Source organism: Chelonia mydas, chromosome 12 (assembly GCF_015237465.2).
Source record: "Chelonia mydas isolate rCheMyd1 chromosome 12, rCheMyd1.pri.v2, whole genome shotgun sequence".
Taxonomy (NCBI): Eukaryota; Metazoa; Chordata; order Testudines; family Cheloniidae; genus Chelonia; species Chelonia mydas.
Genome location: NC_051252.2, coordinates 3354425 through 3494735, shown reverse-complemented (window position 1 = coordinate 3494735; position 140311 = coordinate 3354425). Strand labels below are relative to the sequence as shown.

Below are 140311 nucleotides of genomic sequence, written 5' to 3'. Positions count from 1 at the left end.
TCCGACCCAGTGCTGCGTTGCCGCTGCCTCTTGGCCCCGGGTGGGGGATCAGGCTGCTCTTGCCACCTGCCCCCACGTGGGCTCGTCTGGTCTTGACTGGAATGCGATTGATAAGGGGCGGGATCTTCTGGTACTCGTACACCCTGCAAGGGGGAGACAGAGCCGTGTGAGGAGCGGGGCGGGGGCCCTAGCAGGATCCCCTGCACCAAGTGTCACCAGCACTGCACTGTCCTCGGGGGAAGAAGGGGTCTCCAGGATGAGCAGGGAGGATGGAGAGGGGGACCGAGCCCCACTCATGCGAGCAGGAGTTGGGGACAGGGAGCTGGGGGGCTGCTATCCCTGGAAATCATAAGGCCTGAATGCCCAAGAACTGGATGCAGCATGCTACAGAGGGGAGCAGGGGCCAGTGGTCTGGCACAAGCCCTCCAGCCTCAGGGCAGCGCATGCTCTCAGGTGCAGTTGGGACACCCTGCTCAATTCCTCCCTCCCCATGGCATTCAGTGAGTGGGTGGCCTAGAGGCACATGGCTCCAAACATGCTGAGCCCCGAATGAAGGAAGCAGGGCTGGAGCTGCACATGAATGCATGGGGCAGCCCCAGCCCCAGCATGCCTCCTGCACAGCACCCACTGGGATCCAGACGGCGTAGGGCCTGCTGGGACATGAAGCCCTGCTCTATTACTGATAGTGCTCCTGCCTCACGGGGGTCCTGGCAAGCTGCCCTTGTGGCTCTGCGATGGGTGAAATGTGGTGCCCCCAGGCTAGTCTCCAAAACGCCTGGCACCACATATCTCACCAGGGGATTTCAGCTCCTTTGAACGGGCAACCCCTTCCTCTTTAACCTCCTTGAGTGTTACCAGGAGTCATGCAGCTGAGACGGACAGGTGCCTCAAACCATCTCCTCCCAGCCCCCAGTGCACTTCGCTGCCTACTGACTGTCAGTGCAGAGGGATGGGGCCCCATCGCCGATGCAGCAAAACCTGTTTGATACTGACGGAAGAAACAATCTGGTTTCGTGGATGTTAATCGCCAGGGACTCTCTCTCTGCTAATCAGCTGCTATTAAATAAAGGCATAATGATGAGATCTGAGCCAGATCCTCAGCCGGTGCAAATCAGCACAGCGCAGATTGACTTCAAAGGAGCTGCCTCACCCGACACCAGCTGTTCCAGAACAGAGCCTGGCTGCAAAGGCTCCTGGGGTAGTGGGTACCAGCAGCAGAGTTTCTACTCCACGTTTGCACGGCTGAACCCCAGGGCCCTCCTGCAGCTCACAGGCACTGGCTGACAGTCCGTGTCTAGGGTATCTCTATCCTAACAAGTGAAGGTCTCATTGCAGCAGACAGGCAAACTCAGGCTAGTTCGATCTAGCTAGCAGGGGTAGCAATAATAGCGACCATGTGGCAGCCTGGGCATCAGTGTGGGCTAGCAACCCCAGGGCGCAGCCAGGCTCCCCCGGAGGTTTGTGCTCAGGTTATTAGCCTGTGCTGCCATGTCTACACTATCCACGCTAGCTAGCTTAAAGCTGGCATGGGTATGCCTAGCCCATGCTACAACCAGCTCTTCCTCTGCAGTGGGGACATACCCTTAGGTAAATGAAACTTGGCCCCCTCTGTTCTGGGGCACTCAGAGCTGGGATACAGGGCAGGAAAGGAATTCGAACAGTGCTTCATCAGTCCTCCTCCTCTAAACACCAAAGGGGGAAGAGCTGGCAGGTGCCCAGGGACCAGACATCGCTCACCTGTACGGGAAATCGTCCCTGTAGAGCTCATAGTCCAGGTCACAGTTACTGCTGCAGAAGGAGAGAGAAGGTAGCAAAGGAGGTGAGAGTGAGTCACTCACAGCGATGAGCATGATGGTAGCCATGCCTCCCCTGTGCCCCCGTCCCAGCAATGCCACTCAGCCACAGAGCCTGGGAACTCCCAGGAGGATGCAGCCATGCTTACTTTGTGAGATTTCTCTGCTTGCAGTGTGGGGATCACCAGGAGGTGTAGGGGGCATATCTGCATCACAGGGAGGGATCAGCAGTGAGCGGCATCTGCAAGGTCACTGTGACATTTGTAATTGTGGGTGCCTCTGGATTAGCTCGGAGGAAGAGTACAGAGCGGCTGGCTGGGTTATAAGGCCCTTTGTTGTGTGTGTGGGGGGGGTTGTTTTATTTAAAATTTTCTGGGAATCTATTAATTTTTATAATATAAATTACAAAGAATGGGGGATAATTGGTGCAAAAAATGAATGTTGCCATTTTCTGGATAAATGTCAGGGTAAGGATCACTGTCTTCTGCTGCTTTTGGTTTTGTAAGCTGTCAGAAAAACCCTTATGTTTGGAAACAGCTACAGTTTTTCATTTTCAACCCACTTCAGCATGAAAAGCAGTTGCCTAACTTTTATTTGTTTTGAATGTTGACAACTCTTGTAAGAGGGCATAAACGGGCCCTTTTTGGGCCTGCCTCTGCTCCAAAAACCACTCCCAGACCCTCAGGTTCAGCAATCACCGGTGCAGTTTATTTACAAGGTGCAATCCCACCACCATCTCACTATATACAGCATAGAGGTTTCAGGCTGAAGGACTTCCCAGCCTCTGCCACCAGGAGAAAGGCGCTCCCACTCTCCAGCTTCCCTTCTTCGGACTGGCTTTTATGTAGCCCCAGGCTAATCAGGCTGGCACCTGTTTCCTCTTTGCCAATCAGGCACAGGTTACTCTAGGCAGCTCCAATTTACCTCCCTTAATGGGAGCTGGAGTGACAGAGGGCTGGCTCAGCAGTTCGTGCCCAGCACCCTGTCACACACCTCCCCCTGTTACCTAACCGCCAGGTTCATCCTTCCCCGTCCCCTCTTCCCTCTACTGGATTGGGCACTACAGGGGAGTTCTCCTTCCACCTTCGGGTGACCCCCAGGTCCTCCTTGTGGGATTCATTTACCCCCCACCCACAGAAATTACACTGTGTGGAGGGTGGATACCCCCATAGGTCTGCTGCAACACACACGCCTGGGTGTGTTCCCTGTCCTTTTCCCTCATTCCCTTCCGGCAGGAGTTCGGGGTTGGTCCCTACTTCCCCCTGGACACCCAGGGCCTCAGGTTTCTCAAATCCACCGAGCAGGGCCTGGGCCTCTTCTCCTGGGGGTCTCCCTTGTAGGGAGCGCCGGTGGGCCTTTCTCCTCTGCTCAGGGCCTTGGGCGGGATGTCTACCCCATCTTCCTTCCTGACAGGCTTTTCACTGCAATTTCCTAAGGGGATTGGTCTCCCTCTCTACTGGGGCTTCGTGATTTAGGTGGTTCTACCTCCGTCATCGGGAGGCCTCCCCTTTTCCCCATGGTGGCTTCCTCCCACTGCCTCCTTTCCCTCCTGGGAAGGGGTCCCAGTCCATGGCCAACACCACCGGAAAAGGCAGCCCCTCTGCTACCCCAACCCATTTCCACTGGAACCTGCCCTGGACCTTGAGGGGCCCCTCGGCTATAGGCCACTGTCTCTTATCCCCAAGGACACATTCGAGGTTCATCTTGGCTCCAGGAATCATCCACTGTGGCTTTACCAGCCACCTCTGGATAAGAAACCAGGCTCAGGCTGTATCTATTAGGGCCCTCTGTGGTTTCCTCCCCACCAACACCAGAACGGTAGACAGTCTCTGCCCCTTCCCTCCAGCATTAGTCCAGCCACAAAACTCGGCGAATCCACACTCCATGTACGAGCAGTCCCCCTTTTTATGTCCCGGTTGTCCGCACTGCCATCGAATGATCAGTCGGGCCCCAGGTGGAGCTCCCCGGGTGTCTTCCCTTTTCCTCTCTGGGCCCTTTCTGGGTGGGGGTTCTTGGGCTTTCTCCCAGACTCCAAGTCTTCGTATGGTCATCCCTTTTTCCTGGGGAAATTGGCCTCCGCATACTCCTTGGTCAGTTTCACGGCCCCTGCCACTATACTCGGTTGATGCCGCCTAACCCACACTCATATGTTGTCAGAGAGGTCCTGTAGGAGCTGTTCTAGGACCAATGCGTCCATAATCCCCTCACTGTCTGGGTGCTGGATCTCAGCCAGTGGGTGGCCCAGTCCATCAAGCTTTGGGCAAACACCTGGGGCTGTAACCTCTCCCCCAACTCTCTTGCTGACCATAACTTCTGGCGGTATTTCTCAGAGGACAGTCTCACCCAATCCAGGACAGCCACCTTTACTGCCTCGTACCTCCTGGCCTGCTCCTCACTCAGGAGCATTTAGGCCGCTTGGGCTTTGCCTGCTAGATAGGGTGCGAGCCACAGGGCCCAGGTTGCTCTATCCCATCCAGTCCCCATGGCTAGCTGCTTGAAAGTGGGGAGGAATGCAACTGGGTCACCTGCCGGGCCCATATCACATCGTCCTGTGCCCGGATGCCATCCCCCACCATGGGACTCGCCATCCTCTGCAGGAGCTGCTGTACGCTGGCCTGCTCCTGCAGGCTTTTCTGCAGCTTGGCCTGCCAGGTAAGCAAACCCTGCCTCTTCACCTGGGAGGACTGCTGCAAGCTTTGCATAGCCTTCTGCGTGTCCTCCTGCTGCCTTACCAGCCACTGCAGCATCTCTTTCATCTCTGGGCCACCAAACTTGGCACTGGCTCAGGATCCCGGACAGGCCCCCATGTGTAACAGAGCATAACAGGGCTCCCCTTGGTCCTGCCTCTGCTCTGCTCTCTCCAAAAACCACTCACAGACCCTCAAGTTCAGCAACCACCACTGCAGTTTATTTACAGGGTGCAATCTCACCACCGCGTCACCATATACAGCATGGGGGTTTCAGTCTCTACAGGCATGGGGGTTTCAGCCTCTACAGGCAGGACAGAAGAGTTGCCACACTCCTTCCAGTCTCTGGCTTCCCCTCTTGTGTCTGCCGCCCCTTATCGTCCCCTGAGGCTTTTATGAAGCCCCAGGCTAATCAGGCTGGCACCTGTTTCCCCTTTGCCCATCAGACGCAGGTTTCTCTAGCCAGCTCCAATTTATCTCCCTGAATAGGAGCTGGTGTGACAGAAGGCTGGCTCAGCAGTTCATGCCCAGCACCCTGTCACAACTCTCCATGCTGTCTGTAAAGCTAGTACTTGTATGTGGCAGACGCGAAACTGATGACACGACAATTACCAGCACTCGAGTGCTTCCGGTATTTCTGACCCAGCTTCCCACGCAGGAAGGGGAGACGATGGCTAGGTCACCTGGGACACCCAAGTCTCCTTCCGGAGCAGGGAGCTGGATCTAGCGTGTTCCAGCACTTCCAAAATTAGGGGGGAAATCAGTAAAAATGGAATTATGGCTTTTGTAAAACCCAAGAATGTTTCAGTAAAAATTGAAAAGGAAAGGCCTTATGGGGGAGACCGGCACCGAGGGTCACTCTGGATTCTCAGGGCATTTCGATGCTCCCTCCAGGAAGTTTACTACTGAGCATGTCTGTGTCTCAGCAGGGAGTTTAGACAGAGATGAGCCCCCTTTCGAGCAGTCTAAGCAGGACCTGTTATCTGGGAATCTGCAGTTATAGGTTTCTGATGTTAAATTTCATGGTTTCTGGTTTTGTGCTCACACTATCTGGTCTTTCAGCTCCAAATTAAGAAGCAATCTGTTAGGGAGAGCATCTCCAAGGCAAGAAGCCAGCATGCCTGTAATAAATCATGCACAGTGAACCAGAAGTTTGGGGTCTGTGTGAAGGATGTAATAAAATATTCTGTAAAAGCTCATTCTGCTGCTTCAGCTCTTGCAGAGTCAGTAGCTGCTAGATTAATACTAATGTGAAGCTTTACTTTGAAGTGTCACCACTCTGTGAGGGTGCCAGGGGTGGGGGAAGAATGCAAAAGTCCATGACAAGTTTCCCTGGGGTCCAGTGTTTCTATTACATCAGCAGAAACATCTGAGACGAAGGAAGGGCTTGTGATTAAGACATATGGCTGGGAATCAGGAGATTTGAATTCAGTTCTCCTATAGCTCCGCTGTATGATTTTAGAGGAGTCAGTTCCCATCTCATTGCCTCAGTTTCCCCCTCTGTATAACAAGGATAATGATCCTTACCTCACCCAGAAAAATGGTTTTGAGTTTTAGTTCATTCCTGTTTGGAAAGTGCTCTGGAGACCCTTGGCTGGAAGGGGCTGGTGAAGGGCAAAGGATGAGAGGTGACACCATGGTTTAAAAGTTTGGGGGACCAGAAGTGAGAATGCAGGAGGCTTCCGGCTGGGCGCAGATGTTACCTGTCAGCTCTGTGTTCTTGGGGCACCAGGGTGCAGTACCCAGCCTGTCTGGCTCACGAAAGACCATCCCTTCCCCCAGCCTTTGCTTGAACCAAAGCGGATCAGAAGAAAGACTTACAAAAAGCAATGAAAAGGCAGTGGGAGACACACCTAAACCCCTCCAGACAAGGGTGACAGGATTAAGGAAACTCCCCTAGCCTCATCTGCATCAAAGATGGGACAGGGAGGCATCTCCATTAGCATACAGAATGGACAACAGAGATTCCAAGGCAAGAACCGCATGGATCTCTGGGACCAGAAAAGCAGGGAAGCACTGCATGATGGGGGATCTCTGCTCCAGCTGTTAATGAACCTACGCCTGCACATACCCAGCTCAGTAGTTATCAGCCCAAGTAATAAATCCTTTACTGGTATGCAAAATACTGAAGCTGCCTAATTGCATTGTGAGCTCCCTGGAAGGAACACCGCCCATAGCCAGGGATGATCAGTTCCTATTGTCCCGCCTGAACAAAACAACTCTGATATACTCCCTTGAGCCATCAGTTTACCCATAAACAAATCTAGTGTTCTCCCTTGAACATTGTTCTTTCCCTACAAAAACCCCTACCTACGTGCAAGTGTTCTGAGGCCAGGATCCAAAATCTGAATCAGTTCTATTGGGACTTCATCGTCTCCTGACTGATTGTGCTGGGGGCTCTGCCTGTCCCAGCACTCAGGACCCTCAGCTAACACCACCACCTGGGACCCCTGATCGATTCCAGCTTCACGGAGTGGTGAGAACCCAGCTCTCTCTCGGTACAGCCGCCTGACCCTGACTTGTGTGATCAGTTTTAGTTTTCTAAACCTGACCTTTATAATCAAATTTAAGTTAGATTTAATATTATAATTGTTTTGTTTGTTTGGCTCCCCTATGGTTATTACCTGGCAATAAATAATTTTCATGGTTAAGCTGGTTGCTTCTCTCCCCCCACAACCCCATGGGTGTTTTTTGGCTTCCTCATTTGCTCTGCAGCAACGCTCCTCATATCTAAGCTAAAGATCCCTGCAGCACCCAAAAATCCTGTGGGGTTTGCTCATTAAGTGGGTTACTACCAGAACAATTGTAACATGAAAGTGGGGATAGGGACGTGCTGAACCTGGGGCATATAAGGGTGGCAGCTTGGAAATGCTGCTTGACCCAGACTACTGTGTCCAGGGACATATAAGGGGTCAGCTTGGGAGTGCTGATTACCCCGGTCCTCTCAGATGTGCTCTGTTAATGTGTGTGTTCGACTGATTCTGGGGCTGGAAGAACCCAGCCCTGGAACCTAGGTCCTGCAGGACAGCTCCATTGGGAGGGGACTTGCAGAAGTAGAGCTCTGTGTGAGAACACAAGTGACACAAGCAGTACATTGATAGAATTACAGAACACCCCCCCACCCCAGAAAAGTAACCCTAATAAATAAGCGAACCCCAAAGTAACGGGCAAATCTGGTGACATAGGGGACACATCCTCGAGAGTTGGGAGAGAACATGTTCCACTCCTGCACCAACCACCACCCAACAGCTGGCTGCAACCAGGCAAAGCATTCACAGGAGTGAATATTTTTGTTGACTCATTATTCAGTTCAACAAACCACAGAACCAAATCTGAGCTGATCTTTTCAGAATGCATTTCCCCCATTAGCAAGAGGAAGTTACTCACCTTGAGCAGTAATGAGGGTTCTTCGAAATGTGTCCCCATTATGGGTGCTCCACTGTCAGAGTGCGTGTGCCCCACGCTGCTGATTGGAGAATTTCAATAGCAGCCTGTCCCGCACGTGCGTTGCCTCACTCACCACAAGGCTTGCCAGCGTGCGCGGGCATTTCCCTCCGCAGTTCCTTCTCTACTGCAGAGTCAACCGGAGGGAACTCTAAAGTAGAGGGGAGGAGGGTGGGTCGTGGAGCATCCATAGGGTCACACATCTCCAAGAACCATCGTTAGGATACAAGGGGAGTATCTTCTTCTTCGAGTAGTGTCCCTATGGGTGCTCCAATGTAGGTGACTCCTGAGCAGTATCCACCACGGGAGGCTGGGACTTCGGAGTCAAGTATGATATAGAGAACAGTCCTGTGGCACCGAATTGGGCATTTGTAGCCAAATCCCTCATAGTGCTATGCAAATGTATGCGCAGATATCCAGCTAGCTGCTCTGCAGATCTCTGATATGGGGACCTTGGAGAAGGTGACTGAAGAGGAGACTGACCTCATGAAATATGTGCATATTGAAGATGGGGGTGTTACCCCACACAGCTGGTAGCAGAGTTTAATACAGACAGAGACTCACTTAGAGAGCGGCTGAGCTGAGATCAATACACCTTTCGATTTATCCGCAATGGAGAGAAAGACTTTCAGAGATTTTCTAAAGGTTTTTGTTCTGTCCAAATAAAAGGCCAAGGCTCTTTTCACGTCAAGCATATGGAGGATGGCTTCCCTGTTGTCCTCAGAAGGTTTGGGATAAAATGTTGGAAGCTGCAGAAGTCACTTTAGGGGTGAACTTTGAATGGGGTCTGAGTGTAACTTTGCCAGGGAAGAACACAGTACAAGGGGATGCGCCATCCAAGCTCGTATTTCCCCTATCCTGGCCGAAATGATGGCAATGAGGAACACCTTCTGAGTCAGTGAACAACAGGCCATGGTCTCAAATGGCCGTCGAGTCAGTCATTTTCACATTAGGTTGAGGTTCTGTTGGGGAGCGAGGGCTTGGGTTGTGGGAAGAGGTTTGCTTTGCCTTTAAGAAACATCTTAGTAGTTGGATGGGAGAGGACTGAGTAGTCTTCTGCCTAGTGGAAGGTTGCAACTGATACTAAATGAACCTTCAGCGAGCTAACAGAGAGACCTGATTTCTTTAAGGTTAATAGGTGGTCTAGGACCACCGGTAGGGTGGCTGAGTTTGGGGTGACCCCCTTGGGCTGGCACCTCTTCCATTTCTGAAGGTACGTATGATAAGCAGTGCCCTTTCTACTGTGTAATAGCACCTCCTGTTCCTCCTCAGAGCAAGATGTTTCTATGTGCTGGAACCATGAAGGAGCCAGGCTTTGAGTTGCAGGATCTGCAGATTGGGGTGGAGGCTGTGACCCTCGTTCTGCGACAGGTGGTAGAGTCATCGGCAGACATAATGCCAGCTGTGACAGGTAAGGGTACCGTGTCTGCCTGGGCCAGGTGGGGACGATCAGAATGATGTTTGCTTTTTCCCTTTTTATCTTCAACAGGACTTTCAGTAATACAGGGAATAGGGGAAAGGCATAAAGAAGGCCTTTGTCCCAAGGAAGGAGAGCATTTACCATGGAGTGTCGTCCAATCCCCCCCAGAGCAGTACTGTTGACATTTCTTGTTTTGGTGAGCAGCAAACAAGTTTATTACCAGCATCCCCTATTGTTGGAATATGTCATGTAGAATCACTGACTATCTCCCATTCACAGTCACACGGGAATCTGCGGTTGAGATTGTTGGCCCTCGTGTTGTGTATTCCCGGTAGGCAGGTGTGACGAAGTGGGGATTTCCCCTGGTTATGTTGTATGTGAGCCTATGTGAGTCTCACTGTTTTGCATGAATGCTGTGTGCGCCTCAGTTTCCCTGTGTATTGCACCAATGTCTAGGTGGTAGGATTAAGGGGGTGTGAGTTTTGTGGGGGCTACTCCAGCTGCCTGCATGGATGCTATGGCTGCCCCTTCGTAACCTGAGACCCAGGAGGGGGATGTGACCAGGTGACTCTTGGCCCTGGAAGCGAGACACAGGCCGGAGGAGAAGCAACGGGCAGGGCAGGGGGCAGCAGGTGGAAACGGGTCAGTCTCAGATGGGGCGCAGGGCGAGGGCCGGAGCCCTGGCTCTGGGCTCCCCTCCTCCCAAGATGCACTTGGCTGAAAATCAGTGATTTCTGTGATAGCAAACTCTGTTCTATGTTGTGTTCCTGTCGACTTCTGTTTTACCAGCTGGCTGAGAGTCCCATCTGACTGCGAAGTTGGGGTGCAGGGCCCTCTGGCTTCCCCAGGAGCCCCGCCCAGGCGGACTCGCTGCGGGAAGCACCTGGTGTGGAAGGGGATGCTGAATGCTCCGAGGTCAGACCTAGGAAGGTGGAAGCTGTGGAAGCTTCTTGCCCTGGCGACAGTCTGCTCAGAGAGAGGAGGCTCCCCCAGAGTCCTGCCTGGCTCCGTAGGGAGCAGTTCCAGAGCAGCGCCCTGGTGACTCTGTGACAGTAGGTCACTGACATTAGGGTGTTATGCGAGATGCACTGGTTCCACAGCTTCAGTGCTTCTACACACAGGAAATGAGACCTGGCGCCTCCCTACCAGTTTATGTAATACATTAGGCCAGGCTGTCTGTCATGACCTTCGTGTGCGTTTCCCTGATCAGCAGGAGGAAGTGAGCGCACACATTTCTGATTGCTCTGAGCTTGAGCAGGTTGATATGGAGGCCTGTCTCCGCTACAGACCATTTGCCCTGTATTGTGCGACCATTGAGATGCACTCCCCATCCTATGAAGGATGTGTGGGTGGTCAGGAGAAGGGATCTGGAAGACTGAGAAAACAGGATTCCCGTACACACATTTATCAGGTCCTTCCACCAGTCTAAGGATTGCTTGACCCTGGTGGGCAGTGATAGAAGCTTGCCTATGTTGTCTTTGTTCAGCTTGTAAACTGAACCAAACCAAGCTTGAAGGCATCTCATGTGTAGTCTGGCATGAGCACTAACTGATGTGCCCACGGCCATGTGGCCCAGAAGCTGAAGGCAGTGCCTGGCCGAGATTTGGGGGCTGGACTGCACTGTCTCTATCAACGAGGAGAGACTGAGAAATCTGTGATGTGGGAGGAGCGCCCACGCCTGAGTGGAGTCAAGGTCAGCTCCTATGAATTCTAGCCTCTGTACTAGTGTAAAGGTTGATTTTTGTTCGTTGATTTGTAGGCCAAGATTCAGAAACAGGTCCCATGTGGTCTGAGTTACTCATTGGGCCTCTGTGCAGGACTGTGCCCTGAGAAGGCAATCATCCAGATAGGGATAAATCATTACTTCCTGAGAGCATAAATGGGCCGCTACTAGCAAGAGGACCTTGGAGAACACCTTGGGGGCCAATGAGAGGCCAAAAGGGAGTACTCTGTACTGGTAGTGGTCTTAGCCCAGCGTGAATCTGAGGTAACACCTGTGACGTGGTATGACAGAAATGTATGCATCTTGAAGGTCAAGGGCCAAGAGCCAATCTCCTTCCTCAAACGCTGAATGATCCTGAATTTGATGTATCTGTTGAGTGATCTGAGGTCCAGTATGGGTCTCCAGCCTCCCTTTTATTTTGGTATCAGGAAGCAGCAAGAGTAGAAGCCTTTGGCTCTGAGGTGCATGGGCACAGGTTCTATAGCTCCTACTCTGAGGAGATGGTTTACCTCTTAATGTAGCAAACTCTTGTGAGAAGGGTCCTTGAAGCAGGATGGGGAAAGGAGAAGTGGATGGCATATCTATTCTGAATGATCTCCAGCACCCACTTGTCAGAAGTTACCCGTTCCCAGATGCTGCAGAATGGGGTAAGGCGGTCCCCAAAAGGAGGAGTGGGGTTTCCCAGCGTAAGGTGGTGAGAAGAGTGTTCTACAAGCGCCTCAACCAACCCATCAAAACTGCCTGTTGGAGGTTGCAGGGTGAGAGGAAGACAGCTCTGGCCCCGATTGCTTTCACTTGGGGAACCTTGATTTCTTTCTCTGTGGCTCACAAGATCCCTGTGACAAGCACTGAGGCGCGTACTGTAATGACCGGGACTTAAAACAGCGGCTGAGGGCTGTATTTTCTCTTGTAGGCAGGCGTGTATCCCTAGGGAACAAAGGGTCGCCCAAGAATCCTTCAGCGTGTGAAAGGACACATCTGTCTTTTCAGTGAACAGCTTCAATCCCTCAAAGGGAAGGTCCTCCACCGTGGTTTGGACCTTTTTAGGGAAGCAGACAACTGCAGCCAGGAGGCTCTTCTCATAATCATGGCCGTGGAACTTGAACATGCCGCCATGCGTGCCGCATCTAATGCGGACTGGAGAGACTTTTTCGCCACCAGCTGGCCCTTGTTAATTATGGCCATAAATTGGTCTTTGTGGGAGTCCAGGAGCTGATCAATAAAAGAACCTAGTTTCACATAATTCTGGTAGTCGTATTTGGCCAACAAGACCTGGTAATTAGCCACCAGGCATTGAAGAGTGGCTGATGAATACGTCTCTCTGCCAAACAGATCCAAGCATTTCCCGTCTTGGCCATAAGGGGTGGATTTAAACTGGTACTGGCAGCTCCTAGAATTAACTGCATCCACAATGATGGAACTGGGAGGCAGGTGGGAGAATAGAAATTCCGTGCCCTTTGCCAGCACATAATACTTTTTGTCTGCTTGCTTGCATGTCAATGGGATGGACACAGGGGTCTGCCACATAACTCTGGAAGGATCCAGGAGCGTCTCTTAACTGGGAGGGCCACTCTGGCAGAAGTGGAAGAATGCAGAATGTCCACCAGTTTGTGGTGAGGCTCAGTCACTTGGTGTAGCTGTATTTGCACGGCTTCTGCCACCGCCCTGAGGTAAGTCCTGGAATGATTTAAAATCATCCACCATGGATGGCGGAGGGGGCATCACTGCCTCATCAGGTGAGGACCATGAGAGACGAGTTTGAAGGGTGTCTTCCCTTTCTGCCTCAGCTGCAACTTCCTCCCCTAGGTGCTCAGGAGGTTCCGAACCCTTTGAGTTGGTTCTTGCCCGCTGGTATACCACACTAGGGGCATGGGAGGCTTGTTGCCTCGGGGCCTGCCAGGGGTCCCAGTACGGCCCTTGAGGGTAAGGGGCTAGTGGCTGGTACCATGCCTGCCCAAACCATGGAGGCTAAGCGTCGGGCGGGCGGTACACTTGGTGTCCCTGATCAAATTGGGACCCCTAAAGCAAGTAGGACGAGCAGTGGGAACCCAAGTGCTCTTGCTCACTATCTGACTCTGATGTGGAGAAAGGTGGTGCATAGCATGGAGCTGTCATTGAGTCCAGTGCTCTGGGAGAACTCGGCACCGGAGCCCTGGTACTGAGGAGGAGCCCTGGTACTGTGCCAGACACTGAGAGATCCGTGGCGCAACAGAAATCCGCCAGCGTGGATGGCATCGGTACCGGTGGCTGTCAGTGCCAAGAGGTTTGTACCGACGGAATTGGAGACACGGACCTAATCGTACGGTCCATCAGTGCCACGTTCACCAGGATTGGTGCCAGTGTCAATGACCACATCGACATAGCCTTCCCCAGGGTGGATCTTCCACGCTTTCACGCCCCGGCGGTACCAGTACTTCTTTGTCCGTGCCCATCGGGCCTTTGTGCAGCCCAACTTGCTCCGTTGGCTCGGTACGCACAGGCCCTGGCTACCAGCTCTACACAGCTTCGGTGCTGTCCGTAGCGATGCTACTGATGGAGCTCGAGGTCATCTGCTGCTCGATTGCGGCTTGCTATGGGGACTCTCAGACCTTTTCTTAGCAGTCTTGAGTGAGTGGCTCATCTCATTGGGATCGCCTGCCTTCAACGTAGAAGGTTGAAGTGACAGCTCTCGCCAGGACTCCAGTGGTTGAAGGGCTGACTCCACGAGCCGGAATCTGAGATTTTGTCTATACTGGAACTTCGTCGGCAAAACTTTTGTCATTCAGGGGTGTTAACCCCCCCCCAACACACACACACACACACACGACAAAAAAGTTTTACCGACGTAAAGCGCGGGTATGAACAGCGCTTTGTCAGCAGGAGCGCTCTCCTGCCGACAAAGCCGCTGGCGCTGGTGGGGGGTGGAAGTTTTTTGTCATTAGGAGAGCTCTCTCCTGCCGACAAACAGCAGCTACACTGCGCAGCTTTTAGCAGCACGGCTGTCGCTAAAAGCGAGGTAGTGTAGACAAAGCCCAAGCCTGAACTCTCAGCCCTTCCTGGACATGGGTTTTAGCTGCTGGCACCAACCACACTTGTGTGGATTGTGCTCTTCCCCCAGGCAGTGAACACACTGTGAGGCCTGGTTTACACTACGTTTGTTGGATTTAGCAGCATTACATCGAATTAACCTTGCACCCATCCACACAACAAAGCCATTTTTTTCGACATAAAGGGCTCTTAAAACTGATTTCTGTACTCCTCCCCAACAAGGGGATTAGCGTTGAAATCGACATCGCCGTTTCAAATTAGGGTTTGTGTGGACGCAATTCGAAGGTACTGGCCTCTGGGAGCTATCCCACAGTGCACCATTGTGACCGCTCTGGACAGCACTCTGAACTCGGATGCACTGGCCAGGTGTACAGGAAAAGCCCCGGGAACTTCTGAATCTCATTTCCTGTTTGGCCAGGCGAGCTCATCAGCACAGGTGACCATGCAGTCCCAGAATCGACAAAGAGCTCCAGCATGGACCGAACGGGAGGTACTGGATCTGATCGCTGTATGGGGAGTGGAATCCATGCTATCAGAACTACGTTCCAAAAGATGAAATGCCAAAACATTTCAAAAAATCTCCGAGGCCGTGAGGGACAGAGGCTACAGCAGGGACGCAACACAGTGCCGCGTAAAAGTTAAGGAGCTCAGACAAGTGTACCAGAAAACCAAAGAATCAAACAGATGCTCCGAGACAGAGCCCCAGACATGCCGCTTCTACGCTGAGCTGCATGCAATTCTAGGGGGGGCCGCCACCACTACCCCACCCCTGTCCGTGGACTCTGATGATAGGGTACTCTCCGCCATGCCTGACGGTTTTGCGGATGGGGAAGATGATGAGGAGGAGGACGAGCTTGAGGAGAGCACACAGCACACCATTCTCCCCAACAGCCAGCATCTTTTTATCACCCTGACTGAAATACCCTACCAACCCAAAGAAGCTGGAGAAGGGACCTCTGGGGACCGTACCTTTTTAAATATAATACACGTTATAAAAGTGTTTTTTAATGATTAAGTAGCTCTGAGGACTTGGGATGCATTCGTGGCCAGTACAGCTACTGGAAAAGTCTGTTAATGTGTCTGGGGATGGAGCAGAAATCCTCCAGGGACATCTCCATGAAGCTCTCCTGGAGGTACTCTAAAAGCCTTTGCAGGTTTCTGGGGAGAGCAGCCTTATTCCATCCTCGATGGTAGGACACTTTACCATGCCATGCTAGTAGCAAGTAATCTGGTATCATTTAATGACAAGCCTGGTAGCATATGGTCCCGGTGTTTGCTCGCATTCAAGCAACATCCGTTCTTTATCTCTCTGTGTTATCCTCAGGAGAGTGATACCGTTCATGGTAACCTGGTTGAAATAGGGGAATTTAATTAAGGGGACATTCAGAGGTGGCCGTTCCTACTGGGCTGTTTGCCTGTGGCTGAAAAGAAATCCTCCTCACAGTTAGCCACATGGTGGGGGCGGGGGGAGGCGCATTGGCGCTAAGCTGTTCGCATTTGGCTAGCAGGGATCTTCCCTGATACCAGCCAGGAGGTGGGGGGGAGGGGAAAAGCGATCATCCCAGAGAATTGGATTGGGGGGAGGAGTTAGTTTGGTTTCTGCTGCTGCACGTTAACAGGAAAACCACAGCACTAAATGGCCAACGCAATGTGCTTTGCTTGGTATGGGAGAGGAGGGCGCTGCTGTTATGAAGGCTGCTGAAGCCGAAAGACTATGGCTTACCGTGGCCGCCTGCAAGCCGAATTCTGTTGCCTGGCACTGCGTGTGTGATCCCTAACACTAAAGCCGCAGGCACTCAATATAAGATGCAAAATGTGACCTTGTACCAAAATCACGTGCTATGTAATGTGAATAGTGTTGATCACCGTGAAAGAGTATAGCCATTATTCTGTAAAATGTATCTTTTAAAATACTTCACTCTCTTTTTTTCTCCAGCAGCTGCAAATGTTTCAAGCCTCCCTCCTCCGTCCCAAAGGCTATCTCAGATAAGGCGGCAAAAAAAACGCACGCGTAATGACATGTTCTCTGAGCTCATGCAGTCGTCCGGCACTGACAGAGCTCAGCAGAATGCGTGGAGGGACACAATAGCAGAGTACAGGAAAGTGGCCGATGAACGTGAAGAGAGGTGGGGGCAGGAAGATCAGAGGAGGCAGGAGGCAATGCTGGGGCTACTGCAGGATCAAACGGACATGCTCCGGCATCTGGTGGAGGTTCATGAACGGCAGCAGGATCACAGACTGCCACTGCAGCCCCTGTTTAACCGCCCTCCCTCCTCCCCAAGTTCATAGCCTCCTCACCCAGATGCCCAAAAACGCCGGGGGGGAGGCTCCGGGCACCCAGCCACTCCACCCCAGTGGACAGCCCAAACAACAGAAGGCTGGCATTCAACAAGTTTTGAAGTGGCCTTTTCCTTCCCTCCTACCCTCCTCCCACACCCCACCCGGGCTACCTTGTGAGTTATCTCCCGATTTTTATAATCAATTAATAAAGAATACATGGTTTTTAAACGATAGTGACTTTATTGCCCTTGCAAGCAAGCTGTGATCAAAGAGGGGAGGGCGGGTGGCTTACAGGGAATTTAGAGGCAACCAAGGGGGTGGGTTTTCATCAAGGAGAAACAAACAGAAGTGTCACACGGCACCCTGGCCAGTCATGAAACTGGTTTTCAAAGCTTCTCTGATGCGCAGCGCTTCCTGCTGTGCTCTTCTAACCGCCCTGGTGTCTGGCTGCGCGTATTCAGCAGCCAGGCAATTTGCATCAACCTCCCACCCCGCCATAAACGTCTCCCCCTTACTCTCACAGAGATTGTGGAGCACACAGCAAGCAGCAATAACAATGGGAATATTGCTTTCGCTGAGGTCTGAGCGAGTCAGTAAACTGCGCCAGCGACCCTATTAACCGTCCAGATGCACGCTCTACCACCATTCTGCACTTGCTCAGCCTATAGTTGAACAGCTCCTGACTACTGTCCAGGGTGCCTGTGTATGGCTTCATGAGCCATGGCATTAAGGGGTAGGCTGGGTCCCCAAAGATAACTATAGGCATTTCAACATCCCCAACAGTTATTTTCTGGTCTGGGAAGTAAATCCCTTCCTGCAGCTGTTTAAACAGACCAGAGTTCCTGAAGACGCGAGCGTCATGAACCTTTCCCAGCCATTCCATGTCGATGTTGGTGAAACATCCCTTGTGATCCAGCAGCGCTTGCAGCACCATTGAAAAGTACACCTTGCGGTTTATGTACTGGCTGCCCTGGTGGTCCGGTCCCAAGATAGGGATATGCGTTCCGTCTATAGCCCCCCGACAGTTAGGGAATCCCATTGCAGCAAAGCCATCTAGTATGACCTGCACATTTCCCAGAGTCACTACCTTTGATAGCAGCAGCTCAATGATTGCGTTGGCTACTTACATCACAGCAATCCCCACAGTAGATTTGCCCACTCCAAATTGATTACCGACTGACCGGTAGCTGTCTGGCATTGCAAGCTTGCACAGGGCTATTGCCACTCGCTTCTCAACTGTGAGGGCTGCTCTCATCTTGGTATTCTTGCGCTTCAGGGCAGGGGAAAGCAAGTCACAAAGTTCCATAAAAGTACCCTTACGCATGTGAAAGTTTCGGAGCCACTGGGAATCATCCCAAACCTGCAACACTATGCGGTCCCACCAGTCTGTGCTTGTTTCCTGGGCCCAAAATCGGCGTTCCACAGCATGAGCCTGCCCCAGTAACACCATGATCTCCAAATTGCTGGGGACCGCGGTTTTAAAGAAATCTGTGTTCATGTCCTCATCACCGCGCTGCCGTCGCCTCCTCACCTGGTTTCTCAGGTGCTGGTTCTGCATAAACTGCATGATAATGCGCTAGGTGTTTACAATGGTCATAACTGCTGCGGTGAGCTGAACGGGCTCCATGCTTGCCGTGCTATGGTGTCTGCTCAGGCAATCCAGGGGAAAAGGGCATGAAACGATTGTCTGCCGTTGCTCTGACGGAGGGAGGAGCGACTGACAACATGGCTTACAAGGCTGGCTTACAGGGAATTAAAATCAACAAAGGGGGTGGCTTTGAATCCAGGAGAAACAGAATGGATAGAACTCAAAACCCTGGGTTTAGCAGGCCGCTGATTTCACGGAGGGAGGGTGGAGAAAATGAATACAAAACAAATCTGGTCTATTTCTTGTTTTGATCCACTTCATCTATCGTTATACGTCTTGCTGACAGCAGACTGCTGGCCATCGTCATCTCCTGGGTGCTCGGCAGAAGACGGTGCAGTATGACTGCTGGCCATCGTCATCTCCTGGCTGCTCATTAAAAGACGGTGCAGTAGGACTGAATCGCCATGAGACGAAACTTAAAAGGGAAATGACCTGGCTGAGTCACTCCCATGTTTGCCCAGGTGCCCCTACCTCACCTAGGTGGGTTAAAAGAGCACCCTGGAGTATGTCGACGATGGCTACCAGTCATACTTCACTGTCTGCTGCCAAAAGGCAATGAGCGGCTGCCGTGTAGCAATGCAGTACCGCGTCTGCCAGCACCCAGGAGACATACGGTGACGGTGAGCTGAGCGGGCTCCATGCTTGCCATGGTATGGCGTCTGCACGGGTAACCCAGGAAAAAAGGCGCGAAACGATTGTCTACCATTGCTTTCACGGAGGGAGGGTGGAAAGGGGGGCCTGACGATATGTACCAGAACCACCCACGACAATGTTTTTGCCCCATCAGGCATTGGGATTTCTACGCAGAATTCAAATGGGCGGAGACTGCGGGAACTGTGGGATAGCTACCCACAGTGCACCGCTCCGGAAGTCGACAGTTGCCTCTGTACGGTTGCCTCGGTGGACGCACTCCGCCAACTAAATGCACTTACAGCATTTGTGTGGCGGGACACACAATCGACTGTATAAAAACGCTTTCTACAAAACCGAATTCTAGAAATTTGACCTAATTTCGTAATGTAGACATGGCCTGAGTGTCCCTCGGTCACTGGGATGGATTCTTTGCAGCTAAAGAACGTTTTGAAGCCTGGAGAGACAGGCATACCTTTTTTGTCCTACGGGTCCCCACACACAGTGGGCTGTCTTGGGCAGGAGAATGTGCTTCTAGATTGAAAGGCCACCCATTCCTCCGCTGCCCCTGCTGTGTATCTCTGCCACCCTGGGGAGCCGTGAGTAATGCTGCGTATCTGTCACGGAAATCACGGATTCCATGACTTTCCGTGACTTCTGCAGCAGCACAGGGGCTGCCCAAGAGCTGGACAGCCCCTCGGCCAGCAGTAGCTTAGGTGTGTGGGAGGGGGCTTAGGGCTGAGGAGGCGCTTACCTTGTGCGGGGCTCCTAGGCGGAGGGGTCAGGGGGCTCCGCGTGCTGCCCGCGCCCACAGGCTCCACCCCCGCAGCTCCCATTGGTTGTGGTTCCCGGCCAACAGGAGCTCTGGAGCCAACGCTTATGGCGGGAGTAGCGTGCAGAGCCCCCCTGGGTTGCCCCTCCCCCTACGAGCTGCAGGGCCATGCCAGTCAGAGCCAGGCAGAGAGCCTGCCAACCCTGCCAACTCCCCCCCGCCCAGCACCAGCAGAGATCCTGGGCCGCGCGCCACCACCCGGACTCCCTCCCCCAGCACCAGTGGGGATCCCAGGCCAGACACTGCTGCTTGACCCCCCTCCTCCAGCACCATCAGGGGTCCCAGGCCACGCGCTGCTGCCCAACCCCCCTCCTCCAGCACAAGTGGGGGTCCCAGGCCGCCGCCCGCCACCCCCTCAGCACCCACGGCGAGCACAAAGTTTTAGTCAGAGGTATATAGTAAAAGTCAAGGACAGATCACGGGCTGTGAATTTTTTGTTTACTACCCGTGACCTGTCCATAACTTTACTAAAAATACGCGGGACTAAAACATAGCCTTAGCCGTGAGTTACCGCCATCAGAACACACATGCTGCATTGAAGGACACAAGGACCCGAGTGCTACTCCACCCTTCTGCCAGAATTAGCCTTGTGGGCCCCTGGAACTCAGGAGAGCGGGTTCAACTCCTGTCTGTGCCACAGAATCCCTGTGTGACCTTGGGCGAGTCACTTAATGGCACTGTCGCTAGTTCTGAATCTGTAAAATGGGGGTCGTTAGCCTCCTGTTGTCTATTTAGATTATTTCCTTTCTATCACAGCATCACACCATATAAACACAGTGCAAGAGCCAAAGAGCTGACAAACTAGACAAGACAGAAAGGAGGGGGAAAACAAAGGCACAGAGAGAGGAAGTAACCCACCAGGTCGGGGTAGACTGGGATTGAGCCCCTCCTCTTTCTCCCTATCTACTAGGCCAGAGGTGGGCAAACTATGGCCCGTGCGCCACATCCGGCCCACAGGCCCGTCCTGCCCACTCCCTGAGGCTTGCCCCCGGCCCCTCACCCGCTGTCCCCCCTCCCCTGCAGCCTCAGCCGGCTGCACCGCCAGCGCTCTGGCCCACTGCTCCTGCCGGGCAGTGCAGCTGGCTCCGGACGGGCAGCAGGGCTGCAAGCTCCTAATGCTCTGAGCAGCATGGTAAGGGGGAGGGGAGCGGGGAAGTTGGATAAGGGGTAGGGGGTCCCAGGGGCAGTCAGGGGACAGGGAGTGGTTGGATGGGGGCAGAGGTTGGGGGGGGGGGGGGGGTGCGGTCAGGGTATGGGGATCAAGGGGGGTTGGATAGGCGTGGGAGTCCCGGAGGGACTGTCGGGGGGCAGGGATGTGGATAGGGGTCGGGGCAGTCAGGGGACAGGGAGCAGGGGGAGGTTGGATGGGGCGGAGGTTCTGTGCGGGGGGGATCGGGGGGGTTGGATAGGCATGGGAGTCCTGGGGGGCCTGTCTGGGGGCAGGGGGGCGGTTAGGGGTCAGGGCAGTCAGGGGACGGGTTCGATAGGGGGTGGGGTCCCAGGGGAAGTTGGGGCGAGGGTCCCAGGAGGGGGCGGTGAGCAGGGGGGGTTGGATGGGTCGGGGGTTCTGAGGGGGGCAGTCAGGGGGTGCAAAGTGGGAGGGGGGGATAGGGGGCAGGGGCCAGGCTGTTTGGGGAGGCACAGCCTTCCCTACCCGGCCCTCCATACAGTTTTGCAACACCGATGTCGCCCTCAGGCCAAAATGTTTGCGCACCCCTGTACTAGGCCACGAGAGGCGGGAAGGTTAGTCCTGCCTCTGCCACGGACGCAACTGGTGATCTTGGAAAAGTCACTGTGCCTCAGTTTCCCCACCTTTAAAACAGGCATTGACCGCAGCCAGGAGGCACCGGTGAGCTAAGAGAATTTTTCCATCTCTAATTTCTTTGAGTCTATTAGAAGTCACAGGGCCTGCAAGCCGGTTTTAGGAGCTGTAAACAAGGAACTATTTTTATGGCTGAAATCCCAACTGGATATCCAGGATCCCTGATCCTTCATGTGCCGTGTCACCCATTGACGGCTTCCAGTGACAGACTGTCACAGAGTCCCCGGGGCGATGCTCTGGAACTACTCCATACGAAGCCAGTCAGGATTCTGGGGGAGCCTCCTCTCTGTGAGCAGACTGTTGCAAGGGCAGAAGCTTCCACCTTCCTGGGTCTGACCTTGGAGCCTTCAGCATCCCCTGCCCCACTATGCGCTTCCCGCAGTGAGTCCACCTGGGCTGGGCTCCTGGGGGAGCCAGAGGGCCCTGCACCCCAACTCCACAGTCAGCAGTGACTCTCAGCCAGAATGCAGAACAGACGGGTTTATTAGTTGACAGGAACACAGCATAGAACAGAGCTTGTTAGAACAGAAATCAGTGACTTTCAGCCAAGTCCATCTTGGAGAATCCTGGGCCAGACACCCTGGACTCTCCCTCTTCCAGTGCCCCACAGCAGACTGTCCACTCCCAGCGACCCGACCTCTGACACCCCTCCCATCCCCCCCCGTTGCTCCTCCTCCTGGTCTTAGTCTCGCTTCCCAGACAAAGAGTCACCTGGTCGTCACCTGGTTGCATCCCCCTCCTGGGTCTCAGGTTACGAAGGGCACTGGTCATAGCATACATGCAGGCAGCTGAAGCAGCCTCACCTGCCCCAGAGATCTCAGCCGAAGTCACACATCCTTATTCCCACCACTGATGTATTGGTGCAGCACAGAGGGAAACTGAGGCACACACAGTATTCATGCAAAACAGTAAAACTCGCATAGGCTCACATACAACATAACAAGGGAAAATCCTCACTTGGTCACACAGGCGCTGGCCCCGTAGGGCAGGAGAGGCCGCCTCTGCACTACAGTGCTGCTGAAGCGCTCGCACCCAACCACAGTGCATTAGGGGAAGCTTGAGAAGCCACGACACAGTGTTCCAAGGTCAGAGCAGGATAGTGCCAGGGGCTTCTCTCTCCTTCTCCTAGACATTATGCCTCCAACTGCCTCCAACGGCTATTTCAGGGTGCGGGAAGGACTCTGATCCACATGCTACAGGCAGCCAATGAGAGATGGAATTCCCCAGCCAGCAAGGAATCTTGGAACATGTGAGCGCACACACAGCAAAACAAGACACCTTCCATTTCATTTCCAGTACACCCCCGAACGTAGCTGGGGAATTCAAGCAATGGCGACAAAACACAGCCAGGAATCCGAGGAGGCTTCCTCTTTAGTTTCTGCAAACCATGTGCCTCAGGCCTATGGGTCAAGGGCATTCTGTGCCTGGTCTCCATTAGACTTAGCTGTTCTCTCCTCGTACCTATGGGCCAGGATGTTCGGTCTCTGGGCCCGATTAGATTGAGCTGTTCTCGCCTCAGGCCCTGTGGCCCCTTCTTGAGAATTTAATTCCAAATCACATTTCAAAGCACTTCCAGCAGGGGGAGGGGAAACACCCTCTCAGGCCCCGCCCCCGCAATCTGTGTACGTCGGGAGGGAAACATTTGAACCAGGATGGGGTCAGAGCCAGACTACGCTGCACCCAGCGGAAGAGTGGTTCCAGATCCAAACTCCCCACAGACCAAGCCCAAGTGCCCAAGGTGAACAACCCCAAATTCTGGGATGTTCAGCTCAGGATCTTGAATTCTAGCATTCAGGGGGTGGCTCTGTAGCTCATTCATTCTTCACATACCTTTGTAAGAGACAGATACCCTCCCCACACTGACCCATCCCCTCTCCCCACCTCTGCTCTGCTGCTTGACTCTCCAGTGGCTCTCCTGGCCACAGGCAGTGCAAAGGCATCCTCTCCCCAGCATCCAAAAATATCTCTTGAAACAAGCACCTTGGGCTGCTGATGAAAATCAAGGCGAAGGAGTTGGGGCGAGCCCTATGAGCTGCACAGCCATATTTCAGCAGGAAAATTTGACATTTGACCCCCCCAAGCATCCCCCTGTAGTGGCATCCAGTTGGGAAAGGAGAGTCCATCACAGCCATAGAGAGAGTTGTGAGATTCCACTACAAAGCGACAGGTTTCAGAGCGGTAGCTGTATTAGTCTGTATCAGCAAAAACAACAAGAAGTCCTTGTGGCACTTTAGAGACTAACAGATTTATTTGGGCATAAGCTTCTGTGGGCTAAAACCCACTTCATCAGATACATGGAGTTGAAAATACAGTAGGGTGGTATAAATACACAGCACATGAAAAGATGAGAGTTGCCTTACCAAGTGGGGGTCAGTACTAACGAGCCAATTCAGTTAAGGTGGAAGTGCGCTATTCTCAACAGTTGACAAGAAGGGGTGAATACCAAGGGAGGAAAAAATCACTTTTGTAGTGCTAATGAGGCCAATGTAAACAAGGTGGCCCATTTCAAACAGTTAACAAGAAGGTGAGAGTATCAGCAGGGGGAAATTAGTTTTTGTAGTGACCCATTCATTCCGTCTTTATTCAGTCCTAATTTGATGGTGTCCAGTTTGCAAATTAATTCCAGTTCTGCAGTTTCTCGTTGAAGTCCGTTTTTGAAGTTTTTTGGTTGAAGAATGGCCGCTTTTAAGTCTGTTACTGAGTGTCCAGGGTGACTGAAGTGTTCTCCTACCGGTTTTTGAATGTTATAATACTTGATGTCTGATTTGTGTCCATTTATTCTTTTGCGTAGAGACTGTTCAGTTTGGCCAACGTACATGGCAGACTGGCCATAGAGGAGTGTGCTCTGAAGTGGCATCCAACCCCTGGGACCCTTTCTTCACTACCTTGCTGAGCTGCAGCCCCATCAGACAAAATGGGGAGGGAGGTCCAGGTTGTGCATAGGGTTCATGGCATGAAAAGAGGTAGGAGTTTGGGGCCAGATCTTCGCCTGATACCATGAACAGATGCAATGAGATGGGTGAGCACCGAGAGAGGGAGAACAGACAAAATGTTACAAGTGAGATGCAGGGATCACGGCACCTGGCACCGAGCTGTAGGGTGGGATGTGAAGACGAGAACATTCTACTGACGCTGCCAAGGTGGCAGAATGGTCTGGTCCAGGGATGGGCACCCTGAAGGTAGCAGAGAGCCACAAACTCCACTCACACCTTTGGTGGGCTACCGCGGTCGAGGAGGAAGCAAGCTGTGCTGTCCCAGGGCAATGCGCCAGAGCAGCAAGTCCCACAGCCGCATCACATACACCGGCCAGCCTGTGTTCAGCTCCCTGATTTCGGGAAGGGGAACGAATCCATGCCCCTGACCTGTCCCTGTTCGGTAGCCCCTGGGCACTGTCCACCCGGGCCATCCCGGAGGGAGCCTGCTGGGACCTGGGAGCTGCCTCACTCTCTTGCTCCAGCAGGTGCAGGCTCAGGGCAGTAGGAAAAGTCACTTCTTGCCTCCTTTCACTGTCTTCCGCTTGGTGCTGGCAGAGCCTCTCACCCCTTCCCTCCCTCCAGGCAGATATGGTAGTGCTGCCTCCTCTCTTAGCTGGTGGGCCAAACAACATGTCTAGGGGCCAGCTGCAGCCCTTTGGCCACCCGTTGCCCATTCCTGGTCTCATGGTTAAATGACAGAACTAGGCAGCCAGGGGGCTGGATTCTGCTCTTTCCTTTGTCCCAGACTTGCTGTGTGACCTGGGCAGGCTCGTCCTGGCCACACTCTGTGCCTCAGTTTTCCCACTTGTAAAATGAGGAATAATGATATTCCTCCTTGTCAAACGCTTTGAGACCTTGGGTGACAACAGCAATGTAAGCGCCAGGTGTTACTACCTTGGCATTTGGCCTGGACCCCGAGACTTCCAGGAAAAGTGTCAAGGGGACCTTTGATCACCACAAGTGGGGACGACCTTGCCCAGAAGACAGTGTCTCCAACAGTCCCTAGCGACCTGGGGTGGGGGCAGCGGGTTTGGCTCTGACTCCAAAGGGAGACTCATCAACCCCACTCCCTGAGAACCATCACCCAAGGCCCTAGAGCCCAGCCTGGAGTACGTACAGCAGCCCTGGAGAACCGATCAGCTTGCTCTGTAGCTGAAGAGCACTGTGCATCGACCAAATGCACCCTGTGGTGGAGGGAACAGTTGGCTACCCTTCCTGCCTTGCTCAGAGGACGTGGTTGGTTCTGGATTTCAGGTCGCAGGAGGCTGTGGTATTTTAGAGGGTTTCAGGAATGGTTCATGCTGGTCCAACAGACAACAATAGCAACAGCCCTCCTTTTAAAGGCACAGCGCAGCAACTCTTTGGCAGCAGAGGGCAGAGCAGCCGCCAGGAATGCAGGAAACACTGCCACTGCTGCTATTGTTTGCACCTGGAGTTATTTCAGGACTCTTTGTTCAGGCCCTTTTGTTTTCCAAGTTTCCATCAGGGGGATCTGCTGCTCCCTTCTCTCTCTGGCCTGTTCTTATAGGGACAGTTAGTTCTTCAGATCCACGCCTACAGCATTCGGTTCTACCAAAAAGTCATGTCCCACCTCCCGGCAATGTTCTCCCAACAGGCTGAAGGAAAGGGAAAGCGTGCTCATGGTCAGGGAGCAGCCTGGGATTTAGAGTTCCGGCCACAGTTTATTGTACTTTATTTGGAAGCTAGAGTCACACAGGAGGGGACCGAGAAGCCAGGAGCTCCCATGCACTCCCTCTGGCTACTCCGTTCTCTACAGCACCTCCTGCTAGCATTTAGGCAACAGGCTCCATTAGTTTGATCTGCTATACCATCTCCTACTTTGCCTCCAGCTGTGTGACTGCAGAGCCAGACCCACATCAGCATTCTCTCCAGCGGCTGCTGCTGAGAGAGGCTGGGACTGGATTCCCTCCCAGCCAGCACTCTGAAACCACTCTCTGCAGAGCCTCCTATTGGAGTAGCCCAGAAGCAAAGCATTTGCTCGAGGGCTCCATCCATGTGCATGTGCTTAAACCCTCCGCAGGATCGGGGTCCGAGCACTCGGCGCTTTGTAGGATAGAGCCCAGAAAGCCCATCTGTAGCTACGCAGTGCAGCCAACATGTTACAGTGAACAAACACTGCTAAAGGGAAGTGGGAACCATTGTCGCCCCCAGCTCTGCAATGGAGTTTGGCAATGGGTTGGCTTACGCAGCAGCCAGAGAGATTTCACTCTCAGATGGAGGGGTGGCCAGTGAGGAGACACTGCTGATTGCTGGCATTAGGACAGAGCGGCCCAGCTATCTAAGGCACCGACTACTGCAGACTATGTGGCTCTGGGAAGAAGGATCAAAGAGTTTGGGATGCCAGTGGGGTTCTCGTCCATCCTCCCCATTGAAGGAAAAGGCCTTGGCAGGGCCCATCGAATCGTGGAAGTAAGAGCGTGGCTACACAGGTGATGTCAGGGCTTTGAGTTCTTCGACAACGAGCTGATGTTCCCAGAAAGAGGATTTCTGTACTGGGATGGGCTCCATCTGTCAAATGCTGGGAAGAGCATCTTTGGACATTGTCTGGCTAACCTAATAAGGAGAGCTTTAAACGTGGTCCTGTGGGGGATGGTGACAAAACCCCAGCAATGAGCATCCAGGCTCAAGTAATGACGACGAGGGGAAGGAGCTAATTTCTGGAGAAAGAACTAGATATAACTACTGCATTAAAAAGGCAAAAAGAAAAGCAACAGGGAATATCTGCAGAATATCTTCGATATCTGCACACAAATGTGAGGCATAAGGGAAACAAGCAGAATGAACTGGAAGTCATGGTATATGAAGAAAATTATGACTTAATTGGCACTGCAGAGACTTGGCGGGACAACTCCCATGATTGGAGTACCAACATTGAGGGACATAGCTTGTTCCAAAAGGATAGGTATGGGGGGGAAGGAGGAGGTGTTGCGCTGTACATCAAGAATGTATCCATTTACTCCAAGGTCCAAGGGAAAGTGAGAACAGACCTACTGAGAGTCTCTGGGTGAGGATAACAAGGGAAAAGAACAGTAGTGATGTGGTGGGCGGGGGGGTCTATTATAGACCACCCAGTCAGGAAGAGGAAGTGGATGAGTCATTCTACAAGCAGGTAACAAGATTAGCTAACACACAATGAGCTAGCAACAATGCAGGATTTTAACTTCCTGGATATCTGTTGGAAGACTATTACAGAAAAACATAGTATGTCCTGCAAGTTCTTAGCCTGTGCAGGAGACAGCTTTCTGACTCAGAAAATTGAGGAAACAACTACAGGGTCCATCCATTTTGGATCTAGTTTTGACCAACAGGGATGAATTAGTTGTGAAGGTGGTCAGGAACTTGGGAGGAAGTGATCATGCTCTGATAGAATTCAAGATACTATGGAAAGGAAGACATGAGACCAGCAAAACAAGGACATTGGATTTCAGAAAGGTGCATTTCAACCAACTCAGAGAAACAGTAGGCAAGGTCCCATGGAAAGACCAATCAGGAAGAAAAGGAGTCAAAGGGGGCTGGCAATTCTTAAAAGATGTAATACTAGAGGCTCACCATCAAGCAATTCTGACGCAGAGGAAAGATAAGAAAAGCCACAGGAGGCCAATGTGGCTGCACAAGAAGCTTTTTAGCGATCTAAAAACCAAAAGGGACACATACAGGAAATGGAAGGAGGGGCATGTCACCAAGGAAGTATACATGGGAATAGCACAAGCGAGAAGGGACAAAAATCAGGAAAGCCAAGGCCAGGAATGACTTACAGCTAGCAAGGAATGTTAGAGACAACAAGGGGTTCTTCAAATATGTCAGACAAAAAAGAAAGATCAGGGACGGTGTGGGTCTGCTGCTCAGTGGAGACGGTGACCTGGTAAGGGAAGATGATAAGATGCAGATCAACAACATATGAACATAAGAAAGTCCATACTGAGTCAGACCAAAGGTCCATCTAGCCCAGTATCATGTCTTCTGACAGTGGCCAATGCCTGGTGCCCCAGAGGGAACAAACAGAACAGGTAATCATCAAATGATCCCTCACCAAGTGATAAGCAAAGAACACATCAGACATCTTCTGACCAATTTGAATGAATTCAAGTCAGCAAGGCCTGATGCTATTCTCCCGAGGGTACTGAAAGAATTAGCTAAAGAAATCTCGGAGCCACTGGCAAAAATATTTGCAAATTCTTGGATGACAGGAGAGGTCCCGGAAGACTGGAGAAGGGCTAACGTGGTGCCCAACTTTAAAAAGGGGCAGAAGGAGGAGCTAGGGAACTATAGACCAGTCAGTCTGACCTCGATACCTATGAAGCTCCTAGAGCAATGTATAAAACATTCCATTTGCCAACAGCGGGGGGACGAAGGGGTGATCACTAGCAGCCAACACAGATTTATCAAGAACAAATCATGCCAAACCAGCTGGATTTCCTTCTTTGACAGGGTAACTGGTTTGGTGGATAGGAGGAATGCAGTGGACATAATATACCTGGACTTCAGCAAGGCTTTTGACACAGTCCCACATGACATTCTGATAAGTTAGCTGGAGAAATGCGGGTTTAGCAGAACTCACATTAAGTGAATACATAATTGGTTAAACAACTGCAAACAAAGAGTAACTATTAATGGAATGATGTCAGGTGGAGGGAGGTCTCAAGTGGGGTTCCACAGGGATCTGTTCTGGGTTCGGTGTTGTTTAACATCTGTATTAAATGACCAGGATGTGGGAATAGAGAACATACTGATCAAATGTGCAGATGACACAAAGCTGTGGGTGGAACTGCCAACACTTTGGAGGATAAACCAAAATTCAGAGAGATCTTGATAAACTGGAGAACTGGGCTATAGACAACAATATGAAATTCAACAAAGACAAATGTAAGGTGCTACACTTAGGGAAGAAAAACCAAATGCACAAATACAGAAAGGGGGAATAACTGGCTTGGCAACAGCACTGCTGAGAAACATCTGGAAGTTGTGGTGGATCACAACCTCAACATGAGTCAGCAATGTGATGCTGTGGCAAAAAAGCAAATGCAATTTTAGGTTGCATTAACAGAGGCATAGCATGGGAGATGATAGTACCACTCTACTTGGTGCTGGCTAGGCTTCAGCTGGAGTACTGTGTCCAGTTTTGGTCACCAATGTATAGAAAGGATGTGGAGAAACTGAAAAGGATCCAGAGGAAACGACAAAGATGTTCAAAGAGAAGGAATGTAAGTCCTATGAGCAAAGACTGAAGGAATAGGGTATGTTTAGTTTGGAAAAGAGGAGATTGAGGGGGGACATGACAGTAGTCTTCAAATACTTGAAAGGCTGCCATAAAAAGGATGGAGAAACATTGTACTCTCTTGCCCCAGAGGGCAGGACGAGAGCCAATGGGTTCAAACTACAGCACAGCAGATTTAGATTGAATCTCAGGAAAAAATTTGTATCTGTAAGAGCAGTAGGCCAATGGAACAGATGCCTAAGGAGGTTGTGGAAGCCCCTTCACTGGAGGTTTTCAAAAGGACACAAAAAATCCTGCATCTTGACAGAGGGTTAGATTACATGACCCTTGGGGTCCCTCCTAACCCTGTGGTTCTATGATTCTACCACACTGGCCAGGAAAGCCGGGCAGGCCCCTTGCAGCACCATGCTGAAACACAGGTCTGGCAGCAAAGATAACAATGTAGCTTCCCAGGCCAGAGCCTCGCAGCAATTCCATTTGCTGCGTGATTAGATCACAGCTGACTGGAGACAGCACAAGCTTGAAGTGTACAGAAAACCCACCCTGTTGCCCCTGCCTAGTCCTCCCAGACCAGCCACCCAGTAAAGCAACAGCAGCCAAATCATTTTTGTAAAAAAAAGAAAAAATAATAAATTAAGAACTCCACCCCCTCTAATCTGCTCCCCAGAAAATGGAGCTCTTTGTAATCCCAACGCTGCTTTGTCAAACGGCAGTAAAACAGGGCAGAACCTGCAAGTATCTGCCTCTCCTCAGGCACCCCTCCAGGCCATTTCTTACAGGGCTCGCTGTACCATGAGCCACTTCCCAAGCAGCCTGTGTCCTTGAGAATGAACAAGCACAAGCAAAACAGGATACTTTAAATGGAATGATACATTTTCTCCCTCCCCTCTCAAAGAACCCAGCTCCTAGCCCTGCTGCTGGAGTGGCAGCATCACTGCAGCTGAGCTGGACAAAAATTGTGAACATATAAATCCTCACGGCTAAGCACTGGGGTTGCTGTCAGCCCGATCCTGCAGTGGTAGAATTCTCACCTGCCCTGCAGGAGGCCTGGGTTTGACTCCCAGCCAATGCCTGTGCTGATTTTTTTCCACCTTATTTTAATTTTTTAAAAGTGCACGAAAAAAAGGTGGCTGCATTTTGCGACAGCATCTAAAGAGGATTTCAGTTGGATAACGGGTTTGTAAATCTGTAATTCTGACAGACACAACAAGGCCTGTCAAAAGGGAGAAGTGGGCAAGGAACCCGAAGAAAGAAAGAGAAAATGTGAGACTCAGGGCAGAGGGTGAGGTTGTGGGTGATTATTCCTTTAGCTCAGGGGTTCTCAAACCCCTCAGTGGGTCGTGAGCTGTCAACCCCAAACCCAGCTTTGCCTCTAGCATTTATAATGGTGTTAAATATATTAAAAAGTGTTTTTAATTTATAAGGGGGGGGGGTCACAGTAGAGGCCTGCTATGTGAAAGGGTCACCAGGACAAAAGTTTGAGAACCACTGCTTTAGCTCATAAAAACAGCAACCAGAAACATGGGGCATTTTGCAGGGAGCACTGGGGATTTGGTAGTGCATTCCTTGCCTGACACATAGGAGAGTGATGTGTGGAGTGGTGATTACCACTGCAATTTGGAATAGCTCTGTATGCTAAAATTCCCCATCACTTTGTGGATGTCATTTCAGTGGCACTGGACTGATTGCAGTCACTCACACTCCTGAAATGGAGGGGGCAGGGGAGAAACCCTCTCAAACCAGGAGCATGCTAGAGCTGCATTACTCCAGTCTCACTGGCTCAGCACCTCTCCTGGCCATTCTTTCTCCCCGATCTGCTCCAACACTCCCACTCTCTCTGCTACTGAAACGGACGCCCACATGGTAGTGGACTGATGCGAAAAGCTGCAAACAGACTGGTACTACACAAGAGAAAGAATGGCTAGGCAAGGTGGGAGCAGTGGGAGCTTCTCAGCATTGCTGGCTCAGCAGTAGAAGTCTGCCATGTGGGAGGCCTGGGTTCGATTCCTGGTTAATGCAACAGTGATTCCCCCTGCACAGAGTATTTTGCTTCATTCAGCTTCATGCTGTCAACAGCATTAACCCCCAGAGGGAAGTAAGACAATCACATGCTTCACAACGTGCACAACGGGCAAACTATACTGTCTGCCTGACTTAGTTAGGGAGCCCCAGGGGCAGGCCTGTGTCTCCTTGTAGGTACGGTGGCAAGCGTCCTGGGCGACTCTCGATATATAATAATGAATCAGTGAGAGGCCTGGAAGTGTAGGCAGTGCGCATAGGCCCCTAAAAAGCCGGATGTTTCTGCAGGCTCCCTAAGAGCTGCAGAGAGGTAACACGCACAGGCTAGCGGCTATGTCAGGAGAGCTGCAAGGTTTGGAGTGTCCTTCCATACAAACTGGGGGTGCTCTGTGCATTACTGTAGCCAGCAATAGGATTCACGTACTGAATAATAACGGCATCTAGAGGCCCTGTGCCAGATTGGGGCCCCATCACGCTAGGTACTGTACAAACTCAATGAGAGACAGGCCTGGCTCCAAAGAGTTTACATCTGCAGTGACGAGCTCTGCACAGGTGGGAGAGGAAACAGAGGCAATTACTCAGCCACAGTTACACAGCAGCAGAGCCAGCACCCAGACCTGGGTCCCAAACACTCAACCACACAACTTGCCCCACTGAAATGCAGCATACGGAGCCAGTATGAGCCACTGGATGGGGCATGAGCCTGGGGCCTGGATTCTACCCTTGGCTCTGCCACTGACTTGACTTGTGCTCTTGGCCAAGTCCCTTGGCCCCTCTCTGACTCAGTTTCCTCATCTGTACAAGGCACTGCTGAGTGTTACCTGCCACTGTATTGCACTATAAATGAGCCATGTTGTGAGCCATGTTGCGAGCCATGTTGCGAGTTCCTCAAAGTGGGGTACCCCAGACGCATCCTGCTGAGCAATAAGCTGCGGATGGGGGGCAAGCAGCAGCAATGGATCTCGTGTGGCCAGGGAGGTCCCCCTCCTTGCCTTCATCCCAGCAGGCTGCAGCACCATCGCCATGGCAACTGACAGAACAATTAGCAAGACAGAGCTCTGGCCAGCTGGCAATGTCCCTCCCGCTCCACACGCTACATTCCCTGGATCCCAGCTCTGCTCCTTAGGGAGAGTGCTGACTTGTTGCAGTTTAATCGGCAAGGTCAGTGGCTGCCCAACTTGCCCATCTCCTTGCAGGGGAGTCGAGCCAGGCTCTTGGTGTCGGGCCCTCTGCTCTCCCATGAGGGAGTAACTGTTACAGTCAATTTGGTGCTGCAGTAGGAGTTACCCCTTCAGCAAAAGGCCTAATGACATGGGAGGGAAAGGTAGATGCTTTGCTATGGTTTCCACCATATGGTGCTGGCCACCTTGGGAGGCAGGGTATTGAACTAGATGGCAGGTGCGAAAGCTGCAGATCTCTCGAGATATCTAGATAGACTTATGTATAGTGCTGGGGAAGAGCCAGTGGTCGTGGTACATGTAGATATCAATGACATAGGGAAGGACAGGAGAGAGGTCCTGGAGGCCAACTTTAGGCTGCAAGGTAATATAAATATAAAATCAAGACTAGTGTGGAGAAAGTAAATAAGGAAGTGTTATTTACTCTTTCTTATAACACAAGAACTAGGGGGTCACCAAATGACATTAATAGGCAGCAGATTTAAAACAAACAAAAGGAGGTATTTTTTTCACACAACACACAGTCAACCTGTGGAACTCTTTGCCCTAGGATGTTGTGAAGGCCAAGACTATTACAGGGTTTTTAAAAAAAAAAAAAAAAAAAAAAATCATCTAGGTAAGTTCATGGAGGACAGGTCCATTGATGGCTATTAGCCAGGATGGGCAGGGATGGTGTCCCTAGCCTCTGTTTGCCAGAAGCTGGGAATGGGCGATGCGAGATGGATCACTTAATGATGACCTGTTCTGTTCATTCCCTCTGGGGCACCCGGCATTGGCCACTGTCAGAAGACAGGATACTGAGCTAGATGGACCTTTGATCTGACCCAGTATGGCCATTCTTATGACTCTGGGTCTGAGCAAGTCTGGCAACACCTGTGTTCCTCAGTTCAATTCCCTGCAGTTTCCTCAGAGGGACCAATGTCTCCAGAAAATCATTTTCAAGGCTGGGATGGTGAATTTCAGCATATTATTTCTAAAGCAGATTAACCTTTAGAGCTTCTAATTTCCATTGAGACACAGCCTTCTGACAGCCATGGAGAGGGGCGCGAGGAAACCGCCCCCGCCCCACCCCCCGGGAAAGCGGCGCAAGGAAACCGCCCCCCCGACCGCCCCCAGGGAGAGCAGCGCAAGGAATCTGCCCCAACTGGGACATGAAAGTGCCCAAAGCACCAGCTCCCCCGTGAGCTCACAGAGAGTCTCTGTCACTGAGCTCCCCGGCCACTAGAGAGCAAGGCTGATACTGTGGGTGTAGTAGAGGACCATGGGTAATTAGGACACTTTATCTGAGGTGTGAAAACATGAGTCTGAGTGACTGTGACAGCAGGCCTCGTGCCATCATGGTGTTTCAGCAGGTCAGCAGATCTCCCCATCTCAGCTGGTACACCTGCCACCCCACCCCTTCCAGCCCCTCAGTGGGAGGCAATACATTCTGGGAGTCACCTGTGGCGCGACTAGAGACGTCATCCAGAGCCCAGCAGACAGACAGAGTTGAATGCCCTGCCAGGGGGCCTTCTGGGCTATGGAAGGAGAACCTGGAGCTCAAGAGAGGGAGCAGGATCTGGCTGAGTGAAGAGCAGAAGAAGATGGGATATGGGGAGGAGTGCTGGCGGGAGAAGAGAGACCATCGGGGCAGAGGTCTTGTCCCATGAGAGACACTCTGACACTCTCCCAACACTACTGAGGATAATCCCCAGGCCCAAAAGCAAGCACCACTTAGCACAACACCCCCACGCCCACCAGACCACAATGTGCCACGCAGACTCACTGGTACAGGGTGCCGCCATGTTGCCGCTTCTGTCCAGGCCTGGCTCGGCTCGGCTTGGGTTCTCTGGCCATGTCCAAATCTAGGGGAAGAGACAGCAGGGGAGTGAGACAGGGCTAGGAGAGGGGATGACACGGTCAACAGAAAGGAAGGGGAATATGAGAAGAAACAGCCGTATATTTCCGTAGGGTGGGGTTTCCAAATACACCTCAGGGAGCTGGCAGCCAACACCCATTGGCTCTCAGGAATCACCTAGGCGCCTAACTTCCAGTGATTTCAATGGGACTCGGGTGCCTTCAAGGCCCCCCACCCCACCCCTTTCTGAATGTGAACCACAAGAAGCAAGAGCCAGAGGAGTGATTATAGGGACCGAATGAATGACCTCCAGGGCGGCTCTCACACGTCACACTTCCAAGAACTTCACAGTGACTCCCTCATCCCCCCGCAGCAGGTCAGTCAGTGTCATGATCCCTATTTTACTGACAGGATCCAAGGCACAGAGATATTAGAGGCCACATTTTCAAAAACAGCTTCTGACTGGGGAAGGGAAGAGTTTTTGGTGCCTGACTTGAGATCAGGTGGGCCAACTGTCAGAGATGCCGGGGACGCTCAGTACCCATGACTTCAACTGGAGCTCGGGGTGCCTGAACTGTCAGAAAACTAGGCTCATATTAAGCACCCAAAATCAGAGGCCACTTTTGAACACATTAGCCTAAAAGGAAACTAGCATCAGAGCCATGAGTTGAATGCAGGAGTCCTAACTCCTAGTCATCGGTTGCAACCATTATGCAAAACTCCACACACAATACTTCCACATGCTGAAGGTACAAAGGCACCATAACCACCACTAACCTACACCACCTAAGCACCCTCCTTTCCAGATTCTCCAATGACTGCCACAACCTCCTAGGATGCCTGATGACATTCTGAATGAGCAGGGCTTTAACCCAGTGACAAAACATGGCTGATGGCCTGTCTGTACACAGTCCCTCTTGGTCAGGCCTGGGGTACTGTAAGGGGACAGGTTCCTGGACAGAGATGCAAATGGCCTGGGAGAGACCCCAGGAGAGCACAACAGCACTATTATTAGAGGTAGTGTGTATATTATGGTAGTAACTAGGAACCCCAGTCCAGGAACTGGACCCCGTGGTGCTAGGTGCTGTATAACTACACAAGCAGTAAGGACAGGATGTGAAGAAGAAACTGACAGCCAATTGCAACGACAGGGGGCTGGAGGAGGCAGAATGAGATTATCCACAGTAGAGTTTGACCAGAGTAACATCACTCACATCCCAGTGGCAGGAGATATTTGATGACCACAAGTAGTCAGGACCTTGCTTTTGGGTCTCATCAAAAAGCTAGTCACAGCGCCCCCTGTCAAGGGTGACCATATTTCCCAAAGGGAAAAAGAGACACTATGTGGGTCTAGCACAAGCCTTCCCCCCCCACACACAAGTACAGGGCTAGCCTGAGCCACTTGGGTGAGCCCCCCATGCAGGGCTGGCATCGCTGTTTGGGCAAGGCTGGGGCTGGCATCACTACTGGCCCGAGCCCTGCCTTCCCCTTGCCCAAGACCAGCATGCCTTCACCTGAGCCCTGCCTCCCCCCGTGCAGGGCTGGCATTGCTGCTTACCCCGGCACATTCCTCCGCACCCCAACTTTTTTTTTTAAAAAAGTGGGCATTTGTTCGGTTTGCTCTGGCCAACCGATCAAGCTGACAAGAGCAAACAGGACAAATGCCCACTTTTGCCAAAAAAGTCAGGACCGCTAGGACAGGGCTTAAAAAAGGGACTGTCCTAGCCAAAATGGGACGTATGGTTACCCTACCTGTCACCAAGCTGCCACCTGAGTCCTACTCACTGACAAGCCAGCACTTCTTCATGCAGAGTGCTGGGCTTCTTTGAAGGTCTCTTGACCAAAGAGGCAGCCCAGCTTCCCCCTGGGCTTAAGGGAAGGAACCTGGGTCTTATAAAGAGGGCGACAGCAGCAGGGGAAGGCTAGTTACCCATTGATCTCTCTCACCCAATGGAGTCAGGGAGCTGCTGGGAAAGTAAGGGCAGGAGGTCCTGAAGGAGACTAGCCAACAGTGGTCAGGAGAGCAGCAGAGGGGCTTTGCCTGTTGACCACTCTAGGCCAAAGAGAGGAAGAATTGAAGAAGGCGGAGTTCTGGCCAGGGGTGGCTGCTTGGTGCAGAGCAGATTGGGACAAAAGAAGAGCTCCAAGCCTGGCTGAAGATGTCAGAGCAGAAGCTTTGTATTGTGTTGATGGACTCTATTCTGGGACTTTGAGGACTGTTTGTTATTAAGCCATCTACAGGCCGGGGTGCTGTTAGCCACACAAAAGCCCTGCTACGATGGTAAAGTATTTACCCTCTAAGGAGCTGCCTGCCCCTTCACCTCTGCTTCAGAGCAGGGGGTGCAGCTAGGGCAAGCTGTCACTGGTCTGCAGGCTGGCTGAGCCAGTGCCCCTGCTGGTGTTTTCTCTGTAACCTCCCAGGGTAGAGGCACCAGCATGTACAGCATGGTCACTGACACAGCTAGGGGGAGCGAGAGTTAGCAGGTTGCTAAACTTTAGCACACTGGGCTTCCAGCTGCTGTGTTTCTGGAGTCTCCAAAGGATTTATAAAAAGCCTGGTGGGTGAACAGCAAAAGACAAGGCAATCTGACCATCAGAAACGTTGCCCCTGGGGAAATCAATTACTCATGTCTCAATCTCAGTGTACTCGAGGGCCATATGTTCCCATTGGCACAAATGCACTTTCTTTGCACTTACTCTGTTTGAGAGCTTCATTTCAGTCCTTTCTTCTTACCCCAGGAGGTACCCTGGCTGCTGCCAGACATGGCCCAGACTGGTGGCCTGCTTTAGAAGGGCCTTCAACAGACTGGGGCACCTTAGGAGACTCCTGTGTGAGGCAGCCTCTCTGCAGACACTATCAGCAGATGGTGATTCCCACCTTCCAATGGCAGAAGTTACACAGTCCCAGCAAAACAGTTCAGGTTCCTCTATTGTTGCAGGCAAACAGCCATGTGAGGGGCTGTGCTTGGCCTTGTAGCCCACTGACATCCAGTTCTGGTTCTTCTCACGGCAGGAGCTGTATCCAAAGTCCATTCCAGGTGGGCACAGGAATCCTGCCCAGGCTCTTATCTTTGCTCCTAGTGACCGAACGTAGGGGAGGAGCCCATCCCTAGCTGCTCCACTAGAAGCAGTGCTGCTGGACCCACTGCCAGGGCAGCAAATGATTTCCTGCGACTGATGCCATCCTTGCTTGGTGGCTTCACTGGGTGAGCATGAAACTCAATCTCAGGGTCATGGATTCAAGCCTCATATTTATCAGTAACAGCATGGATCAGTAGATAAGGCATTAGTGTGAGACTTAGGTGGCCTCCACCACTGACCTACTGTGTGACCTTCAGCAAGCTGCTTCCCCTCCTCCGTCTATTTAGCCTGTAAGCTCTTTGGGGCAGGGACAGTCTCTTTGTTCGTATATGTACAGAGGCCAGCACAATGGGGACCAGATCTCGGCTGGAGATTCTAGATTCTGCTGCAGTACCAATAATAACGTGGCCCCAACCACACAAAGCTTGAGCCCAGGTTCAGTGAAGTTGGGCTGGATCAGGACAGAGAATGTTTTGACCTGGCTTAAGAACTGCACGGGTCAGTCCAGGTAGAGAACACGGTGCACTAACCCTGTCTGCATCCAGTGTCGCTGCCTGGTGTGCCTACAGCTGAGTGTGAACTGTGCTGACTGGGTCCAGAAGACTGTCTGGAAACAAGATTTGCAGAAGAATACAAGGCCAAGCCAGTCTGGCAAGATGTCACTCAGCTGGATGTCACAGACGGCTGATACCTAGTGCCTTTCAGTGTGGGACACTAATATTCTTCCAGCCCAGTAGAAGGAAAGCCCCTATAATGATGGTCCTGCCAAAGGGGGCACCAGGGTCCTATGCAGCTTGGGGAGGATGCAACAACCTTTCAAGCAAGACCATTACCCACTGATCCCACCATCACAGTCAAAGCTGCCATGGACCATCACTGTCCACCTACCCCATGTGCCAGCCCCAGTCAGTGCTGGGGAGTCTCAGAGCTCAGTATCAGGGGTGCAGAGGCTTAGAGCTGGCAGGAAATAGCATGGAAGTGAAATCTCCTCTGCCTTCCCACGGTGGAGAGAATGAGAGACAGAGCCTCCCCACGGGCACGCCTTGCGCATACAGACCTACGGGGGTTACATGCAGTAGGAGCAAAAGCCCAGACTAAGAGCTCACCATTCCCATCAGCGCAGCTCCTGCTTTCCATCCACATTTGCACATCCCAGCACCCTGACGGGAAATCTATCTTGGTACCAACTGCACTCATCACCTGAGTATCTTTGCTGCTGCATCCAAAGAGTAGTGACGGTACACCATGCAGCTGCAGATCATGCTGGCTCCACCATTACTCTGTCCCCCTGCAGAGTCCATGTGTAATGCCTTGCAGAGATCCAGAGCAAGATTCAGGAACAGCTGAGACGGGCCCACACAACACCCAGTACGTGCTGAGATAGGACATAGAGAGCTGTGGAATTCCAGGCAGGGCCCCAGCCAAGCAGATGTGCTTCCTGTAATTGCCAGTTCTTTATCTCGACAGGGAGTCTTTAGTAACCTTTAGGATTCCACTAGTATGCTAGCTGCCAGTGCCTTGGAGGGGTCTGGGCTGCTCCGACAGTCCCTACTCTCTCCATAGCCCTCCATTTGCACCTGTTACACGTCTGCACATCATCACCTGTGCAACGAACACTGTCTCCTCTTGTTTGCAGTAATCCCTGGAGCCCCATCTTCTGGGACGCTTCTCCCGGAGCCCAAGTACCAGCTGAATTAGTATTCATGAAATGCTGATAGGTGTTCCCAGGCAAACAACAGATCCCTCAGCCACAACAGACTCAGCAGAGATTGCCTGCCACGGCTAAGAAGGAATGGGGTGGGGGAAGGAAACCATGCAAAGATACCCCCACTCATGTGCTTGCGTACTTGGGAGACCTTTCACATTGCCACTACCTTGCAGTGCTGCTGCTCCCAGACTCTCATTCTAGCAAGGTCATGCTGGCAGGCAGTGTGGTCTAATGGGTAGAGCACTGGATTGGGATCAGGAGAATTAGGTTCTATTCTCTGATCTTTGTCACCTTTGGCAAGTCACAGCCCCTCTACCTTGTCTATTTAGAATAATAAGAAACATGGATGGCCCAAAATACGAGATTCACAGCCAAAGTTTCATGCCCTAGGCTCAGCGCATGAGAGAGGAAGGGCCAGATGTGAAAACAGGGATCTGGATCCAAGGTTTGGAGTGTTTGGTTCATCTAGCCCCTTTCCCTGCCACGGCAGGATTGTCCCCTAGAGTCTATCCTCCAGGGCTTTGTCCCATCTAGTTTGAATTGTCCCCAAGCAACAGGTCCTTCCAGCACTACGAAACCTGCACTACACCGTTATCACTCTAACCCACTGCTCCTATCTGCGCCGCTCTGTACCAGCCAATAATTCTTTCTCCTTCTTGGTGTTTACAGGCTCCATATTTGCAGGCTGTTGTCATGTCCCCACCTTAGCCATGCTATATATTCAGCTCTTCCACGACCAGTCTGTCTCATCATTCTGCTGCTCTTCTCTGAATCCCTTCCAGTTTCACTCTCTCTTCTGGGAACGAGGTGTCCAGAACTAAACATACTATTCCAGGTGCGTCACGCAGATCGGGACTATTCATTCCTTGTCCACGATGTGATGCCTCTGTCCAAAAGAGCATTGTTGCCACATCACACTTCACATTCGTGTCTAATTTGACCTCTACTGTCATCTGTCAGTCTCTTTCAGCATCACGGCCCTCCAGGTTTCACTCTTCCCTTGAAAATCTGTAAATCGGATGATATTGTCCCCAAACCACTGTGTATTTTATTCCAAGAGGAATCTCATTTTATTTTCTGCCCATATTTCCAGTTTCTCTCAATTCACCAGTATTATTTCTATCCTCTCTGCTGTAGGCAACTATCCCAATTTAGTGTCACCTGCAAATTTAAGGCCAGATTCAACCACTCTTTATGTTGAATAGCAACTCACTCTATCCCATTGACTGGCAGACTCTGGCACATTTAACTAACATGAGGTTTACCTTCTTCCAACCCCTATCCACTTGGATCCCCACCTCTCCACCTGCAATTTCAACTCCTCCTTTTCAGTGCCCTTTGGTTAGGGTTTAATAATCAATTTTTAGCCCATGTAATGTCCATATCAAAGCCAATCTGAATCTATTTTAAGGGTATGATTTTTGTGAGTCACTGTGGCAAATACTTTCCTAACCTCTAAATATATCTAATTTTGTCGAAAAGCATGAGCAAGATTTTTTTGGCTAGAACTCGTCTTTTTAAACCTGTTCTCATTATTGCTCATAGTGCCTTTATCCTCCAAAGAATTAGTGCTTTCTTTTTGCTTTTAATATTTGTTCTATTATTTTACTAAGGTTAAAAATTAGACTTCCAGGGCAGGAATTGCCAGGATCAGTCCCGCTTCCTTTTTTGAAAATTAGTACAGCTTTTACTATACCCTGTCGACCAGATAATGCTCTAGTTGTCCAGGACTTCCAAAAACTATCGTTGCCTATTTGAACTGCAGCACAGCTTGGTGGAGACCAAACCGCTGATGCTACTCACTGCATCTCGTTCACAGTGGGGAAGTGTCCATATCACACACACACAAACAAAATCTGACCAACATAACAGGTGACTAGTAGAGAAACCAAGTACTCTCTGGTGTGACTTCTGCTGGCACTGGGGTGGACAATGGGAGTGATTTGGGATTTCATAGTAACTCTTCCATGAAGACACATTAGTAACACTAAGGCCCTGTCTACACTAGACTTTTGTCAACGAAAGTCAGATTTCATCAACAAAACCGCACACACTACAATGCTCATTCTGCCGACAGTGTCTGACAATGGCCAGCATCACATGCTTCAGAAGGATGTGCAAGAAATCCCCTAGTGGACAATAATGGAATAACCTGTCCCTAGGGGAAGGGTCTTCCCAAAATCCTTTCATACTTGGCTTGTGCCCTGAAGGAGTGTCCACATTCCATCTAAAAATATCGGTGTTAATATCCTTTCTGAAGAAGCTGTAGATGTCCTCATTATCAATATAAATGTCCATTCTGTCTTAGGACCCTTGGCTTCATCAATATCTTGTGGCAGTGAGTTCCACAGCCAAATTATGCTTTGTATAATGAATTTCCTTTTTACAGTTTTACATTTGCAGTCTTCCAATTTGACCATCCCTTTGTTCTAGTAATCTGAGAGAGGGTGAACAGGAGTTCCCAATCTCCCTTCTCTAGACCACTCATTATTTTGTATTCCTCTATGTTTTGTATACTTCCTCACAGCCCCTCCCTAAACTAAACAGACCCCATCTCTTCAATCTTGCCTCGCACAGACGTCTTCCCTCACCAATTATTTTTGTCACCCATCTTTGAAACCCATCAATTATTGCTATATCCTTCTGGCGATGAAGTGGCCAGAACTGAATACTGTATTGCTGGTGAAGCCAGACCACTGATTTATAAATTGGCATTATAATATTTTTATTATTACCCACTCAGTTCTTTAAGCACCCTAACATTTTGGTTTTTTGACTTTTGCTGCCAACTTTCACTGAGTGACATCCGGGACCTTTTTCTTGAGTCGTTACAGTTAATTTAGAACAAAATAAGGTATGAGAGTAGTTCAAATTATTTCTTCCTGTGTGCATTGCCTTGCACTTCCCAACATGAAATATCACCTCCCACCATTCTGCCCATTCACCTAGCTTAACTGGGTCCATCTGAAGTTCCTCATGGTCTTCTCTAGTCTTAACTAACCTAAATGGTCCTGTGTCACCTGCAAAATTTTGCTACCTCACCTCCTTTTCCAGATCATTAATAAATATATTAAAAACTGTGGTCATAGTACACAACCTTGTTAACCTTTTGCCAGGTTGAAAATATTCCTGCTCGTCATTTTTCTGTCACTTAGCCAGTTTTTGATCCATGCCAATTCTTTATTTCAGACTCCAGTTTCCTTAGTAGCCTGTCATGAAGGACTTTGTCAAAAGCTTTCTGAAACTCCAAATAAACCATGTCAGCTGTTCTCCCTTTTGTTGAATTCTAATAGGCTGCAGAGGCACGCTATTCCTTTGCGGAAGCCATGCAGATTTATCCCTATCAGAGCATGTTAATTTAGGTGCTTTACCATTCTATTTTAATTATTATTTCAACCAGTTACAGAAGTGAGGCTCACTGCTTTGCAATTCCCAAAATCGCCCCACCTTTTACTTCCAGGAACATTTTCTTCCCTTCAGTCCTCCAGTCCAGTAACTGGTATTCATAAGAGACGGCACATTTTATCAGCACTTCAGCCACTTTATTCCTCCAGAACTCTTGGGGATACCACCCCGTCCTGAGGACTTGTTGCTCCTTAATTTCCCAGTTCCTTCCAGCACCTTCTTTCTTGGGGTCTCAAGCTCCGACAGTGTTTCCTCCGGTTCCTTTGGGGGCATTTTGCCCCGGGGACGTCAACCGCTAAGGACACAGCTGGAGGCGAAGAGGCCAAGGCGCCTACTGCGGCTGCCCCAGACAGGACGGCAGGGCCCCAGCTGAATGGCAGCAAAGGCTCCTTTTGAGCCCAAATACCAGACCAGAGCCGAGAGGGGGTTTCCTCAGCTCAGGCCGACTGTACGGTCCCAGGAAACTCGACCCACTGCGCCTAGGAACGCTTCCCTGCTGCAGGGGAGCAAAGCAGAGGCCCCAGGGGCTACCAGCGGCTCCTCTCACCGCCTCGCGGCCCAGCCGCCACCTTCCGCACCCAGAGACCTGGGGGGAGCCCGCAGGGGAGGGGGAAGCGGGGCGCCCCGCCCGGCCTGGCTGCCGCCCCTCCGCGCTCGCCACCACGCAGGCCCTTGGGCAGCGCGGCCACCCTGCGTCAGAGGCCCCGGCCCCGGCCCCGGCCCCGGCCGCTCCCTTCAGCCCCCGCGGCCGAGCCGGCGCCAGGCGGGGCAGCGGAGGAGACGGCCCCGGCCCCGGCCCCCCGGGCCATCTTGTGAGGGGAACGGGCCGCATCCCGCGCAGGCGCGGGCAGGGGCAGGGGCGCGGGCCGTACTTACACCTCCAGCACCCGTCCTCGCTGCCGAACAGAGTCATGCCCCCGGGCAGGGCCCGCGGCAGCTGGGGGGTCTCGGCGCGCGGCACCCGCACGCGCTCGGCTCGGCTCGCAGCCGCTCCTGCCCCGGCCGCCAACGGACGTCGGGACTGAGGGCTGTGCCCGCGGAATGTACCATCGCCTCTCGTGGTGACGGGGGGGAGCGCGACGCGCGAAGCAAACCATCTCCGAGGCGGCGGGGGGGGGGGGCGTATTTCTGTACCACGGGCCCGGCTCCGCGCAGCGCCGGAGCCGGGGTTCGGAGCGCGGCGCTGCCCGGCCGGCTGCTGTCTGAGGGCCCGATCCTGCTCCCACCGGAGCGAGTGGCAAAGCTCCCGCCCTGGGCGACGGGCCCGGGGCCTGCAGCCGAAGGGGCGGCGGGGAGCTGCGCAGTATTAGCGGGGGGGGCCGAGGCCCGAGGGCGGCCCGGACCCGCAGCCCGGCGGGGGACGGGGCTGCAAAGGCTCACAAGGCGCCCGGCGCTGCCGGTGGCCGAGAGTCACCCGACCCGCTCCCTCCCGCGGAAGGGACCCAAGTAAAAGCCCTGAACTTGGGAATAAAAAGTGTCGGCCACAGGGTTTTTGATCTGCCCCGACGGCTGTCAGACATTTATTTGCAAAACCTCCGTAGGAAGGGGGAGGCAGCTGCCCGGCTGCACACAACATTAAACACTGTGGCGTCCAGGGTGCCGCTCGCCTCCCTCTTGCGTTCTCTTCATCCCTATTTCTGAGCTGATTTTATATTTTACATGTACGCTTAAGCCTTGATAAGGGAATCATTCCAGATTACTACGTATTTAACTCACTGAAACAAAGACATTATTTTCAATTAATCAGTCACAGAGGTTTAAAAAGGTTCATAACAATGTTCACTGCTTGTGGAAAAAGGGAACGCTAATTTACCCTGCGTCCTCTCCATAACAGTAGACGTGTTTATGAAATTTCACCAACTTTGAAAAATGTTTCCAAAGATTTTAGGCATAACAAAGGGTTTTTTATATCTTACGAAGGTACTGATTTTGCTGGAGGGTTCTCTTAAAACTAGTTCATCAGATAGCTGGACAAAGAGTTTCCCTTTCTTTACTTTTATCTGGAAGGAAAGGGACCTCTTCAGCTGGGGGCTGGGGCGGAAAGGGATGGACAGAAAGGACAGGAAGACTTTGGAAGCAAGTTTTTTTACTATAGTAATTCAAGTGTGTATTTTAGATAAGGGTGGTCTTTTGAAGGATTTATTTTAAAAAACTGTATGTCTGAAGATCCAAGCATTTAAGGCTGACTCTGAGATGACTCTGCATCTAAAAATCTATGCAAGGATTTTTTAGAGATGTGATTTTATAATCTTCACCAACACACTAATAAAACATTTTTAAAGCAAATTTTAAACCAAGGTCCTGTAGACTGATATGTTCTGAGTAAATATTACAGTAATGCACAACTGTTTTTGTCAGTAAATTCAGAAACTGACAGTCTATACCTGGGGTTTGGCAAATGCCTGTTAAATGGTTTCATTACCCATTGAATGGCTCGTTAACAGTTTCAGTGTTGTGTTAATCGGTCGGGCAGGCTGGAGGCTTTTTCACTTTTGACTAGTAGACCCCTCCCGAGGAAGACTCTGAGCTTGCAGGAAGGGTCAGAACAGGGTAGGAGCTGGATGGGTGGACACTAGGACCCAGTGGTGCCCCAAATTTTCAGGTGCCCTATGCAGCTGCCTACCTTGCCTATGCCTAAGGACGGCCCTGCCCCGCGGGCTCCCCACAGCCGGTTGGGGTGCAGGGTAGGGCGGGGCACGGAAGGAAGAGGAGGAGGCTGAGACGGGGTGGGAGTTGGGGAGATTGATGGGCTTTGCCGGGGCCTAGGGAAGGAAGGGGCCTGACTGGGCAAGCCCCAGTGGCCAATGTGCTCGAAGGGGGATGCAGAGGGTTGGGGTGCGGGGGGTGAGGGCTGCAGGGTGGGACCGGGAATGAGAGGTTGAGGGTGTGGGAGGGCGTTGGGGTATGGGAGGAGGTCAGGGTTCTGGGCTGGGGATGAGGGGGTTGGGGTGCAGGAAGGAGTTCTGGGTTGGGGGGGGGGGGGCTGGGGCACGGACTTACCTCCAGCAGTTTCCGGTCAGTGGCGCAGCCGGGGTGCAGAGGCAGGCTTCCCGCCTATCCTGGCACCACGGACCGTGCTGCGCCCTGGAAGCAGCCAGCAGCAGGTCCAGCTCCTAGGCGGAGGTGCGCAAGCCAGTGGGAGTGCAGAGCCGGTGCTTGGGGCGGGGGCAGCGTATGGAGCCCTGTGGCTCCCCTGCCTAGAAGCCAGACCTGGGGCTGACTGCTTCCGGGGCACAGGTCTCTGGGGGTGGAAGGACTCATGAGACATGGCCTGCCCACTAGGCCTGCTGGCCTCCGAGTGCAACCTGCTACAGATGCAGAAAAATTGCTCTTCAGTTGGCCTAAAAAGTTACTGCAGCTAGTGAAACCTGCCATGCCCAGACACAGACACTCACGCATATCCCAAAACATCCACAGACGCCAACCCACTCACAAAACACCAGCAGCCACTCACACACCAGCTCTGGCAGACACACTCGCTCTGACACACAGCCCTTGGCAGATAAGCTGAGGTACAAGTGGGCCATGGAGACAGAGCTCCCCTCTGGTTCTGGAGGGGCTGATTCTGGCTGGGGCAGATTGTCAGACTGGGCAAGGAACCTTGCCCTGTCCCTGCCCATGCTGTACCTCTCCTGTGGTTAATGCAGCACCTTTCCCCAGCGTTAAATCCACCTATTTAAATTAGGGCTGTCAAGCGATTAAAAAAATTAATCGTGATTAATGGCACTGTTCAACAATAATAGAATATCATTTATTTAAATATTTTTTGATATTTTCTACATTTTCAAGTATATTGATTTCAGTTACAACACAGAATACAAAGTGTACAGTGCTCACTTTATATTTAATTTTGATTACAAATATTTGCACTCTAAAAACAAAAGAAATAGTATATTTCAATTCACCTAATACAAGTACTGTAGTGCAATCTCTTTATAATGAAAGTTGAACTGGCAAATGTAGAATTATGTACAAAAAATAACTGCATTCAAAAATAAAACAATGTAAAACTTTAGAACCTACAAGTCCACTCAGTCCTACTTCAGCCAATCGCTCAGACAAACAAGTTTGGTTACAATTTGCAGGAGATAATGCTGCTCACATCTTGTTTACAATGTCACCTGAAGGTGAGAACAGGTGTTCTCAAGGCACTGTTGTAGCCAGCATCACAATATATTTATGTGCCAGATGCGCTAAAGATTCATATGTCCCTTCATGCTTCAACCAACATTCCAGAAGACATACGTCCATGCTGATAACGGGTTCTGCTGGAAAACAATCCAAAGCAGAGCAGACTAGCACATGTTCACTTTCATCATCTGAGTCAGATGTCACCAGCAGAAGGCTGGTTTTCTTTTTTGATGGTTTGGGTTCTGTAGTTTCCGCATCGGAGTGTTGCTCCTTTAAGGTATCTGAAAGCATCCTCCACACCTTGTCCCTCTCAGATCTTATAAGGCACTTCAGATTCTTACACCTCAGGTCGAGTGCTGTATGTATCCTTAGAAATCTTCTTTGCGTTTTGTCAAATCTGCTGTGAAAGTGTTCTTAAAACGAACATGTGCTGGGTCATCATCCGACACTGCTATAACATTAAATATATGGCAGAATGCAGGTAAAACAGAGCAGGAAACACACAATTCTCCCCCAAGGAGTTCCGTCACAAATTTAATTAACACACTTTTTTTAACGAGCATCATCAGCATGGAAGCATGTCCTCTGGAATGGTGGCCAAAGCATGAAGGGGCATATGAATGCTTTGCATATCTGGCACGTAAATACCTTGCAACGCCGGCTACAAAAGTGCCATGCAAATGCCTGTTCTCACTTTCAGGTGACATTGTAAATAAGAAGCAGGCAGCAGTATCTCCCATCAATGTAAACAAACTTGTTTGTCTTAGTGATTGGCTGAACAAGAAGTAGGACTGAGTGGACTTGTAGGCTCTAAAGTTTTACATTGTTTTATTTTTGAGTGCAGTAATGTAACAAAAAATGTACATTTGTAAGTTACACTTTCACGATAAAGAGATTGCACTACAGTACTTGTATGAGGTGAATTGAAAAATACTATTTCTTTTGTTTATATTTTTTACAGTACAAATATTCTTAATCAAAAGTAATATAAAGCATAGACGTCTACTGGTGCACAACCCCACTCTGCCCCTGGCCCCGCCCAACTCCACCCCTGCCCCTCCCCCTTCCATCCCCATTCCAATCCCTTCCCCAAAGTCCCCACCCCAACTCCACCCGCTCCCTGCCCCTATTCCAACTCCTTCCCCAAATCCCCAGCCCAGCCCCGCCTCTTCCCCGCCTCCTCCCCTGCACGTACCATGTTCCAGCTTCTCCCCCCTCCCTCCCGGAGCTTGCTACAGCTGTTTGGCGGCGGCAAGCGCTGGGAGGTAGACGGAGGAGCGGGGATGCGGCACGCTCAGGGGAGGAGGCGGAGGAGCAGGTGAGGTGGGGCAGGGCGGGGAGCTTGCCTGCCGGTGGGTGCAGAGCACCCACTAATTTTTCCCCATGGATGCTCCAGCCCCGGAGCACCCACAGAATTGGCGCCTATTATATAAAGTGAGCACTGTACACTTTGTATTCTGTGTTGTAATAGAAATCAATATATTTGAAAATGTAGAAAAAAATCCAAAAATATTTAATACATTTCAATTGGTATTCTGTTGTTTAACAGTGCGAATAATGGCGATTCATTTTTTTAATCACAGTTAATTTTTTTTAGTTACTTGCATGAGTTAACTGCGATTAATCAACAGCCCTAATTTAAATATATAAAGTACAAGGTTGGCCCCAAGGGATTTCAGAATCTTTGGTGTCCGGGCACTGAAGAAATCGGGGCAGAATTTTGGAATCTCCTGTTTCTTAGTGGAGGAAGGAGAGTGCAACAAACAATGGGACAATATGTATCTTAGGCCCGTAGTGCTCCTCTGGGCAGAGCCAGCTGAGGTTCACCCCTTCAGAGTAGGCCTCATGTAATGAGAGCATCAGTTTGGAGACCCTTGGGGCTCCAACCTGGCAACTCAGAGCATGCACTGGGCCAGCCAGAAACGCAAGTGGTTTGGAGATCACGTTCTCAATGAGCCCACCATGAGAATCAGCCACATCATGCAAAATTCCACAGAACCAACTAACAGGGGAACTCATTACAAACATTTGAGAGCCCGCTGCTTTTCTTGGGAAGCACAAGAGGACATGTGTGAGGGAAGAGCTGGAGTTGACATCTTTTTTGCAGAATATCGTGTTTTTAGGGGGATGGTCCTGTTATTGTAATTATGACAGGAGCATGCCATAGTGAGGATCGGGGCCCTATCGTGCTAGGTGCTGTACAAACATAGGACAGTCCCTACCCCAAAGAGACCACAGTCTAATTTTCAAGCTAGGAGAAGGATTGGTTTGTAGGGCCCAGGACAGTCCCTTCCTCAGAACAAGGCTTGCAGGGACATTGTAGTGTCTTGGAAATGATTTGGGGTCAGTGCAGTATCAACATGTTGTGGCATAAGAACCCAAATGAAACAGAGCAGTGTAGTATGGAACATTGGTTCAATATATCACAACATGAGAGATCTGTGACCCTTTAGGAATTTCACAGTTGTCACCATGCTGCACACAATGGCCCCTGAGAATGTCAAGATGCCTGTACTCTGGGGACAGAACTCTGCACCTCCTGATCCATGCCATCTGAGCAGAAAAGGGGTGGGGGTCTCTCTCTTTCCCCCTTTCTCAGACACCCACCCACCAGTGGAATTCTGATTCCACCCAGTAAAGGGCACTGGAACATATATACACTAACCCAGTGGTTCTCAAACTTTTTTTTCGCAGACCACTTGAAAATTGCTGAGGGTCTCGGCGGACCACTTAATGATTTTTCCAAATATTGTTTGTACCATTAGCTAAGTATGGTAAAGCACTTTGGCTAAAAGCACTATATTAAAAAAATAATAATAATTAAAAAAAAATTGTTCTACAAATAAAAGCACACAACTCATATTTTAATATCAGTAGCCTTACCTTTCTAATTGTGATGGATGTGCCCTCTCTCCCCCGCCATGGCAGCCCCCGAGTTGGGGCTGGGAAGGAGGGGGGTCTTTCCCCCACTGCAGCAGCCACAGAGCTGGGGCGGGAAGGAGGGCTGTCTCTCCTCAGCAGCCGCAGCCCTGGAGCTGGGGAAAGTCGCCTCCTTCTCTGGCCGCCGCAGCCCTGCATGTCCCAAATTCCTCCACCCCCTCTTCTCACCTCACCGCCCCCTCCCACCTACCCCCTATTTCCCCCAAGGCCGCCACCTCACCTTACATGTGCGTCTTCTCCAGGGTCCAGGCACTTAATTAGTGGAGCCACACCTGCGGCCCTTCATTCTCCCGTGTGTGGCCGCCCAGGTGCACGCCTTAGAGGGAACTATCCATGGACCACCTGAATGGAGCTCGTGGACCACTGGTGGTCCGTGGACCACAGTTTGAGAACCTCTGCACTAACCGGAACTGTACAACATAATGGTACAACATCATGATATTTTGATGATTTTGTAGAGTAAGCTGGCGGCCCTAAGCATTCAGATCAAAGAGTGCAGGGTCCTGTTACTGTATGTCGACTATACAGCCAAGCATGTGGATAGTGTTATGCAAAGAATTGACCAAAGTAGCTATGAGAACTGGGGAGGCTAGGCAATACATGAGTTAGGAAACGGGGAAAGGAAGGAGTAATAAAGAAGAAGGCCGACTCGTCATGAATTTTGTTCTGGATTGCTGCATGGCAGAGGGGTACTTTAGGAAGCATTATTGTTAACTGTGTAAGCAGAGCAGTGGAATTGATGAGCCACTGATCAGGTACGTAGGCCCACATTTTGTTCTATTTAAAGATGAACTGCAAAGCAAAACTCAGTGTTGTTTGTGCCTGTGATGGAGCGCACCTGGCCTTTGTGGTCCTGGGCTTGAGGCCTTGCAGTGCTCCTGTACCATGCCCCAGGAAAGGAGCAGCAAAGGCAGGTCCTCCAGACGTGCATGGATATAGCCAATCAGAGCCCAGCAGGCTCAGCTAACAGGCGCTGCAGGGGCTAAGCAGAGTAGACCCCTGGCTGGGACTGGAGCGGGAGGAAGGGAGCTCTGCTTGAGTGGTGTGCAATGGATTAAAAGCTGGGAGGGGAGTGGAGCCGGGAGGGGGTGGACCTGAGAACTGCAATCTTAAGGTAATGGGTGAAGATAAAGGAACCAGGTGGGAAGAGGCCTAGGGAAAACAGTACGATTATTTAAACTAGGTGATACGTGGGTGCTGGGTGTAGGGTCCCAGGGCTGGGATCCAGAGTAGGGGGTGGGCCTGGGTTCCCCCAGCAGCCGTGGGTAAAGTGGCCTAAGTCCCCAGAAGGGGACAAGGCTCCTTTAGAAGCCTGAGCTGGACTTAAAGGGCTCAGAGAGCTGAAGACCTGGTGAGAGCTGGCAGTTTGGTGAACTCTCTGCTATCCTGGAAGGGGACTGCTCTGAATGTGTGACTTGGCCAGAGGGCTGAACCACTGAAGACCTGCCTAGCGAGTTGGCAACCTACAGTGGGTGCCAGAAATGGGGAAAAGGTTGCAGTACCACACCCAACCACTGGGAGGCACTCAGGAGGGGAGTGCCCCCGGTCATAGTGCCTTTTACTGGTTTCTGTGATGTACAAAGACAATTTTTTGAAGGGGTTACATTGTTTTCTGCTTGGTTTTTACATTAGAAATATCAGGGTTTGATTTAGCATTGTCTCCTGGAGGGCTTTGGCAAACTGGGGAACCAGGAATGGGACTGTGACGGGATCCCCGGAGTGCAGCCTGGGACTGTGGGACCACTGTGCCCCCTGAACTCGATCCAGCCTGGGCTGTCTCTCACAATGCCTTGCTAGCGACCAGCAGCAAACCCCTCCAGGTGCTGTTACCACTCAGCACAACAGCATGTGGAGCCCCACACCCAGCTAGATTACATGCGTGCTCCCAGAGCCACTCATGAATCACACAGAGAAAAGCACCATCCAAATTCCCCCAGTTTCCAGCACTGCACCTCAGGAATATACCATCTAAACAAGACGAGCCGTGCAAATATATTAATTGGTTCACCACTTCATCACTGAAAAGTGGATATACACCAGCCTTTGCAACCCTGAGCAGATTTACCACACACTTCAAGCAAACTCACTGGTAAAGATAAACATTAAAGAAGTTTATTGATTACAAAAGATGGCTTTTAAGTGACTATAAGTGATAGGCAAAAAGTCAGAAGTTACCAAAATAAAATAAAATATAAGCACGCGGTCTAAACTCTCAACCCTATTAGACTGGGCAACATTTAGATTAAGCAGTTTTTCTCACCCCACTGGATATTGCAGTCTTTAATATACAAATTTGTCCTATAAACCTGGGCCAGTCTCCTCTGCTGGAGTCTTCAGTCTTCTTCTCTGAGTGTCTTTGTTGCTTGCAGCATAGGTGGGGGCAGGAGAAAGACCAAGCATGGGGCCCCTGTGTTCTGTTTTATACCCTTAGTCCCTTGTGGTTGGAGAACACAAGTCCAGGCTTGTCTGGTGGGCATTGCTGAGTCCCCAGGCAAGATTGAGCAATTCCCTGGGCCCTGGTGTGGCCTCATGCAGGTGAGTCATTGAATTGTAGCTCCCTTGCTAGACAATGGCCGTTGATGGTTGTTTGACACCCAGCTCTGGTGTTGGTTACTTTTCTTGCTGTTGTCTCTGGGGAGCTAATATCTGCCCGATTCCCCAACTTACAGCATGTTTTACTGACAACCATACAACACAATCTCATAACTTCATATGCACTAATGGTCACATATTTAGATAGAACAGTGGATTTCAGCAGTTCATAACCTGTCCCCCGATACCTCACATGGCCTTCTGTATATGTAAGATCACAATTATGTATAAATGAGAAATATGGGGGTTATAGGACGCTCCCCCAAGATATAGAATGTCACAGGTCATCACAGAAGAACGTTGAAACTTGAACTGCATCAGTCCAAGGGAAGGGAGGACACTGATTCTTTGGATTGTCTACACTACAGATACAACCATGACAAGGGACCGAGCTAGAGCCAGGCTGTTTCTGGACAATGCTAAGGAGTTGCTTCTTCTCCCAAAGTACCTCTCACCCGTGCTTCCATTTGTAAAGGCCATGAGCTTTCTCCAACCCCCATTGTTGGAGTCAATGGATGCTGTGTATTTTAGTGAGCACTTCTTTTCTTAGCAGTGCTGGAATGATCAATCTCTCCTTGAAGTACAAGTGGCCTCTTTATTAATTACTTCCCTAGGTAGCCAACATGATCTCAATCTGTTGTCTCACTCTGCTGTCTCTGTGGGCAAACTGGGTCTCCGTGTCTGTATGAATTTCTGCTAACTAGCCTTCAGATCCCTCAGCAAGACCCACTGCTTCCATGAGGTCTACAAGAAATTAGCCAGATAACAATAAATAGCTGGAGGGGCAGGATATGGGATATGATTTATTTAGTAGTATTTTTTTTAAAGCACAGTGTATAAAAATTGTACATTTTTGGCCAGATTGTGCAAACACTTACACACACGCTCAACTTTATGGAGGTGAGCAGTCCCAATAAAGTCAATGGCACTACTCATATGAGTAAATGTAAGCACCTGGGTGTCTGCAGCATTGGGTTGTAGCTCTTCCCCCCCCCATTATAAGTTGCCTGTTTTCGTAGGCGCTGATCCTGCAATGGACGAAGTGTGGGCAGACTGTTGTGCCATTGTGCTCTCTGTTGTAGGATTGATGCCTTCGGATGTAAGCTCTTTGGATTGGGGAACGTCTCTTCCTTGAGGTGTCTGGCTGGTGTCTAGTACATTGTGGGTGCGGCCAGCATTTATTTATTACCATTATCAAGAAAAGTCAGATATGTCATTATCACTTTGCGGTCCTGTTGGTCTGACTGTCATGCCAAGGGCATTGTACTGTACCTACGTATTGAGATGTACTGGCTAACAGCAAACTACTGTTCCCATCCAACACTCTCTCTGCTGTGCTCTAACCCTCCAGGATGGATATGCTGAAACATCCCCTTTCTCTGACCAATAGGTGGAACGGGTAGAAATTCTGTGGAGGACCCAGACCCAGGAAATAACTTGGCACTTGCGGAAGCAGCAGCCCCATGGAAACCAGGAGCAGCAGAGGAAGCTGAATGCAGGGGAGAGTGTGGGGAGGAAACCTGTTCAGAGCTGGCAGGAGCTGGGGAAACTCATGAGAACAGACAGTGACTGGTGGTCACTACAACCAGGCTGAGGTCTGGGCAGAATCTGCGGGGAAGCAGCGCAGAGGGGCCCAAAGGAGATACAGCACAAGCCGAATTTGGCCAAATTCCATTGTTAATCAGGAAAAAGGCATTCTTATTCTGGACTAAGAGTGTTCTCACTGAGTTATTCTGGAATAGCAATTCCAGAATAACTCAGTGTAGACAAGCCCTACGTCTGTGTGAAGCAGGCAGACTCCGTTGCCAGCCTCTCTTTTACAATCTGGGCATGGTGTCACAGTGGCCATTTGGTAATTGGTTAAGTCAAATCATAATATTTAAAAACTGGCGATCAGTGTTTTTATTAACTGCTCAAATGCACCTAGCTCCCCAGTGCCAGACAAGGTCATTTCCCAGCAATACCCTCTGGGAGGTGGGCCCTGATCCCACAAACGCTTACACAAGTGCTGAACATTAAGCCTGTGAGGTGTCCTGTTGACTTCAGTGGGCTACTACAGGCTTAGAGCTAAGCATGTGCCCAAGTACTTGCAGGAGAAGAGGCTCAAGTGACCACAGAGAGTTGAAATGTATTTTGCCAAATAGTGTCTCTCCCTTAGAGCTCTGCAGTTCGGCTTTACATTGTGGAATGGGCATTTCAACAACGGTTTTCTATCTGGGTCGGCAATTAAACCATCTTTGTTCAATCTATTTCCCATGTAGATTGTCAGCTCTTCGAGGCAGATCTTTAGTTGGTGTCAACTGTCATAGCGCCATCATGGATATAATCTGCCACTAGACAGGAAGCTCTTTGGGGCATGGGCCATATCTGGTGTGTGTGTACAGTGCCTAGTATAATGGAGCTAGAGCCCTCGGTGCTACCACAATAATAACAAGACCATAATGTTTATTGTGCCAATATTTAACTAATTGAATGTTATGTCTCTTTCTCTTCATTACACAATGTGCCTAAGTCTTTGACTGTGCTCTGTCATGTTCATAGTTAAAATTAAAATGTCGTCGGTTATAACTTCACCAGCTTGTAACCCATTCCAGATCTGTGCATCTACTCTTTCAAATACCTCCGGGTCAAAGCTAATGCCAAAAGGCATTCCTTTACCTTTCTAACAACCCAGTGGTGGTGGGGTAAAAGTCATCAGCTTAGTGTTTGACTCCTCTCATTTAACTTAGTGTCAAAATGCACTAATACCAAAAATGTTTTGCCTCTGAGAGTTTAGCTGCCACTTCAAGAGTTTCCATGGGATAAAGTTCCTATTTGATGGCTTTACTGAAATCACATGGATCAACGACTCTCTGTCCTGTATTTGGCCCTTTGGTCATGAATGCTCCCAGAGCCACTCATGAATCACACAGAGAAAGGCACCAGCCAAATCCCCCCAGCTCCGAGCACTCTACCTCGGGAATATGCCGTCTTGCACTGCTCAAGATGAGCAATGCAGATTTATTAATTGGTTCACCACTTCATCAATGGAAAGTGGACATACACCTGCCTTTGCAAAACATGAGCAGATTTGCCCCACACTTCATAGAAACTTACTGGTAAAGGATAAACAGTAAAACAAATTTATTGACTACAAAAGATAGATTTTAAGTGACTATAAGTGATAGGCAAAAAGTCAGAGTTAGTTACCAACAGAAATAAAATATAAGCGTGCAGTCTAAACTCTCAACCCTATTAGACTGGGCAACAGCTAGACTTAGCAGTTTTTCTCACCCCACTGGATATTGCAGTTCATAGTACACATATTTCACCCCGATGCCAGTCCCCTCAATTCGGTTTTATATCCTCAGTCCATGTCCACAACACAAATCCAGGCATGTCTGGGTGGGCATTGCTGAGTCTCCAGGCAAGGTTGACCAATTCCCCTGGTGTGGCCTCCTGCAGGTGAGTCATTGCATTGTAGCTCCCTTGCTGGACAATGATTGTTGATGGGTGGATTGACACCCTACCCGGGTGTTGGTTACTTTCCTTGCTGTTGCCTCTGGGGAGCTAATATCTGGCTGATTCCCCAACTTACAGCATGATTTAGTGACCACCATACAACTCAATTCTCATAACTCCATATGCATTAATGATACACATATATGAATAGAGAAATGACTTTCAGCAGATCTTAACCTTTCCCTGATATCTTACAAGGCATGCTTTATATGTAAGATCACGATTACATGAAAATGAGGAATATGAGGGTTACAGTACACTCCCCCAAGGTAGAGAATGTCACAGCCATTCTTGGCTGTAACTGGGCAATGCACCTTCTGCACACGATCTTTTCTATTGTGTGTATGGCATATTTGACACAATGCTGGGCAGTTCCTCAGCTTGTGTCCTCAAGTACATCAGGGGTCTAAGAGTCTTTGCCTCTCTTTTGTTTCCCCTCATTTCTAGTGTTCTGGTTTTTATCTGGTACCACATGGACTGGCTGCTTGCTCTGTCCCTGGTCACTTGGGGCCCAAATCTTCATCTCACCAATTGCACTGGCTCTGGCTCTGGTGCAGGTAATGGTTTAAATCAGCTTCCTGCAGCAGTCTGTCCCTTGCTTGGGCCCCAAATGATTCTGTTCAAGTTTTTATTCTGGGCACCATGGTAAGCGGGCACCTTCCAGGTGTGCATGAAGCAATGTGACTAACACCTGTCATATATAGGTCTCTCTTTTCTCCCATCCTCTCCCCAGAGGGAAATTTATCTGATACATATTGTTATGATAGTGGCCACCAGATGGTGCTGTCTTACAGTTCTTTTTCTTTACATGTGAGATGTGAGTAAGTTTTAGTCTTGGACGGAATACTGTGCTATTGTTAGTTTTGTGATGGGGCTTTTTTGGGGGGAGCTGTGGCAAGCAGCAGGGCAAGTTGCTCTCTGTCTTAAGTGGACTAGAGTCAGTTCTTGAGACAGCGTTGCTCCCTGCTGACTAAGCACGGGTGTTAGCATAGCTACATTCATGCCACTATTGCATCATCTCATTTGCCTAGCCTCTCCCATCTTGTTGATATGACACCAATTCTTACAAGGAACAGGAGAAGTGGGGGCTATGAGCCACAGACCCGGGGTGGGGAACCTACTCTTGTTTTCCTGCCTCAGTAATAAATGCTCCTTGTGCAAGGAGCACATTGATCCTGAGGATCTTGCCCCCCAGCTATCTGCCCGGATCTTGGCTTGCTGATTCCCAGGGAACCTGGTGACTCTGACACAGATAACTGCCCCAAGTCAGTTGTGTAGAGCTAGGGGATTGGAAGGCAACAAATGAAGCCATGCCAGGGTGGGGGGAGGAGTTTCACACTCTGTGTATAGAAGGCTCAACTGAGCAGGACACAAAAAATAAAATTGAAAAGGAAAAAGAAGATTAAATGAAAAGCTACTGGGGCTTTCTGAGGAGGAGGGGCGGCGGCTGGGGGGCCATCTTCATCAGGCGCAATCAGGGTTAATAATGCCAAGAGCTCTCAGCTGGCTTTTCAGGGCTAGCTTTGGGCAGCAGCATTCCTGGCTGGCCGGATGGGGCAGGGAAGGAACAGACCATACTAAATGCAGTCAGAGAACTCTTGCTCTGCTGGGGAACTCTCAGGATCTCCCCCGCCAGGCTTTCCAAGGTGAAAAGATGATCAAGGTCGGAGAGCCACGAGAAGAAGGGGTGAGCAGAGAGGTCAGGGAGCCTGTGGGCAGGGACAGGCTGCCATGAAGCTGGCCTGGCTTTGTTATCAGAAAAAGGGGGGCTGTATCCCCTGGAAATCCACAGCCATGAGACAAGCAGCCTGTTGTGCGTGAGCCTGTGAAATGCAGCTTGGGTAGAAGGCCGGGTGCTGCGTCGGGCAATGGAAACTCCCCGCTCTAGGTCACCGGTTCCAAGCCAGCCTGTGCCAGCCTCCCTGGAAACGACTCATCAGGTGAGCACTGCTTAACGACAAGAAGTTCCTGGCCTCAGTGCCGTTGTGGCCAAGTGAGACTGCAGGACAGGATTGGGACCATGCCTTGTGTGGATCACGGCTGAGAAAGCCAAAGGCAGGACAGCCTGATAAAACAAAGCAGGGCAGTTACCCCCAAAACTGGCAGTTATTCTAACATTAGTGTTCACCGAGCTAGTAACAAAAGTGAACTCCTGTACCACCACACTGGTTAACAAGAAGCTAAACCACAGTCTTCTTAGGCATTCCAGCCCCTGCCACCACCCAGACAGCTGGTCTTTACGATGAGAGGTTAGTGAAAACCAGATTCATCATACATAAAGTCCTTCTAATCCCAAAGGATCAGCCACTCCCCTAGGTCAATATATATACTTTAGATCAGCAGTTCTCAAACCGTGGGTTGGGACCCCATTTTAATGAGGTCGCCAGGGCTGGCTTAGACTTGCTGGGGCCCAGGGCTGGGGCCAAAGCCGAAGCCCAAGGACTTTAGCCCTGGGTGGTGGGGCTCAGGTTACAGGGTCCCTGCCTGGGGCTGAAACCTTTGGGCTTTGGCTTTGCCTCCCCCACCTCCACACATCTGGGGTGGCACGGCTCAGGCAAGCTTGGGTTTCATCCCCACTCCTGGGGTCGTGTAGTAATTTTTGTTGTCAGAAGGGGGTTGCTGTGCAATGAAGCTTGAGACCCCTGCTTTAGATCTTACCAAATCCCAGGCTGCAGCCAATTCCTTTAGTAAAACTGTAACTAAAGGTTTATTAATAAAAAGAGAGTTATTAAATGGCTAAAGAAATCATGTATGTTACAAGAGATTTCAGAGTCTGTAGGTCAGGATAATAGCGATAATGGTAAGTCTGCTAGCTTGTAACACGTCTCTCTGGTTCACCCATTAGATTGGGGGTCATCAGTGTTTTGTTCAAAGCTCTCCTTTGTTAGAAATCCTGTCCAGATATGTGGAGCAGGAATGAAGACAAAGCAGCAATGTCATAGTCTCCTTTTATACTTTCAGCCCAGGTGCCTGGAAAGTTACTGGCAAAAAGATCCCATGTCCTTACATGCCTCTGAGTCACGGGGCAGCCATTGGCTCTGTCTGTCTCCAGGAGGGGCTCACGGGGTGAGCTGATTGTCCCTGATGGGCCAGCAAGCAAGCTGGCTAGTCTTGATGCAATTCTGTCCTGGGGTATCACTCAAGAAAACAAGGCAGACATATACACATATGTACATAGCCAATATTCATCATGTCAGATTCAATGGTGATACATGAATATAAACAGGATAATCACTCTTAACAGACTATAACTTTTCCACCGAACCCTAACATGATGCACTTTGTACAAGACTTACTGCCATTTTGTAACGAGGGTGATTGCATTAGTGTAACTAGTTCTTTTCCTTTTTATACAGCATCACAAGGTACCTGAGACCCTTGTGTTGCTGCTGTCCTGGGATAGAAACTTTCACTCTTCCTCCCGGTTAGACTCACTGCGAGATGGTTAGAAAACAAATTGCTTGATGATCTGTGACTTCTTCCTTGGAGCCGAAATGGGGTGGTGTGGCCTGAGGGTCTGAGTGTGTTTTTCCCTGTCTCTGTATTCAGCGCCTCGGCCAGGGAAGTCACTGAGGTGTGCCAGGTTTGATTGCAGCAGGTGGAAGCACCCGTCTGCAGATGTCTCTTCTGCGGGCATGTGATGCTTCCGAGGAGACAGCCAACGCTGGAAACAAGTTACAGCCTCTCTCTGAGCTCTGCAATTCGTTATTCCACTGAGGGAAAGTTGCGCAGTCACCTCTGAGGCTAGAGAGAAAACGGAAACAGAGCGGAATGGAAGCTGTGACTTGCATCACCGTTTTGCACCAAAATCCATTCTCCTAGGCACCTGGATGCTCCTTCGCGCAAGTCACTATCACAAGCACCCTGGCGTGTGTGTGTGAGTGTGTGTGTGTGTGAGAGAGAGAGCGAGAGAGTTGTCTATATTCCTCTGATGAATACCACCTGTATAGTGTCACGTGCTGTTCAGCGTGTACTAATCCTGGACTGCCCGCGGCTGATCTACAATGGGGTGTGAGTCTTCTAGATTTCCAAAGCACTGCACAATCCCTAACTCCTTCGCCCTATCAGCCATCCCGGTGCGGTTGGTAAGGATCATTCTCACCATTTTACAGAAGGAGGAAACTGAGGCATGGAGGTGAAATGACTTGCTCAAGGCAGCCAGGAGTGGAACCCTGGAGTCCTTGCTGCCAGGTCACGCTGATCTCCTTGCGTTAGGTTCAGCTGCATTTAGACTGAGGGGTGGGACAGGTCTCACCTTCACTCCAGCTCTACTTGTGGTCATGAAACCTTCCTGATTTCATGACACCTTTCTTATTTTGACAGGACATCTAAAGACGTGATGGTAAAAGCCACAGGGCCAAATCATGTGGTCTTTGCTCAGGCAAAACCCCCATGCCCTGCCTGGGGATGCCCCCTCCATATGGCTGAGGGACGGGAACCTATCCCTGGTTTTACAGGGAGCCCAGTACCTGACTGGGCAGGGCTCTGGGAGTCCAGACAGTGCTGTGTGGATAACCAGGCCATGCAGACATGGTGAAAGCCCGCAGCTCGAGAGCCTCACTGCTCGGAATGAAGGAGCTTGCGCTAACTGGATCCCAATGCAGGGAACTTCTCTCACAGAGGGGCAGGTGTGTTACAGAGCTAATCCTCTAGACGGGGGTTTGTCTAGACGAGGGCAGTTTCCCACATCAGTGGAGTTACACAGCTGTAAACCCTTAATGTAGGTGCCCTAGACCAGTGGTCTCCAACCTTTTTAAGCACAAGATCACTTTTTGAATTTAAATGGAACCCAGGATCTACCTCAAAGAAAACGTAGAAATAACAATAATCACACATACCCAAACACCCTTGCCCTGAGGCCACGCCCTGCCCTGCCCCTTCTCTGCAGCCCCGCCCCACTCACTACATTCCCCCCACCTTCCCTCACTTTTACTGGGCTGGAGCAGGGGGTTGGGGTTCGGCAGGGGGTTAGGGCTCTGGGCTGGGGCCGAGGCATTTGGAGTGTGGGAGGGCTGAGCCTGGGGCAGGAGGCTGGGGTGCAGGAGGCGTTTCATGGTGTGGGCTCTGGGAGAGAGTTTGGGTGCAGGAGGGTGCTAGCTCTGGGAGGGGGCTCAGGACTCTGACAATGGGTTGGGGTGCAGGGTGCAGGCTCTGGGAAGGGGCTGGGGCAGGGGGTTGGGGTGCAGGAGGGGGTGCAGGATGCGGGATCTGGGAGGGGGTGAGGTGAGGGAGGGGCTGTGGGGTGCAGGAGGGGGCTCAGGACTGAGGCTGGGAGTTGGGGTGCAGGAGGGGGTGCAGGTTCTGGGAGGGAGTTGGGGTGCAGGGGGGCAGGGAGTTGGGGTGCAGGAGGGGGTTCAGGGCTGGGGCAGGGGGTTGGGGTGCAGGAGGGGTTTGGGGTGTGGGCTCTGGCCGGGTGCCACTTACCTCAGGCGGCTCCCGGGAGGTGGCGTAGCGGGGCTAAGGCAGGCTCCTGCCTGCCCTGGCCCCACCCCACTCCCAGAAGCAGCTGGCATGTCCGGCTGTGGCTCCTAGTGGGGGAGAGGCAGGTGGTTCCGCATGCTGCCCCCACCCGCAGGCACAACCCCCGCAGCTCCCATTGGCTGCAGTTCTCCATTCCCGGCCAATGGGAGCTGCGGAGGTGGTGACTGTAGGCGAGGGCAGCCCATGGAGACCCCCCTGCCGCCCCCCACCAGGAGCCAGATTGTCTGGGAAGATAGGACTCACTTTACACTTCCCTCTCCAGCAGTAATTTTGCAGGCTCTTTTTGCCTTGTGCACTGCTATGGGGATGTGCAGGGAGGCAGACTCTGGGAACCTACCTGTGGGCTCAGGGCTCCTCTGGTGATTCATCCTGTTATCAGGTGCTATGGTGGCATGAGGGTGCAGTATACTCATTGCTGAGATGGAGCCATGAGTATACTGCAAGCAAGCTCCATCCAAGATACAAGAGGGCCTGGAGCTTCTCTCAGGGGCAGAGGGAACGAGGGTCTTGGACAGAGAGGTCCTGTAGGAGAACTGTATGATCAGCCAAGTTTTGGTGAATTTCATATGATGTTATTATGTTATTATTACAGAGACTCTATGGATATGGGGAAAGCGATGGACGTGATATTCCTTGACTTTAGCAAAACCTTTGACATGGTCTCCCACAGTATTCTTGCCAGCAAGTTAAAGAAGTATGGGCTGGATGAATGGACTACAAGGTGGATAGAAAGCTGGCTAGATCATCGGGCTCAACGGGTAGTGATCAATGGCTCCATGTCTAGTTGGCAGCGGTATGAAGCGAGTGCCCCAAGGGTCAGTCCTGGGGCCAGTTTTGTTCAACATCTTCATTAATCAGCTTCCTGCAGCAGTCTGTCCCTTGCTTGGGCCCCAAATGATTCTGTTCAAGTTTTTATTCTGGGCACCATGGTAAGTGGGCACCTTCCAGGTGTGCATGAAGCAATGATCTGGATGATGGGATGGATTGCACCCTCAGCAAGTTTGCTGATAACACTCTACTGGGGGAAGATATGCTGGAGGGTAGGGATAGGGTCCAGAGTGACCTAGACAAATTTCAGGATTGGGTTAAAAGAAATCTGATGAGGTTCAACAAGGACAAATGCAGAGTCCTGCACTTAGGAAGGAAGAATCCCATGCACTGTTACAGGCTGGGGACCGACTGGCTAAGCGGCAATTCTGCAGAAAAGGACCTGGGGATTACAGTGGACGAGAAGCTGGATATGAGTCAACAGCGTGCCCTTGTTGCCAAGAAGGCTAACGGCATATTGGGCTGCATTAGTAGGAGCATTGCCAGCAGATCGAGGGAAGTGATTATTCCCCTCTATTCAGCACTCATGAGGCCACATCTGGAGTATTGCGTCCGGTTTTGGGCCCCCCTCCTCTGACTCTGAGCCAGTAACAGCAACCAGGATACAGGCGTCGTCATGATGCAGGGCCTAGTGGGTGAGAAGGAGCAAACATCCTGGAGAACAAGGGTGGGGGAAGTGATTGGTCATGGCAGGTTTCTTGATGGCTCTTCCCAGTGAGTGGCATGAATGATTTATTATTACTAGTTACAGTAGTGCCTGGAGCCGTGACCAAGCTCAGGGCCCGTAGTGCCAGGTGCTGCACAGAGAGACGCACCCTGCCCTGAAGGGCTTAAAACTTAAATAGAGAAGCAGTGGGAGGGGATACTGAGGTATCGAGTGGGGCAGCGACTTGCTCAAGGTCACTCAGCAGATCAGTGGCAAATCGGGTCTCCTGAGTCCCAGTCCAGTGCCCTAATCACTAGTCAGCAGCCATGTGGGCTCTTGCGCCAGCGTGGCTGGTGAGGATGCCACTGAGTGTGGCTGGCGCTGCACGTGGCAGGCTGACTGTGCCTTCAGGTACTGAAGGGTCATAGAATCATTGAATATCAGGGTTGGAAGGGACCTCAGGAGGCCATCTAGTCCAACCCCCTGCTCAAAGCAGGACTGATCCCCGACTAAATCATCCCAGCCAGGGCTTTGTCAAGCCTGACCTTAAAAACTTTTAAGGAATGAGATTCCACCACCTCCCTAGGTGACGCATTCCAGTGTTTCACCACCCTCCTAGTGAAAACGTTTTTCCTAATATCCAACCTAAACCTCCCCCACTGCAACTTGAGACCATTACTCCTTGTTCTGTCATCTGCTACCACTGAGGACAGTCTAGATCCCTTGGTTAGTAAAGTCAAGTCCTTCCCTACTGCCTCTTGCTTGACTTGCAGCTCGGATGCTGCAGCTGCTGCGGTGGTGCTGGTGGAAGAGGCCTCTGGTAAGGGCAGAAGCCTGCTCACACTGGCCCTGACTGTGCATGGAAATCGCTAGACAAGCTCTAACCCACTAGCTCCTCTGCAAGGTCCCAGCGTGTGAAAGCAGAGGCCAGGCCAGGCATAACCAGTGCAGCAAATCCTTCCCTGCTCATGCACAGGAGTTGCAAGGACACAGAAGGAAGGTAAGGGTTTATCTTTGCTTTGGTCTGTCTCCAAGCCTAGGCAGCCAGCGTCTGAGCTGTCAGACTGCCGCTGCTTGTTTCTACTGCATGTCCTTTCTGCTACCACCACAGGATAACTGAGCTGCCCCATGGCTGACAGTGGCAGCAGGATCGCCCATCACCAGGGCCCCCAAGCATCCTACCAACGGCAGATTGCCCCATGGCCCGCTTGCTATTTATTTCTGATTATAGAGCACCAAAGCTGCTCAGGGATCTTTATGACAGAGAGTCAGATACATCCTGTGCCCTGAAGATTTTATAGTCTCGGTGAAAATGAGAACAGCTGGAGCGGATAATAGCGCAGCAAGGCTGTGTGGGGGTGGGGAAGGGCTCGGCTAAAGGACAGTGGGATTATTGTGCAGTTATTTGGGAGGCTAATTCACATGTCAAGAGAGTAACAAAGGTGGGGGTTGTTTGTTGCACAACTGTTTTAAATTATTTCAGGGTATGTGTGTGTGTGTGTGTGTGTGTGTGCGCCGTTCCCTTGTAATGAATAGATTATTACTCAAGCCACATTTGAACTCAAATGGATAAATCTCCAAAACCCATGGCCTGAAAGCCAGCTGATTCCAACAGAATTCTCCTGGAGGAGGAAGTGTGTTCTGAGGGTCAGGCAGAGACTTGGGAGCCTTGACTGGGAGGAATACCTCAGTGGTTTGAGCATTGGCCTGCTAAACCCAGGGTTGTGAGTTCAGTCCTTGAGGGGGCCATTTAGGGATTTGGGGCAAAAATTGGGGATTGGTCCTGCTTTGAGCAGCGGGTTGGACTAGATGACCTCCCAAGGTCCCTTCCAGCCCTCATATGATTTTATAACTTCTGTCACAGGCTCCCCGGTGACCCTGGCAAGTCACTGAATCTTCCTCTGCCTCAGTTTTGCCTTTGTAAAATGGAAGTGATAAAGCTGATGTGCTTTGCAGGAGTGCTGGCAATGAATGCCTGTAAAGAAATGCTTCTGGGCCCCATTTGTGCCTTGCTACCATAAGTGAGGTGCACACATGAGATGGAATGTTCTCCCAAATTGAAATTAGGGAACTACAAAAGGTTTTTGAGGCCACTCCCTGCAGTGGGATCGTATGTTGCCCCTCACCATCCTGGAGACGCACACAATCTCTTAAACAAAGAGAATCTTATTTCCTTATCTTCTGTCCTCAGATCTGGAGGAGCCTAGGCCCATGAGGGTTGGAAGATCCCTCTGACTTCCACAGCAGGATCTGGACATCTTGTTCCAGAGCCTGAAGCTGTGCCTATAAACAGCCTCAGGAGGGAAGAGATGACAGCACAGGAGGGAACGCTTCACAACCACTGCAGAACAAAGGACTGGAAAACAGATGCCTGCACAGAGCATGATGCAAGGAGGAGCCAGAAGATCAAATGTACACGCTAAAGCTGGAGGTGGAGAATCAAGCCTGCTCCTGCAGGGCCCCAGCAGAGGTGTTTTCTCCAGACCCAAAGAGCAGCCATGTGCTTTCAGTCTGAATGACAGTTGTCACTGATAGGAAAGTCTCACTGAGAGAGCACAGTGTGTACATCTCCACCACCATGCTGCATTAACTCTGCCTCACTACATGGCAGGGAGGCAAACCCCCCCCTTCCCATAGCAGATCAACGCAGTGAAAACAAAACCAGGACAGTTCCACGCGCTGCCATTAATGCTTTCACGGGCCTCAGCTTAGCCAGTGTCCCAGGCAGGGCCTTGCTAAGGCACCAGGGCCTGTCACTGCTCTTCACTCCCACCCCTACCTCAGCCACATCCAGTGACTCTGTTTCCCTTCTCTCTTCTCCACCCAGCTCCAATGACTCCCCCTCTGGTGCTTCCCCAGCACACAGCTTCTTTCTCCTGCTGCCTTTCTGACCCTCCAGCGCTGAGCGGTATTCTTGTGCCTGGCTAATAAACATGCATGTTCCTAAAAGCAAGGGCTGGTGCCCCAGCTCATCCTTGTGCTACTGCTGATGTCCCAATGGGCCACGAGAGAAGCAGGCCGTGCTGGCTCGGCGCGGCAGTATTCTTAGACTGACAAGACGCTAAAATAAGTAGAAATTTCTCAAGCCACAAACGCCTTTAATTCAGCGGCTGCTGCAAAAGGCAGAACAAAGCCATTCAGCCCATACTTACCATGTATTGACTGAGACAATTTCCCACCAATAAAAATGACCTGAGATTCATTAGCTACCCCCTCCAGCCTATAAAAATAACCCACAGACCCAATGAAACAGACTCTCCACTGCATAAAGCATGTCTGACTCTCTGGAGCAATGACGGGAGAGATGTACCGGGGCATCCTGTAGCGCAGTGACTCAGTTTCCCCATCTGCAAACGGCAGATAATGAGATGCACCCTCCCTAATAAAGTGCTTAGGAATTTTCTGCTGCAAAGCGGTTGGTAATTCTTCTTGCCATGGCAGCTCCTGTCCATGCAGGGCCATGTCAGGCAATGGGCTCCGGTCACCCTCATTCCCACAGCCTGCCCCCTGGGGAGCAGCCCCCTGGCTTGCACACATGCTGTGCAACATGCTACAGTCTCCTTGGAGACGGCCCTAATGTCACTGGCTTTGTGCCTCAGTAAACTGCGCCCCTCCCCCTCGCACCTTCCTCCCCCGTTTGCCTCCACGTGAGATAGTTGAAATGTTGCCTCCTCTGTGACGAAGCGGGACTGTTCTTAATATTTCCTCTGAATACTGTAGGGGTGCCTCAGTTTCCCCTGTGCAGTTCGTAAGTCTCTAGGTGGTGGGATAAGGGGGTGTGATTGTTGCAGAGCACAGGGCCAGGGAACGTAAATGGCTGACACTCTGTCTCCTGGCAACTGATGCCCTGGGCCCTTCCCCCCTGCAAGGTGAGAGCTAAAGGGTTGGAGAACAAAGGAATCCGGTGACCTCCTGGCCCGGGAAAGGGACAAAGCCCAGAGGAGGAGGGGCTGGAGGAGGAGTCTGTTTGGGGGCTGGCTGGGGACCTGGAGTGAAGTGCAGACGTGGTTGTCTGGCTCACTGCCCCCCAAAATGGACCCAGCTGCGGGGTCCTGTTCTCTGTACCTACAAGCTCTGTTTTAGACCATGTTCCTGTCATCTAATAAACCTCTGTTTTACTGGCTGGCTAAGAGTCACATCTGACTGTGGAGTTGGGGGGCAGGACCCTCTGGCTTCCCCAGGACGCCGCCTGGGTGGACTCGCTGTGGGAAGTGCACGGAGGGGCAGAGGATGCTGAATGCTCCGAGGTCAGACCCAGGAAGGTGGAAGCCCAGGAAGGTGGAGGGTGGGATAGCTCAGTGGTTTGAGCATTGGCCTGCTAAACCCAGGGTTGTGAGTTCAATCCTTGAAGGGGCCATTTACGGATCTGGGGCAAAAATTGGGGATTGGTCCTGCTTTGAGCAGGGGATGGGACGAGATGACCTCCTGAGGTCCCTTCCAACCCTGAGATTCTATGATTCTAAGCCATATGAGCATCTTGCCCTGGAGACAGTCTGCTCACAGAGAGGAGACTTCAGCAGAGTCCTGATTGGCTTCACAGGGAGCAGTTCCAGAGCATCGCCCAGGGACTCCATGACATCTTCCCATCAGAGTCTGGCTTAATTACCCAGGGGAGCCGGGGTGGGCAGGGACCCAGGAATCCCAGTGACCCCATCGACTTCTGGGGATTTGGAGAGTGGAAAGCATCCCATCCTTCCCATCACAGAGCAGAGGACTCCTGAAATGTCCTGACCATGTGGCCAGCGCTCAGGTGGCTGACATGAACATCTGGGCTCTGACATCAGCTCCTGGCCTGCAGGGCCATGGAGTGGCTATGTCTGTGAGTGTCAGATCAGGGAATGTGCTCCATCCTCAGGGCCACTGCACCATGGCGTCCCTGCCCCCCAAGATGGACCTGACTGAGGGGTCCTGTTCTCTGTTCTCCTGTACCTACAAGCTCAGTTTTAGACCATGTTCCTGTCGTCTAATAAACCTTCTGTTTTACTGGCTGGCTAAGAGTCATATCTGACTGCAGAATTGGGGTGCAGGGCCCTCTGGCTTCCCCAGGACCCCGCCTGGGTGGACTCGCTGCGGGAAGCACATGGTATGGAAGGGGATGCCAAATACTCCGAGGTCAGACCCAGGAAGGTCAAAGCTGTGGAAGCTTCTTGCCCTGGCATCAGTCTGCTCAGAGAGAGGAGGCTCCCCCAGAGTCCTGACTGGCTTTGTATGGATTAGTTCCAGAGCATTGCCCCGGGGACTCCGTGACAGGGCCCAAGGATCTGGGAACGCAGCATGGCTGTGAACACTGGGGAGCCAGAGGTGCTGGCCCTGAAGAGGGGAATGGGAAGAACGGTGGTACCTTTATATGGTTCCTGTGGGTTTGTTGAGAATGGTTTTACTGCCCAGGTTTGGGGGGATTCCTGCACTGGTGCATGTGAATAGATTATACCCCGAGGTGGGCTTTGTATCCGTCACTGGGTGGCTGCACTGGGCCCCGTGGGTCCTTCCATAGCACCAGGAGTGTTGGCCAGGGGTGCGGGGAGAGAGGAAGAAGGCAGAGAGGGGTGTGGATCAGGTTCATGGGTGACCCTGCCCCAGCTGCGCCCCCTCAGCATCCTGTGGTGTTTGGAGAGCCCAGGCTGTGCCGTGGGGAGTTGGGAGGGGGCAGCCTATGATGCTCAGTGTAGAAGAAGGACAAACAAGCTGGGCTGTTTCCGTGATCTGGTGGCCCAGCTTCTCCTTGGGCAGCAGCTCCCACCCCAAACTACCCACAGCTTGTCAGAGCAGCGGCTGGGCATAACCTCCCTGGGGCATCCCCCCACCTTGGGGCGCTCTGGGTGTTGCCCCAAGGCCGTTGGTGTATCGCGCTCACGCCAGTCAGCCACTCCCTGCCCCTCCAGCTCAGTCCCTGACCACAGCTGGGCGGGGCCGTGTCCCTGCCTGGAGAATCACTTCAGTTCTCACCATGGGGGCCAGGGGAACTGAAAGCAAGGGCTATGGGGGGTTGCGGGGTGGGCCATGCCAGCCCTTGTTCTCAATCCCCAAGGGCAGGGAGGAGCCTCTCCTCCCCCAAGTGTTCCCCAGAGATCCAGCCTCTGGGCCCAGCACTGCCTAGCTCCCTGCCCAGATGATGCAGCATCGTGGAAATGACAGAGAATGAATTGGTTAACGTTTGTGCGGCGCGTTCTAAATGGGGAAGTGCTGGTGTTCGCAAAGAGTCCTTGCAGAGATGCAGGGGGCAGCCTGGCTGCAGGGGGGGCTGGCACCTGCTGGAAGGGAGAAGAGCTGAGGGGCAGCCGCTGGCGATGAAGGAGAAGAGCAATACAGAAATGGTTCCTAAGCACCGGAGTAGGGGGCAGGTTGGGACTCCAGAGGCTGCCAGAGCCAGCCCCACAACTCCAGCTGTGCAAATACCTGATTTTCCTCTTTGCTGACTGTCCCAAAAACTGGGGGAAGGGGGACCCAAAATGGAAAGTTGCGGGGGGGGGGGAGTAGCAGTTGTTTCAGTCCAAACAAAATGTTTCATTTATTTCATGAACCTTTTCAAAGGGTTTTAATTTTTTGTAATACCATTGAAGGAAATTTCATTTAAAAAGCATGTTGACGCGGGGGAGATGCTGTGACGTTTTTGGCAATTTTTGCCAAGGGCTTGGGGCTTTTCCCCAGGCTGATTCAGCAGGTTCACCGGGTATTTGCCGAACGGTTCGGTTGGCCTGAAGCTGCATTTTTCAGAGGGGAAAAAAGTTTCAGATGAAAAGAATTTCCCCTGACTCTACCCACAACATCATCATATACATGCCCACCCCCCGGGATCCTAGCCCCGGGCAGTGAGCCAGGCACTGGACTGGCCTCATGCTGATGTCACAGTTAGCTCCCTTCACGGGGCCTGTAGCAGACATTTTAACCCAGGGCTGGGGGCTCTTCGGTGCTTTGTTAGGCTAGAGAATGGGCTAGAGGGTTTAGTTTGGTTTTTTTTAATTGAGCTTTCGGCCCTTTCCTGCTTAGAAATAGTGGGGTGACAGGGTTAGCTTGGCCGGAGGAGCTGCTGGCTGTCCCTGGGGATATGCAGTGTGTGCGGGGAATCTCTCCCAAAACAGCCTCTCCAAAACGTTCCCGAGGCAGTGAGTGCAGTGGCTGGTGGCAAACACCAGTGGTTTTAAATCCTTCAACCATGAGCTCCTGGGGCTGAGGCTGTCTCAGTTGTGTGTATGTACAGCACCTTGCACCATGGCCTGATCCTAGACACCCCCACCCAGTGCTAATAACTAAAACTCGTCTTTCCCTCCCTCCCTCGTTTACACTAGCTCCCCAGTTGCCCGCGAGTCTTCCTGGCCAGACAGGCTCTGAATTTCCAGTATAAAACCCAAGCAGAGCCCCTCCAACCCACAGCAGCAGAAAATGGCCCAAGCCCCCTTGCTTTCTTTTACTTTGCAGGGCACTAACAATCTCCCAGCTGGACTGTCGAACTGAGGTCTGCTGCGCTCTGGAGCCCTCCCATTCATCAGGGAGGCCCAGTTCTTACCCAAATATTCCCTGGGGCCCTGGCCACACACAGCTCTTTGCAGAGCGGTTCCTTGCCCATCTAGGACAGACAAGGTGCAAGACAGCAGCTTAGGGGGAAGGAGAGTGGACTGGGATGGCAGGCAGGAGGGGGAGCCCTGTCCCAGCGTAGGATGCCAGTGGGAAGTAGTAGGAGAGATGACTGCAGCAGGGAACAGGGGACAGGCTGAGGAGGGCCCCTGGCTTTTGCTTTCACCACTCCCCATTTTTCTCCTCCTTTTGCCCCACGCCCAGGAGGGTGGCTCCCAGACACTCACCCGGGACAGCCCCGCAGCTGGAGAAAGGGACATGAGCAGCAGGAGGGACAGACAGCTTTATTAGAACAGCCCCAGCTCTCAAACTGCGGGAAGAGTTCGTGTCACTGTTCTAGACAGATCCTGGGCCGGAGCGCATGCTACACAGGGCGAAAGGGGAGAGGGATAGCTCAGTGGTTTGAGCATTGGCCTGCTAAACCCAGGGTTGTGAGTTCAATCCTTGAAGGGGCCATTTAGGGATCTGGGGCAAAAATTGGGGATTGGTCCTGCTTTGAGCAGGGGGTTGGACTAGATGACCTCCTGAGGTCCCTTCCAACCCTGATATTCTGTGATTCTATGAAAGAACAGGCCTGAACACGAGGCCTACGGGTGCTCAGAGCCCTGCTCTGCTAGGTTCGCGGGTTGGTACCGGAGCTAGACGGCTTCTTTAGTGCTGAGCCGTGGTGGCACTGACTGGCACAGCAAAGGGGCATAGGGCCGAGAATGCCGCATGCTGCACCTGCCTGCCCGGGGAAGGCTGCCTCCTACAGCCAAGCCGTGGTGGGACAGCCCTGGCTAGCAACTGGACACCGAGTCCTAGACCAAGTAGCCACGTCTGCCTTCTTCGCAAGGCACGTCTCAGCTGTGATTCCTGGGGCCCCAGCACCCTCCTTGTACCCCGCAGCCCTGGCCAAGCACCGCCGGCTCTAGGTGGGACAGTGACCCTCTTGCTGTGCACCACTCAGCTCCCCAGCCCACGCCTGCCAGCGCGGACGCAGAGTCCACTAAGCCGGCCCTATTCCGTGTCAGGGCCGCAGAGCTACGGACTGGGGGTAACCACTGGGGGGGCCCTGCTCCCTCTGGCACAGCCGGGAGAAGAGAGGGGCTCCCCGCGCTGATATGCCATCACACCCCGGAGGAAGGGAGTGGGGACATGAAGCAGCTGCCCCTGCCCCAGCGGTCACATGTGAGGGAGGGGCTATTTTACAGGAGCTCGGGGCTGTTCCATGGACAAGGGGCTAGGATGCACCTCAGAGACCCCCCACCTGACTCGACTGCGATGGCTCTGGTGGAGTCAAGCCCCCGGGGCAGCTGTGCAGGTTGATCTGGCCCCGCCACCCCCCTGCTCCGGCCTGAAAGGGCAGCCTGGGAAGCGCTCTCTCCCTGAGTGCTCGGCAGGTCCTGGTGCCACCTCTGGGCCCCGGCCCCCAGGGAGGGGTGTCAGCGTGGCTGGGATGGGCGGAGCGCCCAGGGGGTCCTGTAGAGCAGTGGTACTCAAAGTGGTGGTCCGCGGACTGGTGCTGGTCCACGAGCCATCGGCTGCTGGTCTGTGCGCACATTGGGAAAATAATTGCCGGTCCCCCCATCAGATAGCTTGAGCAGCGCTGGGCTCTAGGACCTGGCAGAACAGTGGCAGCAGATTCTTTCTCTCAAGCCGTATGCGGGCTGGAGGCGATGCTGCGCCCACAACTCAGCAGCAGGAAGTTGTGCAGGCTCACGGCTCTGGCTGCCACAGGGAGATGTGCTTCTGAGCTGCAAAGGATCACAGTCAGCATTAGTGCTACCCAGCCAGGCTCGGGCACCGCAGCCCACTGCCAGCCAGCCAGGCCCCAGAGGGACAAAATCCCCAGAGCAATACAGGGTGATCCACCCCGGCAGGTCATAAGCACCAAAACACAGCTCCTTACTAGGTGAGCCAGAGGGCTAACTCCATGAGCTAACAGCAATAGTAAGCTGTTATCCTTTATGTGCACTAGCCACTGAGGAGGCACAATGCACACATTACCTCTAGATCGGGGATTCTCAAACTTCATTGCACCATGACTCCCGTCTGACAACAAAAATTACTCATGACCCCAGGAGGGGGGACCGAAGCCTGAGCCTGCCCGAGCCCTGCCATGTCGTTGGGGGGAGGGGCAAAGCCCAAGCCCCACCACCCCAGGGGGAGGGGGGATGTAGCGGGGTGGTCACCGGCTCCTGCCTAAAAGGGCTTAAAACAGCCCTGGGAGAGGGCTGGGGCAGGGGAAAAGCTGGTTGGCGGAGCAGCCTCAGCTGGGGCCATGCCCCAGACAGACCCAGTGGGCCCTATAAAAGCCAGAGAAGCCAGGAGCTGAGAGGACTCTCCCTCTGGCTTGCTGAGGGAAAAGGGCCTGGCTGCCTGGAGGCTGAGAGAGTACCTGAGGTGGAGCAGGGCTGGGGGAAGGCCAGAGGAGCTGGGGAGCTTCGGCCTGGAAACCCCCCAGGCTGCAGGCCTAGTGGAAGGCCAAATAGGTACTAGGGGCAGCCCAAGGGGTAGGCAGAGGCAGCAAGTCCAAACCCCTCTTGCCTGTGATGAGTGGCGCTTATGCTGCAGTTGGCCTCAGGGAATGGGGGCTAGGTGATGACTGGCAGTGGCCATAGACTGAGGTGAGGTTGGGGGTTCCCTGGGGAGGGGAGACCCAGATCTGTGCAGGGTACTGCAGGTGGCAGCACCCTGGCGTGAAAGGGGGCACCGGGGTCGAGAAGGGACTCGGGGACCAGTGGCAAGCAGGACACTGGCCTGCAGAGGGCGCTCTGGAGGCTGGAACACTAATTCCCTGGATGACCAGCAGGAGGTGCCGGAGGGGTGAGTCTCGCACCGCTGCAGGGGAAAAGCCAAAGCTCAAGGGCTGCAGCCCCAGGCAGGGGGTCTGTAACCTGTGCCCCGCTGCCCAGGGCTGAAGCCCTCAAACTTTGGTCCCGGGCAGCGGGGCTCAAGCTTTGGTCCCGGGCCCCAGCAAGTCTAAGCCAGCCCTGGTAATCCCATTACAATGGGGTCCTGACCCACAGTTTGAGAACCTCTGCCCTAGATAAAATGGTAATTGGGGACTATGTAGCTAGCGCATACAGGGTATGTAATGGGGACCGACCGGGCAGGTGTGTGCCAGCCGGCACCCAGCCATGCTCGCCCTCCTGGGAACCAGCCTTTGACCTGGGTAACATGCATCAGTTCCCATGGCACAATTCAGATCCAGAAAAGGGTTGTTTTAAAACTTTGAAATCAATTGTTGATGAATAAGGTGCTGGGCAGAGAGGCCTGGTGCCAGCCCCAGGGGGCCTGTTATCCAGACTGGGCATAGGAAGGGCAGCAGCCATGCAAACTACTTCCATGCTGCCTGGCCACCATGGCTCACCCTTATCTTGCAGGGACCAACTCTAAGGGTAAGAGACGGCTCATTCTCTGCTGAGACCACTAACCAGAGCGCAGCCCTTGGTTACCCAGGCCTGGAATAGCTGGGGGCTGCAGGTCAGGGATGAGGGGCATCAGCAGATCTGTGTGGGCTGGAAGCCCAGGACAGGGCCTGCGTGTTGGGATGGGGGGGCATCGGTGGAGCTGTGTGTGGGGAGCCCACGGCTGGCATTGCACAGTCTGTGCTTTTGGGCGGAAGGGCATCAGCAGAGCGGTCAGTGTGGGGAGCCCAGCACAGGAACAGCAGGGGCTGTATGTAGGGACCGAGGGGCATCGGTGGAGCTGCAGGTCAGGGCTAAGGTGCACTCGCAGAGCTCGCGCAGCACCTGCCCACGCTAGGCCTGCCACCCTAGCACTAGCCAGCAGCTGGCCCAATGCCTGCATGCCCCTCTCGACACAGAGCAGGCATGAGGACTTCCCAGGTCACGGGGCGAGCAGAGAGGAGTGAAGCTGTGCCACTCACCAAACTGGCAGATGTAGCGGTTTCGGGTCTTGCAGCGCTGATCATTCCAGTTGAAGGCGGCCGACGCTTGGAGCTCAACGCAGTTCCCAAACCTGAGACGCAGAGGAGAGCGGTCCCAGGGCTGGGAGGGGAGCAGGGGGTGCAGGAGTCCCAGAGCAGTGAGTACAATGGTACCAGGCCCGGGAGGGGAGCCGGGGGTCCAGGAGTCCCAGAGCAGAGAGCAGTCCCAGGGCCAGTAGGGGAGTGTGATGTAGTGGGGATTGCCTGTTATGTTGTATGTGAATCTTCCTGTCTTGCATGAATGCTGTGTGTGCCTCAGTTTCGCTGTGTATTGCACCAATGTCTAGGTGGTGGGAATAAGGGTGTGTGACTTTTGTGGGGGTTGCTCCAGCTGCCTCCATGGATGCTATGGCTGCCCCTTCGTAACCTGAGACCCAGGAGGAGGATGTGACCAGGTGACTCTTGGCCCTGGAAGTGAGACAAAGGCTGGAGGAGGAGCAACGGGCAGGGCAGGGGCCAGGTGGCTGGCTGACTCGGCTGGCTTGGGGAAAAGGGGGAGGACCAGAGCCCTGGCTCTGGGCTCCCCTCCTCCAAGATGGACTTGGCTGAAAGTCACTGATTTCTGTGCTAACAAGTTCTGTCCTACGCTGTGTTCCTGTCGACTAATAAACCTTCTGTTTTACTGGCTGGCTGAGAGTCCCGTCTGACTGCGGAGTTGGGGGGCAGGACCCTCTGGCTTCCCCAGGACCCCACCTGGGCGGACTCGCTGCGGGAAGCACATGGTGGGGCAGGGGATGCTGAATGCTCCGAGGTCAGGCCCAGGAAGGTGGAAGCTTCTGCCCCGGTGACAGTCTGCTCAGAGAGAGGAGGCTCCCGCAGAGTCCTGACTGGCTTCGTATGGAGTAGTTCCAGAGCATCGCCCAGTGACTCTGTGACAACGAGCAGGGGTTGCAGGAGTCCCAGAGCAGAGGACAGCGGTCCCAGCCCCAGGAGGGGAGCAGGGGGTGCAGAAGTGCCAGAGTAGCACAGAGCATTCCCACACCCAGAAGGGGAATTTGTGGGCAGGAGTCCCAGAGCAGAGAGGACAGCAGAGAGAGAGCATGGGAGCAGGGCATGCAGGAGTCCCAGAGCAGAGGACAGAGGCCCAAGGCTCGGGAGGGGAGTACGGGGTGGAGGAGTCCCAGAGTGGAGAGTGGTTCCAGGCCCGGGAGGGGAGTACGGGGTGGAGGAGTCCCAGAGTGGACAGTGGTTCCAGGCCCGGGAGGGGAGTACGGGGTGGAGGAGTCCCAGAGTGGACAGTGGTTCCAGGCCCGGGAGGGGAGTACGGGGTGGAGGAGTCCCAGAGTGGAGAGTGGTTCCAGGCCCGGGAGGGAAGTACGGGGTGGAGGAGTCCCAGAGTGGAGAACGGTTCCAGGCCCGGGAGGGGAGTACGGGGTACAGGAGTCCCAGAGCAGAGAGGAGAGCGGTCTCTGGCCTGGGAGCAACTGATAAAGTCGGGTATTTTCTTAGAGTTTTGCATGAACACTGTGTGGGTCTCAGTTTCCCCATGTGCTGCTTGTTTAACACGGTGGTGGGAGAGGGGTGGTTGTTACAGAGGAGCAGCTGTGACCTCGCCTAGCAGCCAGAACCCTGGACAATGGCCTGGAGATGGGGGACCCTAGCAACTGGTGACCTGGAGATCAGGAGGCCCACCCCAGCTTGGCAGGCAGCCAGGGTCTGGCCAGTGGGAGGACAAAAGGCTGAGGAGAGAGGGCCCCTGTGACCTGACCAGCCGGTTCCAGCCAGAGGGGGAACAAAGGATGGAGGAGAGAGGGCCCCAGTGACCTGTTTACCTGGGACGGGAGACAAAGGAGAGGGGAGGAGCTGTTGGGGGAGATGATATTGGACAATCCGCTGGAAGGAGCGGGCTGCTGGACTGGGGAGAGAGAGGAGCTGAGCCCACCTGGATGCAGGATAGACTTCGATGTACTGTGCAGAAGGAGGCCAGGCCTGAGGCCTGGAGAGTTTCCTGTGCTGGGTTCAGATGCTCAATAAACCCTCCTGTTTTACGCTGGCTGAGAGTCACCCCAGTCTAGAGATCGGGGTTGCATTATTCCTTCTGGGTGTGAAGGCCCCGGGGGTCCACAGTGAGTGGACTCTCTGAGGAGGCCCACGGCGAGAGACAGGCGTGCTGGAGGCTCAGAGAGGTGAGGTTCCAGGAGAGGGTTAACCCCTGAGAGAGAGTGGCCCCCCAAGAAGGGCTGTCGCACTGAAGCGGGTTCCTCCCAGGGAACATAGGAAGCCGAGAGAGAGCATGAGTCCGTTATGGGGGTGCATGGGGTGCAGGAGATGTGAGGTTTTAAGGTGGGGGACAGCCCTAGGTTGGAGGGCCTGACAGTCAGGTTATGTCTACATCTTGCAGATTCTTTCTGCATCACTTCTCCACAGCCCTTCCTTGCCATTGCCAGTGCAACCTGCCATCCACGCTCGCACCATCTCTGGGCTGGATCACTGCGACCTCCTTTCTCTGGCTCTGACCAATGCAATCTTCCCTGCTCAGATCCATTCCCAATGTGCTACAAAGATCCTTCTCTTAGCCCGGCGCTCCCCCTCTCATCGCATCCCTCCCCTAGCTCCCCCTTCTCTAGCACATCCGTCAACTGCTTGCTTCACTCTCAGGGCCGCTCCCGGCTTGGCCCTCCCAGCCTGGCCCCTCCTGGCCTGTCCTCTCTCATTTGCTGTGGAGCTGTCCACGCTTGCCTCTGATCAGACTGTGACACCAGCCTCCATCGCCCACCTGTGACATTGTCCAACAAGCCCCTTTGTGCTTTCCCCAGGCTGCCCTGCCCCCTTGGGACGAGCTCCCTATACAAGGGTGGTAAATCTGGGCGCAGGGGCCAGCTATTTGTTCTGTGTTCGCACGGTGCTTGGCACACTGGGGTCTTGGGCCATGACTGGCGCTTCCAGGTGCTCCTGCACCACAGCTAATCCATACTGGCAGGTGCCGCCGGTGGGCTCTGTGGCCTTCGGGCCTCGGGACCAAGCAGGAGCGGCGTAACCATGGGTCTCCGTGCCCCTGCCCTCGTCACTTACCGCTGGCTGTCTGGCTGGCCGAACGCGAAGCTGGTGAAGGAGCACTGGGCGCCTGTGTCCCAGCGGAACAAATCCTTGGATGTTTTATAGGTGAGACCTAAATGAGAGAGCAGGGGGATGTCCTGGGCTCCAGTCCACATGGGCAAAGCGGAGGCCATACACCACCACAGCGCTGGGTCTGAGTCTCATCACACAGGTCCTCATTGGCTGCATCTCAGCCGAGCAGCAGGGCTGGCCCTTCCGTGTGAGTCAGTGGCCACGGCAACTGCCGGGCCATGAACCGCAAGGGATCTGGGCCCCTGCTGCTGAGCTGTGCGTCATGAGCCTCAAGCCGCTCGCAGCGATTCTCCATTAGCTCAGGTGACTTTGGAGCCGTGGGATCAGTTCTCTCCCTGTTGCCAGCAGCAAGTTAAGATTGTATCACACACCCGGTTCTGAACTTGCCTGCATTGCGCAGCTGCACATGGGCTCCCCGACTCAACCAGCTGGGGCCGCACGCTCAATGCCTCTGAGCGAGCGAAACACCTCGCTGTACGGGGCAGCCTCTGAGCTAGGTACCAATGCCCTGTGTCCAGCCCCTAGAGAGATGGGGCCCGTCCCCCCCTCCCCATCTCGAGCCCCGACACAGTCCAGTTCCCTCATGCTCAGAGGGCTTTGCACTGCGAATGCCCCACAGGCCAGCCCCCACAGAGGGCACATTGTGGCAGCTGTAACTGGGTGGGGGTTCCCAGCCTCCCACCCGAGCCAAACTCCTGCAGCTGTCCCTGCTGCTCACACACCCTTTCCAATCCACCACCCCGCTTCCCACTGAGCCACCATCTCCCCAGGCAGTCAGCGAGTAACTTCGACCCAGGCCCAGACAGCGAGGCAGCCTAGTCTGGCCAGTGACTACAGGCTGAGGTGTCAAGATGTCCTGAGTTCTAATCCCGACTCCCGGTGTGACCCCTGGCAAGTCATGGCCCCGCTGTGCCTTGGTTTCCCCAATTGTGAATCACAGATACCTCCCTCCTGGGGGGATGGGGAGGGTTAAAGCTCTGCGGAAGAGCTAAGTATTATCAGAACAGCAGCACTTCCATTAGCAGCCTGAGGGAGAACATTACCCTGCAGTACCCCATGAGCGGCCCTGCACCTAGGAAACAACAACCACCGAGTTCATTAATTAGCTCCTGTCTGCAGAGTACTTTGAAGATGACAAGCTCTGTGGAAACGCCAGGACTGTGATCCTGAAAGCAGGGCTGAATTTTACTGTAACCTAGGTGCTGCTCTACAATCGGAGTGAGGACTTTTCAAAGCTGGAATGACGGGACTCCAGCACAGAGCTCTGCGCCCGCCTCGCAACCCTGGGGCTGGCGGGGGAGCGCCGGGAGGACCTTACACTCTCTGCCGGCAGCACTAGGAGAGATTGCATCGTCCTCCGGGCCGGGACCCAGCCTGCAAGGTCTCTAGAGCCACGATCGCCTCCTCCTTGCCTCTGGAAAGTCCTGTACCGAGCCCTGGGGCTCCAGCTGTCCTTTGGCAGCAAAAACTGCAGTCACTCACCGATCCAGAAGTTCCGGGTCTCGAAATCCGGCTCTGTCACCTCATTGGTGGGTTCCAAATGCCCCAGGTAAAAGGCCAGAATATCCTGCACTTTCTGATTTGTGATCTGGGCCAGCATGGCTCCTTTCTCCTGCAGGGGATCAGACCCAGACAGCCCAAATCAAGAAATCCAGCCAGCCAGCACAACAGGCTAACCCTTCCCTTCATCCACAGTTTAGTCCCTGCAACCCAGACGGGCCAGTCCCCCGTCTGAGCACTTCCTCCATCCCCACCAAGATGTATCCTGAATCCATTCCAGGCAGGCAGAGGAGTCCAGTTCCCTAGCGTCTCCTCTTCCACAGGGAACGAAGGGACTGAAAGCTCCCACCAGCTGCGTGGGCGTGAAAACAATGGGGCCCGTGTGGCCCATGGGAGCCCAGAGGCTTTGTTCTGATGGAACGGACACTCGATGAGCGACACTTGCTCTCCCAGCTGATCATCACCCCTGTGGGCAGATTAACTCCCCGGGGCTCCGAGCCAGTGCAGTCAGTCTGTCGCCTGCACCAGGTGCGCACGGATCGCTCTGGACATTGGCCTCGGGGGTCAAAGCCAAGACCCAGCCTGCAAATGGAGAGGAAATTTCCAGCCACATACGAGGTGGCTTTCGGCTTCCAATGCTGTGGCAGGAGCTGGCCTGGGCTGTTTGCTCCCAAACCCCTGCCATGGAAGAGGGCTCAGGCTGCGACATGTGGCATCCAAACAGGACTGGACGCTCCCCCTGGGGCGACTCGGGAGTGAAATCAGTGGCATGGCCCGAGGGGCTGGGGAAGGGCTGGCATGTTGCGTCTCGCTGTGTGCTGCACCCGGCCGCCCTCGCAGATATCCTTTCCTACGGCCTGTCCCCTTGGTTCGCCAGGGTCGATGATCAGCTCTGAAATGCCAGGGGGCTCGTGACACCCAGACCTGCCTCCGGGGTGTGCTGTCCCCTCACAGAAAGCCATTAACAAGCCAGCTCAAGGGGGGCTCTTTTAGCTACAGTGCAGAGGCTGTTCGAGCCAGAGGCCCCTGGTTCAAGCCCTTGTGCCAGGACCCATGGGACTAGCACCAGGGTCTACAGAACCTGGGCCGGCTGCCACTCCCACACCACTGCCAGGCCAGCCAGAGCCCAGTCCCAGAGCACTGCAGGAAATACCGCCCAAGTGACAGCACCCTGCAGCCTCTGATCGGCCCACGCACACTGTGTAACCCGGGAGGGTGCCCCAGCAGGCCGTCTGGCCTGCTGTGACTCCAGACCCCATCTCGTTGCCTGCTCTCCAGTCTCTGACCCAGCTTCGCTCCGACCCTTGCTCTTACTGACCTTGGCGATTACTCCGATCCCTGCTTGCTGACTAGTGTCTCGTGACTGTCCTTAGCGTGTGGACACAGCCCAGCCGTGACCAGCAGGCCACACTGCCTGCACCCCAGTCTCTTTCATCTGCCCCGGGGCATCGTGTAGCATTTGCTCACAATTCGGCACTTCAGAAACCACAGTTTGTATCGTGCCCACCACGCGCTCGGCCCGTGCCATAGTGGTTCTGAGGAGCCGCTGGAGACCGCCCGGGGTCCCAAGTGAATCCAGATCCCTGCATTCCTTATAAAACGTGGGCCCTCGGGGACTGAAGAGACCCCAGGGCTGGTGGGAAAGAGGGAAACCCCCTCCCCAGAGGGTTTTAGCACACGCTCCAGTGCTGTGGAGGTGAATCCCAGCCTGGATTTCGTTCCCCTGTCCCTAGACTGAAATATTATCAAATGTGGCTTCCTAAGCAATACACTGGCTCTGTGTGCATGAGTGAGAGAGGCTGCCCTCTACTGGACGCCCCACAGAAAAGGTAAGAGACCTACTACTCCTGGCAGCTCAGGAGCTCTCCTTTAGTTCAAGCAGTTGCAGCCTGTGTTTTGGGACTGGAAGGAGTAGGGTCTAGCCCTGGTTTCTGGCTCTCTCTGTGAACTGGGTCTGTTGAGTGCAGCACAAGGGCTGATGGGGGTTACCTGGCATTTTATTTTGGCTTCATAATACGTGTCTGCCTCAGAGGAAATCATGAAGCAGTCCCCGTCTATCCTCAGGTCGCAGGTATGGAAAGGGAACTGAACCTTCGCTGTGAGAGGAGAGAGAGGGAAGGATCAGTCCCAGGGACTCTGCCTGCAGGAGAGGAAGCAGAGCCCTCTACACGCACCAGTCCAGTCACTCACCAGGCAGCCTCTCACTTGTAACTAGGGTTGCCAACCCGCCAGGATTGGCCTGCAGTCCCCAGGAATTACAGATTAATCTTTAATGAAAGATTATGTCATGTGATGAAACCTACAGGAACATGTCCAACCAAAATTGGCCACCCTCCCTGTAACTCTCCTCAGCCCAGCAACCCAGGGGTGCAGGAAATGGAACCTGAAGGATTAAGTTCATGCACTGCTCTGCTCTCCCCCAGGGTGTCACTGTTACACCAGGAATTATTCCGGCCCAGCAGCCTTTGCATCAGGCAGGTCAACAACTCTTAAAGGAGCCCGCACTGGTATTCAGACGTTTGGGGGAAGTTTGTTCGGACTCCCCATAAGTGTGGCACCATTCAGCCCCTCCCCTTGGACAGCCAGGGGGGTTCATTTAACAGCAGCACGTATCCCCTGGACTATTTTGTTCAGTTCTGCCCTCATCCCCAGTGCCACCTGCACAGAGGCCTGGGATTCCCAAAGGGCACTGCCCCAGTCTCGCTGGTTCCAAACATGCACTGAATGGCATCAAGATCTTCCGCCTCTGACCCAGCCAGCGATGGGCCAACTAGCCTGAGCAGATCCAGCCACAGCTGAGGAGCATCACATCTGCAACTTGGTCTCATTTCTAGCCAGCAGCTGGGACCGGGAAGGAGGCAGGAGGCGACACTGAGCAGCCGTCTCCAGAACTGGGAGGGATGGGCAGAAGAGCAACAGATTACAACCAACCAGCCCACCTTGTCATTTACACCTTCGCAAAGTGAGGGGCGAACCGGGCAACCCCCTGCCCCCAAGGGCATTTAACACTCACCCATGCAGCCATGCAAACTGGGACACAAGGTGCTGACCAGGGCAATCGGGCCCCGGGAGGGGTCCAGGCCTGGCAGTGCACTGATGCCAACAAGACAAGATCAGCAAGGGCCCCATCCCTGGAGTAATTCTGTGCTCACCTGGCCACGCACTGGAGAGCACGCGGCAATCCTGGGCTACGCTCCCCCACCAGCACCAGCGGGCTCCAACCAGGCCTTCCCCATTCTAGCGTCTGTTATCCTCGTAACCCAAGCCATGTAGGGAACCCATTGGAACCCCTCTCGCCTGGGCCAGGGGGACTTCTGCCAGGATCCGTGTCTGGCCCTGGCAGCTCTTGGGGCAGGGGCTGATTATAAACAGCAGCTGAAAATGAGTTTGAATTTGGGGGCAAAACAATGGCTAAAGCTGTATGTACCCGATGCTGAATCTCGGCAGGCCTCCCACACCCTGCCAGCCCTGGACTCTGCCCGGCAGCCAGACACAGGGTGCAATGGACTGGGGTGCCCCTTGCTCAGCCTGGGATTAAAGAAATATAAAGAACCACGCAGGGGCACAACTGATGCCACGACAAAGCTGCCTGGAGTCCCGGGCCCCCAGGGAGCTTGGGACCCCCAGCAAAGGAGCTGAATGCTGAAAGCAGAGGCTGGGCTGAACTGCAGCCTCCCTTAGTGACCAGCTTGTGAAACAGGGTCAGCAACCACCTCTGAGGCCCCATGAGCGGGCCTGTGCCCAGCCGGGAATGGCCTCTGGGCGCAGCCTGGGAGGAGAGGAGCCAAGCTGGCTTCCTGTGCCTGTTGGCAGGGAGTGTGGGGCTGCACTGGGCTGGGACTGCAGCTGTCCCTTTCCGGAGGCCGTAGGGGGAACCATCCACCCCCTGCAGAAGCTGAACTCACTGCCGCACTCTGCTCCGCCGTAGCCGATGTCACAGAGGCAGGAACATTCCTCCGCCCTGAACCGCCCGTGGAGACACTGGATGCTGCACTTCACTGCAAGAGATCCAGGCAGTTAGTCTGCGTCCTGGCCTGGCGCTGGCTCCCCAGTCCCTGCCAGCCTCCCAGCGGAGCCAACACAAGTTCTTAAACAGCTCGGCAAGCACCACAGACACATAACTGCAGGGCTCTGCAATGCACACAGGCGCATTACACTGACACCGCATGGGACACACACCCTGAATGGGTCATGTCCGCGCACACATCCTGCATGGGTCACGCACGTCTGCACACACACACACACACACGTTGTATGGGACACACAAGCAGACACTGCATGGTGCGGGGGACGGACACACACACCTCCTGCATGGGTTACATGAGCACACACATTTCATGGGACACATGAATACATACATACACAGATGCACCCTGCATGGGCCATGCACACACACACACTGCAAGAGGGGCACTCACACCTGCACACACACACTGCAAGGGGGACACGCACACACACTGCATGGGACACACACACGTGCACACACACACTGCAAGGGACACGTACACGCACACTGCATGGGCCATGCACACACACACAGCACTATGGAGGCAGTGGTAGCCACTCCATAGCCAAGGCTGAGCCTGGACTTCCATCCCAAGCCATATTTCCATCCTTTGTGCCCATCGTGGATGGGAGCTGAGCTGATGGGTTTGCACATTGGGAAGCTTCAAACAGGGCCTGGGTGGGATTTTCTCTGGGAATTTGGGAGCTGCTGGGATCTAGGCGTGTATTTGCTGTGCACTCCTATGTTCCCCAGTGCAGATGCTATATTGGCCCTCATGTGGCCAGCGGTGATAGGTCCCTGGGACCCAGCCCTCATGCTCAGATGCAGCCACTGGCATGGGGCGGTGTCACGTCCCAAGCCATTCCAGGGGAGGGTTATTTAGGACTTGTCACCCACGTGCCGGGAGCCGCAGAGGGTAGATCTACTCTGCAAGACAAGACCCAGAGCCGCGAGTCCTGAGCCTGGGTCAGCTGACTCAGGTTTGTGGGGCCCAGGCTGCAGGGCTAATAGCAGTATAGACGTGTGACGAAGTTGGGGATTTTTGTAGTGTTTTACGTTAATAGTGTGCGTGCACCTCAGTTTCCCTGTGCACTGCATGTTTAATGAGGTGGTGGGAGAGGGGTTGTTGTTACACGGGACTGGGTGTGACCTCGTCTAGCAACCGGGACCCCTAGGCAACGGCCTGGAGATGGGGTACCCTAGCAACTGGTGACCTGGTGACCAAGAGGTTCATCCCAGCTTGGGCTATAGGAGGACAAAGGGCTGAGGAGAGAGGACCCTTGTGACCTGTTTACCTGGGATGGGAGACAAAGGAGAAGGGAGGAGCTGTTGGGGGAGATGATATTGGACAATCCGCTGGAAGGAGAGGGCTGCTGGACTGGGGAGAGAGAGGAGCTGAGCCCACTTGGATGCAGGGGAGACTTAGATGTCCTGTGCGGAATGAGGCCAGGCCAGAGGCCCTGAGAGTTTCCTATGCTGGGTTCAAAGGCTCAATAAACCCTCCTGTTTTACGCTGGCTGAGAGTCACTCCAGTCTAGATATTAGGGTTGCATTACTCCCTCTGTGTGCGGAGGCTCTGGGGGTCCAGAGTGAGTGGACTCCCTGAGGGAGCCCACAGCGAGAGACAGACGTCCTGAGGGCTCAGAGAGGTGTGGTTCCAGGAGACGGAGGGGCCTACGGCTTAACCCCTGAGAAGGGCAGTCACAGTGAAGGGGGTTCCTCCTAGGGACCGTACAGAGCCGAGAGAGAGCAGGAGTCCTGGGAGTCCATGACAGGACGTGCCTGCCTGGGCTGGAGCCTGGACTCATTTGGGGAGGGTCTTGGAGCCCGGGCTCCAGCCTGCGTGGGAACAGCTACACTGCTGTTTTATCCCCCGCAGCCCAATCAGCTGACCCAGGCTTTGAGACTTGCTGCCGTGGGTTTTGTACTGCGGCAGAGACGTATCCAGGGAGCAGGAAGGGACTGGGCTAGATAAGCCAGTTCCACGGTTCCTGGGACGCCTCGGGCCTGATTGCTACTGTTCTCAAGGCTCCCTGCAGAAACCCTCAGGAAGAGAAAACCTGGGCGATGTCCCAGGGTGACTGGCCCCTCTAAGAGGGAGCTGGTAAACCTGTGACTGACTGGCCAGCTGCCTCCCAGTTGGGCTAGATAGAAGAGGCCACAGCAAGGAGAAACTGAGGCAGCTGGTTGGCTGGAAGGACAGGGGGCAGAAGCAGCAGAGAGATGCCGGAGGGAGGAAGCAGCAGGAGAGCAGTAACTGCGCGCTGCTGGCGATGAGTGCTGGGAAGGCCGGTGAGGTCTGGCTCGAGCTGGGAGCCTGGCCCAGTTGCAGGAAAGCTTGTGCAGTGGCCCCTATGAACAAGTGGAGGCTCCAGCTTGGTGAGGGTAAGCCGGACCCAGAAGCCAGGGGCTGCCTCTGCAGAGGGGTGCCCAGGAGCAGGGTTAGGGCTCACCGGCAGGGAGACTGGGCAGTAGGACGCTCCAGGGAGCCTCTCCCAGGAACACTGACATGGGGCTGGAGGAGAGACGTGGGGCTTGGAGCTCTTGGGTGGGGCCCTGGAATAGGAGCTAAGGAACTGGGGCAGGGGGCTCGTGACTATTGGGTGGTGACCTTGGACAGCAACCCCTGAATGGGAGTGAAGGCTGCTGCGTGGTAACCCTGGTCGGCGCTGGGGTTGGGGAGGGCCTGTCTGTACCATGAGGGATCTGTGGACTGGCTCTGTATATGAATTAAAGGGGCTCAGTTTGCTGCTGAGAGACACAATATTTCTTTGCACGGCTGGATGAAGGGGAAACTGAGGCAGGCCCCTCCGTCATGCTGCAGCTTGCTGCTGGAGGGTGCTCAAGGGGCCACCTGACACAAGGGGAAGAGGTGAGACTGTAGCGGGTTCTTGGGCTAGCAAAGGGTGAGGAGGCTAATTAGGCTTTTGGGTACAGGGGAGTGGGGCAGGAGTGTCTCCCTTCACCACATCAGGCTGCTCCGCTGGCCCCACGCAGGGGTTCCCTGCCCCACTCTCCCTGCAACACGGAAATAAGCCCTACAAGGATGTTGTTGCAGTTCTCAAGGCAAAGCCAATGTTAGCTACCCCCTGATACTTCTCAGGGGATGGTAAACTTAGAAGAAAGAAAACCAGTGGGAAGGAGCAAACTGCACAGATAGGGCAGGCAAAAGCCTGTAACTGCCCCTGGAGAGACACCAGCCTCTGCGTTCCAGTGCTGCTCATCCCATCCCTGCCACTTCATCCTGAAAATGCTTCTGCTGTGCAGCCCCACGCAGCCCCCGGGCGCCAGCCCCACGCAGCCCCACAGCACTCCACATACAAGACTGTAATGCAACACGACGACCATGCAATGCAGGCGTCTCACCTTGGGTGCGGATGGCAAGAGGCATCCCCGTGCACCCTGCACACACCCGTGCCAGCCGGCTGTCTCACCTTGGCAGTACCGGCCTGTGTACCCTGGCAGGCAGTCACAGTGGCAGCTGCTCATGTTCAACCGCCCATCGTTCCTGCAGCTCATCCGACAGGGGTTCCTGGGGACCTCTGATCAAACAAAAGGCACGAGGCGGCTGTAAGATGGCAGGTGCCCAGCTGTGCCAGCCAGTGCCCAGGGCCCCACTGTGCCAGCAGGGCAGGGTGACTAGCATAATCTAAGTTAAGTGAAGGAGCAGGGCAGGGAGAGAACTGGCACTCACCACACAGTCCTCCGCTGTGATCCCACGACTTGAAGCATCCGGAGCATCCTGAGGTGCAGAGCGAACACCAGGCTCCTTTCTTGTAAGGGATGATCATCTTCCCATTCATCTCCCAGTTCCCCCTGGGGGCGGAACAGACAGGCATGGAGCCGCAGGGCCAGGGGCCCCAGCGACTGTCACAGGTAGGCCCCGGGGCGCTCTGCCTTTCCAGCCCCGCCCAGGGGCCATGTGGGTTATCCCCAGGCAGCTGGCCCTATGATATGCAAGAGCCCACATTGCAGTTGGAGGTTCGGCCACAACTTCCCCCTCCTCTGCTTCACCACTGGAGCTGGGCGACCAGCCTGTGTGCTGCAACCAGCCCCTAATGCTTAACAGAAGGGAGTATAGCATCTTCTGCCCAGGCAAGGCCGGCCAGCTGATTAGCCCCATCATTTTCTGCTCCCAAGCCCCACCTACTTTAATTATAAGCCACACCCACCATCCTCTTCCCAGGGGCCAAGTTTTATCTTCTTTCATTGTAAGCCCCACCCACCTTCTACTTCTGTAGGACCAAGCTCTGCCTACTATTATAAGCCCCACCCACTCTCTACTTCCATTGACAGACCCACCCACCTCTTTCATTGTAAACCCCACCCATCTTTTACTTCCCTGGGGCCAAGGTCCTCCCACTTCCTGGTGCAAAAGTTGCGGATCTCTCTAGACATCCAGATAGACTTAGGTGTAGTGTTGGAGAAGAGCCGGCGGTCATGGTACATGTAGGTACCAATGACATGGGAAAGATAGGAGAGAGGTCCTGGAGGCCAATTTTTGGCTTCTAGGTAAGAGATTAAAGTCCAGGACCTTCATGGTAGCATTCTCTGAGATGTTCCCAGTTCCACACGCTGAGCCAGTTAGAGAGGCAGAACTGCAGAGTCTCAATGCGTGGATGAGACGATGGTGTAGGGAGGAGGGGTTTAGATTTATTAGGAACTGGGGAAACTTTTGGGAAAGGGGGAGCCTATACAGGAAGGATGGGCTCCATCTAAACCAAAATGGAACCAGATTGCTGGCACTTAACATTAAAAAGGTCATAGAGCAGTTTTAAAACTAAGCGCTGGGGGAAAGCCGACAGGTGTGGAGGAGCATGTGGTTCGGTTAGAAACATCCCTTAGGGGAGGATCTACTGATGGAGATTCTCTATGTCCTAGTAAGGAGGAGAGGATGGAAGATGATGAAATACAGGTAGGATCTGATGAGAAAGTCAAATGAAAAAAAATCCCATTCAATTACATCATGTAATGGCACACAGCTAAAAAGAGACACTTTTAAAAGTGCTTATATACCAATGCTAGAAGTCTAAATAATAAGATGGGTGAACTAGAGTGCCTCATATTAAAGGAGGATATTGATATAATAGGCATCACTGAAACTTGGTGGAATGAGGATAATCAATGGCACACAGTAATATCAGGGTACAAAATATATCGGAAGGACAGAACAGGTCATGCTGGTGGGGGAGAGGCACTAGATGTGAAAGAAAGCTTAGAATCAAATGAAGTAAAAATCTTAAATGAACCAAACTGTACCACAGAATCTCTATGGATAGTAATTCCATGCTCTAATAATAAGAATATAGAGGTAGAGATAGATATTACTGACCACCTGACCAGGATGGTGATAGCGACTGGGAAATGCTCAGGGAGATTAGAGAGGCTATTAACATAAAAAACTCAATAATAATAATAATAAATAATGGGGGATTTCAACTATCCCCATACTGACTGGGTACATGTCACCTCAGGGTGGGATGCAGAGATAAAAGTTTCTTGATACCTTAAATGACGGCTTCTTGGAGCAGCTAGTTCTGGAACCCACAAGGGGAGAGGCAATTCTTGATTTAGTCCTAAGTGGAGCACAGGATCGGGTCTAAGAGGTGAATAAAGCTGGATCCCTTGGTAATAGTGACCATAATATAATTAAATGTAACATCCCTGTGGTGGGAAAACACCACAGTGGCCCAACACTGTAGCATTTAATTTCAGAAAGGGGAACTACACAAAAGTGAGGAGGTTAGTGAAACAGAAATTAAAAGAAAAGGAGTACTTGTGGCACCTATGAGACTAACCAATTTATTTGAGCATAAGCTTTCGTGAGCTACAGCTCACTTCATCAGATGCATCCGATGAATGCATCCGATGAAGTGAGCTGTAGCTCACGAAAGCTTATGCTCAAATAAATTGGTTAGTCTCTAAGGTGCCACAAGTCCTCCTGTTCTTTTTGTGAATACAGACTAACACGGCTGCTACTCTGAAACCAGAAATTAAAAGGTACAGCGCCAAAAGTGAAATCCCTGCAAGCTGCATGGAAACCTTTTAAAGACACCATAATAGAGGCTCAACTTAAATGTATACTCCAAATTTAAACACACAGTAAGAGAACCAAAAAAGTGCCACTGTGGCTAAACAACAAAGTAAAAGAAGCAGTGAGAGGCAAAAAGGCATCCTTTAAAAAGTGGAAGTTAAACTAAATCAGGAAACGCAAGACCCCAGGTGTCACTTACAAGGAGGTCACCAACCTGCTGGGGGAATATCTCCGTAAGTGGGGGAAGGGCGCAGGGACATGCGGAGGAGATGTATCACCTGGTGGGGTTGGAGCAGCTGTAGGACATCTGCCCTCCAGACCTTAAGATGTGGTTAGTGCACCAGAAGCCTAAAGATCTGTGCAGTGCAGGTGCACTGGCGGATGAGTTTGTGGACAGCAGATTGGGGGGAGGAGGGAGACCCCCATCGGGGACTCAGAAGGGGAGTCACCCAGAGACTTCTCAAAGGTGGGACTCCAGAAAGCCCAACTCAGGGGTGCCCACGAAGGCTAGGGCAGGCCGACCCCCCTTGTGGGATTTGCAGGACCTGAAATGTAATCACTGTGACCAAAAAGGACACAAGGTGCCGCAATGCCTGAAGATGAAGGAAATGTTGGCCAAGCCTGGAAGTGTCAACTGGGTGGTAGCCCACCCAGAGGAGGCACCACCAGTTCAGGGGGCCGCAGTCAACATGGCAGGGCCAGTGGGAGGGGACCACCAGGCCAGGCCAGCAGGAGAAGGTGGGGCTCCAGTTTCAGGGCGCCCGTTCTCAATCCATCAGGTGAGTGTGGGACAGGCCCCGGGGGACAATTGCCACATCATCCCCATCGAGGTGGGGGGAAGGAGTGTCCAGGGGTTCTCGGACACGGGCCCAGAGGTGACACTGGCCCGGCCAGAGGTGGTGGACCCAGACCAGCTAGTGCCTGATGCATACCTGACCCTGAGAGGGGTGTTCGGGCCCCCCATCAAGGTGCCTGCAGCAAGGATACATTGAAATGGGGGGCTAAAGAGGGCCCCAATGAAGTTGGGGTGCACAATCAGCTACCCATGGAGGTACTAATGAGTAATGACTTGGAGGACTGGCCAGATGGCACTCAGAGAGCCCTGGTCCTTACCTGGAGCCAGAGCCAGCAAGGGACACCCTGTCCTGATCCAGCAGTGTAGGACTGGAGGAAGCGAAGCACTGAGGATAGGGCTCGACAGGGCTGGGCCTGAACCTCTGTCCCAAGGTGGGGAAACCGAGGCACAGCCAGCCAGGGCTGTGGCCCCCAAACCCTGCAGCAGAATTCCAGAAGGAGCTGTAGGAGGATTCCTCCTTAGAGAAGCTGAGGCCCCTGGCTGGCCACAGCGCTGCTGGATCCCAGGAGAGATTCCTGTGGGAGAAGGGATTCCTGTATGGGAAATGGGCTGGCCCAGGGCAAACTGAACCTTGGAAAGCCAGGAGGCAGTTGGTGGTTCCCCAGAGGTACCGCCGCAGACTGTTGTATTTGGCCCACGATATTTCCCTTTTGGGGCATCAGGGCATCCGGCACCAGGCAGAGGCTGCTGCAGGACTTTGACTGGCCTGGGGTCTTTGGCGCAGCCTAACAGCATTGCAGGTCCTGTGACCCCTGCCAGAGGGTGGGGAAGGCCTGGGATAAGTGTAAAGCAGCTCTGAGACCATTGCCCATCACAGAGGAGCCTTTTGAGAAGGTGGCCATGGACATAGTGGGGCCTCTCAGCAAGGCAGCCTGGGCTGGGAAGAAATATATTCTGGTGGTGATGGATTTCGCTACGCGCTACCCTGAGGCGGTGGCTCTGTCCTCAATCGAGGCAGCCACTGTGGCAGACGCGGTGCTGACCATTTTCAGCAGAGTGGGATTCCCCAAGGAAGTCCTTACAGGTCAGGGGTCCACTTCATGGCAGCCTTGCTCCAGTGCTTATGGGAGAAGTGTGGGGTCCAGCACACCTGGGCCTCAGTGTATTACCCTCAGTCCAACGGGCTGGTGGAGAGGTTCAATGGAACCCTAAAGATGGTGCTGAAAACATTTATGGACCAGCACCCACAGGATTGGGACAAGTATTTACTCCACCTGCTGTTCTCATACAGGGAAGTGCCCCAGGAATCCAAAGGGTTCTCCCTGTTCGAGTTGAGAGGAGAGTGAGGGGACCCCTGGACTTGATGAGGGACGAATGTGAGGGGAAGGCCTCTCCCGATGGAGAATCGGTGGTGGAATATGTACTGACTTTCCGGGAAAAGCTCACTGAGTTCATGGGCTTGGCCAGGGGAAACTTAGCCAGAGCCCAAGGGAAGCAGAAGATCCGGTATGACTGCTCAGAGCGGGCCCGCTCCTATGCCACCAGGGACCAGGTGATTCTTCTCATCCCCATGAGGAAGAACAATCTGCAAGCTGCCTGGGACAGGCTCGTCAAGGTCATCAGACAGATAAATGAGGTGAACTATATGGTGGAACTGTCCAACCAGGCGCACAGCCACCGGGTGTACCATGTCAACATGATGAAGCCGTACTGGGACAGGGAGAAGTTGGTACTGGTCATGTGTGGGCAGCGGGAGGAGAAGGGAGAAGATCCCCTGGTGGGCCTCTTCCCTGAGACGGGTGGCACCCCTCACTGGAATCAATTCCCCTCTCTGACCAGCTAACCCCTGCCGAGCGGGCTGAGATCAGAGGGGTGCTGCATTCATACCGGCAGCTGTTTTCCAACCGGCCTGGGCTCACTAACCTTGCTGTTCACCAGGTGGAGACGGGAGCCAACCTTCCCATCAGGTGTTCACCATTCAGGGTCACTGGGAAAACAGCCCAGGACCTGGAGACAGAGGTCGGAGGCATGTTGGCTTTAGGGGTGATCCAGCCGTCCTTCAGCCCCTGGGCCTCTCCCGTGGTGCTGGTCCCCAAGAAGGACGGGTCAATCTGGTTCTGTGTGGACTATCGGAAGCTCAATGCCATCACCGTGTCCGATGCCTACCCCATGCCTAGGATCGATGAGATCCTAGACAAGTTGGGGGGCGCCTGGTACCTTACTACCATGGATCTCACCAAAGGCTACTGGCAGGTGCCTTTGGACCCAGAGGCCAGGGCGAAGTCTGCTTTCACCACCCAATAGGGCTCTTCAAGTTCCTGGTCCTGCCTTTCGGCCTCAGGGGGCCACCTTCCAGCGTCTGGTGGATCAGTTCCTAAGGGGGATGGAGGACTTTGCTCTAGATCAGGGGAGGCCAACCTGTGGCTCCGGAGCCATATGAGGCTCTTCAGAGGTTAATACCCGGCTCCTTGTACAGGCACCAACTCCGGGGCTGGAGCTACAGGTGCCAACTTTCCAATTTGCTACAGGGTGCTCACTGCTCAACCCCTGGCTCTGCCCCAGGCCCCGGCCCCACTCCACTCCTTCCCCCAAGGCCCCCGCCCCTTTCCTTGAGTCTGCTGCGCCCTTGCTCCTCCTCCCCCCCCGACCCGAGCCTCCTGCACGCCACAAAAGAGCTGATCGCGGCGGGCGGGATGTGCAGGGATGGAGGGTTAGGTGCTGATCAGTGGTGCTGCTGGAGGGTGGGAGCTGGGGGTAGGGTGGGGGGGGTTGATGGGGGGGCTGCTGACGTATTACTGTGGCTCTTTGGCAATGCACATTGGTAAATTCTGGCTCCGTCTCAGGCTCAGGTTGGCCACTCCTGCTCTAGCGTATATTGATGATATCTGTTGTCTTTAGCCAGAAGTGGGAGGAGCATGTGTCTCAGGTGAAGAGGGTGCCGGGTTGCCTCCAGGATGCAGGACTGACAATAAAAGCTGGAAAGTGCAAGGAGGGGATGGCAGAGGTGTCATACCTGGGCCACAAGGTGGGGGGCGGCCACCTAAATCCAGAGCTGGCCAAAATGGAGGCAATCACGGACTGGCCCGCTCCCCAGACTAAGAAACAAGTCCAGGCTCTCATTGGGATGGCGGGGCACTACTGGAGGTTTGTGCCACACTTTAGCTCCCTGGCAGCTCCCCTCACGGAGCTTTGTAGGAAGGGCAAGCTGGACAAGGTGGTCTGGACCGAGCAGTGCCAGGGGGCTCTCTGTGCACTGAAGGAGGCAATCATCCAAGGCCCGGTGCTGGTAAACCCAGACTTTGACAAACCCTTCCTGGTGTTCACTGACACCTCAGACCCCGGGCTGGGTGCAGTGCTGATGCAAACCGATACTAAGTGGGAGAGACACCCCATCATGTACCTGAGCAGGAAGCTGCTGCCCTGGGAGCAGGGCTACACGGCCGTAGAGAAGGAATGCCTGGCCATGGTGTGGGTCTTTAAAGAGCTGCAGCTGTATCTTTTTGGGAGGTGCTTCACTGTGAACACTGACCATTCGCCCCTGACGTGACTTCACCAAATGAAAGGGGCTAATGCCAAGCTCCTGAGATGGGCCTGCTCCTCCAGGGTTATGACATGGAGGTGGTCCATGTGAGGGGCACTGCCAATGTTATAGCCAATGCTTTATTACAGGGCAGGGGCCCTGAATTTCCCCAGGTCACTGGCTAAGTGACCCCGCTCAGTTCAGACTCGAAGGGGGGAAAGATGTGATGAAGTGGAGGGTTTTCTTGTTGTTTTCAATGGTTTGCATGCAGAGGGTGTGGGACTCAGTTTCCCTGGGTGTTACTGGTTTAACGAGGTGGTGGGAGAGGGAGTTTGTTGTTACAGAGGGCCAGCGAACGGCCTGGAGAATGGATACCCCAGTGACTGGTGACCTGGAGGCACCGCTGGGGAGTCACAGCCAGTTCTGGCCAGTGGTAGAACAATGGGCTGCAGGGAGAGGACCCGGGTGACCTGACCAGCCGGTTCCAGCCAGAGGGAAAACAAAGGGCGGATGAGAGGCGAGGCTAAGAGGAGAGGAGGCCCAGGTGGCCTGTTTACCTGGGACAGAAGACAAAGGACAGAGGCGGGACTTGGGGGACGGTGATATCGGATGCCCAGCTGGAAGGAGGGGGTCTCAGGGTAAGGAGGGGCGAGCAGTCAGAGCCCACCTGGAGGCTGGAGAGACCTAGATGTACTGTCCTGAAGGAGGCTAGGCCTGAGGCCCTGAGAGTTTCCCATGCTGTGTTCAGATGCTCAATAAACCTTCCTGTTTTATGCTGGCTGAGAGTCACTCCAGTCTAGAGATCGGGGTTGCATTATTTCCTCTGGGAGTGAAGGCCCGGGAGGTCCAGAGCGAGTGGACTCCCTGAGGGGGCCAACGGCGAGAGACAGGCATGCTGGAGGCTCAGAGAGGTGCGGTTCCAGAAGGTGGAGGAGCCTACGGCCTAACCCCCGAGAGAGGGTGGACCCCGAGAAGGGCTGTTGCACTGAAGGGGGTTCCTCCCAGGGACCGTACAGAGCTGAGAGAGGGCACAAGTCCTGTGAGTCCCATGACAGATGTCAATTTTTAGAAAGGGCACCAGAGGTGATCCCAGCAATTACAGGGCTGGTAAGCCTGACTTCAGTACCAGGCAAACTGGTTGAAACAGTAGTAAAGAACAAAATCGTCAGACACAGAGATGAACATAATTTGTTGGGGAAGAATCAACATGGTTTTTGTAAAGGGAAATCATGCCTCACCAATCTGCTAGAATTCTTTGAGGGGGTCCACAAGCATGTGCACAAGGGGAATCCAGTGGCTATAGTGTACTTAGATTTTCAGAAAGCCTTTGACAATGTCCCTCACCAAAGGCTCTTAAGCAAAGTAAGCTGTCATGGGATAAGAGGGAAGGTTCTCTCATGGATCGGTAACTGGTTAAAAGATAGGAAACAAAGGGTAGGAATAAATGGTCAGTTTTCAGAATGCAGGGAGGTAAATAGTGGTGTCCCCCAGGGGTCTGTACTGGGAACAGTCCTATTCAACTTATTCATAAATTATCTGGAAAACAGGGAGGTGGCAAAATTTGCAGATGATACAAAACTACTCAAGATAGTTAAGTCCCAGGCAGACTGCGAAGAGCTACAAAAGGATCTCACAAAACTGGGTGACTGGGCAACAAAATGGCAGATGAAATTAAATGTTGATAAATGCAAAGTGATGCACATTGGAAAACATAATCCCAACTATACATACAAAATGATGGGGTCTACATTAGCTGTTCCCACTCAAGAAAGAGATCTTGGAGTCATTGTAGGTAGTTCTCTGAAAACATCCACTCAATGTGCAGCGGCAGCCAGAAAAGCAAACAGAATGTTGGGAATCATTAAGAAAGGGATAGATAATAAGGCAGAAAATATCATATTGCCTTTATATAAACCCATGGTACGCCCACACTGTGCAGTGTGAATACTGCGTGCAGATGTGGTCGCTCCACCTCAAAAAAGATATATTGGAACTGGAAAAGGTGCAGAGAAGGGCAACAAAAATGATGAGGGGTGTGGAACGGCTGCCGTATGAGGAGCGATTAATAAGACTGGGACTATTCAGCTTGGAAAAGAGACGACTAAGGGGGGATATGATAGAGGTCTATAAAATCATGACTGGTGTGGAGAAAGTAAATAAGGAAGTGTTATTTACTTCTTCTCATAACACACGAACTAAGGGTCACCCAAGGAAATTAATAGGCAGTGGGTTGAAAACAAACGAAAGGAGGTATTTTTTTCACACAACGCACAGTCAGTCTGTGGAACTCTTTGTCAGAGGATGTTGTGAAGGCCAAGACTATAACAAGGTTAAAAAAAAACCTAGATAAGTTCATGGAGGATGGATCCATCAATGGCTATTAGCCAGGATGGGCAGGGATGGAGTCCCTAGCCTCTGTTTGCCAGAAGCTGGGAATGGGCGACAGGGCATGGATCCCTTGATGATTTCCTGTTCTATTCATTCCCGCTGGGGCACCTGGCATTGCCCACCGTCAGCAGACAGGAGTCTGGCTGTTCTGACGTTCCATGATAAGCCCCGTCTACTGTCCGCTGCCGTGCTGCAAAGCCCTGCCTACTGCCATTATAAGCCCCACTCACCAAGTTTCTATGGCATCCATATGGCCTGCGGCCCGGGGTGGGGTGGACGACGTGGGGCGGGGGTGGGGGTGGGGGCTGTGGTGTGGGCTCACTGGGGCTGCTGGGGGAGATGAGGGGGGTGAGCACGTGGCCTAGGTGCCTGCCCGGCGGGAAGGGTGGCAAGCCCCGCCCAGGCTGCCCGTGCGCACGCCGAGAGGCCTTACCCCGGGGAGTAGGCGCAGACGAAAGCCTCTCTCCTCTCCTGGCCCTCGATGCAGGCATGCTTCCCACAGCCCAGCCTGCTGGAGGTGGCCCAGACCAGCTGCAAGAGAGACACGGTGCAGGCCTCAGCTTGCCTGCCCAGCCTGTGCCCGCCATGACGAGGGTCACCTCTCCCCAGGGCTGTGGGCACAGTGCCAGCTGCGTGGGGGTTGGCAGTTGGCTTCGTTAAGTTGCCAGCTGTTGCAGGGTGGCTGTAGGGCTGGTGATCGCTGCCCACCGGGTCACATTGCGAAGGGCTGGGAAAGGCCTATGGGGAGATTTCCCCCCCCACACACCCGCCCTGCCACTATTAAACTGGCAGGCCAAAGAGTCTCAGCCCAGCGCTCTGCAGGGAGCCCAGACCGTCAGTGTGAACAATCGTCTCGGGACGGGATGGGGGATAATTGGTGCCTGTGTAAGACGAAGCCCTGAATATGGGGCCCTCTGGTCACACTAGTGGCATCCCGTGGCCTGGCTGGATCCACCCCAGCCACGGCTTGTTCCACAGAGCTCCCCTCCCTTAGGGTTGCCAGGGATTGTCTTGGAGTCTCCGGGAATTAAAGAGTAATCTTTAATTAAAGACGATGTCATGTGATGAAATCTCCAGGAATTCGTCCAACCAAAGTTGGCAACCCTACCTCCCTTCCCTCCCCTGGCCTGGGAAAGCCCTGCCCACGCCCTGGCTGAGGAGGGGTAGGGCATCCCCAGGTATGGCCCAGCCTCCCCCCAGGCCCTGCAGCTCTGGGCCCAGCCATCCCACACGAGCAGTCCCATCCCCAGCTGCTTGCCGGAGGGTCGATTCCCTCCCCCTGCCTGCCTCAGGGACGATGTGGGCATACGCGGGGTCCAGGCCTCCCACAGGGCCTCGCCCACCTGTCTGTGAGCAGCCAGGCCCTTCAGGCCCTGCTGGCTTTCCCTGTGACAGAGGACAGCAGGCGGTGATGGTTACTAGACAATGACAAACAGAGAGAGGTGCATTTTCATGGCCCTGGCAGCCATGGGGCCGGATCCTGGGCAGCGATGAATCCCTGCGGCCAGCAGTGGCTCGCCACACACACTCTGCCAGCGTGCCTCCATCCTGACCTGCAGGCCGCCTGCTCCTCCAGCCCTGGGCTACCTGGAGCGGCCCAGTGGCACCCAGTCATGTGGTGGAGGTTCTGATAGACACACAGGGACCTGTTCTCACTGTACCAAACTCTGCCGTCCTGTGGGGCGTTTGCTGGTGCCCGGCGCCCCCGGTGGGGGACAGAGCTGGGCCCCTCGCTGGCTTACCTGGGTGTAGTGGCTGCAGGTGGCGTTCTCCATGCACTGTGCTGCGTGATAGTCGTAGCTCTGTCCCTCGCTGAACCACAGCTCCACCACGGCGGCAAAGCTGGCCACGCCGGCAGGGAGCAGCTGGGCATTCCAGCCCACGTGCTGGGCGTGGGGCGGAGGGTGGGGCGGGGCCCCCGCCAGGCAGCTGGCTGCTCGCTCCTGGGCCAGCTGGGCCAGCTTCTCGCTCCAGTCCTGTCAGCACGGAAAGTGAGCGTTAGCATGCAGAGCCTCCGGGGGCGCCAGGGCCTGGCCAGCACGGTCTCCCCGGGGGCCTCGGGCGTTGGGTCCATTTTAATAACCGGTGAAAGGAGATGGCCCAGATCTCTGCCCCGCTCCCACCATCACTTGGACCTCGGATCTGCTGCATGGAGGCTGGGTATCAGTCCTGTTCCACCACGAGCTGCTCCTCGCAGCCGGCAGGAGAGCCCGGGCTCTTGCTGATCAGATCCGGGGGGAGGCAAAACCAGATGAGTGCGGCCACGTTTACAGAAGTGGGCACTGGTATGTGGGGCCCAGCTTGAAACACCTGCATCTCCCGCTGGCTGCACAGGGGAGTGCCCCCGGCTGGCTGTGAGTGGGCGCGCCCCCCCCAGCTGGCTGCAAAGGGGGAGCACCGCTGGCTGGCTGCGAAAGGGAGCTGCAGGTTCATATCCCCTCTGCAGACCACACCCTCAGTGGCTCAGGCCATGCTCCTTTCCAAACTGCTTACCTCAGTCCATGCCACGAGGGGCGCCACGTGCCCCATCTCCCTCTGCTGCAGCAGGCAGCACAGAGCTCTTCCACACCAAGGTCGGGCCCTTGCCCACCTGAGACTGCCCGTGGTAGCCACTGAGCAGCAGGTTCTCCCGCTGGCTTCGGGCTCGCCAGCACCGCTGTGCCCCTGCAACTGCCGATGGCTCTGAGCAGGAGCTCAGGGCCAGAGCTCAGCAGGTGCCAGGCAGCTGAGATCCACCTGGGGCCTGCTGCGGATCTGACCCTCTGTGCCCATGCAATGGGCAGGGGACACAGCAGGGCCAGGACGTGCACGTGGCGGCTTTCCAGGGCCTGTTGTGGGCAGTGGGGCAGGGACGGCGTCTAGCCCTGGCATCAGTGAGTTCAATGTCCAACCCCTCAAAGTGGGCTGGATCCGGCGGCCCCTGCCTGCGTGGGAGGAGGAGGATGGCACGCAGGGGTGGGAGGAAGACCAGGCAGCTGTTTGTTCCCAGGCAGAAAAACATCTTGTTCCAGACGGTTAAAATTGCAATTTCCATGGCTCTCAGGGCAGCCGAAGGGAGGAGGAAATGACAGAGCCTCTCACAGGCCAGGAGCCAAGCGCCATACATGGGAGCTGCGGTGAGTCACCCTCCCACACCACTGCCAGCAGAGATGCCAGGCTCCCAGCCCCGGGACGGGGAATGGCACATGGGGAGCCTTCCACCTGACCCTGGGGGGTAGGGGGTGGTTAAACGGCTCTGCTGGGAAACGCTCCCGCTCCTCAGCCCCAGAGCTGGGCGTGGGCGGGGGGCTTGATAGAACACCCTCGAGGTCAAGGGTGGCAAGCAGGAGAGTTCTTCAGGGACGGATGGCAGGGCAGTGCTAGTGCACTGGAGTTAACTGCGCCTGCTCAGTTCAGTCCTGGCCCTTTGAACCCCCTGCGGGCACAGTGCTAGTCACTGGAGTTGCCATGCAGAGCTACCGGAGTTTTAAAGGGCTAGCCGTGGACTAAATCCTGGGGAACCGCCATATTCTTCGCCCCTCTCCTCAGCGCTGGGAAGGCATGGCTCCCTGACACTCTTGCTTTTCCCTTTTCCCTTTACCGAAAGCTCATCCTTGCCCCCTGCCCTGGCCCGTGTGCTCCTAATGCGGAAGGAGAGCCCAATGCTGCTGCCCCCAACAACTTCCTAGCGACTCTGCCGATGTCTGGGGGTTAGCTGAAAGCTCCAGCCCCTGGAGTCAAGGACTATATTAAGACTCTTGCTTTGCGTTGAAAAAACTATGTTTCCAGCCCAGCTGGCTGTGGGGAAAAGCTGGAAAACAGGAGGCGGGTGACCGCAAGCGTCTCCAACACCAGACAGCAAAGAAACAGAACCTACCAGTTATTGCTTTTTAAAAAATCACTTGCCTTTTAAGCCAATTTCATGATTTTTTGAGGTTAGACTCCTGAGTCTGGAAAGCTAGGGGCTGGCAATGCTAACAATCACCCAGATGTGCGTTAGCTTCCTGGTTTGTGCATCCTAGATGACAGCGGATTTGGGCTCAGCATCCCCCCGGGCACAGCCAGAAGGGGAAGCAGCCCAGATGCTTGTTTTGGTAGGTCCCACAAAAATGGCGGCAATTTTCATTTCTTAGCTACAGCTCGGTTAAATGACCATTAGCAAACAGCCAAGCTATCAGCTGGTTTGCTCCTGCCAGCGTTGAGAGTAATGGCAAAACTCCCAGCTATTGCCATGCAAATAGGATCAGGCTGAACAAAGCCACCTATTAAACCTGCCTGGCTCCTGCTAGCTTGTCACTGAGCCATGAGATGCCACCGTGCATCCTTAAAGGGACCTCACCACTCCTGCCTGGGGCCCCTTGCCGTCCTGTTCTACATGCAAGATGGACCCACCCATGCCCCATGTGCACAGACTGAGCGGAGTGGCCTGTGCGACATTTGAAACAGGCCATGGTTGCCTCCGTGTGCTCTGCGAATTTATGCAGAGCCATTCAGGATGACAAGGCCTGCTCTGGAAGCCCAGGAGCAGCAGCCAGTGGGTCTGGCGGGGAAGCGAGCTCTGGGGAAAATCTCCTGGCGCGCCAGGCGGAGAGGGGACCACCCGGGCTGGAGTGATGGCCCGTTTCCTCCCTAGACCCATGTGGAGAACTGGGGGAGTTTATTATCCTTGAAGGAACCAGCTGTAAAGCACCCCCACCCACTCACCACTCAAACTTCCCCTCCCCGCTGCCTGAGTTAAACCAACTCCATTAATTATTGCTAACGAGGTGTCAGGCTGGGAGGACAAGGAGATTAATGACCTTTTGTTCCAGAGCGCTGCCCTGGCCTGCCCAGCTGTGCCCGTCCCAGTGCCTGCAGCCCCCAAGCACTCCCTGCCCATTGCCCACTCACCCCTGGCTGCCCCAAGCAGCACCCTGGCTGAGGAGCAGGGAGAAGTCAGGAATAGGGGGCTGGAGCCAGATTTCAGCCTCCCCAGAGGTCGGGTGTTCGTAGACCTAGGGACGGATTTACAAGCACTCAGCACTTAGCATGCTGGGCTCGTGAAAATCTGTCCCTTAGTGACCCGTGGCACCATTCAGACCCAGCCCCGCCGGGTCTCTGAGCCCCCTCCAGATAAAACCACGGGCACTGGGCTCGGGCTCCTCTGCTCTTGGAAGTTGCTCAGTGCCTCCGGGCAAAGGGCAGTGCTGGGATGCCGGCGAGGGGCCAAACCACCCTGCAGGCGCAGGGGGATGGAATATTTGGCCCTGGTGCAGGCCTGCAGGGGGATGGAATATTTGCTTCTCCGTAAGGACAAATCAGCTGCCAGGCTGTGCCGGTGGCTGGGGGTGGCTGCCACTGTCTTGCCCCATTTTTGGGGGGTGGGACAATTCTGAGAATCAAGCTAAAGAGGAGGCTGGGAGTCTCCTGCTTGGGTCTGTCTCCCCCGCTAGACCCTGCAGTGCTGGCCAGCTAGTGCTACTCCCTCGCACTGGCAGGCTCAGTCCAGGCACAGCCCTGCCCACGCATCACCGCCCCCTCCACCTGCCACCCCCTGCAGCATGCCTGGGGGGAGGAGAATGGGGGGCCAGTCTTGCCGCTAGGGGGCCCAGGATCTTCCGCCCGGTAAGAGCTCTCCTCCCTCATGGAGGGGTCTGCATTTAAAGATCGCCCCATGCCAGACAGAGACGGGCCAGAGCTAACCCCAGCACCAGGCGGTGCAGCCGGTGGAGTCTGGAATCCAGATCTGCCCATCCTGCAATGCTGGAGCAACCAGGATCTGGAGTCATCCTGTGTGACTGAGTCCCGCTGCTCCCCCAGCCCAGTAGGATACAGACCAGAGCAGTGACGCACCTGCCCCTACCCTTGGTTCAGACCCTCTGCCACGCACAGCAGCCCACCTGGCTTGGGCTCGTGACCAGGAGAGAGCTGCCTGGCGTGCTGCAGCTACAGTGACTGGATCCAGAGTCCTTCCCCGCCTCAGCCAGGGCCTTGTGGGCTCGCCCTTTCTCTGCTGGTTCCCTCCCGCTGGCGGGGCGGGGCGGGGCGCTATCGCCCAGGCCAGGAAGGCTTGTGGTGCAGCGGGTAAGAGCCTTGGTGTGGGCCTGTGGCTCGACCTACGGGGAACCTTAGGCCGTGCATGCAGAATGGCCTTTTACCACCATTCAGAGCCAGCCAAGCTCCGTCAGCCCCCGGCACTTCTGGCCCCCGGTGCAGACAGGACCAAGTCCTGGGACCAGGCTGAAGCACCCCTGGGCTTTGGAAACGGGACCAGCTCTAGTTTGATATGTTGCCATGGGACTATTATTAAACGTTACGGGCTGTGGCTGGGCTTGTCAGGGGCTTGGCATCCCCACTGGAGACCAGGTTATCACACTCGCTGTGAGCCCGGGCTGCAGGCTGGGAAATCCAACCCTTCGTTAGGTGCTGTCACAGGAGAGCTGGGGAGAGGCCCCTGCACCTGTGACTTGTCACTTGCCTCCCAGCTGGGCTAAAGAGAGAGGACCCGGGCCTGAGACCAGGAGAGCCAGAGCCTGAGCGGAGACGGAGACGGAGACAGCTGCAGAGAGCTGCTTGGGAGGCCCTGGTGGAGAGAGCTGGGTTCAGCGCAGAACCGCTGGGGAGAACTGCCCCAAGCTGGGGCCCTGCTGAGTGGACGGCCTGGGCAGTTGCCCCTGAGCAAAAGGGAGGATCCAGGCTGGTCAGGGGAAGCTGGATGCAAGGGGACGGGCGTGTCCTGGCCAGGCATAGGACTCCCAGGCAGGGGGGCTCGAGAGTAAAATTTGGGGAGCTCTCTTGTGGGATACCGGCCCTGGGGGCTGTGGTGGAGTCAGGAGACTGGTCACTGTCCGCAGGGAGGCCTGGAGAGGGGGGCCTGGATGGGGCTCAAGGAACTGGGAACGCAGCGCGGCTGTGCACACTGGGGAGCGGGAGGCACTGACCCTGAGAGAGGAATGGGAAGAACAGTTGTACCTTTATATGGTTCCTGTGGGTTTATCGAGAATGGTTTTACTGGCTGGATTTGGGGGGATTCCTGCACTGGTGCATGTGAATAGATTATACCCCGAGGTGGGCTTTGTATCTGGCACTGAGAGACCGCTCCTTTCATGGGCAAACAGAAGGAGAAACTGAGGCAGGTGCAGGAGGGTACCCTGTGGGAGCTGAGCACTTGGAAGTCTGGCCCTGGGGTCTTCTGGAAATCTACCTGATAGCCCCAAAGCGTGCTGGGGTACATGCTGTGAGGTACAGCTGGGTGTCCGCAGGGGCATGGGCACGGCTCAGGCTGGCTGACAAATGGCAGACACGCCGCTGCTGGGAGCTCACCATGGCATGACATGGCCCTCCCAGCTCCCGTGCCCACGTTCTCCCTGTGAGAGCAGGCAGGGGGGCCTGGGGCGCTGGTAGAGAGGGCTGGCTGCCTGAACCTGCCCCAGGGGAGATGGCCGGGGGCAGGGCTACTGTTTGGATTTGCTTCCTGCTGTTGCTGAATTAGGTTGCCAAAGGTGGTGCCCTGCCTGGGTGACAGCCAAATGACCCCTTCCGTCTCAGGGCCCTATGCTGGGGTGATTCTCCCCCTCCCCTTGTGGGACATCTGCATCCCCTATGCCTCAGCCGAGCAACAGATGGGGCCGCAGTGGGGGGCAGAACACCTCCCAGTAGGTGTCAAATACGGGTCTCCCCAGGGCCCATCAGCCAGGCCTGCAAGCATCCTAGGTGCTTGGCCAGGCAGATACTACCTCACCCTCGCCAGCCAGTGCCCCAGGCACCCAGTTCCCTGCCCCAGGGCTTGCAAGTGACATACTCAGCCGGTGCCAGTAGCAGCTGAAGTACCATGGGTCGTTTCCCTCCTGCTGGCAGGGCCTTACCTCCCACTGAGTCAGCCCAGGGGTGCACCTGGGCCCACCTCCTGCCCCATCGGACCAGCCTGAGAGGCCCCTAGTCCCATGTGCCACCGGAGGGGGGATGGGCCTGGTGCTGCAGAGGAAGGAGAAGGCAAGAGCGAGAGGCACCAGGACAGTTCCCGTCTGCAGCGTCCCATGGAGGTGGATGTTAGACACTCCATTGCACCGGGCCCAAGCTTCTGATCCCAGACGTACTGGTAGACAGGGACCGTCATGGGGGCTAGACACAGGCAGCTGCTGCATGTTGTAGCAATCCAGCCCTGGGCCAGCGCCCCAGCTTCCCTGCGGGAGGCCAGCCCTGGGCCAGCACCCCAACTTCCCTGCTGGAGGCCAGCCCTCGGCCAGCACCCCAACTTCCCTGCGGGAGGCCAGCCCCACCTCGGGCAGACCTCTGGACCAGACTGTCCCCAGCCACACTCAAAGCCACGGGGGTGGGGAAGGGCTCTCTGCTTCCTAGCAGGGAAGGGAGGGTGCTGCCCATAGAAAAGCCACCCCCAAAGTGGATGGCGCCCCCCATGGCTCCCTGGGAGACCATGGCTAGCTGCAGCCCTGCCCTGGTGCCCTGCTTCATTGGAGCTGCCCGAGCAGTGACAGCACCAGTGATCTCTGGTGCTGTCTGGGAAGGTGGGAGGAGAAGACAGAAAATGCTGCATACACTTTGGTGCCCTCCCGTAGTGCTGCTGCCTGGACTAGGGCAATGAGCATCCCCCTCGGCCCAGCTCCAGCCTCTCCGCTGTGCAGTGAGCCCCGTGCAGGAGCAGGGAGAGCAGCCTCAGCCCCCGGCCATGGGCGGGAGAGGGGAGCCACAGGAGAGGGCCCAACACCTGACATCTTGCCCCTGAGAAATGCCGGCTACATCCGCGTGGTTCCAGTCTGGCCAGTGCCTGCTCCCCGGGACCCAGAGTGAGAGCCCGCAACTAAGTGACTGAGACAGGTTTGCTGTTTTGTCCCACGGGGCCAGCCCAGCCACGGGAGGGAGCCTAGTCCATGGTCCATGCGGCTGGCTGTGACATGCAATTTATTCAGTCTGGGAATGAACCCAGCTTGAGTCTGTCGGGCTGCCAGGTGGAGAAAACGACCTTGCTAGCTGCTACCTGAGCTCGTTTGCTCTGGAGTCACTGTTAGACTCTGTGTGTATCTGTCTCTCTGTGTGTCTGTCTGACTCTGTGTCTGTGAGGATGTGTGTCTGTGTGTGTGTCCTGGTACCACTTGGAGCAGGGTCACCCCTCCAGGCTGCACATGAATGCACCCGTGGTATCTGGCTGATCAACAGGCTGGTCTGAAATGTGCAGCTTTATTTCCAGCTGTGCTGCCAGGAGCTGTGTGGGCCGGTGGCACTAGCTGGAGGTGACCGTGGGCAGGGAATCAGTTCAGTGAGCTGGTGCTGGCAAGGGGCTGCAGAGGGCAAGGCTGTGTGGGGCCCCCTAGGGAAGGTCACCCCTCCCGGCCAAGGGGCTAGACCTCTGGAGGGGGGTCTGTGGTAGCTGAAGGGAGCCGGGGGGAGGAGGGGACGGGACACCATGCAGCACAGAGACCCTCCCTCTTTCCGCTGTTGGCCCTGACTCTGCTGCCCTGTCTGCCCCGGAGCTGTGGGTTCAATGGGACGTGAGCGGGCTGGGCAAGCCCTGGACCTTGTGCAGTTCAGCCACGTCTCCGTGGAGTCCCGTGCAGGCTGGCACACGGTGGCCGAGGGGGGGGATGTTTTTGATTCCTGTCTGTGCCCCACACCAGGGTTCAGCCATGCCCTGCCCGACCCCACCCAGGCCCCAGACTGGCAGGTCCCTGGGCCCCACAGGAGTCCCAGGTCCACTCTGCAGTTCTGTCTCATGCTCCTGGGCATAGCAGAGCCCGACAGCGACTGGGGAGAGCACAGGCGGGCATGGACAGCCCCGCCCTGGGACTCTGGTGTGAGCACTAGCCAGAAGGGTTCAGCTGTTGCCCAGTGCCAGGAGCTGATCTGGCCCCTGCATTCTCCAGAGGATCCCCCAAAGTGCAGTTGCACCCTCCCCTGAGGAGATCAATGGGGTCCCCTGTTCTACCTCAGTGCGTCTCCATCACCAGCAGCCTGACCCAGGACCCTGCTGGCCCCCTGCTGAGCCTGACCCATGGGGCCGGGGGCAAGCAGGCAGAGTGGGACTCACCATCCTCTGCATGTTGGCAGCGGGCGGCTGGACTTTGCTCCGCAGTTTGTTGTGCAGCGAAAGCAGCAGGAAACGTTCCTTCACGCCTGGAGCTGGGCAGGGGGAGCAAAGCAGGGAGTCAGGGAACACGAGTTCGAGATAACCCCCCGGTCCCCAGCAGAGCATGGCTGGGCTGGGATCCTGCAGTCAACTCTGGGAGTTGCAGCCTCCTGGCCCAGGACACCTCCATCAGCAGCAGCTCAGGAATCCAAGCCAAGCCCGGCCCCAGCCCCTGGCTGGAGGGTAATCCTGCAAACAGCCAGGAAGGGATACGGGTCTCCATGGTGACACGGGGAGAGAAGAAAGCCTGGCTTTTAGTGGAATACAAAGCAGGCAAGGCCTGCAAGCCACTGACACCAGCTCCAGAGCCAGCCCGGGCGTCTCGCTGCTTGGGTACAAATAGGGCGATCCACACCAGGCTCTGGCCCCCTGGCTTTAACTGACCAAGGGCAGTGCTGAGAGCCCACAATGAAAGGGGCGGGGGCGGGAGAGAATAGCTAGAGAAAAGGGAGAACTAGTGGCGTCCTTGGGTGCTCTTGCAGCAAGTTTGCTGGGGGGTTTCTGGATCACCCACATGGTCCATAGGGGGCTGACGGGAAGGGCAGGGGGAGCTCTGTATCCCTGCTGTATCTCAGGCACAAAGAAGAGTCCCGGCAGGACGGCTCCACCTGGTTAGCAGCACCCTTTAGAAAATCATTCCCTTTTTCTTGGCACCTGCTGGGTAAAAAATCTGGCCCCGGTTGTGGCCCCCTTGACTGGGCCTGGCCATGTGGCTAACTGCCCTGCAATGTGGCAATCAGACCCTGGGAGCAAAGAGATTGCAAAATGAAAATAATATTTTATGCTAATGATTGAAACCCATGATCTGTTTGGGGAGAGACAGGCTGGGGACTCTCCTCCAGCCCAGATAAACCCTGGCCGTGCCCTGACTCCCCCCACGAGGGAATGGATTTCCCTGCCTCTCTGCTGGCCTGAGGTTTGGACTCTTCCCTCATTCAGCAGCTCCAAGACCTTCCCTCCCACCAACAAACCATCCATTAACCTCACTGTGCAACAGACCCTTCCCTGGTGTAAATAGAGGCCACCAGAGCGGCGCCGATTTACATCACCTGGCCCAGCAGAGTGAGGGTCTGATGCTGGAGAGTGCTGAGTGCCCTCAGCTCCCATCGGCTTCCGTAGAGGCGGAGGGTGCGCCAGGAGGCGTAATGAGCACTGGGTCAGCACTGGCTGCAAGGATATATATTGATGGGCTCCCCAGGTCCGAGATCAGATATGTGCCCCCCACAACCAACTTAGCTGGTGCTGGAAAATCTTGACCAGCCCCTTAGTCAGTTATTTCAGTGGAATTTGTCAGTTACCTTGCTGCAGCAGCACCAGGGGGGGCCGCTTCTCAGGGTGTTGGTGTACCCGGAACTCCCCCAAAGCAGAGCCCAGCAAGCTGCAAGCCAGTGCCAAGAGCTGGCACGCCAGCATCCGTTTATCCTTCATGCAGATGGCTCTGTGCTCTCTTCTGCCAGGTTAAGGGGCGGATCCCCATGAAGCAGGAGTGTTGTGCCACGCAGTTATCCTGGGCTCCTGCAGCCCGGGCTCCAGGATGTGTCTCTCTCTGGCTGCTTCCAAGTTTTGCTCCTATTCAAAACTTCAGACAAGCACTGCTGGGCGGTTAAACAAAAGGGGGACTGGTGAGTAATGGCTCTGTCCAGACTCTTCCGCCAACTGCTCGCTGGCATGAAAGGAGAGACAGCTCCTGTGCAATCCTCCCTCACAGGCCCCCCCGGCCTGAGCCCTGGCGCTGTGCAGGCCCGGCTGATCACTGGAGCATTATTCTTCGCGTCGATCCGCGCGGGGGCAGGCTGATTGGGCCGGGGAACATTCCAAAGGGGCGGATTAATGAATGGGAATCTCGTCTCCCTTTATGCTGCGCTGTTCTCAGCTCATGCAGCTTTGTTTACCACCAACCTGCCCCCCCAGGGTGTATGTGCCTCCCCCTTCCCTTACCCCTCCCGTGCTCTAGTCAGTGACTAGTTGGGTGACTGCAGGGGATGGGGCTTATCATGATCCTGCTTGGGGCTGAGGGCCCTCAACTCCCACCCATGTAGGACCTGGTTTGTTGCCTGGGAGCCTCACCCCTGCCCTTGTTTTGCCCTATAAATTAACCTGCTGGAGCTGTAATATACACCGTTGGGAAAGTGGCCCATGGCAGGAAGCCATGGCGATGCAGAGAGGTTACTTGGGAAAAGGCCGGTTGCAGGCCAGGGGGACGTGCTCTGCTGGGACGAGACACAGGCGGGGAGGGGAGAATCTGTTAAAATAACATGCCCTTTGTGCAGATGCCCCAGGGACACGTCCCAGGGTGGCAGGGGGCTGCCAACCAGCAATTGGTTAGCACTCCACACGCAGTGGGGAATTCAGCCCATCCTTGGGAGTCACATCCTGTGTGGCTCAGCACGGACGGGGTTCTGTAACACACACTGCCCACTGGAGTTACACTTACAAGTAAAATAAATAAGACAAAGCATGGGAGGGGAAACTGAGGCATGGAGAGGGGAAGGGGCATGCCCAAGATCGCCTAGCAGGTTGGCTGAGCTGGCATAGCATGCAGATCTCCTGAGTCCTAGCCCAGGTCACTGGCCCACAGCACTGGTTCTTTGGAAGCAATAACTATCACCTCATCCTTTGCCTCCAGCGGGCTCGGCAGCCCACCCAAGCGTTGGAGAACGAAGCTGCCCAGCCGCCGTGGGAGGGGGAATCTGATGGCGAAATGGAGGCACAAGGAGAGAAGGGGCCCAATGGGGCTACAATACCCCTGAGATTTCCACTGGCCGGGGGAGGAGACGCTGAGGGCCTGACTTCCCAGCGGTGCTCGTCAGCAGAGAGAGCTACTCAGCACCTCCAAAATCAGGTCCACGCTGCCATCAGTGAACTGGCACCCCCAGAGTCAGAAGCCACCACTGAAGACGCTGGCCTCCGTGATCTCCCCAGCATCCCGTGGGCAGGCCATGCGGAGCCAGGTCTCCTGACTCCCAGCCTGGGGCCTCTATCACAAGGTTCTGTGATTATCAGAGGGCAGAGGGCTAGGAGAGATGCCGAGCCCCTGGGGCACCCCCACACCCACTACCACTGGGCCTTCAACACCCCGGCACCGGGAACATCAAAGCAGCTGCATCTGAACCCTGGGCTCCCTTGGGCCAGCTTGTCGGCTCCTTGCAATTGTCCCTCGGTCACACAGCCGCCATGCTCCCCTCCATCCTTACCGCCTCCCCGTGAGCGAGGCGGGGCGGGAGCTGCAGGGGGTGGAGCAGGGGGCAGAGGAGCCGGCCTGAGAGGGAAGACGAGAGGTTCTGTCCTTGGCCGCAGGCACTGATCCCGTCCCTTCCTGCCCCCCAGCTCCCACCTCCATGCAGCCTCCCCCAAACCAGCTTCCTCCCTTCCCACCGCAAGCCCTGCATGTCCCACTGCCTTAGACCCAGCACAGAACCTCTCATCTTCCCTCTCAGGCCGGCTCCTCTGCCCCTTGCTCCACCCCCCGCAGCTCCCACCCCACCTCGCTCACGGGGGCAAGGAGCCGACAAGCTGGCCCTAGGGAGCCCAGGGTTCAGATGCAGCTCCTTTGACGTTCCCGGGTGCCGGGGTGTTGAAGGCCCAGTGGTAATCTGCGCGATAAGGTCTTCTGCGTTGGCGTGGGAGCTGCACACCCCCCCCCACCCCCACGTCCTCATCCACTGCCCATCAGCGCCTGCTGGGTCGGAGCCAGCTCCTACTGACAGGGCATCCCACAGCAAGACTGGCCCCCAGCAGCATGACAGAGCAAGGCTGATGGCCCGCCGGGGGCCAGGGACAGAGGCAGCAAATGGCCCTGTGTCTCTGCCAAGCACGGGCAATCCCATGGCAGGCTTGGGAACGCAGGGTTGGCAGAGACGCGTGGGCATCCTGTCACAGAATGGGGCCTGGGGCCTGCCCATTTCTGCTCCTCCTTATGGAGCTGCCCTCATGCTGCAGGGGGTTCCCCGCGGCACGGGACGAGGGGGCCACCAGCACACAGGAGGGCTGCCAATGGCTTGGCTCAGGGTGGTGGGCAGGAGCCCGGGGTCTAGCCTCAGCTGCCCCACAGGTGCCCACGTGACAGCCTGTTCTAAAATACACTCTGCACATCTCTCAGACTCAGAGCCATCGTGGCCGGTCACCTCGGGGCTTTACTAACCTTGGGGTGGCTTCCGTGTTCCCGGCCAGCAAGAATGGCTAAAAACGCCTAGTGACAGGGTCATGAAGTGAGCAGCCCTGCCGGGAGCCCCACATGGCAGCGCTCCATGTCTAGTCAAAGAGAACCAGGGTGTCTGTCTGGGTCCCTGTAACATTCAGTGCAGCTGAGCCCTGCCTCTTCTCTACCATAGGGACAGCAGTGGAGTTTCCCTATCAGACTCAGACCTTGCCTGCTGCTTTGTTGCCCCCGGGCAGACAGCTGCATGGCACCCTGCCTAGTGCCCGTCGACAAGGGAAGAATGTAGCTACCCCGGGTATTCCATTACACCCTGGCACCTGTGCCCACTGCGAGGACCATTGTGCCTTTGAGTTGAAGATCTCAATGACAGGGAAACTGAGGCAGAGAGCGCTCAGTGACTTGCCCAAGGCCATGCAGTCAGTCAGTGGCACTGCTGGGAAAAGAACCCAGGAGTCCTGACTCCTACCCCTGGGTTCTACGACCTGTAGATGACACTCCTTCCAGATATGCCCTGCCCCACCTTGAATCACCAATTCCTTTCTCTTAATTCTCCCAGGGAAAACCAATTCCACTGCAGCAGCGGCTCCCAGCCACAGTGCTGTGTGAAGAGAAGGAAGACATGAAGCAGGTGCTGCCACACGTCCGTGTACATACGGTGACCTGTTTTACCCAGGGCCCCAGGCACTGCAGGTCCCCGAAGCTGTAGCATTTGCCAAAGAATCCATCCCTTGCTGCAGAATTTGCCCCGGAAGCTAATGTCTCCTCTACAAGAAATGCTAGGCAGCTCCTCAGCTGGGGTGATTGGCATGGCTCCATTGGTGCCGATGCTAGGCTGCCGTAGCCCAGCGGCGTGTCGGGCCTACCTTTCTAGCTCTTGTGGTTGATGCCAACACTGTTAGCTGTTTCCCTCTTGATCATTTTAGCAAACGATCCAGCCAATGTGCTTATCTCACAGTCCCAAAGGCCAGAGGCCAGAACAAGCTGTTTCCCTAAGCCTCCAGCTTACCCCTGTCGGCTTCCGGAAGGCCGTGGTGTGTTTTAATGCACAATTCTGCAGCCCCTGGCAAATTCAAACTCACGGGGCAGCGTGAAACCAGTCGACTCGGGTGGCAGATTAAACAACAGGAGGGGGACCCTGCTGACTGTAACATTAACTTTCAGTTGGAATCGAATTGACATTTCCCTCACTGGCTGGTGCAGAAGGAGCATCACCCTTGCTGCACAGCGTGCGGGGGGCCTTGCTCTTAGGTACCACGGCTAAGCCATGGAGACTGAAAACGTGAACACCAACACCGGCTTGTGTCCAGTTTGTGTTAGGCACTCTGGCACCTGCAGGGGGCACTATTCTCTCTCCTATACCACATGCAGCTGCCCAGACGCAACCTGAGCGGCCTGTGGACGTGTTAGTTATTTCCCATTGACGAGATAGTGAGCAGCACCCAGAGGGCATTGGGCGAGACACCCTGGCTGAATCCCCCCCATCCCATGTGCCTGTCCAGTGCTCGTTGGCACTGAGATGAAGCTGGAATGTTTTCAGTCTGGGATGCAGGGGGTCAGAAGCCACCAGTGTAATGATTGCCTGGACTCTGATCATGCAGGGATCCCCCAGCCTGGCTTGAGAGGTGTCAGATCCCAGAAACCCCCCAATTCATGCCCACAAGAGGAAGATACTTCCCTATTCATGTCCCTGTATTTGGGGCCTGGAGTAGTGCTTTATATGAACTGCACTTGGATACACTGCATAAGAACATAAGAACGGCCGTATGGGGTCAGACCAAAGGTCCATCCAGCCCAGTATCCTGTCTACCAACAGTGGCCAGAGCCAGATGCTCCAGAGGGAGTGAACATAACAGGTAATGATCAAATGATTTCTCTCCTGCCACCCGTCTCCACCCTCTAACAAACAGAGGCTAGGGACACCATTCCTTACCCATCCTGGCTAATAGCCATTAATGGATTTAACCTCCATGAATTTATCTAGTTCTCTTTTAAACCCTGTTATAGTCCTCGCCTTCACAACCTCCTCAGGCAAGGAGTTCCAAAGGTTGACTGTGCGCTGTGTGAAGAAGAACTTCCTTTTATTTGTTTTAAACCTGCTACCTTCTCTGAATCATTAAAAAAGGGATAAAGAATAAGACAGAGAATATCTTATTGTCCTTATATAAATCCATGGTACGCCCAAATCTTGAATACTGCATACAGATGGGTCTCCTCATCTCAAAAAAGATATAGTGTCATTAGAAAAGATTCAGAGAAGGGCAGCTAAAATGATGAGGGGTTTGGAACGGGTCCCATATGAGGAGAGATTAAAGAGGCTAGGACTTTTCAGCTTGGAAAAGAGGAGACTAATGGGGGGATATGATAGAGGTCTATAAAATCATGAGCGATGTGGAGAAAGTGAATAAGGAAAAGTTATTTATTTGTTCCCGTAATATAAGAACTAGGGGCCACCAAATGAAATTAATGGGCAGCAGGTTTAAAACAAACACAGCGCACAGTCAACCTGTGGAACTCCTTGCCTGAGGAGGTTGTGAAGGCTAGGACTATAACAGGGTTTAAAAGAGAACTGGATAAATTCATGGAGGCTAAGTCCATTAATGGCTATTAGCCAGGATGGGTAAGGAATGGTGTCCCTAGCCTGTTTGTCAGAGGGTGGAGACGGATGGCAGGAGAGAGATCACTTGATCATTACCTGTTAGGTTTGCTCCCTCTGGGGCACCTGGAGTTGGCTGCTGTTGGCAGACAGGATACTGGTCTGGATGGACCTTTGGTCTGACCCAGTATGGCTGTTCTTATGTTCTTATTCCTAACATCCTGTTCGTTTTTTTGACTGCCGCTGCACACTGCGTGGACGTCTTCAGAGAACTATCCACGATGACTCCAGGATCTCTTTCCTGATTTCCCACTAGCCCTGTCAATCAGCCCCACCTCTGCTAACGAACAGAATCTTAGCTAGGAGCGGGGCAGGACTAACTGGGCTCAGGTAATGGCCTGATAAACCCCTGGGCAGAGACCCCAGTTTGGAGGGGAAGCCCAGGGAGTTCCTGTGGAAGGCCCTGCAGGAGGCCTGGAAGAAGCTGCCCTGTCCCAGAGGCTGGAAGCTGCAAAGGCAGCCCAGAGCGGCTGATATGGGGAAGGTCGCTAGGGAGTCAGCCTGCAAGTCAGACCCTGAGAAACCGGGGGAAGCCAGGAGAGCAGCAGAGGGCATTTGCCTGCTGGCCTCTTGGAGCTAGAGGTAGACAAGGCAGGCAGAGGCCTGTGAAAGGACTCCAGCTAGAAAGGGCTGGGAGTGGGTTCTCTGGGGATTGTGCCTGGAAGGTTGTTTTGCCAATAAACCCCAAGTGAGGGGAGTTACAGGATGGAAAACTGCTGTGAACTGGATGAGAGGAAACTGAGGCAGAGCCATACTCGGCCAGCGGGGGCGCTATGGGGCAGCCAAGCCCTATGACACCATCCTGGTCACTTGACAAACCCACTCGACCCTAGGGATATGCTGCTGAATGCTTGCTAAGCAGGCTCCAAGCTGGTCACTACATGGATGGGAGACACTCTGGAAAACCCACTGTGCCCTGGTCAATCAGCTGCAGGCGGATGCTGGCATGCCAGAGAGCCAGCTGCCCACAGGGGTGCTGCCCAGCTATGGCTGTTGAATAGGCAGGAGTGTGTCTGCTGGAGGAGGGGTGTCAGTCGTGCCAAACGGCTGTTTGGGGGCCTCTATGCCCACTTCTTGAAAAGGCCTAATTAGTGGCTAAACTGGGGCTTCCATGCAGCCCATATGGTTTCCCACATGGCCAGTCCCTCCTTCACTCTGCTACTGGGCCAGTCAGGGAATTCATGAAAGCTGTGACACTCTAGCTGGGGTTGGCCCCAGCTCGATAATGAGTTATGCCTCTCCCCTGGGAGCGAGGGGTGCTCCCGGGGGTCCATTCCTGTTCCACACTCCCCACCCCCGTCCCTTTTTCTGTCTTGCTGGACAGAGTTTAGATGGGAGCTGGGTGCCTTCACCACCTCTGAGTCACTAACTTCACCCCCTTCATCATTTATTCAGTACCCAATCTCCTCTGACTGCGTCTCCCCGCCTCCACTTGGTATACTTGTAAAAGCCCTTTTTTGCATTCACTTGCTCTGTGTTTCTGCAGCCTGTATCGTTTCCCTGCAGTTCTCTAGCGGGTTCCCTGGGGGCTCACAGCCTAGTGGGAGGTACTGTTGTTTAAGTCAGTTCTTCAATATTTATACAGCACTGTGTGTGCATAGCACTATACAGACAAATAACAGCTGGTGTCCTTGCTTTGAAGGCCTTGCGAGCTCCGAGTGTGATCCCCGTAGGCAGCTATACGGTGGGAGCTGGGGTGAGCTATTGGGCTAGGAAGATGTGGGAATTGCCCCTGAAATCAGGGTGTGGGAAGGGGCAGCGCGGGGAATGGCCCCAAAGAATGCCCCAGCCCAGGCCCTGCTTTCTAGCTGCAAGCGCTGGCGTGAACAGCACCTTGCCCAGGGACCCTAGAGCACTGAGTTCCTCGGGCAAAGCCGGCATCTGCTGATTGCGTGACCAGCATTAGCAACAGACTCTGCAGATGAAAGGCCCAAAATGTCCTGATCTGGGGGGGGGGGGGAGAAAGGGGCTGGTGCCAAGGGAAAAGTTTCCTACCACTCGCTGCCCTTCCTCCGCCGGAGCCCGGGGAAAAACCAACAAACACATGGTTGGGGAGGATAAATTGCAGCTCGTGGTGGGCAGGAGCGAGAGTAAGGGGTTGCAAGCCAGGAACCTGCATCTTACAAACAACCTCTGCTTTTCCGCCCGCGGGCTGGCCTTCCCCTGTGCCAGGGAGAGGCCCCTGCTGCTGCAGCAGGAGCTCTCCCTTCTCAGAGAGCCCAGGGGCTGCAGGAGGCTCTGAGCCAGACCTTCCCGGAGACTCCGCCACAGCTTGCTCGGTCTGTCTGCCTGCCACTGGCTAAAGCAGGGTCTGCAGGGGCCCCAGGCACAAGGGAGGGGAGCAGAGCGCCGCATCTTCCTGCAGGGCTCTGAGAGAGAGAAGACAGGCCTCCTTGTGCAGGGGCCTCCTGGGCCTGCAGGGGCACTGGCCCGGTGGGGGGAGCTCCTAGCCTGGCTGGAGTTCGGGGAGCAGTGCAGCGGGCATGGCCGCTGACAGAGGAGGGAGGCTGGGATCTTCCCTGTGCCGGCTCCTTCTAAGGAACAGAGCTCTTCCCACTCACTGGGGTGCTGGCACCTCTGCCGTATGCCAGCCTGGTCCGGTCCTCGAGAGCTGCCCTGAAGACTCCCACAGGCCCTGGCGGCTGGGACAGCAGCAGGGGTGGGTGGAGGGCATGGAGCGAAAGGGCCACAGCTCCTCAAAGGCTGCTCTTGGCCACGCTCCTGATTCACCAGGACGATGCCCTCACGGGGGGATGCCATCGCAGGGGGAGATGCTGGGAGGGATGCCATGGCAAGGGTGGAATGCCAGGGGGATGCCATCACCAGGGGGTGGTTTCGGGGGGGATGCCATCACAGGGCAGATGGCAGGGGGATACTATCACAGCGGGAATGCCAGAGAGATGCCATCGTGGTGGGGAGGTTGCCGGGGAGGGATGCCATCACAGGGGAGGGTTGCCGGGGGATGCCATCGTGGGGCAGGGTTTCCAGGGGATGCTGTCATGAGGGGGATGCCTTGCGGATGCCATCACAGGCTGGGTTGCTGGGGGCATGCCATCGCAGGGGGTGGCTGCTGGGCCAATGCCATCACAGGGGGCAGTTGCCGAGAAGATGCCATCATGGGGCGGGGGGTTGTGGGGGGATGCCATTGCAAGGGGAATTGCCGGGGGATGCCATTGCAGGTGGGGTTGCTGGGGGGGATGATGTTGCAGGGGGGATAGCTGGGGGATGCCATGAGAGGGAGGGTTTGCTGGGGGATGCCATTGGGGAGGGGGCAATGCTGGGTGGATGCTATCACAGGGGACAGTTGCTGGGTGGATGCCACTGCAGGGGTGGTAGCCGGGGGGGATGCCATCGCAGGGGGCAGTTGCCAGGGCAATGCCAGCACAGGGGGAATGCTGGGGGGGATGCCATCACAGGGGGGTGGCCATCACCGGGGGGAGGTTGCCGGGGGGATGCCATCACAGGGGGTGTTGCCAGGGGGATGCCATCGCACGGGGTGGAGGATTGTCTTGGGGGTTGCTGTGGGGATGCCATTGCAAGAGGTGTTGCCAGGGGGATGCCATCCCTGGGGGCGTTGCTGGGGGGATACCACCGCAAGGGATTGCCGGGGGTATGTCATCACTGGGTGGGGGTTGTCAGGGACATTGTCAGGGCGATGCCATCGCTGGGGTGGTTGCCGGGGGGATGCCATTAGGGACTGGCTGGTTGGTCAATTCTGAGCGGTATTTGGGGGGGGTTCTTGTGATTTTTCTGCCTCCAGCAGGTTATTTCTGAAGGCCCCTCTGGTGGGGAAGCCTCATGAAGGGTGTGGTGCTTGCAGTGGGATGGGGATGATGGGTTGGGCATTGGGCAGCAGGTGACAATGCAAACCACAGGGAAACCTGGGGGAAAGACCAGGGCCCACTTCCCTCTCCTTGCACCCCTTCCCCAGCTTGGGGGTTGGTGCCAGGGCAGATGGGGCCAGTGGAACTGACCCTAGTCCATGAGCTGCTATCCCCCTTACTGTGTGTGTTCCCTCATTCCCATCTGTGTAGTTGATTGAGCCATTGCCAGGAAGGAGCCAGCCCTCAGCTGTCCCCGGGTGTCACAGGATCTTCACCCCCAGCCCAGCTCCTGCGTGATGTGGCTCCTTGTGGTGCAGGCCCTGGTGGCCCTGTGTGTCCTGCACCTGCCACTCAGCAGCACCCAGGTAAGGAGAATGACCAGAGAATTGCTAACAAAGCCCCGCTTTTAAAGAAAGGGGAAAAAGTGATCCGGGAAACTCCAGGCCCGTTAGTTTAACCTCAATTGTATGCAAGGTCTTGGAACAAATTTTGAAAGTGCAAGTAGTTAAGGACATAGATGTGAAAGGTAATTGGAATAAAATATAACACAGGTCTACAATGGTGCCAGACCAACCTGCTCTGCTTTGAGAAGAGAACGGATGTTTTTAGATGAAGGAACTGTACTAGATCTAGTCTGTCTGGATTTTAGTACAGCACTGGATACAGTTCCACTTTGGAAATTATTAATTAAACTGGGATTAATCTGAGAATTGAAAGATGGGAAGGGAACTGGTTAAAGGGCAGACTACAACGGGTCACACTGAAGGGGGAACTGTAAGGCTGGAGGGAGGTTACCAGTGGAGTTCCTCAGGGATCCGTCTTGGGACCAGTCTTATTTACCATTTTTATTAACGATCTTGGCACAAAAAGCGGGAGTGTACTAATAAAAGTTGCGGCTGACACAAAGCTGGGAGGTATTGCCAGTACGGAGGAGGACCAGAGTGTCATACAAGAAGATCTGGAGAACTTTGAAAACTGGAGTAATAGAAATGGGATGAAATTTAAGAGTGCAAAATGCAAGGTCATGTACTCAGAGACTCACAACAAACAAGCAGTTTTGCTTTAAGCTGGGGACTGGTCAGTTGGAAGTGACAAAGGAGAGAAAGACCTGGCTGTATTGGTTGATCACAGGACGAGCATGAGCCGCCAACATGATGTGGCCATGAAAAAGGCTAATGCAACCCTAGGACACACCCTGTCCCCTGCACTACAGTCCGCATACACCTCCCCCCAGCTGGGGAATGGCCTGCGGAGCAGCTGTACAGCAGCTGTGGCCGCAGTACGCAGGAGGGGAGCGGGCTGCAGGAAGCCCACACGAGGAAGGACCTTGCTGTGGAGCGGGGCTCTGTCTGCAGCAGTCCCAAGAGTGTGCCGCAGACAGTGGGTCTGGAGAGCTGGGGATCCCTGGAGCACGTGGGCCTGAAGCACAGTTGTGAAGTGTCTTAAATCCGATGCGGAAGAGAGGACAATCAGACGGAGGCAGCCGTGTGGGCTTTGTGCTAGTGATGAGGAGCACCAACCAGCAGCGTCCCCAAAGGGGCTCCCAGCCGCCCCGCAGCAAGCCTCGGCAGCCCTTGAAACGACAGCCGAGCTCAGGCTTCGAATGCAGGGCGCTGGGGGCTCTGGGCAATAGTTACCTGGCTGAAGTATCTGAGCGATCTCTGGAGTCGCCCTTCAGAAAACACAGCCTGCGGATTCCAGCTCTGTGTCAGCTACACCTGTGTCTCTGCCCCACCGACTCTAAGGTATAACTTGGCCCGAGGGCCCGCTCTTGTTATCCTGCCTCTCAGCCCATCAGGGTACCCCCGGCACTCAGTGCTGGTGCATAAAGAGGTGTTAAGAGATGCTGAACTGCAGCCTGCTGAAATCAGGGCAGGAAATTCCCTGACGCCTCTGCAGTGCCCCCGATCCTGCCCCATGTCCCTGTCTTTGCTCCCTGTGATGCTAGGGCAGAGGCTGAATCTCCTGGCTGCCTGCCTGGGCCGGAGCATTCTGACAGCCCTGCTGAAAATCTCAGTCACGGGCCTGGATCCTGCCCCAACATCCTGCCTTTCCCTTGTTCATAGAATCATAGAATATCAGGGTTGGAAGGGACCTCAGGAGGTCATCTAGTCCAACCCCCTGCTCAAAGCAGGACCAATCCCCAACTAAATCATCCCAGCCAGGGCTTTGTCAAGCCTGACCTTAAAAATATCTAGGGAAGGAGATTCCACCACCTCCCTAGGTAACGCATTCCAGTGTTTCACCATCCTCCTAGTGAAATAGTGTTTCCTAATATCCAACCTAAACCTCCCCCGCTGCAACTTGAGACCGTTACTCCTTGTTCTGTCATCAGCTACCACTGAGAACAGTCTCGATCCATCCTCTTTGGAACCCCCTTTCAGGTAGTTGAAAGCAGCTTGTCACGGAGTCCCTGGAACTGTTCCCCATGAAGCCAGTCAGGACTCTGGGGAAGTCTCCTTTCTGTGAGCAGCCTGTCTCCAGGGCACACAGCTCACACAGCTTCCACCTTTCTGGGTCTGACCTCGGAGCATTCAGCTGCCCCTCCGTGCGCTTCCCCCAGCGAGTCCGCCCAGGCGGGGTCCTGGGGAAGCCAGAGGGTCCTGCACCCCAACTCCGCAGTCAGACGTAACTCTCAGCCAGCCAGTAAAACAGAAGGTTTATTACACGACAGGAACATGGTCTAAAACAGAGCTTGCAGGTGCAGAGAACAGGACCCCTTAGCTGGGTCCATTTTGGGGGGCAGTGAGCCAGACAACCACGTCTGCACTTCACTCCACGTCCCAGCCAGCCCCAAACTGAAACTCCCTCCAGCCCATCCTCCTCTGGGCTTTGTCCCTTTCCCGGGCCAGGAGATCACCTGATTCCTTTGTTCTCCAACCCTTTAGCTCTCACCTTGCGGGGGGGAGGGGGGGAAGGGGGGAGAAGGGCCCAGGCCATCAGTTGCCAGGAAACAGGGTGTCGGCCATTCTCTGTGTCTCTGCAATGATCATACACCCTTACCCCACCACCTAGATTCTTAAGAACTGCCCAGGGGAAACTGAGGACCCCGACAATATTCAGAGGAAACATTAAGAACAGTCCCGCTTCGTCACACAGCTATCAAATCCCCCCTCATTCTTCTCTTCTGCAGACTAAACAAGCCCAGTTCCCTCAGCCTCTCCTCATAAGTCATGTGTTCCAGTCCCCTAATCATTTTTGTTGCCCTCCGCTGGACTCTTTCCAATTTTTCCACATCCTTCTTGTAGTGTGGGGCCCAAAACTGGACACAGTACTCCAGATGAGGCCTCACCAATGTCGAATAGAGGGGAACGATCACGTCCCTCGATCTGCTGGCAATGCCCCTACATATACATCCCAAAATGCCATTGGCCTTCTTGGCAACAAGGGCACACTGTTGACTCATATTCTGTTTCTTGTCCACTGTAACCCCTAGGTCCTTTTCTGCAGAACTGCTGCCGAGCCATTCGGTCCCTAGTGTGTAGCGGTGCATGGGATTCTTCCGTCCTAAGTGCAGGTCTCTGCACTTGTCCTTGTTGAACCTCATCAGATTTCTTTTGGCCCAATCCTCTAAATTTGTCTAGGGCCCTCTGTATCCTATCCCTACCCTCCAGCATATCTACCTCTCTTCCCAGTTTAGTGTCATGTGCAAACTTGAACAAAACCGGCCCGAGGACTGACCCTTGGGGCACTCCACTTGATACCGGCTGCCAACTAGACATGGAGCCATTGATCACTATCCGTTGAGCCCAACAATCTAGCCAGCTTTCTATCCACCTTATAGTTCATTCATCCAGCCCATACTTCTTTAACTTGCTGGCAAGAATACTGTGGGAGACCGTATCAAAAGCTTTGCTAAAGTCAAGGAACAACACGTCCACTGCTTTCCTCTCATCCACAGAGCCAGTTATCTCGTCATAGAAGGCAATTAGATTAGTCAGGCATGACTTGCCCTTTGTGAATCCATGCTGACTGATCACTTTCCTCTCTTCAAAGTGCTTCAGAATTGATTCCTTGAGGACATGCTCCATGATTTTTCCAGGGACTGAGGTGAGGCTGACTGGCCTGTAGTTCCCCGGATCCTCCTTCTTCCCTTTTTTAAACATGGGCACTACATTAGCCTTTTTCCAGTCATCCGGAACTTCCCCCGATCGCCATGAGTTTTCAAAGATAATGGCCAATGGCTCTGCAATCACATCCGCCAACTTCTTTAGCACTCTCGGATGCAGGGCATCCGGCCCCATGGACTTGTGCTCGTCCAGCTTTTCTAAATAGTCCCGAACCACTTCTTTCTCCACAGAGGGCTGGTCACCTCCTCCCCATGCTGTGCTGCCCAGTGCAGTAGTCTGAGAGCTGACCTTGTTTGTGAAGACAGAGGCCAAGAAAGCATTGAGTACATTAGCTTTTTCCATATCCTCTGTCACTAGGTTGCCTCCCTCATTCAGTAAGGGGCCCACACTTTCCTTGACCACCTTCTTGTCGCTAACATACCTGAAGAAACCCTTCTTGTTACTCTTAACATCCCTTGCTAGCTGCAACTCCAAGTGTGATTTGGCCTTCCTGATTTCACTCCTGCATGCCTGAACAATATTTTTGTACCCCTCCCTAGTCATTTGTCCAATCTTCCAGTTCTTGTAAGCTTCTTTTTTGTGTTTAAGATCAGCAAGGATTTCACTGTTAAGCCAAGCTGGTCACCTGCCATATTTACTATTCTTTCTACACATTGGGATGGTTTGTCCCTGTAACCTCAATAAGGATTCTTTACAATACAGCCAGCTCTCCTGGACTCCTTTCCCCCTCATGTTATTCTCCCAGGGGATCCTGCCCATCAGTTCCCTGAGGTTGTCAAAATCTGCTTTTCTGAAGTCCAGGGTCCGTATTCTGCTGCTCTCCTTTCTTCCCTGTGTCAGGATCCTGAACTCAACCATCTCATGGTCACTGCCTCCCAGGTTCCCATCCACTTTTGCTTCCCCTACTAATTCTTCCTGGTTTGTGAGCAGCAGGTCAAGAAGAGCTCTGCCCCTAGTTGGTTCCTCCAGCACCTGCACCAGGAAATTGTCCCTACCCTTTTCGAAAACGTCCTGGATTGTCTGTGCACCGCTGTATTGCTCTCCCAGCAGATATCAGGGTGATTGAAGTCTCCCATGAGAACCAGGGCCTGCGATCTAGTAACTTCCATGAGTTGCCGGAAGAAAGCCTCATCCACTTCATCCCACTGGTCCGGTGGTCTTGTGAGTAATCCCACCAAGTCTCTGTTATTCCAATCACATCAATGGCTCCATGTCTAGTTGGCAGCCGGTGTCAAGTGGAGTGCCCCAGGGGTCGGTCCTGGGGCCGGTTTTGTTCAATATCTTCATAAATGATCTGGAGGATGGTGTGGATTGCACTCTCAGCAAATTTGCGGATGATACTAAACTGGGAGGAAGTGGTAGATACGCTGGAGGGGAGGGATAGGATACAGAAGGACCTAGACAAATTGGAGGATTGGGCCAAAAGAAATCTGATGAGGTTCAATAAGGATAAGTGCAGGGTCCTGCACTTAGGACGGAAGAATCCCATGCACCGCTACAGACTAGGGACCGAACGGCTAGGCAGCAGTTCTGCGGAAAAGGACCTAGGGGTGACAGTGGACGACAAGCTGGATATGAGTCAGCAGTGTGCCCTTGTTGCCAAAAAGGCCAATGGCATTTTGGGATGTATAAGTAGGGGCATAGCGAGCAGATCGAGGGACGTGATCGTTTCCCTCTATTCGACATTGGTGAGGCCTCATCTGGAATACTGTGTCCAGTTTTGGGCCCCACACTACAAGAAGGATGTGGATAAATTGGAGAGAGTCCAGCGAAGGGCAACAAAAATGATTAGGGGTCTGGAACACGACTTATGAGGAGAGGCTGAGGGAACTGGGATTGTTTAGTATACGGAAGAGAAGAATGAGGGGGGATTTGATAGCTGCTTTCAACTACCTGAAAGGGGGTTCCAAAGAGGATGGCTCTAGACTGTTCTCAATGGTAGCAGATGACAGAACGAGGAGTAATGGTCTCAAGTTGCAGTGGGGGAGGTTTAGATTGGATATTAGGAAAAACTTTTTCACTAAGAGGGTGGTGAAACACTGGAATGCGTTACCTAGGGAGGTGGTAGAATCTCCTTCCTTAGAGGTTTTTAAGGTCAGGCTTGACAAAGCCCTGGGTGGGATGATTTAACTGGGACTTGGTCCTGCTTCGAGCAGGGGGTTGGACTAGATGACCTCCTGAGGTCCCTTCCAACCCTGATATTCTATGATTCTATGATTCTATGATTCCTTGACTGTGCCAGGACTTCCAGTTCTCCCTGCTTGTTTCCCAGGCTTCTTGCATTTGTGTATAGGCCCTTGAGATAACTCGCTGATCGTCCCTTTCTCAGTATGAGGCAGGAGCCCTGCCCTCTCGCGCTCTTCTGCTCGTGCTTCCTCCCGGTATCCCACTTCCCCACTTACCTCAGGGCTTGGTCTCCTTCCCTCGGTGAACCTAGTTTAAAGCCCTCCTCACTAGGTTAGCCAGCCTGCTTGCGAAGACGCTCTTCCCTCTCTTCGTTAGGTGGAGCCCATCTCTGCCTAGCACTCCTCCTTCTTGGAACACCATCCCATGGTCAAAGAATCCAAAGTCTTCTCTCCGACATCACCTGCGTAGCCATTTGTTGACTTCCATCATTCGACGGTCTCTACCCCGGCCTTCTCCTTCCACGGGGAGGATGGACAAGAACACCACTTGCGCCTCAAACTCCTTTATCCTTCTTCCCAGAGCCACGTAGTCTGCAGTGATCCACTCAAGGTCATTCTTGGCAGTATCATTGGTGCCCACGTGGAGAGGCTGGAAGGGGTAGCGATCCGAGGGCTTGATGAGTCTCGGCAGTCTCTCCGTCACATCATGAATCCTAGCTCCTGGCAAGCAGCAGACTTCTCGGTTTTCCTGGTCGGGGCAGCGGATAGATGACTCAGTCCCCCGGAGGAGAGAGTCCCCGACCACCACCACCCGCCTCCTTCTCTTGGGAGCGGTGGTCATGGAACCCCCAACCCTAGGACAGTGCATCTCATGCCTTCCAATCGCCGGAGTCTCCTTCTGTTCCCTTCCCTCAGACGTATCATCTAGTCCACTCTCCGCATTAGTACCTGTGGAGAGAACATGAAAACGGTTGCTTACCTGTATCTGCGTTGCTGGTACATGGACGCTCCCCTTTCTTCTTCTGGAGGTCACACGCTGCCAAATTTCTTCACCGTTGTCCTGTCTCTGCAGTGCAGCCTGCTCTGAATCTTCAGAACATTGTGTCCGTAGAAGCATATCCTGACGTCTGTCCAGGAAATCTTCAGTTTCTCTTATGCAACGCAGGGTCGATACCAGTTGCTCCAGACCTTGAACCTTCTCTTCCAGTATGGAGACCAGCTTGCACTTTGTACAGACAAAGTCTCTTCTGTCCTGTGGAAGAAAGACAAATGTGGCACGTCCAGTGCAGGTCACAACAGCTGAACACCCCCCATCCATATTACCTTCCTTCTACGAGCTTCCTCAGGAGTTGTAGTAACTACTCAGAGAAGCCGGCGAGATGTAAGCCTCAATGGGCTCTCCCCGGGCGAACTCCCTCTGTTCGCCTCTCTGCTGTTCGCTGCTCAGCTGGTCCACAGCTGACTGGCTTTTTAGAGCAGTCAGGCCCACTCAGGGCTCACCTGGAACAAAGCACTCCCAATTCACACTTTTCAAACCACCAATCAAGCACAAGGTCAAACTGTCCCCACAACAGACACTCAGATACTCACCAACACAGCCTCCCTAATGCAGCCCTTAACGTACCTCCTCTCAGACAGATCCCAGGCAAATTCCCTCTGTTCGCCTCTCCGCTGTTTGCCGCTCCAATGAATGGGGTTTTCCAGGGTGTGAGGTGATGGGGATGGGCCATGGCTGCCAGGGGCGTCTCCCAGGACTCAGCAGCATTTGGCTACAGCCTTTGGGGAGATTTCTGTGCACTCCGCTCAGGACTGGCCCTTAAGGGTACGTTTACACTGCACTGTAAGCCTGGAGCTTGAACTCAGGCTTTATCCTTCTTCCGTCCACACACAAATCATGCTAAACCAAGGCTCAGACCCAGGCTCCCAGGACCCCACGAGGATGAAGGGTCCAAATCTGAGTCAAGTCAGGACCCAGGGTTCACACCCTCTTGCTTTGCAGTGTAGATGCAGCCGCACTGGACTCATGTCCCGCAAACTTATCCCACAATCCCGTGGGCCGACTTTCGGTGACCTCTGGACTGTCATGTTTCCCGACACCGCACCGCGAGCAAAGGGCCCAGGGGCCATGTTTTGAGCGGGTGGTAGGAAGTCGGGGAGATGGGTGGCTGGATGTGGGCCCATGTAAGGCAGTGCCCGAGGTTGGGACCCAGGGTTCCACAGTTCCTCTGTGGGGTTACAAATGGGTATAGCTGTTCACACCCTAGGTTAGCATGCCCGGGGCCTGCTGACTCGAGTTCTGTTACTCTGGCCTTGCACTGCAGCGCAGCCAGACCCCGGGGGACACGTGTGTTTGCCCCCAGGACTGCCTGAGCAAGCGCCAGGTGCTGAGCACCATTCAGCAGATGCAGAAGCTGCTGTCCACGCAGGAGGCCATCCAGCTGCAGGGGATGCGCAGCCTCAAGAAGCAGCTCACGGTCCTGCAAAGCAACATCCACAAGCAGGCCACGAAGCGCAACGGTAATGCAAGCTCTGGTGCACCGGTCTCCCCCGGCAGAGCTGGTGCAAACGCCTCTGGTGGGTGGCACTGGGTGCTAGGGTTGCCAGGTGGCCGGTTTTCGAGCGGAATGCCTGGTCGAAAAGGGACCCTGGCATCTCCGGTCAGCACTGCTGTTAAGAGTCCGGCCGGCGGTGCTGCAGGGCTAAGGCAGGCTAGTCCCCACCTGTCCTGACACCGCGCTGTGCCCCGGAAGCAGCTCCTAGGCGGAGGGGCGGGAAAGACCCACGGGGCTCTGTGCGCTGCCCCACCCCAAAAACAGACTCCGCACTCCCATTGGCCGGGAACCGCGGCCAATGGGTGCTGGGGCAGGCAGTGCCTGCGGGCGAGAGCAGCGTGCAGAGCCTCCTGTCCTCCCCTCACCCCGCCTAGGAGCCGGACCTGCTGGCTGCTTCCGGGGTGCAGCGCGGTGCCAGGACAGACAGGAAACCTGCCTCAGACCCGCTGCACCGCTGACTGCCAGCCGCCCACAGTAAGCCTGAGCCCCAACCCCCTGCCCCTGCCCCTGCCCCGAACCTCCCCAAACCCCTCATCCCCGGCCCCACCCCACAGCCCGCGCCCCCAGCCCAGAACCCATACCCCCTCCTGCACCCCAAAGCCCTGCCTCAACCCGCAGCCCCCTCCCGCACTCCAAATCCCTTGGCCCCACCCCACAACCTGGAGCCCCCTCCTGCACCCCAAACCCCTCATCCCCAGCGCAGAGCCTTCACCCCCTCCCACACCCCAACCCCAACCTACCTCAACCCGCAGCCCCCTCCCACATTCAGAATCCCTCGGGCCCCAGCCTGGAGCCCCCTCCTGCACTCCAAACCCCTCGTCCCAAGCCCCACCCCAGAGTCTGCACCCCCAGCCAGAGCCTTTACCCCCTCCCACACCCCGACCCTCTGCCCCAGCCCAGGGAAAGTGAGTGAGGGTTGGGGAGAGTGAGCCACCAAGGGAGGGGGAATGTGTTGAGTGGGGTGGGGCCTTGGGGAAGGGGCGGGGCTAGGGTGTTCGTTTTTCTGCAATTAGAAAGTTGGCAACCCTGTTGGGTGCCCCGGTGCTGTACTGCGGACATTGGCTTTGTGGGGCTGCCCTGAGCCGGTTGCCTCCAGCACACCCCTGCATTGCACCTGGGCACGGGTGTCCCTCGCTCTCTGGCTCTCTCCTGCACTGCCAGCTCCATCCCTACCTACTGCTTTGAGGCCTGGGCCACGCCTAAAAATTAGGCCAACCTGGAGCGGGTAGATCGCTCGAGGCTGTGAACACGTCGTGCCCCGTGGGATGTAGGTAGGTCGGCAAAGAATTCTCCAGACCGGGGCGGCTGAGGCCAAAGGGGCCGTGGTGAGCTGCAGCCATCATCGGGCTGGATCCTGCCTAGCTCTCCGTGGGCTAGCTGGCCAGCTGGGGTTAGCTGAGCCCCCAGATCTAAGTGGGTGGAGCTGGTGGCGTGCCAGGGGGCTCTGCTGACTCTGCTCACCCAGGGTGGGTGGGATGTATTGGGAAAGGGGCAAGAGTCGGCCTGCGGTGTCTGATCCCTGCTGCAGCATGCTGAAGGGCGCTGACGGGGGATTAACCCTAACCCCGTTCCCGTTCCCCTTCCCCAGACAGCTGTCCCCACCTGACGGCACCCCTCAATGGCAGGAAGCTGGGCGAGAAGGCCACGGTGGGGCATGAGGTGCACTTCCTGTGTGAGGCCGGCTTCCGGCTGGTGGGCTCCGAGTCCCGCACCTGCCTGCAGGACCGGACGTGGAGCGGCCAGCAGCCCTTCTGCCAGAGTGAGTACGGCTGCGGGGCCGCCCCGGGCGGGCAGAGCACCACGCTGGGAGAGGGGCCGAGGGGCCTCCAGGGACTGGCAAAGGGACGGAGCCACGGCTAGGGACTGTGGCAGCCATCCTGGGCAGAGCTGCCACTGCCAGCACCTTTTGTTCCAGAACCCATGCCCGGCCCGATCCCTGCCCCACCTCCGCCCCGATTCCTGCCCCTCGCCTGCCCCGATCCCCGCCTGCTCCGATCTGCGCCCCACGCCCGCCCCGATGTCTGCCCGCCCCAATCTCTGCTCCACCTCCGCCCCGATTTCCGCTCCACGCCCGCCCCGAGTCCCCACCCACATGCCTGCCCCGATCCCTGCCCCCCACCTGCCCTGCTCCACGCCTGCCCCAAGTCCCCACCCACATGCCCACCCTGATCCCTGTCCCACCTCTGCCCCGATCCCCACCCTGATCACTGCCCCATGCCCCATCCACCCCAAGTCCCTACCCACACGCCCGCCCCGATCCAAGTCCGCACCCACACACCCGCCCCGAGTCCACACCCACATGCCTGCCCCATTCCCTCTGCCCCCCCGCTCTGATCACTGCCCCACACCCCTATCCACCCCGATCCTCACAGACACTTTTGCCCCGATCTCCGCTCCACGCCTGTCCTGATCCCTGCTCCATGCCCTGATCACCGCCCCATGCCCCTATCCGCCCTGATCACCGCCCCATGCCCCTATCCGCCCTGATCAACGCCCCATGCCCCTATCCACCCCGAGTCCCCACCCACATGCCTGCCCCGATCCCTGCCCCCCACCTGCCCTGCTCCACGCCTGCCCCGAGTCTCCACCCACATGCCTGCCCCAATCCCTGCCCCCTTGCCTGCCCCAATCTCCATTCCACGCCTGCCCCAAATCCCCACCCACACGCCCACTTCAATCTCTGCCCCGCCTCTGCCCCAATCCCTGCCCCACACCTGCCCCGGTGGGAGGCAGGACGGGTGGAGGCGGGGGATGGGGGAGGCAGGACAGGTAGAGGGAAGGGGGAGGCAGGACGGCTAGAGGCGGGGGATGGGGAGGCAGGATGGGTAGAGGGAGGGGGGAGGCAGGACGGCTAGGGGCGGGGGATGGGGAGGCAGGACGGGTGGAGGCGGGGGATGGGGAGGCAGGACGGCAGGTGGGACAGCTGAGTAGCATGGTGAGTAGGAGTCAAAGATGACACTGAGCGATCCCAGTGTTTGTGCCTGAGTTGATTTATTTAAGTTTAGAAGTGTGAGCAGCAAGAGTGATGTAGTGGTGGGAGTCTGCTATAGACCACCGGACCAGGGGGATGAGGTGGATGAGGCTTTCTTCCAGCAACTCGCAGAAGCTACTAGATCGCACGCCCTGGTTCTCATGGATGACTTTAATTTTCCTGATATCTGCTGGGAGAACAATACAGCAGTGCATAGACAATCCAGGAAGTTTTTGGAAAGTGTAGGGGACAATTTCCTGGTGCAAGTGCTAGACGAGCCAACTGGGGGGGAGCTCTTCTTGACCTGATGCTCACAAACAGGGAAGAATTAGTGGGGGAAGCAAAAATGGACGGGAATCTGGGAGGCAGTGACCATGAGTTGGTTGAATTCAGGATCCTGACACATGGAAGAAAGGTAAGCAGCAGGATACGGACCCTGGACTTCAGGAAAGCAGACTTTGACTCCCTCAGGGAACTGATGGGTAGGATCCGCTGGGGGAATAACATGAGGGGGAAAGGAGTCCAGGAGAGCTGGCTGTATTTCAAGGAATCCCTGTTGAGGTTACAGAGACAAACCATCCCGATGAGTCAAAAGAATAGTAAATATGGCAGGCGACCAGCTTGGCTTAACGGTGAAATCCTAGCGGATCTTAAACATAAAAAAGAAGCTTACAAGAAGTGGAAGGTTGGACATATGACCAGGGAAGAGTATAAAAATATTGTTCGGGCATGTAGGAATGAAATCAGGAAGGCCAAATCGCACCTGGAGCTGCAGCTAGCAAGAGATGTCAAGAGTAACAAGAAGGGTTTCTTCAGGTATGTTGGCAACAAGAAGAAAGCCAAGGAAAGTGTGGGCCCCTTATTGAATGAGGGAGGCAACCTAGTGACAGAGGATGTGGAAAAAGCTAATGTGCTCAATGCTTTTTTTGCCTCTGTCTTCACTAACCAGGACAGCTCCCAGACTGCTGCACTGGGCATCACAACATGGGGAGTAGATGGCCAGCCCTCTGTGGAGAAAGAGGTGGTTAGGGACTATTTAGAAAAGGTGGATGTGCACAAGTCCATGGGGCCGGACGAGTTGCATCCGAGAGTGCTAAAGGAATTGGCGGCTGTGATTGCAGAGCCATTGGCCATTATCTTTGAAAACTCATGGCAAACGGGGAAGTCCCAGATGACTGGAAAAAGGCTAATGTAGTGCCAATCTTTAAAAAAGGGAAGAAGGAGGATCCGGGGAACTACAGGCCAGTCAGCCTCACCTCAGTCCCTGGACAAATCATGGAGCAGGTCCTCAAAGAATCAATCCTGAAGCACTTACATGAGAGGAAAGTGATCAGGAACAGTCAGCATGGATTCACCAAGGGCAGGTCATGCCTGACTAATCTAATCGCCTTCTATGATGAGATTACTGGTTCTGTGCATGAAGGGAAAGCAGTGGATGTATTGTTTCTTGACTTTAGCAAAGCTTTTGACACGGTATCCCACAGTATTCTTGTCAGCAAGTTAAAGAAGTATGGGCTGGATGAATGCACTATAAGGTGGGTAGAAAGTTGGCTAGATTGTCGGGCTCAACGGGTAGTGATCAATGGCTCCATGTCTAGTTGGCAGCCGGTGTCAAGTGGAGTGCCCCAGGGGTCGGTCCTGGGGCCAGTTTTGTTCAATATCTTCATAAATGATCTGGAGGATGGTGTGGATTGCACTCTCAGCAAATTTGCGGATGATACTAAACTGGGAGGAGTGGTAGATATGCTGGAGGGCAGGGATAGGATACAGAGGGACCTAGACAAATTGGAGGATTGGGCCAAAAGAAATCTGATGAGGTTCAATAAGGATAAGTGCAGGGTCCTGCACTTAAGACGGAAGAACCCAATGTACAGCTACAGACTAGGGACCGAATGGCTCGGCAGCAGTTCTGCGGAAAAGGACCTAGGGGTGACAGTGGATGAGAAGCTGGATATGAGTCAGCAGTGTGCCCTTGTTGCCAAGAAGGCCAATGGCATTTTGGGATGTATAAGTAGGGGCATAGCGAGCAGACCGAGGGACGTGATCGTTCCCCTCTATTCGACATTGGTGAGGCCTCATCTGGAGTACCGTGTCCAGTTTTGGGCCCCACACTACAAGAAGGATGTGGATAAATTGGAGAGAGTCCAGTGAAGGGCAACAAAAATGATTAGGGGTCTGGAACACATGACTTATGAGGAGAGGCTGAGGGAACTGGGATTGTTTAGTCTGCAGAAGAGAAGAATGAGGGGGGATTTGATAGCTGCTTTCAACTACCTGAAAGGTGGATCCAAAGAGGATGGTTCTAGACTATTCTCAGTGGTAGAAGAGGACAGGACAAGGAGTAATGGTCTCAAGTTGCAGTGGGGGAGGTTTAGGTTGGATATTAGGAAAAACTTTTTCACTGGGAGGGTGGTGAAACACTGGAATGCGTTACCTAGGGAGGTGGTGGAATCTCCTTCCTTGGAAGTTTTTAAGGTCAGGCTTGACAAAGCCCTGGCTGGGATGATTTAGTTGGGGATTGGTCCTGCTTTGAGCAGGGGGTTGGACTAGATGACCTCCTGAGGTCCCTTCCAACCCTGATATTCTATGATTCTATGATTTGAGCTTTGTCCTCACGTTCCCGGTTATCGATAACCAGCATCTCTCCTCTCCCCACAGCTACCAGCAACTGCGCCAGCAGCCCTTGTGCCAATGGCGGGACCTGTGTGGAGGACGTGCGGCGGTTCACCTGCTTGTGCCCCAGCAGCTGGTCAGGCAGTAACTGCCAGACCCCCATCTACTCCTGTAGGTACAGACCAGGCCCCGGCCCCTCGCTCCTCTCACCTCTGGAAGGGGCATCTGCAGAGAGGATCAGTCGTGTGTGTGCACACGTCTGCGATGCAGAGAAGAGGGGGTGTCTGTGTGCGCGCACGGTGCAGGGAAGAGGAGTGTTGTGTGTGTGCAATGTGCAGGGAAGAGGGGGGTATGTGTGTGTTTGGTGCAGGGAAGGTGTGTGTGTGTGTGTGTGCAAATGGTGCAGAGAAGAGGGGGGTGTATGTGCAAACGGTGCAGGGAAGGGGTTTCTGTGTGTGCACCCAATGCAGGGAATGGGTGTGTATGTGTGCATGGTGCAGGGAAGAAGTGTGTGCGCGTGCGCGTGTGTGTGCAGGGAAAAGAGGGGGGTGAGTGTGTGGGCGTGGGAGTGCATGCTGCAGGGGAGAGCTGTGTGTGTGTGCATGTGTCACGGAGTCCCGGGGCGCTGCTCTGGAACTGCTCCCTACGGAGCCAGGCAGGACTCTGGGGGAGCCTCCTCTCTCTGAGCAGGCTGTCGCCAGGGCAAGAAGCTTCCACAGCTTCCACTTTCCTGGGTCTGACCTCGGAGCATTCAGCATCCCCTTCCACACCATGTGCTTCCCGCAGCGAGTCCGCCTGGGCGAGGCTCCTGGGGAAGCCAGAGGGCCCTGCACCCCAACTCCGCAGTCAGACGGGACTCTCAGCCAGCTGGTAAAACAGAAGGTTTATTAGTCGACAGGAACACAGCGTAGGGCAGAACTTGTTAGCACTGAAATCAGTGACTTTCAGCCAAGTCCATTTTGGGGGGAGGGGAGCCCAGAGCCAGGGCTCTGGCCCTCCCCCTGCGCCCCAAGCCAGAGGAGACTGTCTGGCTGCCAGCAGCCTGGGCCCTGCCCTGCCCGTTGCTTCTCCTCCGGCCTGTGTCTCGCTTCCCGGGCCAAGAGCCACCTGGTCATATCCCCCTCCTGGGTCTCAGGTTACCAAGGGGCAGCCATAGCATCCATGCAGGCAGCTGGAGCAACCCCTGCAAAAGTCACACACCCTTATTCCCACCACCTAGACCAGGGGCGGGAAAACTTTTTGGCCTGAGGGCTGCATTGGGTTTCGGAAATTGTATGGAGGGCTGGTTAGGGGAGGGGGTCGTGGCCCAGCTCCCACCTCCTATCCGCCCCCCCCCCCGACTCCTGCCCCATCCAACCCCCCCTGTTCCCTGATGGGCCCCCCCTGGACCCCGCCCCATCCACACACCCCCGCCGCCCCAACCAACCCCCCTCCCCTCCGTTCCTGGCTGCCCCCCCCCAGGACCCCTGCCCCCATTCAACCCCCTGTTTCTACCCCGACCCCTATCCACACCCCCACCCTCTGACCACCACCCCAAACTCCCATGCCCCCTAGCCAACCCCGCCGCTCCCTGCCCAACCCACGGCAGGGTGGTGCAGGAGGTGGGAGGCCCCCTGCCTCAGGAGCGGCTCCCACACGGTGCCCAGGGCTGTGGGACGCCCAGAGCACATGAGCGAGCTCGTGCCATGCCCCAGGCTGGGCTCCGCCTGCCGCCGACCAGGGGAGCTAACAGCTGTCTCCCCCTGCCGCTGCAGCCTGGGTGACGCTGAGCCCCTCGTCCTTCAGTCGCCAGCCCCGCTGCACAGACGCCCGCCTGCGCTCGCCCCACTGCACCTGTGACACCGGCTTCCAGCTGCGGGCCGGCGGCGTGTGCCAAGGTACCCTGGCTCCCTCGCCACACTCTGCAAACCGGGCTGGGGCATGTCTAACCCCCTGCAGGCCCAGCCCCACCGAGGCCGCCCCAGCAGCGCCCTGCACTAGCTTTGCCCCTGCCCCTCCCAACAAGGGACCCGCCCAGCGTCAGCACCCCGGGGCCCAGGGACGTGGCCTGGGAGAGCCATGAAGGAGTGGCCAGCACCAGCCAGGGAACCCCAGGGGAGGCTCTTGCATGGCACTGGGGTACCCTGGACCACCCATTGTGGGGTGGAGGCTGGGGGGTTTCCAGCACCGGCCAGGCTGTGAGGGCCCAAGGTTGGGGGGTGGTCTGGGTGTCACACTCTTCCTGAACCCCCACTCCCCAGAATCTCCACTGTCTATTCCATGGCCAGATGTTGACGAGTGCCAGCTCTTCCAGGCCAGCTGGCAGACCCGCCTCTGCGTGCACGATTGTGTCAACCTGCCCGGCTCCTACCACTGTGTCTGCCCCCAGGGCTACCTGCTCCATGCCGACCAGAACACGTGCACCGGTGAGCAGCACCTGCATCAGGGGAGGGGAGAGAGGCCTCATGCCCTGCGGGGTCACTGCATCACAGCTTGCAAATGGAACCCAGCTCTGAGCTCCTGTGCAGCCCTGCCCCTGCCCAGAGCCCGCCTCTGCACTCAGCTCAGCCACATGGCGAGCTGAAGCCCCTTTGGGTGCCCATGGGCATGGGTCTGACACCGCTCGGAGGTCTGGACCCTTCTGTGGCATCATCCCACTCTAAAGCCCCCTCAGTACCCATGGGCCCGGGATCAGCTCTGCCCCTCTGCCTGAGTGCCAGGCTGCTGCCAAAGCCCCCTAGGATACCGAGGCCTAGTGTTACCTGTGCCCCCCTTGGGACCCAGGGCTCCATGGGTACCTGGGCACCCCTTGCCTTGGCACCAACCTAATCCTGAAGAGGCAAATGTCCACTGGCCCCCATCTTCGCCCCTGTGGCAGACACCGGCTCAGCACCCGGGGGTTAAACAACACTGGCAGGGTGTGTGGCCACAGCTGGGTAGGCCGGGGAAGGGTGAGGCCCTGGCCCCACCGTGGAAGGGAACCAGTTGCATTCACACCAGGATCTGGGGGATTTTGTTTGCTCTGCCAGATGTGGACGAATGCACCGACAATCAGCACAACTGCAGCCATGGCGAGCTCTGCGTCAATGTCTTTGGGGGCTACTGGTGCGTGCGCCCCAAGTGCCCCCAGCCCAGGCTCAACACCAGCTACGTCAAGACCTCCGTCTAGTAAGTGTTTCCATGCGTGCAGACCAGCAGCCCATGGCTCCCCTGCGGCACCCAGGCTGGGAGGAGTGCCGAGTCCCTGCAAGCCCCTTGGGTAGGTGCTATCAACAAAAGCTGACAGTTGGCAGTTTTTCAGAGACATGATTAAGGGCACAAGAGCAAACTATCCCCCTGCGTAGGAAACACAGGAAGTCTGGCCAGAGACCACGCTGGCCTAACCAGGAGACCGTCAACGGTCTGAAACTCAAAAAAAGAGTCCTACAAAAAGTGGAAACTTGGTCAAATGACAAAGGGTGAATATAAACAAATAACACAAGTCTGTAGGGACAAAATTAGAAAGGCGAAGGCACAAAACGAGATCAAACTATTTAGGGACATAAAAGGAAACAAGAAAACATTAGAAGCAAAAGGAAGACCAAGGACAGGGTAGGCCCATTACTCAATGGGGGGGGAGACAATAACAGAAAAGGTGGCAATGGCAGAGGTGCTTAATGACTTCTTTGTTTCGGTTTTCACCAAGAAGGTTGGTGGTGATGGAACGTCTAACACAGTGAACGCCAGTTAACATGAGGTAGGATCAGAAGCTAAAATAGGGAAAGAACAAGTTAAAAATTACTTAGACAAGTTAGATGTCTTCAAGTCACCAGGGCCTGATGAAATACATCCTAGAATACTCAAGGGGCTGACTGAGGAGATGTCTGAGCCATTAGCAATTATCTTTGAAAATTCATGGAAGACGGGAGAGATTCCAGAAGACTGGAAAAGCGGAAATCTAGTGCCCAGCTATAGAAAGGGAAATAAGGACAAGCCGGGGAATTACAGACCAGTCAGCTAAACTTCTGTACCCGAAAAGATAGTGGAGCAAAGAATTAAGCAATTGATTTGCAAACATTTAGAAGATAATAAGGTGATAAGTAACAGTCAGCATGGATTTGTCAAGAACAAATCCTGTCAAACCAACCGGGCAGCTTTCTGTGACAGGGTAACAAGCCTTGTGGATGGGGGGAAGCGGTAGACGTGGTATATTTTGACTTTAGTAAGGCTTCCGATACTGTCTCGCATGATCTTCTCATAAACAAACTAGGGAAATGCAGCCTAGATGGAGCTACTATAAGGTGGGTGCAAAACTGCTTGGAAAATCGTTCCCAGAGAGTAGTTATCAGTGGTTCAGTCATGCTGGAAGGGCGTAACGGGTGGGGTCCCGCAAGGATTGGTTCTGGTTCTGTTCAATATCTTCATCAGTGATTTAGATAATGGCATAGAGAGCACACTTATGAAGTTTGTGGACGATACCAAGCTGGGAAGGGTGGCAAGTGCTTTGGAGGATAGGATTAAAATTCAAAATGATCTGGACAAACTGGAGAAATGGTCTGAAGTAAATAGGACGAAATTCAAGAAGGACAAATGCAAAGTACTTCACTTAGGAAGGAACAATCAGTTGCACACATACAAAGTGGGAAATGACTGCCTAGGAAGGAGTACTGCAGAAAGGAATCTGGGGGTCATAGTGGACCATAAGCTAAATATGAATCAACAGTGCAACTCTGTTGCAAAAAAAGCAAACATCATTCTGGGTTTGTTGTAAGTGTTACAGGAGTGTTGTAAGCAAGACACGAGAAGTAATTCTTCCGCTCTACTATGCACTGATTAGGCCTCAACTGGAGTATTGTGTCCGGGTTCTGGGTGCCACATTTCAGGAAAGATGTGGAGAAATTGGAGAAAGTCCAGAGAAGAGCAATAAAAATGATTAAAGGTCTAGGAAACATGACCTACGAGGGAAGATTGAAAAAACTGGGGTTGTTTAGTTGTCAAGTACATAAAAGGTTGTTACAAGGAGGGAGAAAAATTGTTCTTAACCTCTGAGGACAGGACAAGAAGCAATTGGCTTAAATTGCAGCAAGGGAGGTTTAGGTTGGACATTAGGAAAAACTGTCAGGGTGGTTAAGCACTGGAATAAATTGCCTAGGGAGGCTGTGGAGATTTTTAAGACCAGGTTAGACAAACACCTGTCAGAGATTGTCTAGATAATACTTAATCCTGCTAGGAGGGCAGGGGACTGGACTAGATGACCTCTCGAGGTCCCTTCCAGTCCTACACGTCTATGATTCTGTCTCCCCCCAGTCAGTGTGAGCGCAACCCATGCCCCATGAACAGCAGAGCCTGCCAGTTGGCCGCCAACTCCATCTCCTTCCACTACCTGCCGCTCCAATCCAACCGCACCGTGCCCAGGGTGCTCTTCAAGATGTCCACCACCCACCTGGTGGGCGACAGCCTGCGCTTCGCCATTGTGGGTGGCAGGGGCCAGGGCGTCTTCGCCGTGCAGCGCTCCGACCGGCACACTGGCGAGCTGATCCTCACCAGCCCGGTGGTGGGGCCGGCCACCTTGGAGGTGGAGCTGGAAATGAGCAAACTCGCCCGGAAGGTTCTTCTTGGGAAGCACATCTTCAGGGTCACGGCCTTCATCTCCCAGTACGAGTTCTGAGCCCCCCCGAGCTGCCGGCCTCACGCATTCCAGCAGAGATGCCCGCCTCAGAGCTGAGATGGGGCTTCCAGGGCATCCAGCCAAGCTAGCCGTCTGGGGCACCCCTGCTGGCTTCTAGCAAACGTCCGGGGGAGCTGCCTCTTTGGAGACCCCCGTTCTTCACCTGGCAAAGACCTCACCCCTTGTGTCCTGCCCGTATAGCATGTCACGGCCTCACTGGGGCTGGCTGTGGGTGGCAGAGAAATCGCAATGGCCAGTGCCTAGGAGCGCAGGGCCGAGGGTGGCTCCCTGAGTAGCTTAGCTGCTCCCCAGCCTGCGGTGGCACTGGCCAGCTGACATGCACACAGCCAGCGTGGGCACGAGCCCCCAGGGTGTCCCGTGTCAGCCGCCAGCTGCGCGTCCCGGCCGCCCCTCCAGCTTGCATTCCCCTGCTCTCGTATGTGCCCCGGGCTTAGACGCCGCATCTGCCTAGGGCAGCAACAGCACAGTGAGCCCACCCAGGGCAGACGAGCAGGACCTGCCAACTGGGGATTTGACTTCTCGTACGTAGTAACATAAAATAAACCGGTAACGTCTCCAGCAGGAGCCCTCTCCGCTCATTGCTCCCCATCGCCGGCACAGGACCCAGAACTCCTAGTGAGCCAGCAGCAGATTGGTGTGCCACGCTCTGCCCTCCTCCCCTATGGGCTGGCTGACTCCAGCCCCAAGGCCCCCGCACCGCTGCCCATCCACAGGGTAGTGCCCAAGACCCACCTCGGCACCCATCTGCTCTGATCACGCCCCCCGCCCCTCAGCGTGAGCTGGCCGTGTGCTTCCAGGCCAGGCCGACTGGGCCTTGACTGCCCACCTGCAAACTGGGGCTGATGCTACCACCTGAGGGCCTGGCAAACGGGCCGCTAGCCCAAGGTGCCAGGGGCCCATGCTGCCCTTCATGGCTGCACCCACACTGCCTGGCAGGCCCTGCGCTAACAGTTGGGCAAAGGTTAGCTGACTGCCCAGGCCATGGCCTCTGCAGAGCCAGGGCGGGAGGGGCTGGGGGGTGAGCCGTGGCCGAGGGGGGTGGGTGCATGCGCTGCCCTGAGGGGCTGGGCGCGTGTGCGTGTGTTCCCTGAGACACCCTAACCCACTTCCCCAACGCATCAGGAGGCCCTGGGGGGACCCCTTGTAGTTACTGTCTGATCAGAAACCACCCAAAGAGGGTTGGGGGGTCCTGCTACATTCCCAGACTCACCCCACGGAGCTGGCCTGGAGCCTTGTGGGGCAGGGTGTAGGGCTGCGAGCCTGGCTCAGGAGCAGGAGGGAGCAGGCTGCTGTCAGCCCTCCCCAGTTCCACATCTCCCCACACAGCCTCTTTCAACCCACTCCCACCCCGGTACCCGGACCCTGACAGCTCCAGAGAGCCCAGGGACCATGGACAAGGAGCCTGCTCCAGAGACACCCCCCGGGTTCTGTTTTGTGTGATTAGAAAGTTGGCAACCCTCCCCGCACCTGAATTTCCGACTGGAGGTCTGCTCACCTCGCACGCCCTAGCCCCAGAGAGCTCATAACTGCCAGACAGCTCAAGTGTGATATGTGATGAGTTCTGTGCTGCTTCCTGGCTTCCCCCTTGGGGCAGGGAGTTTGTTTATACACAGAGGCTGGGTGATTAAGATAACAAAAGGCTTGTCATTATATTAAATTAAGGCTCGTTAGATGATCCTGAAAGCACTGCCAGGCACTCCAGTTAAAAGACAGGAAACAAAGGGTAGGAATAAATGGTGAGAAGGGAGAAAAGTAAATGGGGTCCCCTAGGGGTCTGTTTTGGGACCAGTGCTGTTCAACATATTCATAAATGATCTGGAGAAAGGGGTAAACAGGGAGGTGGCAAAGTTCGCAGAAGATATAAAACTACTCAAGATAGTCAAGTCCCAGGCAGACTGTGAAGAGCTACAAAAGGATCTCACAAAACTGGGCGACTGGGCAACAAAATGGCAGATGAAATTCAATGTTGATAAATGCAAAGTGTTGCACATTGGAAAACATCATCCCAACTATGCGTATACAATGATGGGGTCTGCATTAGCTGTTCCCACTCAAGAAAGAGACCTTGGCGTCATGGTGGCTAGTTCTGTGCAGCGCAGTCAAAAAAGCGAACAGAATGTCGGGAATCATTAAGAAAGGGAGAGATAATAAGGCAGAAAACATCCTATTGCCTCTATACACGCCCACATCCTGAATACTGCGTGCAGATGTGGTCGTCCCACCTCTAAAAAGATATATTGGAATTGAAAAAGGTTCAGAAAAGGGCAACAAAAATGATTAGGGGTATGGAATGGCTTCCATATGAGGAGAGATTAATAAGACTGGGACTGTTCAGCTTGGAAAAGAGATGACTAAGGGGGGATATGATAGAGGTCTATAAAATCATGACTGGTGTGGAGAAAGTAAATAAGGAAGTGTTATTTACTCCTTCCCGTAACACAAGCACTAGGGGTCACCCAATGAAACTAACAGGCAGCAGATTTACAACAAACAAAATAAAGTATTTCGTCACAGTCAACCTGTGGAACTCCTTGCCAGAGGATGTTGTGAAGGCCAAAACTATACCAGGGTTCAAAAAAAAACTAGATAAGTTCATGGAGGACAGGCCCATCAATGGCTATTAGCCAGGATGGGCAGGAATGGTGTCCTGTTTGCCAGAAGCTGGGAATGGGCGACAGGGGATGGATCACTTGATGATTCCTGTTCTGTTCATTCCCTCTGAAGCACCCAGCATTGGCCACTGTCAGAAGACAGGAAACCGAGCTAGATGGACCTTTGGTCTGACCCAGTGTGGCTGTTCTTATGTTCTTATATAGAACCCAGATGTATCTGCCCCCCGCTGTAATCCACTAGACCCCCCACTCTCTTCCCAGAGCTGAGATAGAACCCAGGAGTCCTGACGTGGGCTCTCTCTCTCTCTCTCTGCAGAATTAGTAACAAAGTAAGAAAATACATTACAATTTTAAACCCAACCAGCGTCCCTTAAGTGACTTGCCACAAAATGTCAGAATATGTTAATATTAGAGCTGAGTGGGACTAATAGTTATTTACTTTTCTTTCTTTTTGATAGGAATTAGATCCAGGGCTCCTGTCAGCTAATTGCTAAGTTATCTGCCAAAACACTAGAGTTTTCAAGTGTCTAAGTAGCCCCTGGAATCACGGTTAAAGTTGCACCCCACCCCCCCATTTCTTTTTTTTAAATGGTGCCTCTGGGAGGCTGCACGCCGGGGTGAGCTCAGGTGGGCTGGGAACACAGCAATGGGTCTATCAGCACAGCCCCTTTGGGATCCCAGGGGCAGCAAGGGGCGGCTGGGCCCCCACACTCTGCCTGCCTCCCCATTGAGCTGGAGGCTGCAGGGGGTCAGGCCCCACTGGAAAATGGCCAATTCCCCTCCAAACAGGAACACTGCTCCTGGCAGCAGGCACCCAGGTGCTTCGAACACTGCCCAGGAGTCCCTCTACAACCCCCTGGATGTAGGGCAGTCCCCCAGCCAGGCACCAGCACCAGGAAGGGCCCAAAGGAGGAACCCGCCTGGCTTGGCCCTTGCTGTAGTGTGTACCGGTCCGTGGAAGAGGAGTGGGCAGCCCAACTCTGCACTATGCCAGGGCCCGCTGGGCACAGGTGAGGCCTGCCCAGTCAGGGTGGGCAGCAGAGATGTTACCTGCTGGGAAGCTGAGCCTTGGGCAAGGCAGAGGAGCAGCATGGCACTCTGGCCCTGCCAGCCCCCATGGCCAAATGCATTTGCCTCAGATGACTCCCTTCCAGAGAGGTTTTCTCCCCACCCCAACAGCCCTGTCTCTGCAATATTTCTTTTGGGGGTGTCAGGAAGACCGAGTCTCCAGCGTAGGGGGCCAGCAGCTCCACAGGAGGCAGAGTTGGAGCATGCTCCTGCCCACGGAGATCCCACTGGGAC

General features: G+C 54.2%; 3 protein-coding genes and 1 long non-coding RNA gene across 7 annotated transcripts in view; 2 read left to right on the top strand and 2 right to left on the bottom strand.

Moving 5' to 3' along the window:
• Positions 1-44115, bottom strand: part of LOC114020952 (heterogeneous nuclear ribonucleoprotein C) — a 50673-nt gene extending 6558 nt beyond the window's left edge. The window contains exons 1-4 of one of the 2 annotated variants that reach the window (XM_037877514.2): positions 43622-44115; positions 34480-34558; positions 1738-1788; positions 1-143 (exon numbers count right to left, since the gene is read on the bottom strand). The exon at positions 1-143 is cut by the window's left edge and continues 6 nt beyond it. In XM_037877514.2, coding sequence (XP_037733442.1) covers positions 1-143; positions 1738-1788; positions 34480-34558; positions 43622-43658 — 310 coding nt within the window. In that variant the 5' untranslated portion in view covers positions 43659-44115. Of the gene's footprint in view, positions 144-1737; positions 1789-34479; positions 34559-42787; positions 43397-43621 lie in introns of those variants that run through there. The other variant, XM_043525963.1, reaches the window with a different exon arrangement.
• A 15267-nt stretch (positions 44116-59382) lies between these two features.
• On the bottom strand, positions 59383-107533 carry CLEC18C (C-type lectin domain family 18 member C). Of its 3 annotated transcripts, XM_037878160.2 has the most exons (12): positions 107081-107525; positions 105684-105775; positions 97426-97659; positions 96117-96214; positions 86640-86761; positions 86380-86487; positions 82845-82937; positions 80929-81035; positions 78922-79051; positions 77383-77479; positions 74311-74402; positions 70701-72172 (listed from the first exon to the last, which is right to left on the bottom strand). In XM_037878160.2, the coding sequence occupies exons 1-12, from the start codon at positions 107208-107210 to the stop codon at positions 72135-72137; spliced, it is 1341 nt and encodes a 446-aa protein (XP_037734088.1). In that variant the 5' UTR covers positions 107211-107525; the 3' UTR covers positions 70701-72134. The 3 variants fall into 3 exon arrangements, with proteins under 3 accessions (XP_043382349.1, XP_043382348.1, XP_037734088.1); XM_043526413.1 differs by lacking the exons at positions 70701-72172; positions 74311-74402 and adding an exon at positions 59398-59653 and having other exon boundaries at positions 107081-107528; XM_043526414.1 differs by lacking the exons at positions 70701-72172; positions 74311-74402; positions 86380-86487 and adding an exon at positions 59383-59653 and having other exon boundaries at positions 107081-107533.
• On the top strand, positions 107324-111885 carry LOC122462593. Its single transcript, XR_006285263.1, has 3 exons — positions 107324-107404; positions 108409-108769; positions 110498-111885. It is a non-coding gene; the product is annotated as an uncharacterized LOC122462593 (long non-coding RNA).
• A 5984-nt stretch (positions 111886-117869) lies between these two features.
• Positions 117870-136950, top strand: LOC114020955 (fibulin-7). Its single transcript, XM_037878079.2, has 8 exons — positions 117870-118163; positions 124936-125131; positions 126755-126925; positions 130796-130921; positions 132505-132627; positions 133018-133155; positions 133759-133897; positions 136016-136950. The coding sequence occupies exons 1-8, from the start codon at positions 117870-117872 to the stop codon at positions 136374-136376; spliced, it is 1548 nt and encodes a 515-aa protein (XP_037734007.2). The 3' UTR covers positions 136377-136950.
• Positions 136951-140311: the final 3361 nt, after the last annotated feature.

Excerpts from the sequence above, each read along its gene's own strand:
- CLEC18C (XM_043526413.1), bottom strand. The coding sequence starts at position 107,210 with ATGAAGGATAAACGGATGCTGGCGTGCCAGCTCTTGGCACTGGCTTGC. Across the intron at positions 79,052-80,928 it reads AAGCCAAAATAAAATGCCAG|GAGAAAGGAGCCATGCTGGC; the intron begins GTAACCCCCATC and ends GATCCCCTGCAG. Across the intron at positions 59,654-77,382 it reads GGCCAGCCAGACAGCCAGCG|CCTCAGAGGTGACTGCGCAA; the intron begins GTAAGTGACGAG and ends TTTTCTCTCTAG.
- LOC114020955 (XM_037878079.2), top strand. The coding sequence starts at position 117,870 with ATGCGGAAGAGAGGACAATCAGACGGAGGCAGCCGTGTGGGCTTTGTG. Across the intron at positions 130,922-132,504 it reads CCAGACCCCCATCTACTCCT|CCTGGGTGACGCTGAGCCCC; the intron begins GTAGGTACAGAC and ends CTGCCGCTGCAG. Across the intron at positions 133,156-133,758 it reads CGACCAGAACACGTGCACCG|ATGTGGACGAATGCACCGAC; the intron begins GTGAGCAGCACC and ends TTGCTCTGCCAG.